Genomic DNA, 144,179 nt, shown 5'->3' with positions numbered 1-144,179 from the left:
AGAAGCTTTTTAATTTAATTAAGTCCCATTTGTTTATTTTTGTTGTTGCTGTATTTGCCTTTGGGGTCTTAGTCATAAATTCTTTGCCTAGGCTGATGTCCAGAAGAGTTTTTCTTACATTTTCTTTTAGAATTTTTATGGCTTCATGCCTTACATTTAAGTCTTTAATCCATCTTGAATTAATTTTTGTATATTGTTAGAGATAGGGATCAACTTTCATTCTCCTGCATGTGGCTATCCAGTTTTCCCAGCACCATTTATTGAATAGGGCTTCCTTTCCCCAGTGTATGTTGTCTGCTTTGTTGAAAATCAGTTGGTTTTAAGTAGATGGTTTTATTTCCAGGTTCTCTATTCTGTTCCATTGGTCTATGTCTCTGTTTTTATATCAGTACCATGTTGTTTTGGTTATTATAGCCTTGTAGTATAATTTGAAGTCAGGTAATGTGATGCCTCCAGATTTGTTCTTTTTACTAAGATTGCTTTGGCTATTTGGGTTCTTTTTTGTTTCCAAATATAGGATTACCACCTTACCCCTCTCAGAATGGCCATTATTAAAAAGTCAAAAAGTAATAGATGCTAGTGTGGATGCAGAGAGAAAGGAACACTTATACACTGTTGGTAGGACTGCAAATTAGTACAACCTCTATTAAAAACAGTATGGAGATTCCTCAAAGAAATAAATGTAGAGCTACCATTCAATCCAGCAGTCCCACTGCTGGGTGTATATCTGAAGGAAAGGATGTTATTTAATCAAAAAGACACCTGCACTCAAATATTTATCACAGCACAATTCACAATTGCAAAGATGTGGAATCAACCTAAGTGCCCTTCAATTCATTAGTGAATAAAGAAAATGTGATATATATGTACCATGTACCATAAAAATGAATGAAATAATGTCATTTGCAGCAACATGGAGTGAACTGGAAACAATCACCTTAAGTGAAGTATCTCAGGAATAGAAAACCAAACACCATATGTTCTCAACTAATAAGCAGGAGCTAATAAATGTGTACACACAGGCACAAAGAAATATTAAGGACATGAGAAACCAAGAAGAGGGGAGGGCTGGAGGGTGACTGTGGAATAAAAACTTACCTATTGGGTACAATGAACACTGTTCTAATGATGGGCTCACCAAAAGCCCTGACTTAAGCATTATACATGATATCCATGTAACAAAAACACTTGTACCCACTTAATATTTTGAAATTTAAAAAAATTAAAAATAAATTTTTAAGACATTAGACCTACTAAAAAAAATGAGGCTTGTGGGGCAAAGATATAGAAGAAGAGAAAACCCCAAAAATGTAAACCCACAATTTAAGGCCACTCTTATACTTATGGCTATTACTGATGTCAAAAGTGAAAGTGGCAGCTAAAAGTCTAAGAGACAGCAGAGCTTTTAGCAGCTTCAGGCTGAGGGATCAAAACTTGGAAATCACTAAGAAGTAGGGACCCTGGTAAACACCCTGGGCTTTCAGGATTGGAAGCTTAAGGAATAAGGTTGAACCAGAAATAAGCCACACACCTCACAAGCACTTAAGTCAAGCTTGATTGGATTAAGATGATTAGCTCCCTAGCCTAAATGCATTCCAGAGGCAAAGCAAATCCTCCCTGGAGGAAGGTAGCATAATCCAAAGCCACAAATTATCTCTAACATTTTTCATGCAAAATACCTGACGTTCAATTTAAAAAAAAGTAGGTATACAAACAAGTAAGACTAAAGAGGAAAAAATGAGAGAGAAAAAGATAATAGAAACAGAGAACAAAAACAAAAAAAATCCAGATATTGTGATATAAAACATAGATTGATATGTTCAAGAAATTAATTAACAAGATAAAGAGTTTGAACTAGAAAATATAAAAAAGAATCAAATTAACATTCTAAAACTGAAAACTATAAGTGAAATTTAAAACTTGCTATATGGAAAAAGCCCAAATGTTCATCAACAGATAAATGAATAAATAAAATATAGTAAATTTATACAATGTGATATTATTCAGAAATAAAAGGAAATGAAGTACTGAAACATGGCACAAAATAGATCAATCTTGAAAACTGCTATCTGAAAGAAGCCAGCCACAAAAGATCACATACTGTGTGATTTTATTTATATAACATGTCAAGAACAAGAAAATCTATAGAGACAGAAAGTAGCCTAGTGGTTGCCCAGGAGTGAGCATGATGGGAGGTTAAGAGGTGATGGCTGAGGGGTGCAGGGTTGCAGGGTTTATTTGGGGGAGTAATAAAAATGTTCTAAAAATAATTGCAGTGATGGATACGCAGCTATGTGAATACACTAAAAGCCATTAAATTGTTCACTTTAAATGGGTGAATTGTATAGTATGTGAATTATGTCTCAATAAAGCTGTTAAAAAAAAAAAACCTTCCATGGAAAAGTCTAAAAGCCAATTAGATGCAGTTTAAAAGATGTTTAGTAAACTAGAATACAGGTCAGAATAAAATGTTTGACTGACACAAAGGGACAAAAATGTGGAAAATGCAGGAAAAAAGCTTAAGAGCTATATGAGATGGTGAAAAGCCTACTGGACCTACAACTGGAGTTCCAGAGGTAGAAAATAGAACAAAAGTAACAACCGAAGAAATAAGGATGGTGAATGTTCCAAAACAGACAAAGGATATTATCTGGTACATTCAAGAAGCTCCATTAGCCACAAGAAAGATACACAGATGAAAACCACACCTAGAAAAATACTGTCCTTAAAATTTTGAAACTAAAATCAAAGGAGAAATTATAAAGACAATAAGATAAATTCTCATTGTAAAAAAAAAAAAAAAAAGAAAGTAAAGACATTTTAGAGTGAAACAAAATTGAGAATAAAATCACCACAGCAGATTCGCACTAAATGAAACAATGAAACATTGAAGAGTGTCCTTTAGGCTGAAGGAAGATGACCTCGCATTGAAGCAAGGAAATGCCGAAGTATGAACCACCAAGAGAACTGGTGAAATATGGATAAAAATGTAAAAGAATATTGATTCTATGAAACAATAATAGGATTAATATGTTTTAGGATTTAAACTTTATAGAGAATTATAATATACAACAACAATATCATGTAAGTTGGTGGGAAGGGTAAGTAGATTTAAAGTATGTGAAAGGCCTTACATTGTTGGGAGAGAGATAAAAGCATTAATTTATTTTATTTTTAATTAGTCAAGAATTTAAGATAACCACTAAAAGAATAGTAAAAGAACATAAATACGAAGACAGAACATTTGAATTATGAAAAATGATTAATTCAAAAAAGCCAATAAAGAAAAAGAAAACCAGTGGGAAAAAATAGCCTTTATTGAAATGTATCCATAAATACATACATACTAAATACTCAATTGAAATATAAAGATTTGTAGATTAGATTTAAAAAATAGGCTGGACACAGTGGCTCACACCTGGCTGTAATCCTAGCACTTTGGAGGCCAAGGCAGGAGGATCACTTGAGGCCAGCAGTTCAAGACCAACCTGAGCAACATATGGAGACCCCAGATTTACAAAAAACCATGGAGGCCAGAACGCAGTAGTATAACATATCCAAAGTGCTGAAAAGAAAAGACTGTCATCAAGAATTCTGTCTCCATCAAAACTATTCTTCATAAATGAAGGAGAAGGCAAGAGATTTTTTAATAAACAAAAATTAAGAGAATTGTTGCTAGTAAACCTGCCCTACAAAAAGTACTAAGGGAGCTCCCAGACTGCAATGAAAGGACACTAGACAGTAATTCCAATCCATATGAATAAATAAAGAGTTCTGGTCAAGGTAACCTCAGAGGTAAATAAAATGCATAATGTGTATTTTGATTGCAATCTTTTTTATTCTATGTGATTCAAAGACAACTTCCTAAAGCAATATTTATGTATCTGTGTTAATGGAGACACAACGTATAAAAGTGTAATTTATGTAACAGTAGTAGTATAGAAGAGGAGGGAAAGAATGGGCTATGTAGGAGCAAAGGTTTTGTATACTATGGGAATTAAGATGACATTAATTCAAACTAGATTGCTATAAATTAAGATTTTAATCCATAGAGCAACCATTAAGACAATAACTCAAAATATATGTAGTAAGAGAAATGACAAGAGAGTTAAAATGATACACTTTTAGAGGAGGCCAGGCACAGTGGTTTATGCCTGTAATCTCAGTGCTTTGGAAAGCCCAGACAGAACAATCACTTTAGTTCAGGGGTTTGAGGCTGCAGTGAACTCTGATTACACCACTGCACTCCAGCTTGGGTGACAGAACTGGACTCTGTCTCTCAAAAAAAAAAAAAAAAAAAAAAAAAAAAAAAAAGTATACTAGAATATATCTCTTTAACACAAAAGAAGGGAGTAACAAAGGAATAGAGGAACAAAAAAGACATGACATATGAAAAACAAATAACAAAATCACTCCTGACTTATCAGTAAATTACATTAAATTTAAATTATTTAATCACTGAAATTAAAAGAGATTGACATAACGCATATTTTTTTTTTAAAAAAAGACATGATCTAACCATGTGCCATCAATAAGAGACAGATTTTAAATTTGAACAAACAGCTGGAAAGTAAAAGGATGGGAAAAGATACACAATGAAAATAACAAGTAAAAGAGAGCTGAAGTGGCTACATTAATATCAGATAAAATGCTTTAAGAGAAAAATCACTAGAGACAAAGACAGACATTTTATAATTATAAAAAGTCCAATCTATCAAGAAGATGTAACAATTATAAACACATGTATACCTAACAACAGAGCACCAAAATTCATAAAGTAAAAGCTGACAAAATTGAAGAGAGAAATAGACAATTCAACAATAATACCTGGAGACTTCAGCTTCAATGCTTCACTTTTAATTATGACAGAAGATCAGAAAGGAAATAGAAGTCATGAACAACATTATGAGCCAACAAAATCTAACAGACATCTTTAGAACAGTCCACCCAACAAGGAAGAATGTAAATTCCTTGCAAGTGTACATAGAACATTCTCCAAGATAGAACATATGTTAAGCCATAAAACATATTTAAAAGGATTGAAATCATACAAAGCATATTCTCCGACCACGATGGAATGAAACTAGAAATCAGTAACAGAGGGAGATTTAGAGTGTTTATATATATAAATATAAATTAAACATCATACTCCTGAATAGCCAATGGGCTAAAAAAGAAAACATAAGGAAAATTAGAAAATACTTTGAGTTGCATGAAAAAAAAAAAAATACAACGTACTAAAACTTAAGGGAGGTTATGAAAACAGTGCTTAGAGGAAAATTTATAACTGTAAAGATTTGTGTTTTTTAAAAAGGATCCCAAATCAATAACCTAGCCTATTTCCTTAAGAAACAAGACAAAGAAAAGCAAATTAAACCCAAAGCAAGCAGGAGGAAGGAAATAATAGACTACAGTGTAAATAAATAAAATGAAACTATTCAATGGGGAAAGATAGTCTTTTCAACAAATGGTGAATTGAATATACACATGCAAAAAGATGAAGTCGGAACTGTACCTCCCACCATATTTTTACTCAAAATATATTTACTCAAACATAAATTTACTCAAAATGGATCATATACCTAAATGAAAGGCAATGAATAAAACAGGTTAAATCTTTGTGGCTTTACATTAGGTAATGATTTCCTAGTTATAACACCTAAAGTATAAGCAACCAAAAAAAAATACATTGGACTTCAAATTTAAAAATGTCCGTGCACCAAAAGATACTATCAAGAACGTGAAAGACCACACAAAATGGGATAAAATATTTGTATCTTATCAGGGTCTAGTATCTGTAATATAAAAAGAACCATTAATAATAAAATGACAAATAACCCAATTAAAAAATGGTAAGTAATCTGAATAGACATTTCTCCAAAGAAGATATACATATGGCAATAGGCACACAAAAAGATGTTCAACATAGTTAATCATCGGAAAAATGCAAATCAAGTCAGAATGAGATACCACTTCACACCCACTAGGATGGCTATAATAAAAAACACAGACAATAACAAGTGTTGGACAGTTTGTGGAGAAATCGAAACTGTCGTCATTGTTGGTGGGAATGTAAAACAGTGTAGCTGCTTTGGAAACCAGTTTGGCATTTCCTCAAAAAGTTAAACAGAGCTGCCATATGACCCAGCATTTTCATTCCTAAGTATATACCCAAAAGAACTAAAAACATATGTCACACACAAAATTGTTCATCAATGTTCATAGTAGCATCATTTCTAAAAGCCACAAGGCAAACACAACACAAATGTTCGCCAATTGATGAATGGATAAACAAAATGTTGTATATTCACATAACGCCATATTATTCAGCCATAAAAAAGAATGAAGTACTGATTACATTCTACAAAGTGGATGAAGCTTGAAAACATTATGTTCACTAATAAAAGCCAGACACATAAGGCCACATAGTACCTGATTCCATTTATATGAAATGTCCAGATAGATAAATCTGTAGAGACATAAAATAGATTAGTGATTACTAGAAACTACAGGGAGGGAGAAATAGGAAGTGACGGCTAATGTATATGGGGTCTCTTTTTGGGTGATGCAAATGTTCTGAAATTAGGGATGATTGTTGTAAAACCTTGTAAATATACTAAAATCATTGAATTGTACAATTTAAAAGAGTGAGATTTATGGCATGTGAATTATACCTCAATAAACCTATATTTTAAGATGATTGTCAAGGTTTCTGCAGAGTAAACATGCCCAGTCCTTTCAATCATTCCTCATACCATTAAGCCCTTACAGTAATAATACAGTTATTACAATGACTATTTTTTCTATGGGAATATTCCTAAAATTTAAACTGAAGCAACTAAGGAGCACAGAACTGGTTCAAGCACTAAAAAACAGAATGGGATTACTACAGTTTCAGATTCTGTATTTCTATTAATGTAGCTGAAGATTATACTGTATAACTGCAGCATGTTAACTCACATTGAACTTACTGTCATTTGAAATCTTGAAGTCATTTTTCACGTATTATCCATTCTATACTTATAAGATTAGCTTTTTGGATATAAGTACAGGAGTTTCCATTTTGCCCTATGATCCATTATTCAAAATTTTCTAGTTATTTTTAGATTTCTATATTATTATCAAGTACATGAGATGTTCCTTCCTGTTTCCTATCAGTTTCCAATTTGATCAGCATACTACCAGTGTTCTCATCCATATCATTAACAGGCAGAAGGCAGAGCCTTGTCATATGCCACATACCTTTTCTCCAGGTAAGTAGCCACAATTTATTGATTAGTGCCCTTTCAAAGTTCTTGTACATAAATGAGGCTATGCTGTTGTAACAAATAAACCCTTAAATTTCAGTGACTTAGTACAACAGAAATTTAATTCTCATGTATGTATCAGTCGAGTGTAGATTGTGTGACTCTTCTGGGCTGTCTTCCTGTAAGCAATATCCAGGCAACCAGGTTGTTCCCATAGGGTGGCTCCACCTTGCGTGGGATGGGGAACAGAGAAAGTGAGATAAGAATCTCACAGGAGACTTTAGGGGCCAGATCTGAAGGTAGCATATATCACTTCAGTCCACATCCTATGGGCCATACCAGTTATATGGCCCCAAACTGAGTACTGGGAAAACATGTGCCCAGGAAGAGGAAACAGCATTGATGAGCATGTAGCCCTATAATAACAGTTCAAGCTGCCAAAGTTGGCAATGACAGAAGACTAGACTCCACAAGTGGGCAGCGGTGGACAAAATTTAAAGACTTATTCTTTTTCCCTCAGGATTTGCCTTCCTTTGGAGTTCTTCCATTTACATCACTGCCTCCACCACTCAGACATTAGAGGCTGCTGCAGCCCCTTAAATGCACCCTTCAAAGGCAGACTCTCACTTTCCACCAAACTAACAATATGGAAAAGATGCTGTTCACCAGTGGAGTTAGATGAAAGAGGCCAGCTTGTTCCTTCCACAGCGCAAAGATACTTGGTGATAACTCCAGCTTCTCTAATGTGAGCTCATGTCAACCCTCTCTTGCAGGTGGTCCTACCTCTGTTCTAAGCAGAAACATTCTTGGATATTTTGTCCCCAAATAACTATGAGAGTTTTTGCCTGATAAATCACTTCTTCTCCAGAAAATTGATATCTGGGAAGCCCTTCCTTTTCAGGGTAGACCCCAGCCCCAGCCCTAACCCCAGAAAGAGTGTGTAGACTTTCATGCAATTAGTAAGATATTCACAATGGAGTACCATATGTTCCACCTAGGGGGTAGGTGGGACAATTCTAGGATAATTCTTTGTTGTATGAACTGTCCTAACAGCTAACATGCACTAAACTACCTGAAACCACTATGTCTAACAAAAATAACTCCACAACTTCCCAAATGTCCCCTAAGATCCACAGTTGAGAATCACCGGGGTATATATGTAAACTCATCCAAACTCAACCCATCAAAGACATGGATAATTTAGCATTCAACACCATGCACTTTAAAAAGGAAATGAGACTACTTATTGGGTTTCATGTATAAAGAAGGAAACACCACCCCTGAATGCCCTTCCTCCTATTTCTCTCCTCTGCTTTCAAGGCCGAATAGATTTGACTGGCAACAGACATGGTGTAAGTAAACACTCTTGGAGCGTGATTTAATGTTTCTGGATTCCCATTTTTAGTTGCTTGCTCTCTAGGAGAAATAATAAGAATGAAATCATGGCATCATCTGACAAGCGCCTCCAAACCGAGCCTTCTCACAGAGCTCCCCCTCCCTGTCTCTCTCTCCCAGGTCATCTTCTCCCTGGCTTGTATCTCCAAGGCCCTTACTTCAGACACTGGCCCATCTTCATAAGGTCTTTTTGAAAAACAGGACTTCATAATTATTATTAAATTAGTTGATTTAGTGATTGGTAATATCTAGTAATTAATTTAACACTTAGGAATTAAAGCATCCTCATAGTCAGGGTGTGGTAACCTGGACAAATAGATCTCTGATTCATATATTTATAAAAATTTTTCTAAACTCAAAGCATTTTTTTTTTTTCTGAGACAGGGTCTCACTCTGTTGCCTGCGCTAGAGTGCAGTGGAGTCATGATAGCTCACTGCAACCTCAAACTCCTGGGCTAAAGCAATCCTCCTGCCTCAGCCTCCTGAGTAGGTGAGACTACAGGCACGTGCCACAATGCCTGGCTAATTTTTAAATTTTTTGTAGAGACAGAGTGTCACTGTGTTGCTAAGGCTGGTCTTGAACTCCTGGCCTCAAGAGATCCTCCTGCTTTAGCTTCTCAAAATGCTGGGATTACAGGCATGAGCCACTGTGCCAGGGCCAAAGCATTTTCAATATTACTTTTGCTTTTCCTTATTCCAAGATGAGATCACCACAATTATCACAGCAATATTATGAGATATGACAGCACAAAGTACTCTGAGGACTTTCTAAAAATCTTGCATCAATCACTTACTAATCCCCGTGACTATACCAACATGCATTGTTTCACCAAGCGATCATGAGTGACTTTGTCAAATGCCAAGCCAGCATCCATATGTACTTGTGTGGCATTCTTTTTCTTCTTCTCCTTTTTTTTTTTTTTTTTTGAGAAAAAAGATGTATTCATACTGTCAAAAGTGAAAGCTAAATGTGTTCTTTGTTTGCAATTTCCTCAAGCAAAATATCTGTAGAATTTGCTTATACCTCTGATTCTTTTCTTACAGATAGCATATTAAACCTTGAACAGTTAATTCTTTTCTTAAAATTTATATTTCTATAGATTTAGGGATACAAGTGGTTTTTGATTGCATGGATGAATTGTATAGTGGTGATATCTGGGTTTTTAGTGTCCCCATCACCCAAATAGTGTGCCTTGCCTCTGATAGGTAGTTTTTCTTCCCTCCCCTCTCTCCAACTCTCCCCTCTTCAGAGTCTCCAATGTCCGCTGTACCACTCTGTGCGCCCCTGTGTACCTGTAGCTGAGCTCCTACTTATAAGTGAGAACATGCAGTATTTGGTTTCCATTCCTGAGATACTTCACTTAGGAAATGGTCTCCAGTTTCATCCAAGTTGCTGCAAATGACATTATTTCATTCCTTTTTATGGCTGAGTAGCACTCCATGATGTGTATATACCACATTTTCTTTATCTGCTCCTCCACTGATGGACACTTAGGTTGATTCTATATCTTTGTGATTGTGAATTATGCTGCAATAAATATATAATTACAGGTGTCTTTTGTATGCAATGATTTATTTTCCTTTGGGTAGATTCCCGGTAGTGGGATTGCTGGATTGAATGGTAGATCTACTTTTAAGTTCTTCAAAAAAAACCTTTATACTGTTTTCCATGGAGGTTGTAGTAATTTACATTCCCAACAGTGTGTAAGCGTTCCCTTTTCACTGCATCCATGTTATAACTTTTTCCAAGAACAATCAAAACAAAAGTCATATCACAAAAGCTTAAAGCTCTTTCAAATTTACAAGCACACAGGAAAAAAAAGCAATAAGCTCCAACCTGATTTGTCTTTCATATGATCTTGGAACAGTCCTTCTACTACCTTTTCATTGCTATTATCTCTATGGAGGCAGCAGGAGGCAGTAGATAGAGCCCTGGATTTGGAGTCAGGGAACAGACCTGAGCTCTGCATCTTGTGGCTGGTTGACTTTGGGGAAGCCATTTAAATCTCTCCTTATCTCTAAAGTGCTAAGAATAATGCTTTCCTTCTACTTAAGATCCAATTAGGGAAACAAAATCCCCTTCCAATATTTCCAACCCAGGGAATTTGTAATAATGCAAAGGATTGCTTGCTCAGGTGATAGAAGCTCTATGAGTCAAAAGGGCATTGTGAAATCAGCCAGAGATTTCAGCAGCGGGAAGCCACACTGCCCCTCCACAGGAGAGAAAAAGGCAGGAGAGAGAGTTTTGGAATTCAGGCGCAGAGGCCTGCCTGGTGGCAGACGGACTCCAGAGCAGAAGCCGCTACCTCCACTCCATGGAGAAGATGTCACCTCCCACCAGCTCTTCCCATTGGCCAAACCCAGCCGGAAGCCAACAGGTAAGGGTGGGAGCGTGGCCTGTGGAGTCAGGCCCCGGTAACACAGGTAGAGCAGACAGTGAGGGGGAAATCTGAGGGCAAAGAAAGTCCCTTTATGAGGTTATTGTGAGGATGAATATAATCAGAAAATACATAGGAAGGGCCTTTGTAAACTATAGAGCCCTATAAAACATGATCAGATATGACTTCTAGGATGCATTTCATTGCAAACCTCAGGGACATAACCTACCTCTTCCGATTTCCTACAACATTTTTACCTTGACTTTCCTTCTTACTTTCCTTTCCTTATTACTTCTTTCTGCCCAGTTCTCTTGATTTTTAAGCACACATTCCTGTCTTTCCTTGCATGACTTTGATCCCTGAGGCGAAGCCCACATCTGAATCATTTTCATAAGCCTCACTACACATTTCCTGTTGTAGATATTGAGTATTGGGAGGAAGAAAAGAAGGAAAGAGGAAAATAAAGAAGGAAGGAAGGAAAGAAAAAGAATGAAGATGGTGGAGGGAGGAAAGAAACCAGCATATCCTGAAATTCAACTAACTTACAATATAAACAGTGACTCCCATCTTGGGCGTTAATGGCATTAGGACAGAAAATTCCTCATCATAGGGGATTGACAGGAGCATTGAAGGATGTTTAGCATCACTGAGCTGCACCCATTAAGAGCCCCCAGTTCCCTCTAGTCATGACAAATACAGCCATCCACGTGTCACACTGCCCCTAGGAAGTGTGAGACACACTCTTGGCTGCAGGTGTCCATGCAGCCATCAAGCTCGGCCTCAGGACAAACTCAGACACCTTTTCTCCCATGCTTCCAACCTGTGACACTTCCCTTTCATCTTTGATTTGATTTGATGCTAAAATTATTCATTATCATGTCTGTTTAGGGAGTGTGTGACTAAAGTACAAATGATCTGGATACTTATTACCTACCTGCAATGCAAGAGACATAGAATGATCCAAAGCAAATTAATGGAGGGAAATATTGTCATAGGGGACAGTTCAGTTCAGAAAGGAACTAATTCTTTTGTCCTGTTGGGACAGGGCTATTCATCTACTCAATCAGCAAACCTATTGATGAGTTACCCTATGCCAGGCATTGTGTTAGGTGCCGGGTACATGGATGTAGGTAGGACACAATTCCTGTCTTCATGGAGATTGTGATCTAATGATGGAGACTGAGAAGTGATCAGATTGATGGGGTGTAGGACACACCACCCCATAATATTTTAAGCTGAAGGAATTTGAGAGAACAGCAGAAGCAGGAAGGTCACTGTCATCTTCCCTCACCCTTCTTCCCTGAAACAGGTCATAAAACCTAGGAATGATTTCCTGACCTTCCTCTGAAGCAGTTCATACAACCCTTAAGTCAGAGATGCCTTCTCCATACCCAGATAAAAGGAACATCCTTATCTCTGAAGACAAAGGGGCACAGAGAAGAATCTGAACAAGCAACCCCGGCTCATCTCTCCCAGTTTATTACCATTAGAGCATATTCTTTGCCCTAACATATTTCTCTATGATTATTCACTCTTCATTGAACTTACTAGAAAAAACACTCAGGTTTAACCATTTCTTTGGGTCTTCATTTCCTTATGAAGTCTCCGGTGTCACATAAAACTTGTATTATATAAATATATATGTTTCTCTCTTATTAACCTGTCTTTTGTAATAGGGCCCTCAGCCATGAACCTAAGATGGAGAGAGGAAAGGTGTTTTTCCTCCTCTGTAAGACAACTACAACACAATGTGTTAAAAACTGTAACAGTGGCCAAGAGCCTTAAGGACACACCTGAATGTGTTCCATTTTAACAGCTATTCAGGGACACTTTGAAAAGGCCTGGGTAATGACTGGTCCAAGCTGTGGACTTCCAGTGACTTGCCATGACAGTCAAGGCAGGGACCCTGGAGGGCAGAGAGGATACTGGTGAGATGCCTGTGGCAGTGATAGCCCTAATTACAACTGTAGGTTCAACTCAAGCCCTTGAACTGTGGGACCCTCAAAAAAACAGGCACCTGGTGCCAAAGCACAATCCACTGTATGACTTGACAAGACAATCCTTGTTTCTCTTCCCCACCAGGCCAGCCGACACATTAGCTTCTCTGTTGCTTAGTGATGCAGCTGTTATTGTTGCTTTCCGAAATGAAGCATCACATGGATATACAGACATGTGTGTAGAAAATATTTATGGCCTCTCCCAATGAAATACGTGTCAGGGCAAGCTCTTCCACTGATTGCATTCACTTACAAGTGTCACTCCACCCCCCATTTGCTAAGAAATAAGGGTCCAGGAATGGCGACATGACCCTATAAAGATGTATGAAATGCACACTGTGAATTAGTCCTTAAAGATGAAAGGCTGTGAGCTTGCAAGTACTTAAATCTTTGTTCAAATTTCAGATTTCTCCTGCTTGAACTGTGGATGCTGAGTGTGATTCATCAGGGACTCAATCTTTTTCAGGCTTCAGACATGCTGAGAAATGACCCAATAATCCTGGAGGAAGATGAGCCCATCCTTTCTCTGAATTTTCAGAAACCCAATACGTGTATCTACTAAGACAGTGAGACTGTAATATCTTGTCATGGTGGCCTGTTGTGTCATGGTTTCCATCCTAGGACTTGGGATCAATAGGCGCTGCACCAATGACTTTGTCTGTGGATTGATAGGGGCCTTGTCTCTCTTGGAGCTTCACATGGGTGTCACAGAGCCCACACAAAGCAAGGAGCTATGCACAAGTATGCATGTGTGTGTGTGTGTGTGTGTGTGTGTACTTGTGTGTGCATGTCCTCTGTTATGAAGCCCTTATCTGTAAACCCTCCAGGCATAAATGGAAAAGGAAATTCATTCAAACGAGATAATAAAGAATTTGAAAGTGCTTTATAAACTGTAAAACACATACTAATGACAGTTGTTAGTTGCCATTTTGTTATTTGTGCCCATTTAAATCTTTGATTGTCATAATTAGTTATCATCATCAACATATATAGAGGGGAATTTTTGTTATTTAAAAAGCTGCAACTTGAGTTCCTCCTATGACCAGAACTATCCTTAAGAAAATATAGTACTGGGAATTTTGGGGGCAGAAGGTAAAGCCCCAAGGATTTTACCCTAAGGAGACAGAAATGAGCAACCAGAAAAGAGCTGGGAAGAGGGCTAGAGGCTGGGGACTGTGAAGTCAGAGGACTTTTAAGAACTGGATGTCTTCAATTTAAATCTAAGTGGTGTGATACTGCGTTATAAATCCCCCCTCCTTGCCTTAAAATTCCAGGAAGCCTTCTGTATACCCAACACTGTAGGTCAGAAGGTATTTGGGAGAGGGAAGAAATCAGGGTGGCAATGAGCATGAGGTGACCACAGAAAAGAATCAGAGAGCAAGAGATGGCAAGACAGTCCCTGGAATTGGTCTCTTGACTGCAGCAAAAATCTAGAGCCAACAGTTAGTAGAAGAAATGTAAACTCTTCCAACAGGGTCTTTCCTCCTCATAAGGCAGAGCTAATGGTAACATGGTGTGCTCACCATTGCTCTTAATGCTTTACTTGCAAGAGTTCATTAAATCATTACCCCAAATTGATACATGTCTTATTATGCACATTTTACAGATAAAGAAACAGAGAGGTTGAGTCCCCTGCACAAGATCACGCAGTGAGTAAGAACAGTACCTACATGTAGGATCTGGGCAGATGGACTTTAGGGCCCATATTTTTGTTCACTGTGCTCTGAAGCCAGTGTCATTTAAATCACAAAAGTGAAAAAGATCCCAGCTGACATCTGGGTTATAAAAGTCTTGTGATTAATAATTTTCAAATTAATGGATTTAGGGCCGAGCTGAGGTTTTGTTTGGTTGGTTGGTTTTTGTTTTTTTCTTCTTAGAGGCAGAATCTTTCTATGTTGCCCAGGCTGGTTTTGAACTCCTAGTCTCAAGTGATCCACCTGCCTTGGCCTCCCAAAGTGCTGGGATTATAAGGATGAGCCACTGCGCCCAGCCCTTAGCTGAGTTCTGATGGTACTGTGAGTCTATTGGCAACCTTGGAAATCAGAAGTCAGCTCAGTGCTCACACACAGAAGCCCCAGCAGCCCATGGAGGTGACAGCCCATTGGGATGGCTCTGGCATGAAGGGCATGCATCTGTCTTATCTCTGGAGCCAGACCAGCACTGGCCAGACCTTAGGAGTATGAAATGGGGGGGGGGGGCAGAGGAACTAACTATGGTCTAGAAAAGGTGCAAACCAGATCCAGAAAACTCCCAAGGAAGCCAGTCCAAGTTTAACGTAACTTCCAAGGTCCAGGTAGCGTCCACATTGGAAATGCTAAACTTACCTTGAGACCCCTATCTCCAGACTTCCTATTGAGTAAACAAAAACATTTTTACTCTCCTAGCCCCTATAACTTGTAGCCAAACATATTCTTTTGAATTTATTTGCAGTAATAGAGCAGGACCTTTTTTCTTGGCTTGGAATGATGGACTCGAGAAAGCTGAGCAGGCCAACCAAGGCAGTATGGGCCTCTAGGAGCCTGGAGTGGTTGGTGGGGGCCTCTGGATATGTCCCTAAGCACCAGGGAGCAAGTAAAAAGGTGTGTCAGTGAGATTTGATAGAGTGAGGCTGGCAAAGCAATGGGGCCCTGAGGAAAGAAGATGAAAGCACGAAGTGGGGGACAGGAGAGTGAGGAGCAGTCCAGGGCTGCAGAGGAACATGCAGCGGTTTGCGTCTGCATCCCCAGCCCTTTGCACAGGAAGCCCGGGCCAACTGAAAGGCAATAATGACGACATGGCGGCACGTGGTTTTTCAAGGCACCCTGCCAAGCTCTCTCGTTTAGACCTTTGGGTCCACAATCAGCCATCAGCCACACCTGCTTCCAGAGGAAGTATCTTCCGGAAATGAAAGGAATTTTTCTTAAAACCCTTTTAGGAATCCTGAGATTAAGGAAGTTGGGAAGATAAAATTATAGTGAGATGTGAATAGTGTTGTGTACAGAAGGGTGGATCAGCAGCTGTACAGAGTCGTGGGTTCAGGGGCAGGCGAAGGCATGGTGTTCCCTAATATTTCCCCGGCTTCCTCCCTGGTGGCTAAATTTGCTCCATCAGTAATGTATCTTCCCTCCAATAGCCTTCTCTAGTACTCTAGTGCAGAGTTTTCTGGAACATATCAATCCCCCTGCCCTGAAATTATGCACTCAGCTCACTAGTTCCCCAGAAATAACTGGTGTACCTGGCAGGGGTGATGTCATAAAGGAGGTGGTGGCGAGGTGGATTTGAGAAAATGTTCTCCCTTTTTCCCCTCCTGCCAATATTTCCCATCCTAGAGAACAATCGGATGCCATCAAATGAGCAATAGAAACTAATATGGATTTAATGAGGTCCTTGGATTGACAGTACTTTGTTTTAAGGACTCTCTGGGCTCTGGCAGCATAATTTATTCATCACCTGCTACTCTCCAGGAAGGGAAGACAGATGGTTTATCTATTTCCAAGTTGGAGGTTGGAGGTCTAAGATCATAGGCAGGATCCCATGGCAAATACCGCTGTCTGGCTGTGCTCCAAATCCCCCTCCACCTCTGCCCTCCTCCGATTCTAAAGAGTGACAATGCCAGAGACTCATGTTCCTAGCTTCCTTTGCAATTGAAGGTTGTGTAACAAAACTATGCCAGTAGGCCTCGGGGAAGGATTTCTCCTCCTCGATCACAGGAGGGAGGCACACAAAGAGAACACTTCTTTGTCACTCTCCTTTCTGCCTTTGGACATGGTTACGTGAGGATAACCACTGAGGCTGTGGCAGCCATCTTGTGACCATGAGGAGAAGGGCCAAGACTGGCTGAGATGACAACCTGGTGCCCTGATGTCATGGAAATGCTAAACTTACCCTGAGACCCCTATCTCCAGACTTCTTATGCAGTAAATAAAAACATTTTTAGTCTCCTAGCCCCTGTAACCTGTAGCCAAACATATTCTTTTGAATTTAGTTGCAGTAAGTAGAGCGGCACAGATAATAACATATCTGAAAACACAGAATGGCTGAGTTAAGGTGGCAGGTCAGGGGGCAGTGAGGACCCAACTATTCTAGGCTGGGGTGTTGGGAACACTCGGCTGGTGGTGGCAAGACATTTGCTTCAGACTCCTGCATGTCACTCACTGAGATTCCAGTCACACGCTTACTGAGGCTGGTTGTTAAGGAAAATGGCAGGAAACATTTCGGGTGTCGAGTTATATTGGCTATTTCTTGAAGCTTCTGGCAAGGTCCTACAAGGAAAAGATGAACCTAGGTTCGAGAAGGTTTGTCCATAGGAACAGAAGAAAAGGAACTTTTCTGAGATGTTCTCTGTTGATAGTTTGAGGTCTGAGTTGACTGAGAGTTTCACAATTTGGAGACTTTCTGGAACCAGAAGCAGGGAAGTATAGACATAGCAAGAGGTAAAACTGAGAAAATTAGAGCCCAGGCCCGCAGACTCCTCTCCATTCAGCACTCTTTGTCAGGCAAAAAAAAAAAAAAAAACCAAACAAAACAAAACAAAACAAAGTCTGCTTGGCAAAGGTCTAATCCAAACGGGACCACCCCACCTAACCCTCTTGTTTTGAATTGCCCCAGAGTAGCCACCATTAAGACAATGCCGAGGAGAGACTCACCACGCAGCCAGCAGATGCTTGGCCTCGGCAGCCACAGCGGTGCCCAATCACATCTCCCTTCGAGAAAGAACTTGCAATGAGACTGATTAGCTGACAGCCTCAGCTTTAGCGCTGAAATCACACTCTTTCTGAGCAGCCTCTAGTCCATGATGAGTACAGCAGGGGGCCAAGGGCCTGGCTATGTCTGCCCGACGTGGGGCTCTTCTAATGAGCTATCTTTGCTCTGAAGCTCCCTGTCGAGTGAGCAAAGACTTTCATCAGATCTGTGTGACAGTCTGAGTCTTTTCCTGCCCGATCCTACTTTCTCCCCCATTTCTTGTCACACATGTGATATTTACACCATAGTCTGAAGGCTTTCTTTGTCCATTCCTTCCTCCTTACCCTTTTAACTTTCACAATTCTCGCCCTCTTAAAAAAAATCTCTTGCGCTCCTAACTACATGTCAGTATTCTGCTTCCTCAGGGATGCAAACTGACACGGTACCAGGAATTGACTTGACGCAAAGGCAGCAGAAAGCCCACTAGGATTTTAAGGCAACTGCATTGCCAGATAAACCCTATGGCTGGCCGAGAACAGGCTATGACAGTTGAACTCTAACTCCAAAGACAATATCAAGGTCCCAAAAACTTGATCCAAAATGAAATGAGCTGGAAAGGCTATGCAATTTTTAAGTACAGCTTCTTCCCAAACATCTCAGATGAGTCACAGAAGACAACAAATAAGGGACTGTTCCCAAAGAACAGTGTCATAGGCTGCCAGATGGGCTAACCAAGGAATCTAATCCTGTCTCATGCTCATTATTCCAGATCGACAGGACTAGATGTGTGCTAAGATACCAGTGGCCATTGTGTGTTTCTTATTACCCCCTTTTCCAAATGCAAGTTTTTATGGAAGTTCTCCTCTTCCTTCTGCATCATTGTATTTGAAGCAGGTAAATTTTCTTTTAATTATAAAAGACATCATGTCGAGAGGTTATAGTGTGAAGATGTGAAGGGTGAAAATCACCCGGAGGTGCAGGATCAGGAGGTAGCCACAGGAACTGGATGATCCAGTGGAGCTGCTCTCCCTCGGACAGTGGGTGACTGTGGCTATCGGGGAGGAAAGGTATCTAGATATGATGGGTGACCGACAGGACAGATTGTGGTGACTACTTTGGCAGGCCATCCACAGACATGCCCAGCGGTCTCTTCCCTCCGCGGTAGAAGCTGAAAACAACAGATTTTCGCTTTGCCAACCTCCTTTGCTGCCAAGACAGAGGGGAGTCAGCTGGGGAGGCTTCTGGGAAGGTGTTCTTCTTTCTAACAAAAGGAGAGAGGTACACAGGGAGAGTCTCTTCTGCTCCCTGCTTCCTTTCTGTGGCTACAGCCCTGTGAGGGTGTGGTATCTGCAGCTCTGTTAGTTACTCTGCACCAGGAGAAAGAAAGAGAACGGCAGAGACACAAATCCAGGCCCTGCCACCTGGAATCACCCATCCCCAGACATCTTGTTGGGTAAACGACAAATGTTCTTATGATCTCAGTCATTGCTAGGCGGGTTTCCAGTTACCTGTGAGGCAATGTGAGCTAACTGATCTGACCTCAGACTTCTCTGAAAGAAGCATTATAGTGTCTCCAGTTATTTTGTTACCCACGTACATCTACCCAGAACTTTACAAAATTAAATATATCTTTACATAGATCATATGCACTATTAGAAATTAAATTAATACCATAATATTGCGAAATTTTATTTCCACAAAGTTTTGTAATCACTAGTTAAGAAATGCATCACCTGGCTGAGCACAGTGACTTACACCTGTAATCCCAGCACTTTGGGAGGCAAGGTGGGAGGATGGCTTGAGGACAGGAGTCTGAGGCTGCAGTGAGCTATGATGATGCCACTGCACTCTAGCCCAAGTAACAGAGTGAGACCATGTCTCAAAGACATAAAAAAAAAAAGACATCTATCATCTGTTCACATTGTCAACCCCCAAATCACTGGTTTAGTCTAAAATGCTAATGAAGTAAAATATCCCATCTCATGCATTAGATACAATCGAGTGATTGTCTTGAGCTCAGTGAATTCATCCACCCTGAGATTTGGGTGGTGCTTGCTATGGTCACATTCCAGCCTCTCTTGACTTGAGAAATGTTCTGTGACCTCACCTGGGGATCGAGGGCGAGTAGGTGGATGGGACATGGGGCGGGTCAGGAAAAGTTTCCCCGAGAAAGTGGACATGGAGGTGACAGGAGGAGGAGGAGTAGGAGATAAGCAGGTGAAGGGAGAAGGAAGAACATTCAGCTCGGAGGAAGTAGCCGTGGTAGCAGCAGAAGGGAAAGTTTCACATCTGAGGAGAGACAGCCAGGCAGCAGGGCTGAGAGCAGAGGGGACAGTGGCGTTTGGGGCGGGGCAAGGCTGGAGAGGCGGGCAGGGTCGTCCGCAGCCACGTGACGATATTGGTGTTCAGCAGAAGAGAGGTGGAAAGCCACTGAAGACTTCTAATTAGAAGAGGTTTTTAAAAAATATGTATTTAAAAGTGCTTATTAGTGAGTCAAGGCTGAGATGATTTATTTAACTACCTTGGCAAGCTAATAACAGAGTTGGGATTGTGATAATAAACTCTGCAAACTGTTCTCAGAAGAATTCTCTTCTAGATTTGATGGTCATGAAAAATTCCACAGGTCCCTTTGCTGTTCATCACCACGAACACTTGAGGATCCCTGACAGTGATCTGGCTGCTGATCTGGGCTGGATGAAAGTGTAGTGCTGTGTTTGCATCATGATAAATTTAATATATGCCGGCTCACGGCGTCAACGCTTTATCAGAGGAATGAGTGGAAAGTTATTCCAGACTGAGAGGGTAAAGAGATCAGTTTATGGAAAAGAGAGCCTCCTTATGCACATATTCTGTAAACTGCAGATCAAAAGCAAGAAGGGGAGCACCGACTCTGAATAACGAAATCACACGTCCCAAGGTCTGGATGGAGTCAGACATCCTGACAATTTCTTTTTAAGGAAAAACCAAGGCTTTTACCTGGTGCTGAATGCTTTGAAGATAAGTAGTAGAAGAAGGTAGAGCAAGATAGCTATCACACTCCGGAGAGCTAGGTGAACTTTCAAAATTGGGTTCATTTAAATAGCAAGCCCTAGAGTGCCCCACCTGACAAGGAGGGTCAGAGTGGCTTTTGCTGTGTTTAGGGGACACTTTAATCTCCAATAATTCAGTTGTTCCATGATGTCAGGTGGTTGGGGACTGAGCTGACCTTACCTGAAGACTTTATGTTGGATGAAAAACCCAAGCCCATATCCTAAGCAAGAAAATTCCAAATGTGGTAGAACTGTCAGAAAAACATAGCACCACCAAAATCATGTCTCGGGCAAGTACATCTTAAAGCTCACTCACTGCCCAACCCGATAAGCCTCAGCCCTGCCTTCTCCCCCAATGGTTATAACTGCTGGTGCTGCGGTTGGGTGACCTACCATTCCAGCGCACCTGGCACCGTCCAGGCTTAGCACGGAAAGCCCTGTATCCTGAGCTGCCATTCCAGTCACGGGCAAGTTGGGATGCTCAGTCACCCAGCTGAGTTCCCAGTATTCCTCAGTGGGCACAGGCAGTGCCTGTTTGTGTCCCACACGGGGTTAGGGTGGCCCAAGTCCAACATGACTGATGTCCTTATAAAAAGAGTAGAGAGGACACACAGAGACAGACATGGAGGAAAGAAGGCCACGTGACTACAGAGGCAGAGATTGGAACGATGCAGTTGGAAGCCAACAAATGGCAAGGATTGCCAGAAGCTAGGAAGAGGCAAGGAAGAGGTCCTCTTCAGAGCTTTCAGAGGGACCCTGGTCCTGGAAACACCTTGATTTTGGACTTCCAGCCTCCTGAACTGTGAGAGAACAGATTTATGTTGTTTCGTGCCACCCACCTGGTGGCAATTTGTTATGGCAAGAAACCCCCACAAGCTTCCTCTTAAGTACTTTTACTCAACCCTCACGGTTTCAGTTCCATCTATGCTCCTGCGATGTGTAATTCTCCAGTGCTGGCCTGGAGCTCTGGCCCAAGTTCTAGACCCATTTCCTCCTAAAACAGGAGATGCAGGCTTCCTGCATGCACTACATAATACGTCCCACCCTGAGTTCTCTCTCCCACATAGCTGCTCTCCCCCTAATAATTTTTTATCTAGGCTAATTGCCTCATTAAACACCTACCTCCCTAACCTCAAATCTTGATGTTACCTTTGCTATTTCTCCTCCTCCTCTACTTTTATCTGAACACTAAACCCTCGCAATTCTCTCTCAGAAACTTCTCTCTGTTAGCGCGTTGGGTGAGGTAAAGGGTGCGTCCAACTCAGGTCATCTCAGACATGTGTCTGAGCGTGTCTGGTGGCCGGGGGCCTGGGGCAGGCGCGGAGGTCCAGCCGGGAGCCAGTGTGGGTAAGAGATGTGCACGGATTTGCGAGGGGATAGCCTACTTCTTCCTGGCTCACCAGCTGATGATTACACAACAAGGTCATGCTTCCCCTTCAGACTCCAAATTGTTGTGGCAGGAGACCTCATCCCGCTTGCCTGCAGGAAACGCGTCTCCCTCAAAGTGTCCTCGTGCTATTTCCCTTAGTCCCTAGAGGGTCGTCTCATCTACGTTCACAAATCAAACTGGCACCTGCTGGCAGGAGAAAGCGCATTAGTCAGGGCCCTCCTGGCCACGTGTGTCGGAGCCCATCACACGCTGGCTATGAAAGGCAGGAGAAGAACCAGCTTCTGTTGGTAAGAAAGATGCTGACGCTTGTCCCGTAATTGCAGTAGCAGTGGAGGGCTCACGGCCTCAGGACCCTGCTAGTGCTCAGCGCCTCCACCAGGCCTCTTCTCTCTCCTCCTGTCTCTCATTTCTGCTCGTCTTTGCTCTTCGTGCTGTTCTGGCTTCGTTTTCTCTCCTGTCCACACGGCACACGACGTGGCTGCCAGCAGCCCTCGCTCAGCAAACCCAGTGGGAAGTGCCTTTCTCTCCCGACATCTCTGAATCTATCCCAGGGACAGACTCATGCCTGGGCTGGTGGCCATGTCCAGGGAAAGGGCACTGTGATTAGCTAGGTCTGGGCCAGGTGTCCCTCTCTGCAGCTGGAGAGAGAGTCTGTCACTAGGGCAGAGAGAGTGGGGAGGCAAAAATCAATAGCTACCACACACCACCACACACACCTCTTCCTTTGTCTTCCCTTCCTGCTCTGGCTCCCGCATGCCCACGGCCACTGCCTCCAAAGCCACACGGTAAAGCCTCGTCACCACCATGGTAAGACCCAGAGCACAAGTAGCACCGTGTGAGCCCAAGCAGCAAAGCACATCACAAACAAGAGGAGAAGGATGTTCTTTTATGTCTAAGCTCCTCATCTGATACCCAGAGATCCCCGAGTGAAACAGCAATTGTATCTAGAAAAGGATGCAGGGTGAAGCAAGATGAGGTAATGACAACGTCCAGGGTGTGGCTCTAAGTGAAGAGGAGGTGGAGGTTATTAGAATCAAGAAGATCAAGGACCAAGCACCAAGGTTGGCCTTCTGGTCAGCAGTCCAGTCAGAACCAAATAGGGTAGAGAGTTGAGAAGTGGGAGCTCAAATCAGCAGGTGGAGTCTTACTGACCTGGGAATTCTTCTAAAGGGTTGAGAGGTGTGTACGTGTGTGTGTGTGTGTGTGTGTGTGTCCCCTTGCAGAGCAGAATAACCCATGTCAATAAGCCAGTTGGCTCTAGATAGATTCTAATTCCGTGAGTCTGAATTCTTCAAACTCTGTGAATCCCTGAGTCTTTCTTTCTTCAAATCATCAGGTCACGGAGGCGCCACTGGAGTCCCACTGCGAGTGTTTACCTTCCACTTCCAGGCCCAGCTGCCGCTTCTCCCCAGCAAAGACAGGGCAGCACAGTGCCCCATTTGGATCAGAGCCAACAGAGAGCCCTTTGGCCTGGCTGTTTGTCATAGGACGTGAAGCTGGCAGTTCTGCTGCAGCCTGTTCTGGTCCCACACAAGACAAAGCTGACTGCAGCAAGTCAACGGAGCCAGAGTTGGCGGCTAAGGCTGATTTAAAGGCACCAATTGTACTTATTCTCACTTGCAGTATGAACCACAAATGATTGTACTTACCGAGGCAAGCTCGGGGAATAGAAGTTTGTGGCTTGACAAAGGGTAATTAACACATCATCCACACAAAGCCCAAAGACGGACTCGGCGGCAACACTGTGATTACTCCCAGGGAACACAGTATAATTGCATCGTCCCGTCCAAATGCACTGGGACAGGCGTTTATGCATCTGGATGAAAGTCAAGGCAGATTAAGAAGTGCTCATGCCAGAGGCGGCTTCCCTGACTGGCGTGAGGAGGCAAGAGGTGAGAGGAAGCTAGCAGGGCTGGTTAAGTAAATAATTCCACAGCTATACAATGGGATGTGGTGCGTAACTACACATTATATTGCGGAAGAACATAGAGTGACATGGAAAATGCTCACACTATAAAGTGAAAAGAGCGGAACACAAACTGAAGAGGAAGCATGATCCCAGGACCCCCAACTGTTTAGTATTTTTGCATGCATTTGGGTATTTCTAAAATTTTTTAGTGCACCTGGGTTACTTGTATAAGCAGAAAAATCTCAGTGAGTACTATTTTACAAAAACAATGCTAAAGGTTAGAAAGACCTTTCTCAACCTAGCAGATACCTTTTAAATCATTCCTACCCTTCACTCCCCATTCCCTGGCACTAGATCTTGTCCAAGAGTCTTGACTGAGAAGTTAAGTCCCTTTCCCTTTTCTGCCCCTACTAATAGTTTGGGCCACCAGGGGCAGAAAGCCCAGGGTCTAATCTGACATGAGAGGCACGCACAGACAGTAAAGAGAGCCATTTCCACGGGGAATTAAAAAATAAACCCTTTAACTTAATGATGTTCTATAAAAACCGATTACTCAAGAAAATAAATTATAACAGAGGCAACACCACAAAGGATGGCCATCTGCTGCCAATGTTGTAAAGGAGATTTCTGCATGGAGAAGGAGGCCGAGCCAGTTATCTCTAAGGAGTCTTACAAATCTCTGATTCTATGAAATCAATAGTGAGCCGTAATAAAAAAAAAATACAGGGAGAAAAAAAAACTACAGCCATAGGTTCCATATCTGTGGATTCAACCAACCATGGATCAAAAAATATTAAAAAAAAAAAAAGTTAAAAATAACAATAGGCTAGGCATGGTGACTCATGCTTTAATCCCAGCACTTTTCGAGGCTGAGGTGGGAGGATCAGGAGTTCAAGACCAGCCTGGGCAACATAGCTAGACCTTGTCTCTACAAAAAATTAAAAAATTAGCCAGGCATGGTGGCACGTGCCTGTAGTCCCAGCTACTCAGGAGGCTGAGGCAGGAGGATCGCTTGAGCCCAGGATTTCAAGGCTGCAGTGAGCTATGTTCACTCCACTGCACTCCAGCCTGGGCAACAGAGCGAGACCCTGTTTCAAAAAAATTAACTAATTAAATTACATTTAAAAATAAAAAATAACAATACAATAAAAAGGTACAAAATTTAAACAGTGCCGTTTAACAACTATTTACATTATATTAATATTAGGTATTGTAAGTAATCTGGAGATGACTGAAAGCATAGGGGAGGACGTGCGTGGGTTCTATGCAAATACTATGCCATTTTATACCAGGGACCTGAGCATCTGCTGGTTTGGGTATGTGAGAGGGGTCCTGGACCATCCCCCAGACACTGGGAAATGACTGCATGAGGAAACACTCTGCGGTGACATGCACTCTGTGACTTTTGGCACCACTGCCAGCTCAGCCTTAGACTGGTACACTGACCCTATTTTTCATGTTCCCAAAGACTTACCCCATATGTAGCCTGTTTCTCCTTGAAGAGAACCTGATTGTCACCATGCTTCAGTCCCCTTCCCTGTCTGTCTTTTGGGCAGCTCTGGTGGCACCACCCCGTCTTCCCTCTGCCAACCACACACAGCCTGAGTTGCAGTGAGAAGCTCCTGTTTAACCACCAGATGCCCAAAGGAGAGTATCCTTTCTGAAAATGACTCAACTCAACTCCTTATTCCTCCACCCTAAGCGCTCTGGCAGAGGCCTCCAAGGCCAGAACGCACCCGGGCAGTTTCCTAGCGCACAATGTAACGGCGAGGAAAGCGAGCACAGCTCACGCTGGCAGGGTCAGCGCTTCACGCTATGCTGCCTATATACTTTAGGCCGATATATTTATGTATGGTATGTATGGGTTGCAGGAATTATTTATCAGATCTAAAATAGAGGTGTTTTTCTTTTTTTTTTTTCCTGGCATGTTTGTGGGAAAGGAAGAGGTGACGGGGGCTAATATTGGATGACAACTGGGAGGCACATTTTAGGTGCTCATCTTACTTCACTCTTCTCAAGAACTCCGCTTTGTCCAGTGGGGACCTGAAATCTCAGAGTGCCCGAATATCTTGCCCAGGGGCATGCAGCCAATAGGCAAAGCAAGGGTTAGAACTGGGTTTGTCGGTTTCTTAAGGTTTTATTTAGCCGACTGAAAACGTAAGATTTTGTTACATTTTTCTAAGTGTCATTTGAAAAAAACATCAAGTGGATGTAAAGGTCATACTTGAACTTCAACAATATTTCAGCCTGAATTTCAAGTTACATGTAATTAAATTGTATAATTTAGAATATAATGATGCCACTGTATTAGCAAGATAGACACACTTAGTGATGCTTACTACTGAACACAAAAGAGCCATTTAATTTAAACAAGATAATTCAAACGTTTGCTTTGCCTAAAGCTCATAAAATGCCATTTCATTAAATCGTGTTTTTAGTTATATAAGATGACTGTCAAATCAAAGCTATTTTATTGTTATAGAAGTTAGAATAGCGTTGATGTATTGTTATTAAATTATGAACATATAGGGAAAAAAGCATTTCCCCTATATGTTTTTTCTAAAGAATAAAATACACTTGGCTACATTAATTTATTTACTAGTTTAATAAAGCACAGTTGAGCATCCACCATGTGCCTGGTGCAGTTCTAGGCACCTGGTGGGCAGCCAATTTCCTCCATGCGGCAACTGGAGAGAGGCAGAAATTGCAGGAGGCTGCATGATGTCCCAAATAAGATATCAGGTCCTAATCCCTGAGACCTGTAAATGTCACCTTACCCAGAAAGAGGGTCTTTGCAGATTTGATAAGGTTAAGGGTCTTGACGTGGGGAGATTATCCTGGATTGTCTGGGTGGATCCCAAATGCAATCACATATAACTTTCTAAGGGGGAAGCAGAGAGATTTTGACACAGACACACAGAAGAGAAAGAAATGGGAAGATGGAGCAGCGACAGATCTGAAGGTGCTGCCTACAAAGATTGGAGTGGTGCAGCCACAAGCCAACGAATGCTGGCAGCCACCAGAAGGTGGACCAGGGAGGAACAGATTCTCCCCTAGAGCCCCTGGAGGGAGCTCAGTCCTGTTGACACCTTCATTGTTTTAAGCCACCAAGTTTATGGTAATTTGTTACAGCAGCAGTAAGAGACTGATACATACATGCACAAATAAACATGATGACATGAGTGGTGGTCACTGATAAAATTGGGAAATGTGATAAATGGTGACTGGAAATGCCATTTCAAAGAGCATAGCCCAGGCAGGCCTCTCTATGGGTGGACATTTCAGAAGGGCCCTGTGAGCCCGAAACGGGAGTCATGCAGAGAGAACGGCTGGCCCAAGGTGGCCCGCAGGTGGGCAAAGCTCAGTGGGTGGGGAGCAGACAGAAAGCCAGGGAGACTGCAGCGAGGCAGGCCAGGGTGAAGGGCAACAAGATGGTGTCAGAAAGATGTGGGGATGGTGGAAGCTCATGGAGGGTTTGTTGGCAGAGGAAGGGGCTTGGATTTCAGATTTGAGAACTGTGAAGACACGGAAGGATTTGAGCATGCAGCGATCACCAGGTAAAGGATGGGTTGTATGGGACAAGGGGAAGGTGAGCAGGTGAGATTGCAGTGGCGCAGTGCAGAGATGCTGGCAGGTGACATCAGTGTGCCATCTTGTTCCAAAACCAGCCCCTCTTCTGGGCACCCCGGTTTTAATTCATATTATCACTGTGTTTTTTAACTTTTTAAAAGTAAAGAAGTTTTTTAACTTCTTTGTTCTTTGATTTCATTATCTGCAAAGTGGTGAAATCAGGAGTCTCACCCCATAGCAGGGTGTGGGGATGACACGAGATAACACATAGGGAACACTTAGGACAGTGAATGCTGGTAATAACCAGTAGATCCTAGCTGCCATCCTCATCTTCTTCATCTCCTTTACCGTCTTCCTTGTGATCCTCATCTTCACCACCACCACCAGCCTCCCCCTAGCAGGCCTCTCTGTCCCTGCCTGTCTCTCCTCCAGCCCCTCCTGCACACATGACGGGGTCGTTCTTCCTGTAGTGCCGCTGTGATCAGACCGCTCTCCCCAGATGCCCGGTCACCGTGGACGCTCTGCTATGAGGTATGAACCCCACAACCTGGCCTCTCGGCTCCTCCGCCTTTTCCAGCTTCCCACCTCCCTACTTACTCCCAAACCACCAAAAGGTGACCCTCATTTTTCCTGAACACAGCACGAGTTGCATCTGCTTCTTTACTTCCAGGCCTCTACTCTAGAAGTTTCCTGGGCCTGCTCCTCTCTCCCACAGCGCATCCTCAGGACAGGGCCTGTTAGGTTTGAGTTTTTCAGTCTCCAAAACCCTCCGAAAGCTTATGGAGACTTCCTGTGGGGTCCTCCTCCTCCTCTTCCCTGCATCAGCTCATTTACCTACATGTCTCTATTGGGGCAAACCAGAAACCCTCTTTCCTGCCTGTTTTTATCAGAAGACGACCTGGAACAAAGCAATTTAATCTGAGGCAATGTCCCAGACGTGGGACCACAGTGCCTTCTGCAATGACAAGCTTGAGGCCATGGCGTGAGGTATCCACTGTTCCTAAGAGGCAAGGCCAAAAGAAAGCAAGCTGAAAACGGGCCCCTTTCCCCAGGTAGGGTTATAAGATCAGGATGTGTGGTCTCTGAGGCAAATTTGTGCTTGTCTTGCCAGGCGCAACATCATAGAGACCCAGTAAGGTGACAAGCTCCCCCACAGCTTTCCCCAGGCCACATTCAGGAGTGCTCAGCCCATCCTTGTCCAGCAGCTGTGATGAATGAGCAGAAAACATCATCATACATGTAGCCAGAACTCTAGATTGGAAGATTCTCAAGGAAACACTTAGAGAGGCACAGCATTTTTCCAAAGCACATACGGTATTCCTGCACCGAGAGACCTGGGAAGGTGGCTGCAGGGTGGATGACTAGAGGGAAGAAATTCAAGATCAGAGCTCTGGGAGCTTCTAAGGGCATGACTTCCTTGTGCAGGTCCACGTCTGGATGGTGTGCAAGGATGTCTACCTAGAATTTCAACTCTAATGCTCCCTGTGTACTTGGAAATGGGCTTCAGGAGTTGTGTCTGGGGGTTGTTTGCCTGCTTCATGGCCAGAAACATTCTCAACTGCCTCCCTTACCTCATGCACACACCTGTTTTCACAGAGGAAAGGGAATCCCCACTCCAACATCAGGAAGAAGTACTGGAATGCATATTCTGGTCCCCATTCTCTCCCTCTCTTCCTTCTTCCCAAAGCCTGGTGCATGCACTGAGAGAGGCAGAAATTCCTGGGATCACATCCCACATACCAGTGGGGGAGGGAACAGGCTCAGCCTCTCTCTTGCTCTCTGGGCCCATCTATGCTCAGGCACATGGGTCCTTTGTATTCCCCGGGTCCATGCTGGGTCACAAACCAGATGGGCCTTCTATGGGGAGGCCCAGCCAGGTTCTGCCCTCTCAGTACCTTCTCCTCCATCTGTGACTCAGTGAAGAGGTCAACCTGGCATTCACTGGGAACCATGTGGCTGTGATTCTGGTGGAAGGAGTGAGAGGACATTTTGCCCCAGGTGCCCCACAATGCTACAGTTCACAGTTGCCAGGAGCCCTACACTCTCACTGTCACTGGGCACTTGCTGGGTCCACAAGAAAGTGGATTCTACCTTTTGTTCCCCAGAGTGGAAGCCCGCATCATCACTGGATGGGTTAGAACCCAAATGGAACCTCCAAGCCAATTACCACTCAGTACAGAATTCCATGTGTCTACACTGTAGTCTCAAGTATTAAATTTGGCAGAGTCTGCAGCATAGGTTGGTCCAGGGAGAAATGGGCTTGTCCAGCTCTTTTGGGTGGGTTACTTCTGAGATCATCTGTGCAATAAACTGCATAGAAGAGACTCATGACCCAGGAGAAGACCCCAGATTTTTTAGGAAATATGACTTAACCTCTTGATTGACCTCCAAAGATTGGCAGAGATCACTGTTAAGGACAGAAAATGAAGGGGCCCTACCATAGCTAGGTGATGCATCTAACCCCCTTGCCAGAGTGTAATCTCCTCAACATCTGGAGCTCTGTCTTACTCATCTTTGTGTTCAACTGTCAAGCACTGAGTCTGGCATAAGATAGGAAATCAACCCGCACTTACTGGACTGAATGAAAGCTGGACTTAAGGATGGAGTTTGAAGGATATGGGCTCTGTTGGTGTCAAAAAGAATTCCCTCCAAATATCACTGGTTATCTCATTTGAATAGGAAGTAAATGACACCACTCAATGGAACCAGAATCTTTAAATGCAAAGAACAAAGAATTATGAAAGGAGAGACAAAATTATTAAAGGAATTGGGAATTTCTCTAATTAATTTGGTTTTATTTCTCTTATCTCCTGAATATTTTCTTATATATCCTCCTGTAAGTGATTGCAATATGGGTTCTCTAGTCCTCACCTCTGCTAGTGCTGGTTCATCCATGAACACGCATGCGCACACATGCATGTGGCAGGCCCTCTCCATTGAGTATTGCTAAGCTGCTGTTCATAGAGGAATCCATGAAGAAACAAAGATCCAACCAGATTATCAACACAAATCTTTTCCAAGGCACTGGGACCCTCCTGTTGTGGCCTCTCAGGTGTACGGCAATTAAGAACAAGGTAGGTTAAATTGATGACCTGAGAGTCCACCTTGAGGCATTAACTTCAGTCAATTATTGAAGTTACTGCTAGTTTTGAAATAATGTTTGCTTTAAATCTCAAATAATGTAAATCTCACAGGCAGGAAGAGTCCCTGAGCAGCCATTCCAGCTCCAGTGAGAAACCAAAAAAAGATGCTGAGGAGTTATGAGGCGGTGAAGACCAAGGCCTGTCATTGGGCTAACAGCAATCACCTTTAACATATGGAGAGATGAAGACTTTTGTTCCATTTCATTCATATTGCAGAGAGAAGCCACTGATTTGAGTTTCAAATTATGGCATAATAGCTCATTTATGCAAATCATAAACAAGATTATCTAATGTCGTTATGAATAAAATACACACACCAATCTAGGTAGGCATTTCTCCCTTGTTAACTCTTATATTTTACTGGTATTTAATACACCATTAAGATCTAAAGTCCTAAAATTTGTTCACTCAACCAAAATGAACAGGCATGCACACTGCGCTGTGTTAGGCAGCGGGCTCCAGGGAACCTTCGGCCTCCCAGTCTACTGAGCGAGATCAGATAGGCTCACGAGCAAATGCAATTACAACCCTGCCATAAGGGCCAGAGGAGGGTGGGTTTGTCTCCTAGTTATGCTTTCAGTACTTTGTTAGTTGCCATAACACAGTACTGAAACCATCTCTATAAAATCAACTGAAACTAAGGGGTTAAAACTTTGCTAGAGGCCTAAGCTTTGCAAGGTCTAGCTATATTTAAGCATTAACCAGCGTCTGCCCCATAACCTCCTTCCCTATAATTGCTTACTGCTCAGGAGTCTGCTCCCAAGATTTATCCCTTAATCGATTCCATAGATAACACCTCTATTGTGGAACCTAAGACTGCTTTTGAAGATGTTTTCCAGACCCTGCATTCCTCTGGGCGCACTGATGCAGGCCAGATCGGTGATCTGCACCGTGGAACGGACTCAATCAGTCTGACGGCCCCCCACTGAGGAACTGACTCAGCACAAGAACGCAGTTTCTACGGCCCTGTGATTTTACCCCCAACCCAGCCAATCAGCAATGCTAATTCCTTAGCCCCCTGCCTGCCAAATTCCCCTTAAAATCTCTAGCCTAGAGCTTCTCAGGGAGGCAGATTTGACAAATGACTCCCATCTCCTTGTTCAGCTGCAAAACGATTATTAAACTCTTTCTCCGCTGCACACCTACTGCCTTAGTGTATCGGCTCTTTTCTGCACCGTGGGCAAATGAACGCGCTTGGGCAGTAGCAGAACCACGAACTGGGTGGCTTAAAACAACAGAAATTCATTCTCTTACAGTTCTGGAGGCCAGAAATCAAGGTGCTGGCAGAGGCATTGTCCCGCTGAGGGTGTCTTTGTCCCGTCCTGCTTTCTGTGTGTCATCGGCAGTGCTTGGCTGTCTCTGGCTCTGCGCCGCCCATCACATGGCTCTCCCCCAGCATGCCTCCGTCTACCCTCTGCCTTCTTATAAGAACACAGTCATGGTTGATTAGGGGCCCACCTGCTCCACTCTGATCTCACCTGATCTCAACTGATTACACCTGCACCGACCCTATTTCCAAATAAGCTCACATTGGCAGTGGGGCTTAGAACTTCATATCTTTTTGGGGAGTGGAGGGAAGACAAAATTCAACCCAGAACAGAGGGATCTTTAACACCAGATGCCCTCTTGTGAATGACAGTGAAGCGTCAAGGTTTCACTCTCACTCTGTGTGCAGGGCTCAAGGCACGCGTGTAACCAGGCTACGGGGTCAGCCTGTCACAGCGGATCCGCTCTGGTGTCTGTCCTCTGAGTGTCAGGGCAGCTGCACCAGAACCCCACGGCGCCTCTGAGGTAGGGTCGCCAGGCAGTGTGCTTCCCTCTCCTCTTTCTTCCCTTTCCCCAGGGAGTCTTATTCTGAACCCTAGAATGTACTCATTAGACACTATCCAGCAAATTCTTACCAGAGGTCTTGAAATTTGTAGTAATTTTAACAGTCTCGCTTCCAATGGTCTATATATCTTGAGCGAGGAAATGTGGCCAAGCCTGTCACGAGCAGTCTCCCTGGACAGGTGACTGCAGCACAAAGAGGTGTCAGAGGTGGGTGAAAGGGTGTCTGAATAGGTCCCCAGGGAAACGCTGCAGCTGGGAACTAGACAGCTTTCCTTGAGGGAGAATAGTTTATGAGACAAAGAAAGAGAAAAGCACCTTGCGGACTCAGAATAGTTCACAATGAGAATTATTTTGAGGCCCTTCATTTTCCATAGCATCTAGAACAGTGCTGTAGTCATTACTGGGTAAATGCTCCCAATGAAATTACCCTCTGGGAACTGGCTGACAGCTGAGTTAGGACTGGAGTCACAGGCAGGCAGACCCCAGCTGCTCAGGTGAAAGCCTCCCCACTGCTCCTGTGCCCACCCCCGACCCAACCTGAACCCCGTAAGCAGCAGAGCAGGTGGGGAGGGCACGGAATTGGTCACATCTTCCTTCCTGCAGGTTTCTGGAGCCACGGCTGGCCCGAGCTAGAGGGAGGGGAGATGGTTTAAATCAGTTGAGAGATTGCACTTTTGAGATCGGATTGTTTGGGGAGTTTTTAATATCTGATCATAAGAATGTACGTCATTACCTGGAAGTAAGCAGAACAGCTATGCTCTTGGCCCTAGAGATTGTCCAAGATCAGGGAGGAATGGGACTGAAAAACAGGAGTTAGGAAAAATAAAGGGGCTGTCAGTGTTTCATTGTGCCCCGTTGATATAAAGATGGTAATAAGAAGATGATGGTGGAACCAGGAGAAAGTTATTTATTGAAAGGTCAGGTGTAGCTTGAAATAGCGTTACCATGAGGAAGAAATAGAAGTCCTAAGTAGATTTCATTTAGCCACTGAATTCTATCACGGAAGGACGGACTTGCAGACTTGAGTCTTTGATGGTGGCAAGTGGTACAGGAGGCTTCCACGGAGACATCCCTCCCTGTCTTCCTCCTTTTCTCTTGCTAATAGCCCATTTCCCCATAGAGCTCCCTCCTCCAGCTCCCCTAGTTCCCTTCAGTTTCCCTCCCTCATTCTATCTCAGAGAAGCCCATCTCTCCCGGAGGGAGGGAATTTCAGCCCTTTGGTTCCATGCAAACTTGAGTAGCCGGGGTTCTGCCAGATCCTACGGAAGGTGCTCAACTCAGCCCTGCAGACACCAGAAAGAGAGGTTGGGTGTTCTCTTCCCAAGAGTGAGGGGCAAGTTGGATCCTGCACCTGTAGCTCCAACATGACCTGGGAGCTTAGGAAAGAAGAATCTCTGGCCCCACCCTACCCCCCTGAACTAAGATCTGGAATTTAACAGGATCCTCCTGTGACTCATAGGCACATTAGCATTTGAGAAGCACAGCTTTCATCAGTAGAACTCGGGAAGGCACTGCAATCTGGTTTTAGCACATAGCCTCCTTGATGTCACTGACATTTGAGAGAGAAACATCAGGCCAAATACCACTTCCTACATCCCATAAACTACGTGTGAGACTGTGGATTCAAAACAGTCTTGCCACCCTCGGTCATCCTCTGAATGGAAATTTCTCAAAATCCATCTGATAATATATATGTGTGTGTGTGTGTGTGTGTGTGTGTGTGTTTAATTTCTAAGGTTTCTGCAGTTGTGCCCCCTCATCCACCTTTGGCAAAGTGCATGACTGCAGCAGATGCATAATCAAGTCCCTAGCAGGACCAGCAACCCAGGTGACCTCAATACAGGTTGCTGAAGTCCATTCTCTGGCAAGGTCCGCAAATGCCCCTCAGTCGGCTGCCTGCCAAGCACAGATCTCCGGAAGTGGCAGGTTGTAAAAAAGAGAGAAAGTTTTTGGCACAATTGATGCCTATAAAGCACTAGAAACTGAAAATCGTGATTGGAAGTTACTTCAACCTTCCTTAGAGAATGTATTTCACACAACAACCTGGCTAGTATAAAAAGCAAAAGAAAACCTCTGGAGGAAGAGGTAACATTCTCCAAAATTCAAAATGTGTCCAAAATATAAATCTCTGACTTTAATTTTTGAAGTTTTTTTTTCTTTCCAGTAACTATCAATAAAGCGCTCAAGATGGAACTTGAGAACTGTTTTGCATTTCCTCCCAGCATATTTTAACACTTTATTTTAACATCCTGAACTTTGCTGGGGCCTCCTCCCTAGCAACACGCAGCATTAAATCAACGTATCAGCAGTTTGAGCTGCAAACCCCTCATTTGGGATGTGGAGCAAAATACAGCCAAAATCTCCTCCAAGATATAGATCATACATAAAACGATTCAAGAGCCCCTTGAATAATCCACGCTCTTGTTCTCAAAATGGCTTCCAACAAAATATATGCCCAAACATAATGAGGTCATTTTTTGTAATCCAAATTGCAATTCAGCTCCAAGAAGTGCATTTGTTTGCATGAAATATTCTAAGAAGTCCCTCCCAGGTGAGGAATTTTAAACGTGCTTCTTTCAACAGGGAAGGCAAACAAATGGCTTCAGCTGGTCAAGGGTTATAATTCTCACAGCGAGGATATTCCAACTGGTTTCTCATTCCAAGGGATCAATAAACAGCCAGGCTTATATGCATAAAAATGTCTAGGCCGTACCAATGCTAACACAGACCACTTCTTGAGCTTCCCCCAAGGTGGAGCCTTAAAAAACTCCTGACATCCCTGAAATATGTACAGTCACAAAAACAATAAAAGGATGAACATGAGAGAGACAAACTCAGCTCGGGATGTGCCCTCAAGACAGTTGTTCAGTGCGGTTCAGGCTTTTTTCTCGTGCAAAGGAAACACAGAGCAAATTTAACTCTGTCAGCAAGAACAAGCCCAGATTTCTGTCATAGTCATCTTTGCCCCAGATAGGACCTGTACGAAAAACAGCCGATGTGAGAAGAATTAATGTGACAGGGCAATCACTGTCAGTCATAAAACCCCTTGAAGAGGCTCAACGTACAGAACACAAAGATCGAGAATGTTTAAGTGCTACAATCTCCATTTAGAGACTTCCTTAGCACTGGGCTTTGCGTGGGTAGATGTGAAATCCATCCAGTGTGTTCAGCCGATGTCTGTCCCGGAGCACAAACCATCAGCTTCCCTGCCCGTTCATCCCTGAAGGGCCACGGTACGCGTGGGATCGCACATTTCCTCCTGGGAGCCGAGGCGTGGGAAAGTCTGCCTGTATACTTCCTGGAAAGGGTTTTGTGGGAACACGTGCTCATCTCAAAAACAGGCTGACTTTTCTAAGGAGCTTTTCTGAGAAGGTAGGATCAGAGGCTTATCACTGTGACCCCAAAAACCTTGGGATCCCAGGTGCAGGTAACTAGGCCACCTATTGGGTTCATTTTCCACCAAATCACAGGAAGAGCAATGAATACGACCAGCTTGCATTTCTGCAAATGAAATCATCATGGCAACCACACTTGTTGAATCATTCAACCATGGAAGAACTTTTTATTGAGTGGTATCGACCACTCAGATGGGTCCTCAGGACAAACAAATGTAAAACTCACTGTGAAAAATAGATAAGAATGCAGTTGTGCAGCAATTACCATGAAACATGCCCACATGACAGCATCCTTGAAGCTCCCTAAACAAATAGGAGAAGAGAATTAGAAATGATAACAACAAAGAGCAGATATTCGTGGAGGGTTTACTGCGTGCTATGCAATATTCTAGTCCCTGCAGCTAGAGAGGAACACACTGGTAGAAAGACTTTGACTCTGCCTTTGAGGACGTTGTAGACTAATGAGGACCCAGAAAGGTGAATGTGCTTTTATAGCACAATGGGGGAGGTTCTACAACAGTGGTGGAAAGAAAATCATCTGAGAGCAGAGAGAGGTACCAATGTTTTTCAGGGCAACCAGGGACAGTTTCTCAAAGGATGTTCATCACTCAGGAATTTGAAAGGACAAGCTAGGATGACAAACCGGCAGTGTATGTAATGTACATGGCTCATCGGTGCTGACAGTAGCGTTAAAAGTCCAACTGACCTGGGTTTGAACCATAGCTCTGACCCACTAGCAGGATGCGTGTTCCTGAGATAATTACTTAGCCTGGTTGAGCCTCCATTTCTGAATCTGTAAAATAGGGAGAGTAATATCTAACCCATAGAATTATTATAAAGATAAAGCACCACAGGACATACAAAATGCTCACTCTCATACCCTTAGGCTTTCAGTAAAAAGTGACTTCTATTAATTTTTATATTTTGTTCTTCGGTTCTCTTAAAACTGAATGATAGAACAAATTTAAAAGAGAGAGTCCCAAAAGAGAGAGGACCGATATGGTTTCTGCCTCCCACTCCCACAACTTTGCATTTAAAAAAAAAAAGAAAAGAAAAGAAAAGAAAGAATGTAATGCCGGTCTTCAAGGCATTACATTAGTGAAAGGAAAGAACATGCTAGTTTTCCCTTTGAGCCAGGCAGGCTTCAAGAGAAATCTGAAGAGTCATCCCCATGAAATGAAGGCTGCTGACAGCATCCACTTCAGCATGCCTGCTTGGTTCACAGGCAGCCGCTTGCATAATCAATACTGCAGGGCGCAGGGTAGCAGGTTGTGTTCCAGCCTACCCCGCACATCAGGACAGTGTATTGATTCTCGGTGCTGCTGCTACTCTGCTAGGAAAAGTCAGGATCCCTGGTCCATGCTCCAGAGAAGCACATTTGGGGTGATGGGGTGGACACGGGAAGAAAAGCTACTGGGGACCCAGCAGTTCTCACAGTTAACTCACAAACTGGGGTCATCAGACAGCTGGGCTGGCACCCAAGGGTGGTCAAGAAATGGACTCCTTGGTGGCAGAGGGGTGTCCAGGGAGTTAGCGTAACAAAGAGGAAGAGACTGCCCTGGAGCCTGCAGCCTCGCTAGGCAGCATTAATTCAGTACCACATACTGGTTGCCAGATTTAGCAAATAAAAATACAGAATGTCCAGTTAAATTTGAATTTCATATAAATGTTAACAGAAAAAAAAAAAAAAACACCCAAACTCTGTAAAATAATTTGGAGAGGTTTATTCTGAGCTGAATATGTGTGACCACCAGCCCAGGGACCCATAATCCAAGAAGCATTGAGTAAGTGGTCCTGAGGTGGTCAGGTTACAGTTTGGTTTTATACAGTTTAGGGATTCAGGAATTGCAGGCAAAATCAGAAATCATGAAAGGTATATGTTGATTTGGTCCAAAAAGGTGGGACATCTTGAAGTAGGAGGGCTTATAGATTATAGGTGGGTTCAAAGATTCTTTGATTTACAATTGGCTAAAGAAATAAAGTTTTGTCTAAAGGCTTGGAATCAGTACAGAGGAATGTTTTAAGATAAGGAAATCTGTTAATCATAGAGCAAGTCACAATATACTAACTCAAAGTGATCTGTTAAGCAAATTAATGGCCTGTAAGCATGATTTAACCTTTGCCTTGTATGACCTTAGGTCTTGTTAACAAATTATTTTCTTTAAAGTAATATAGACGCTTTTTAAAATTAAAAAAAGAAGTAATTTAGTATTGTATTGCCACAAAGAGTCGGTTTTGTCAGTTTGTTTTAACATTGATGCTGGTCAACTGTTGCATCGAAACTCCAAAAGGGAGGGGGTATAGTGAGGTGTGTCTGACATCCCTTCCTTTCCTGGCTGGGAACTTAGTTTTAAGATCTTTCTGGGGTCCCTTTGGCCAAGAAGGGGTCTGTTCAGTCAGCGGCGGGGGGTGGGGTGGGGGAGGGGGCTTAGGATTTTATTTTAGTTTACATAGGCAATGAATTTTTTAAGTATAACTACATCCCAAATATTGCATGAGAAAGTTATACTGAAAAAGCATACACTGTTTATGTGAAATTTAAATTTATTTGGGCATCCTGTATTTATGTCCCAAATATTTCATAGGACATTCTTATACTGAAAACGTATCTGAAATCCAAATTTAACTGAGTCCCCTGTATTTTACATTGGGCAAGGCTTCCATATGCACACATACACGCATAAGGGAACAGACATGGTTCTGTCTGCTCTAACCCTGCCATCCAAAGCGGAGAATTGCCCTCAGCAAAAGTCCAAACTTCTCCAGCTGGCATTCCAGCACTGCCACAATCTGCTGCACTCTTTCCTGCTGCTTCTCCTACTCTCTCTCCACACAGCCACCCCATTCTGGCCTAGACAGTCCTCCTCCTGAGCCCTGAACATGTCCAGAAATTCCTACCATACCTCACACTGGGATATAGACTTGTCATGCTCTCCCTCCTGTTGGAAGATCCACATCTCACCTGTGCTTTGAGACCAGCTCAAATCTCACCTGATCCTCAAAATATTCTATAATTATCACTTCCCGATGTAATTTCCCCCCAACCCCAATATCCCCAGCATAACCCCTTCCTGCTCCAAGCCCAGGGAGTGTTTGCTTTCTCCCTCACTCATTTGCCCTTGAGTTGCCCTGCCAGGTAATTTCCATTTGTTTCTTTGGCAAGCATGAATTGATGTCTGTAACTGTACAGTGCAAGAAATGACACATTGCTTTGCTTTCCTGTTTCTGTCCTGAGCCCCTACCTGCCTGGCTGGTGGGCAGACTAGTCTCAGACCTGGCGAGGGCTCCGGTCACGGGACCACACAGGCCTTGCCTGGCTCCCAGGCTGGTGGTGTGTTTGAGCATCCAGGGACAGGGTGGGGCAGGGGTGTGGCAGGAGCAGATGCCCACTCCAGTCCGTCTTCAAGTCTGAAAACTCAGCCCGGTGCGTACACTTGTTATCTCCCCAATTACGCGGTCAGTCCTGCAACACCCGCTTTGATGGGAGTGCATGTGAATGAATTAACACGACTCAGCCTTTGAGAGGCAGCTCAAAAGCAGCGTCCTTGATGAAGCCCTTTCTGACTCCTTCAGAGAGAAGCCAAAGCCCTCACAAGGACCTGCAGACCCCACCTTCCTCCCTTTGTTCTTGGCCGAGTCTCCCATCGCCTCCCTTGGCTCACTCCCCCCAGCCATGCGGGCCCCCTCACCGTCCCTCAAGCATGCCACGCTCCCTCCTGGCTGTGCCCTCTGCTGTCCACGCGGCTCACTCTCGCCCCCTGCAGTCGTTGTCCTAACGTCACTTTTCATCCGGGTCTACCTTAACGGCCCAATTACAGATGCATTTCCCTCCCAGTAACCTGTGCCCCCGTTTCCCGCTCTGTTCTCCTTTGCACATACCGTCATGTAATATGCACATTTCTTACTAACTTTTCTTATTTACTGTCTATGGCACCACCCCTCCACTGGAATATAAACTCCATACAGCAGGAATTTTAAAATCTGCTTTGTTTACTGTGATATCTCGAAGTGCCGGAGACATAATAGGCAGTCAACAAATATTTGTGGAATGAATAAATGAATGACTTTTTTTCTTGCATGTTTTCACTAAACATTATACCAAAATCTGTAACTCTGCCTAGTTTCTTTTCTGACGTCCACAGATGCGCTTCCCCCGGAGACTGTGTTCTAGTGAATGAAGAATGAACACTCAAGGGAATCAAGGCAAAAGAAGTGTGTCATGCTCCTTAATGCATAAAATGTGCTTGGTAAATACTTGCTGACTTAATGAAAAAGGGAAATTTTGGCCTGGCACAGTGGCTCACGCCTATAATCCCAACAATTTGGGAGGCCAAGGCAGGAGGATAGCTTGAGCCTAAGAGTTGGAGACCAGCCTGAGCAACAGTGAGACCCTGCTTTTACAAAAAATAGAAAAATTAGCTGGGCATGGTGGTGCACTCCTGTAGTCCCAGCTACTTGGGAGGCTGAGGCAAGAGGATCCTTGAGCCCAGGAATTCAAGGCTACAGTGAGTTATGATTGTGCCACTGCACTCCAGCCTGGGCAATAGAGTGAGACCCCCTCTCTAAAATATAAAAGAAAAAAAAAGGGAAAATTTTAAAACATACCTGCACACAGCCCCTAATCTTATGGAAGATCAAATAGGTAATCCTGGAAGGAAGCAGTGCTGACCTTTGTGCAGGATGAAGGTGCTAAGGGCGGTAGCCATGTCTCCACAGGGGTGGGGACCACATGTTGAACTATCTGCACCCTCCCTGCCCTCCACCCTCCCCATCCCCTTGGCCCAGTGTGTACAACACAAATTCTAACTAGAGCTGTTGGGTGCAGCCTGGGCTGTGGAGCAGAGTGAAGTTAACTGGCCCCCTTGGGGATTCAACCCAGGCTTTGGCCTCATTAGCTGCAACCAACCCATCACACACAGACTCCACACCAACAGAGAGATCACAGGATGGCTGGGCCAGGCACATGAATAAACCAACACCCTGGCAAATAATGAAATATTTACACGAGGTGGAGGATTTAGTAGCAAATCTTCGTGAGGAGGGCATTGAGTGGGAGAGGGAGAGCATCGGCATTCTTTCCTCCACACGAGGGAAGGCAACGCCACCTGTGTGTGCTTTTAAGGTAGGCATTAGGTCTCCTCAGTCTGAGAGCCTGGGCGATTTGTGACTCGAGGTGTTGCTACTGTTGCTATTGTTCTTTTGACCATTCAAGGAAATTTCTTTTCTGTTTTAAGGGAAACTATTTGCAAATATCTTGGATGCAAGGAGGCTTAATTTTCTACCAGCTAAGCCCTTTGTCAATTAAGTAGAAAGGCCCATTACACCATTTTTTTTTCTTTAAGGCAGGATCCTTGCCCTGTCACCCACACTGGAGTGCAGTGGTGCAATTATAGCTCACTGTAGCCTTGAACTCCTGGGCTCAAGCCATCCTCCTTCCTCAGTCCTCTGAGTAGCTGGGACTACAGGCCCAGGTGACCATGACTGGCTGTTTTTTTAAGAGACGGGCAGGATCTCACTGTGTTGTTCAGGCTGATCCTGAACTCCTGGCCTCAAGCAATCCTCCCACCTCCACTTCCCAAAGTGTTGGGATTATAGGTGTGAGCCACCTATTACACCATTTCTTAAAATCAATTAACCAACCCTTCCTCAAAACCCAGCTTTCAGGAAACTTGCACCTTTTAGAAGTCGCTGCACAGCCGGGGTCATTTAGCAAATGGAACGGGGAGTCTTTGAACTGATTCACAGAGAAGGGGCACACCGTTCACCGCCCACTCTTTTGCCTAAAAAGCACGCCACGGGGAGGAGCCGAGTATGACTCCTGGAGGCAGATCTCTCAGCCCCAGTCCCCCATACAGAGCCTGAGGTGCGGGTTACAGTGGGGCTACTTTATTTGAAAGGTGAAACCTGGGAGAGGGGAGGGTGAAGAAAAAAAGAGGAAGAAAGGCAGGAACAATGAGGGTCAAGGAGATGCAGTGGTGCTGTCCCAGACACTGCTTCCTGGTGAGTGGCCAGAGACACAGGCCTCTCTTCGAGTGTGTCCCCTCAGCCTGTGGGACTTCCGCAGGTTTGCCAGGATAAATTGTACCTCAGGGTGCAGAGGGAACGGACCATTCACCTCTAGCTACGTCCTGCATTTCTGGGTGTCATCTGGTGTCATCTGGTCCCTCGGGAGTCACTTGTGACTGTGGCATTTTACCCAGACCCTGGAGTGGGAAGGGCCAGCTGGAGTGAGCGTGTTCAGCTGTGGGCTGTGGGTTGTACAGACTCAGGGCCTCAGTTTGGATTCCGGGGAGTCCCAGAGCTTGGCAAAGGTGAAGATGCTCTTGGTGGGTGCTGAGGTGGCAGGGTGGGCAGCACCTGTGGAAATGAGGTGGCTCTCAACACTCATGTCCAACACAAGGGGGTCTCAAAAAGTTTTTCCTACTTCTAAACCTCATATTAAATTGCTTCACGGCTCATCTTTGGAAATCCACTGGCCATGCCTTTTGGCTAATTGACTCCAAAGCAGGCAGAGACCTTGTGGAGTGGTCCTGCTGCCTGCCCGCTGCCCCTCCCAGCCCCCCACCCATAGCTTTGCTCTTTAAATGCCACGTTCCCACGCTCCTCTTGCTTTGGGTCGGGAGGCACCTTTTCCCCGCCCAGCCTCTTCCTCAGCAGAGGACGGAAGTTCTCCAAGGTTACACCTGGGGCCTTCGGCTTCAGGATTGTGACCTTGAGTGATGCAGAAGCCTCAGGCCAGGTGGCTCAACCTTTCGAGGCAGCAGTTGCAATGACGTTGCCCCCAGTGGGGAGTGGATCTGAGATGGGAGGAGAGCGGGGAGAACACAGCGTGGCTGGTGGTGGCCCATCCAGGTTTATGGTCTGTCTTTCCTTGTCACACACAGTTTTTGTTCCTTGAGGCTTGAGTGCCACGCTTGTCACTTGCAGAGACTGGCATTAGAAATCAGGCCACGGCATGGCACGGCATCTCTGTGAAGGGCCAGTGAGATGCTTCATTGGCATATGAAGACACTGATATCTACAGCTTCCACAAAACATTACACAGGGGACAGAGCAGGGGGTTTGGGGTCCATTTAGCAATTTCTTTCAAAAAGGTGATATTTTTCCCGGGTAGAATATGCACTTTTCCACAGACTATTCTTTCCTTTGCACATGAGCACATTGAAGGGTGCGTGTGTGTGTGTGTGTGTGTGTGTGTGTGCACGTGTGTATTAGAAGTCATGAGGACAAAAAATAAGGCAGGAATAAAATCTGAAAAAATTCTTTGCATCTTCCCCCACCCCCCACAACACCACAAAGCAAATCAATGCACTGGACCATTTCAGAGGCAGCGGATGAATAGAAATCTCCCTGCCATTGCCCTGTGCTCAGAAGAGACAGAAACCCTTCCTGCCCTTTAACTGTTCTGCCTACAAGATCCATTGTAATGCTTTTTTTTTTTCCAGGAAAAATTCAAAATTAATTTGGTTTTGCTGCATCTTGTCCTATTTTTATTTAAGTGCTAACTGTTCATTCAAAAATAAAAATAAAAGATCATACGAGATGCATGCAGCTGCCTTTTATACTGAAGGATGAAAAACTGGTTATGAAGGAGGTTAATGTTGTTATTCCAGAGAGATAACCCTGGTTGCTATGGTGAGGAGTCTTCTGTCAATCATCCCGATGAAGTTGGCTCCTCTTATGAGAACAGCCTTTATTAGAGCTGCAGTTTGAATATATTTGCCACTGAGCCTTGAGTCAAATGTTTAATGTAGTGGACAGGTCTGTGTTTTATCAATTGGAATATCGTAGACTTCTAGAAAATGCAGCTGAGGAAAATTGCATGCTCTCAGAATGGCCAATCTGACCATCGGGTTAGATATTCTTCAATCTCTGAAAAACAATGGAAGGATTTGGCAAGAATCGAGCTAACCATGACCAGCAGAAGAGAAGCTGCGAAGATGATGTTAAAATATGTAGTGTGATTTGGTTTGCAAAAGGGGAGTTCCTTTTGATGGATTTAAGTTAATTGATTGATTTTTTTTTAAAAAATTCAATGATTTTGATCTGTGGCGTTCACAGCTTAATGATCTGCTGTTCCTGCTGAAATTTATTCAGGCAATAATCCACAAGAAATTGGTTGTTTTCAGCAGTTTATGACTTGTTATTTAACATTTAACAGAATGGCTATTTATTTTGGAAACAACCAATTCTGAGAGGTTTATTGCTATTGTAAACCATAATCAACTGCTTGTATCATTACTAGTTTTGCAAGAGATAAAATGGGCAGCTGCAAGGGGAAAATTGTTGAGTAGCTTTAAACATTTGCATGCACGATTGTACAGGGGAGTTACTTCACCTTGAAGTTCACCGGCCTTTACAGCAACTGTGCATGTGCCTTCAGTATGAAATTTTCGGCGTTCTGGTGAAAATCGGATCCAAATAAGATAATGCTCCCGAGGTCTCTGTATTTTTTTTTTTTTTCAAATACTTACATGGAAAACGAAGATAAGATTTGGATGAGCTAGGACAATGCTGTAGATTACATTTTGTTTATCGCAGTATCATAGCAGGAATTAAGTTTCGCTACTTTTGTAGAAACCCACGTGTTTGAGTAATTTATTCCACCGAACCCTGAGAGAGCTCCTTCTGTCACCAGGGTTTCTGCTTTAGTGCCTGCTGCGTGGCTGTAAGATTCACTGCCACGGGCTGAGGCGGAGAACGTGATTAGACCTCTGAGAGGCAGCTTGGCCTGAGACCGTGGGAGCGTGTGCCCCGTGGACGGTGATTTATAAAGGACACGACGTGCGTCAAAGACACACGGATTCTCTTGGGCAAGTTTGATCTAAGATGTTTGGGATTTCCGGTGAGAACTACAGAGTTCGCGAGCTGACAGGGATGTGGAGGGGCAGGTGTGAGGTTCATGGCCCCCAGTGGAGGAATATTCTGGGCCCTGGGACAGTGAAACCAACCTGGCCAGAGCGAGCAAATCATTGCATCCTTCCGAGCCGCGGTTCCCGTTTCTATGAACGCAGATAAGAATCACACCACCTCTCCTGCTATGAAAAGGTTATGCTGAGAAACAAAAAGAATGGGATAAAATAGCAAAAAGTAGATTATGAAAGGGTTAAGATAAAGTGCAACGCTTTAACTATAAACATCTTTGTTATTCTGCATGTCTACTGGTAGACTAAATCAGTGAAAACAGCTAGGAAGATTTTGTTTCCATACATTTGGTATTTGAAAGTTTGTTTTGCAAGCATCGCAACATGATGTCCTCAAACAGAAGTTTTCCCAGGCAGGACCCCATATGTGGTGTGGGCTATCAGAGGGAGATGCATTTGCATCTCGGGCCTAGGGAAGGGGGATCCAGTTCGGGATGTGCAGCCTTCTCCCGTGCTCTGTCGAGGACATGGTGGTGGCTGGGTGCAGGGGGGCACACTCCTTGTTATTCCTTCCTGCACTGCAGACCACAGTCCCCGGAGCACTGAAGATTTAAGGGATACAAAGAGCTGAAGTGCAACAGACAAGGGAGAAGAGAGGGACAGAAACAGATGCAACAGAAAGATGAGGACAAATACAGAGAAAGAGAGAGGGAGATCGAGAGATTGAGAGATCTGGTGCGAGGCAGAAACAGCCAGTTACCAAGAGAGAAGGAAAAATTACACAGACAAAGATATACAGGAGGGGAAGAGAGAGAGAAGAGAGGAGACATCAGAATAATAGCAAATACTTACATCACACATACTACGAGAGAGAGAGAGGAAACAGAAGAGGTGGTGAGATGCAGGGAAAAAGGGTCACAGGGAGAGACGGAGGAAGGTGTGAAAATATCAATATGAAGGGTGAAGGGTGGGGGACAGGAGGAAAAGGAAGAACAGACAAGAAGGGCAGCTCCCTGAGTCCGTGTGTGCATGTGTGCATGTATGTGTGTGTGTGTGTGTGTGTGTGTGTGAGAGAGAGAGAGAGAGGAGAATGAAGGCAGCTCTTCCTGTCCTCCCAGGGAGCTGACAGAGACCCTCATTAGTAGCTGCAGGACTTGAACAGAAGGGAGGAGAGAAGGAAACAGAAAGAAACCTGGAGAGTGTCCCTGTTTTGCGTGGATTTCCTGCAAAGGGCAAACTCATTTGCAAAGATGACAAACCTGGAATGAAAAAAATTTCTCCAACCCCCCATGGCTCAAACCAAAAAGCATAAAAAGATCCAGGAAGGCAGGCAGCAGGCTCTTGCTGGGAGAACGCAGTGGGGACCTGGCCCAGCTGCCCCGTGGGCAGAGGGCTGGGCTGTCAGGACACAGACACCCACCCTGGGCCCAGAGCCTTCCAGTCCCCACAGCAGAGGGGAGCAACAGCCACGACATGGATGCTGAGTGCCCATCCTCCATTACCACACAGAATTCTAGTGCAAAAATAACAATAATTGCTACCTTGTCCCTAGCATTTATTACGTTCCAAAAACAGCGCTGAATGTTTTCTGTGCATTATCTCATGTAGTCCTCACACAGCCCAGCGAGGTAGCTGCTCCCATTTCACAGAGGGGGACCACGTCCATCTGAACATATTCTATACCACTCTGATACGGGTGACAACAATATTTAAGAAATTTTAACAGAAAAGAAATTCCCGTAACTCCACACATCTTTACACATGTAACCAGCGTTTCAGATCATTCTACTTAATAAACTCACACTCTGTATTTCCAGTTTTTTCATATACACGACATCACTGAACTCATTGTCATCATTATTATAGCATCTTCCTCCTTCCCTTGAATCCAAAGGAAGACATTCAGCTTAGAAATTATCTGACTGCTCTACATCAGGTCCCTTGGGATCTGGGTTAGAGACATGTCAACCCAGTGAGTGCTTGCTGAGTACTTTGATGTGCCAAGTGTTGTGCTAGGTCCTGGGGTAAGTCCGAAGCCCCTGCTCAGCCTAGTGTGAGAGACAGAGAAAGCAAACACTCATTTGCATTAACACTCATTTGCACATATGCTCATTTGCATACACACTTGTTTGCATACCCAAGAGAGCATCTTTACTGGCCCAGAATTCAAAGCCTGGTCCAGGAGGATGATGAGAACGATGGTGAGGACTTGATTCAAGGTTGCCTTTATTTTTGTTTCCCCCTGATGCAGCCAACAACCAGCAGTACCAGGGACATAGACGAAGATGCAGAAGGGTGAATGGGGCTCCCCAGGCCTCCGCCCTTCATCACAGGCACACCCAGGGCTTCGCGGTCCTGACAGCTGGTGTGGATTTGAGGCTACAAGAATGGTGGAAGGTGGAACTGCTTCCTCACTGCCTTCGTACTCCCAGCCTCATCAGCCACCAGAAACGATGGATATGACCCAAAAGGCAGTAATCCTGCCACTCAGCCTGGAATTTCAAGGTCCTAGGCCAGTGCTGTCCAATGGAACTTTTTGCAGTGACAGAAATGTTCTATATCTGCACTGCACAAAATGGTAGCCACTAGGTGCATATGGTTGCTGAGAGCTCCTGATGTGGCCAATGTGCCTGAGAAAATAAATTTTTAATTGTATTTAATTTTAACTAATTTAATTTTGTATTTAAACAGCCTTATGTGACTATTGGCCGCCATATTGGACAGCACAATTCTAGGCTGCAGATTCCAGGTGGGTCAGTGGTAAGACAGTCTTGCTTTATCCAGGGCTGTGCTGTGTCAGGCCCATGAGTTTTCTATCCATGTTCCTTAGGGACAGACTTGTGGGCAGGCCTGGCTGGTGTCCGGACATCTGTATGCATCCTCGGTTTTCACAGCAGTTTGCCTCTCCTATGCCCTGCGTGTAGGTAGGCAGGGGCTGGGGGAAAGGAAGAGAGGAACAGCTGCTTGCACCAGGCAGGTTCTTTCTTGCGACTGGAGCTAACTCAGGCTGATTGAAGCAGAAAACGCACTCATTACAAGGGTATGGACAGGCTCACAGATTCACTGAGAGAGCAGAGGAATCGGGTTCGGGTTCCTACAGTCAGGACAGCAGCTCAGGTCCAGTGGGGAGGAGGTCATAGTACACATTCCTGATATTGTCAGCACACATCACTGGGGGCTACAAGTCAGTGTGGCTGTAAGTGCTGCCCTAAAAATGTCATCCTTCTGCAGCCACGGCCAGCACCCTGTTGTCATTATAACTCTGGGGCAGTGTGTCTGGTTGAAGCTACCTGGGCCATCTGCCCACCTGCTAGCTGCAAGGGAGCCTGGGGAAGCAAGCAGCTGCCACTTTCAGCCTCTGCAGTAGAAGGCAGGATCTGCCTCAGCTCAGAAAATTCCACAGAGCCAGGAAGGGGGCTCAGATGCTTGGTGATGCTAAGAATGAATATTCATTCATGACTACCACGTAATACTCATTCAAATCTCCACTGAGGCAAGCAAGATCTGCAGTTCCTCTAGATTCAGTAACGCCTACTGTGAATCCAGCCAGGCTAACAGAAACCTGTGTAGCCAAATCGCATTGTATTGGCCATCCTGGAACTGCATTCCCCAAAGGGCACCTTGGTAAGATGCCATAGGTGGATGGAAAGGATTTATATGACACAGTCCCATAAAACATATGTCACCCTGAGGACATTGTTGAGGACATTGTTCATGACCTTTCACAGGGTCCTTTTTATGAGAAACTATGAGAGGAGTTTGTCTTAGGCGTCAGTAACTGGAAAACTGTCTCCCCTGACCACCTGTGAACAGCACGAATCAAGGAACCGATAGGCACCATCTTTGCATTGGCCACTGGAAAACGTAGGGCCAAAGCCAAGCCCACCTGAAGTCCAAGAAGACCCCAGAGTATGTATTTTACACATAGTAACCCTCATTTCCTTTTACCCTGATTTTGTCACCAACTTTAAAGTAAGTGGTTTAGTTTAAATTTTAATTATATGTTTGTAATCCACCTTAACTCCTTTTTGGAACAAGTCAAAATAAAAAACCATAAAAAGATGAGCCCATAATCATGCCAAGGGTCATTTCAATGTGCTGAATTCACAAAGAAGGGCCAGTGGGCTCCGCCTGGGGACAGGGGACAGGGAGGCAGTGTCACAGGAAACTCCTAGGGGGGCCCTTTGGAGGATGAAGAGGTAGATGGTCCTTCATGAACAGGATCAGGCAAGGAAGACCCTGCAGGCATCACAGGCAAAACAAATATTCAATTTTGATTTTCAGCCCTTTTTTCCTAAACATTCACTGCTGCAGTTTGGAGGTGAGTTTTTAACACTCCGGCTCCAGGATGCTTTTCTCTGACTCATATTTTTGCCTTCCACGTTTTTCTAATTTTCAGGGGAGCCCAGAGCAGAGTGGGAGAGGACTCTGGGGCTAAATTAAGAGGCTCTCTGCTGGCCCCGCTTCCATCCCATCTGCCCCGTTTGGCTCCCATCCTGTCGACAGGTGGGCCTGGCACTGCGGCTCATGCCTTTCAGTTAATTGTGTGCGGCTCTGAAAAGTCCTGTTCACGCACTTCAGAAAGAAACACCCAAATAAATCCACCCCCTTTGGTGGAATTAGCAGCCAAAGTAGCTTTCTAGAGAGCAAATGGTGCCAGACCAATTTAATTTCCTTGTCTGATAGAATGAAAGAGCACACAGATAAGGGAACAAGCCGTAGATGCAATCTCCCGGGCTGCACGAGAGCACCGATGCTGCCCCGTGGGACATGCTCATCGGCTGAGCACAGTGGCAGGGTCACGGTGCAGGGAAACATGGAAGGTGGTCAAGTGGCATTCGGTGGTCTCTGAGCCAAGAATGGAGGCGGAATGTTTCAGAAGATCCTTCTGAGATCAAAGGGCTTCTCTATTTGACAATTTGGTGATCTTCCTGACAGGCTTCAAGCAGGGTGCAGAGAAATCTGTCATGTGAGGGTGGTGTGGCTGCAGGGGTCCCTGGGTGACAGGGAGTTCCCCTGGGCTACAGAGCAACAGCTCCTCTTCCCCGGGCCTGGTGCCCTCCGTGGGAGGCAGCAACTTGTGTTTTAAAGAGCCTGGCTTTGGTTGTCTTGGGTATCAGACAGATACTCAGGTTTGGATGCCATTTCTGACCCTTCTTAGCTGGGTGAGCTCAAGTCAGACACTTATCCTCTCCAGGCCTCAGTTTCTTTGTCTGAGCAATGGACATAATAATCTATTCACCTTGTTGTATACTGAGCAATAGAGGTTAAAATGAATGTAAAATGCGCAGTGCCTGGTACCTAGTAGGCACTTAATAAATATTATTTCTTGTCCCCCCTTAATCCCAGGCTTCCCAGTGCTCCCCAAATGGTTTGTGCTGCCCAATGAACCAGCACTGGTTACATGAGCCCAGATAGACCACCATCACAAGGGCTCTGTGATGAAACAAATCCCTCAGCTGCCCAGAACTCCGGGACAGGAGCCGTGTACCATGAGATACAATCAAATAAAAAGTAAAGCATGCAGGAGCATAGTCACAAATGGATTTAGCCAGCTGGACTTTGTATTAGTCAGGGTTCTCCAGAGAAACAGCATCAGTAGGATGTGTATACACTGAGAGCAAGAGATTTATTTTAAGAAATTGGCTAATGAGATTATGGGCGCTGGCAAGTCCAAAATCTGCCAGGTGGGCCGGCAGGCTGAAGACCCAGAAAAGAGCCCATGTTGCCCGGAAGTCTGAAGGCCATCTGCTGGCAGAATTCCCTCTTGCTTGGAGGGAGGAGGTCAGTCTTTGTTCTGCTAAGGTCTTCAACTGATTGGATGAGTCCACCCACAATATGGAGGGCAAAGTGCTTTACTTAAAGGCCTCCAATTTGAATGTTAATATCACCGAAAAAACACCCCTACAGAAACACCCAGAGTAAAGTTTGACCAAACATCTGTGCACTGTGGTCCAGCCAAGTTGACACATAGATTAATCATCGTAGACCTCACACCGCACCCACGTGCACAGGGGAGGCTTGTTCCAGTCCCTGCCTCTTGTCCCATGGGGTTAGGGGTTTCTCTTCTGTGCTTCCACGGCACACGGGGCCTTTTTAGAGGCTGAGGTCATGACTTACCCAGCTGGGTATCCTAGCAACTGTCATAGGACCAGGCACACAGTAAGTACTTAGTAAATATACTCACTGAATGTACAAGAACGAAGAGGTCATAGGTGCTTAGTGGTTCAGTTGTTATCCCCTGTGTCACCTCCCCAAACTAGGAGGATGCAGGAGCTCTTCATCTGTCCTCCTCCATCTGGACTTCTTGGCTCCACCCAGGAATATACGTGGCAGTGTGGAGGTGGAACACAGGCCTCCCGCTTACTAGCTGTGTGATTGAGGCAGCTTACTTCACCTCTCTGGCACACAGCAGGCACTCAATAAACAACAGCTGTCATTCAGTAAAACCGGGATTAGCCAGAAAAACACCTGCAGGAAGAATTGACTAGACAGTTTGCATTTGACACACCCCCAGGAAAGTCTAGGGGATCTCTGGTCCAGGTTTAGGAGAAAACTAGACATGACAATGTTGAGAAATACAATCAAGCCTCTGTTACTTGAGTCTCTGCTAAGTGTTAGACACATTTGATTCCATCATTTAATCATCACAATTTACAAGGTAGGGAGAGATTTCTTAAACTTTTTTGTGCCATGAGCCTATGGATCCCTTTTTAATTAATGTTTTCATTTTTATTTTATTTTACTTTTTTTTAGAGATGGGGTCTTGCTCTTGCTCAGGCTGGTCTCGAACTCCTGACCTCAAGCTATCCTCCCGCCTCAGCCTCCCAGAGTGCTAGGATTACAGGCATGAGCCACCGTGCCTGGCCTTTAATTAATGTTTTCAAATGCATACCAAAAGAAAAAAGAAAACCAATTAGTTTAAAATACAGTTTTTATGAAATTAAAAAAAATTGTCATATAGTAGTGTATGTGCTCATTAGTAATGCATTAAATATCAAGATCTAGCAACAAGTCTAAAAATTACCATAATTTTGAAGTAGATGAAAACAAATGATATCTAGAGATATCTGCAATAACTATAATGTAATATGAAAATATCTGCGATTTCTACCAGTGACAAAATTACAGGCTGCTGACAAACGTTGCTTACCTTCATAGTCAAAGAAAATGCTAAATTTCAGTTAGAGATTAGTGAACATAAAAATGATTTTTTTTCTATCCAAGTCCATAGACCACCCCCTACCCCTCCATCGATTTTATCAACAATTTCCTTGGAGGTCCATTATCAAGGGAAATCTTTCTGTCCCCAATTTACAAATGAGGAAACAGGAGTTCAGGGACATTAAGTAACCTTTCAAAGCTCACCCAGTAAGTGCAAGAGGCAGGGTTCAAACTCGGAAGCATTGTTTGCCCTTCAAGCTTGTTCTATTTTCACTATACGGGCACTGCTTCTCAGGCTCTCAGCGCATGCTCAATGCTTGGGAATCTTGATCAAATGCATATTCCCAGGCCCACCAGGAGAGACCCTGATTCAGCAGGTGGGAGCTAGGGTTCTGCATTTCTGACCAGCTCTCTGGTGATGGTGTGCTGCCGGGCCTGGGGCCACACTGTACTGCCCAGTAATGATCTGGGGAAACCCTATTCAAAGTAATGTCTCCCTGTCCTTGACTCTCTGGGGTGAAGGAGACGACCACTTTAGGCAGCTGCACTGGGAGTCAGGGTGCCTGCACAGGGGGACCCCCAGGTGTGGTGTCCTTGGAGGTCTCGGCTTCCTCCTTCCTTCCTTTCCTTACCTCTCCCCTTTCGTGGTCTGTTTTGGACGTCATTCTTCACCAGGCTGGTCTTTCATTTCATTGTAAGCCAGTTTCACTTTGATAAAAATGCTATGGGGGAAGGAAAGGCCCCAGGGTGATTCGCCTGAGTTAGGCCCTGGGGGCGGCCCTGCCCGCAGCTCCTGGAGAGAGCTGAGAGGTCCCTTCCACACTGCCCCCGGCCCCATCCCGGCTACCTCCCCAGCTGTGTTCCCGCAGAGCCCTTGCAGACAGGCCTGGCTCTGTGCCCAGCCCTCACTCAGCGCGCATCTAGTCCGGGGATGCGTAACCTTGTCTGCATGTGGAAACACCAGAGCAGCTGAAAATCTACTGTTGCCAGCTCCCACCCCAGGAGTCTGACCATCTGGGTGCTGCCTGGGCACTAGGATTTGTAAAAGCTATACAGGTAATACTAAGATAGAGCCAAAGTAGGGGATCACTGGTTTAGTGAAAGGACATCAATTGTGGGTATAATTACAGAGTGACAGCCATGTGCCAGGCACTATGTTCAGTGTTTTACAGGCATCACTTTATTTCATCTCCATAGCCATCCTGTAAAGTGGGTGCTATTACCACCATTTCACAGATAAGGAAACTGAGGCTCATAGAAGGTAAGGAAATTGTCCAAAGCCACACAACAAGTAAGCATATGACCGAGAATTTAAATCCACAGTAGCCTTTTCCAAAGCCTGAGTTTGCAGAATCCTGCTGTTTCCCAATGGCCATGACATAAAAGTGGCAACATTCTCTCTTACCCCCAGCCCTGACACTCTGCCTTTTAAATCACAGTGTGTACTCTCTTTGCTGTGATCAAGGGTTTAAAAAATGTCATGGATCTGTATATCCATCAGGCCGCACCTAAAGGAGGCTTGAAGATCTACAAGGTCTTTTCCACTTCCAGCTTTAGCTTCTTAAGTCTATTTGTCACCAAAGTGCCTCCTGTTCATTTCACTGGATGCCTCCTCTGGCGTCCCAAATGCAACATGACAAGTGACAAATGTTCTGAAAGGTAGGGAGGTCCTTGGACTATAATCATGTTGGAATGAATGACTACCCCGAGCAGACTAAATAAATTACCCAGCACTCACTTTAAGCCAGGAGAGAAGTTTTCAGGAACTTCAGCTAAGAATCTTAAGGACAAGTTTTGTACTGGGAATGCTCCCAGGGAGGTAGAGAATGAGGGGGAAAGGGAACGGATGTTGGGGTTAGACCACCTGGGAGCAAATCCAACTCTACCCCTTCCTGATCGTGGTGACTCTATGAAAAGTGTCCCCTCTTCCTGTGAAATAGGGATAAAAATAATCAGCTACCTGGGTGTTGCAAAGATGAAATAAATAATGTTTGGCACCAATAGAAGGCATTCAATCATCAACAGCTATTAATATTATCATACCTTGCTTTGCCATAAAACTGGCCAAAGTGCTATTTTTTTTTTCTCTAAATGTTCTTGGATGAAGTTTTCAGCTGTTAAACACATACTCTTATTTAGCCACAGGCATTTATAATCAATTATTTATTTTTGTAAAAATATTCAAATTTCGTTACAATGCCATTGCAAAATACTGTAGCTCAATTTCCAATCTAGAGATCTGCATATTTGTCTACAGGCATTTCCTGTAAGATAAATTCCTAAGGCTTTATATGAAGATGTACTAGAAGGGACCCCAGAAAAAAAGAAAATGGCTGAGCTTAGGATGTTGGAAGAACTGGTCATTTGTTATCTATTCTATTTTTTTTTTTTTTTCCTGAGACAGGGCCTCACTCTGTCGCCCAAGCCAGAGTGCACTGGAGTCATCATCGCTCACTGCAAACTCAAACTCCTGGGCTCAAGCAACCTTCCTGCCTCAGCCTCCCAAGCAGCTGGGACCACAGGTGAGCCACCATGCCCAGCTAATTTTTCTAGTTTTTGAAGAGACAAGATCTGGCTTTTGCTCAAGCTGGTCTTGAACTTCTGGCCTCAAGTCATCCTCCCACCTTGGCCTCCCAGAATGCTAGGATTATAGGCATGAGCCACCGCTCTCAGCTGGTATCCATTCTTTTACAACTCCACTTGTTGTTGTAATATTTGTACAGTGCTTGAAATAAATAAACCAGTACAGTCAAAAAGATAGTCAGTAAAAATGAACATTTTTGTAAGAGCCATTACGTATAGGCACTAAATAAGCATGTTTGTATCCATGAAATCATTAAGCTCCCCAAATAACCACCTCGGGTATATATTACTATACCCATTTTATGGGTCAGGAAACCAAAAGAGAGGTAAAATTTACACAAGATCACTCTGCTTATAGAGAGTGGATCAGGGATTTAAACTTGGGTAAGTGTGACTTGGAAATGTGTGTTCCTTCTACAGGTTGCATGGCCATTAGTGAGCATCTAATGCAAGTGGCTCAGAGAAGGCTGTGTCCTTCCTGGAGTCAACAGTTCATTGGCTGCAGAGTTAGGAGACTAGAACTCAAGTCTTCAGTCCTCAAAGTTACAAGAATTCAGGAGTGTTCTTTCTTTGAGAAAAAATTGCCTTCTTTAAACATATTTTTAAAAGAAAATTTACAAAATCCTCAAGTAAGTCTTTATTGGATAATTTAGGTTAGACATGCAGTATTATCAGAACATGCCTTGATAGTAACAGAAAGATGTGTTACCCCCCACGAAAGCCCTTTGGGTGGGTAAAAGCAGTTTCCCAGGAGGCATCAGCATAAATATTAGTATCATGGAGAGAAACACTAGGCACCATCCCTGCTCAAAGTGGATCAAATTGGCAATACATGTAGGCGTGTCTGCTTAATGGAGTCGGGGGAGAACAAGACCAAAGATGATTTCGTGTCAAGTGAAAAACAACTTCATGTAGAGCTGAACATACGCAGATCCCATTAGAGCAATGCAAGTCGCTTGCAGATGTTACCTGGCAGCTTTGCACCTGGCTCTGGGAAAAATGCTAATTGGCTTCAAGGTATGGTCAGACACCTGATTGGCTGGGTTGCAAAAGGAAATTTTAAATCCATTGATGTAGTAGGTTTGCAGCATGAAGCCTATCAAAGCATTCTGTGCGCAATGGAGTATGTGTTCAACATTAGCGAACTTTTGTACTGAGCTCCAAATAGAAAACTTAAAATGAGGCAGTATTACCCAAGGTGGATTTAAACAAACAGAAGATTTTCCAGCTACCTGCAAAATGGAGCAGAGATTCATGCCTGGAGCTGGAAATAAAAAATGCCAACTTCGAATTGTGTGCAGCTCGGCTGTGGGTAAGGCACTTCCCCCATATACAAAACAGAATGGCTCAACACTCTAGTGACTCCGCAAATGCAGAATGGTTCTCCAATGAAAAATCAATGTCACTGTGCCTCACAAAAATATTAATAATGCCTTGAACAAACACTTCTCTTCAAGGAGTCAGAACATGCCATGCATTCTTCCTCGTTACTACTCCCCATGCCTTTCTCATTAGTCTCACTCTGCGGGCAGGGAGGTGGGTGGTATTTGAGGAGGAGAAACCAAGGCAACGCAGCTCGGGGAGCTGGCCCATGGACCCAGAGCTCAGGGATGGCCCAGCAGGAACCACGCCCCAGTGCCCCGATGCTGTGGGTGTCTAGCAGGCTGATCCAGGTGTGACTGGTGCAAAAGTGAAAAAAGGGCAAAAGTAGGCGAGCACAAAGGCAGAGGGGCTTATTAGGAGAATGCAAAACTTCTACTGCCATTGCAGATTTATAACTCCCAGGCAGCAAAGACTAAAAGCTCTGTCTTAGGCTAAGCAGCCTCAAGAACGAGAAACGGTTGCTGTGGGGGGTTGGAAAAGAGACACGAAACCTAGAGGAAAGCGAAGAGTCAACTGCCTCGCATTTCATCATTCAATCCAGAAAGTCGGATCCCTTGTCGGTAACCTGAAGACTAAAAATCTTTAAGCCTCTTTTGGTTGATCAATTCAGCCCCTCAAGCCAATTTACACTACGGTAATTCCCACAGCTGCAAGCGAGTGAGACGCTCAACAATCCCCGCCTGACCTAGTCTGACCTCCACTAACTAGGTGTCCATGGCTCCAGAGATTTCTGGTTGGTTTACACCGGTGACACGTTTGTCAGCCAGATTGTTCTTCTTTCCCCAGGAGTAACCTTCCGCCAGGCTTTGAAGGAAAACGCCCTATTCCCTTGATGTTATTAAATACAGGAGACCCTCAGAACTGCTGACCCCAGAGACTTTACTCACAGCCCTAAGGGAAGAAGCTGTAAGGAATCGGGGGCGTTACCAAGCCACGCACCAGACCCCAGCAACTGCCCTTCCGGCATTCTTGCTCTGTTAAAAATTCAGTCCAAAAAGGAAGAGGGCAACACATTTAGATCATCTGCTCGTCTTTGCATTTCTACATACAGTGTATGTAAGGAATAGCTGCTTCACAATATATTCTGAGCAAAAAAACACAAATTAATTTCATCGGTTGCATCTATTTCCAGGTTTTCCACGCACCATACATATTCTTGCATGGTTTCATATCATGGTAATATGTACTCAATTATGTCTGTACAGAAAATTGATGTTCCATATATAAATCTCATCAACAGAGTCAAATATAACACGCTCACCGTGTGATTCTGTGTATTGTTCTTGATTCACCAAACTGCTGTGAAAAAACATATTCATCTCCTGACAAATTCAAGGTACCATTTTATGGTAGATAGACAATTTATGCTATGGAAGCCCAACACTGCCAGTCCTCCGCTCTGTATGGATTTGAAAACATGGTGCCTATGACATGGAGACCCTCTCAGGCCAGTTAAGTGACTGCAACATACACTGTGCCCACAGAATGTCCAACTGGCCTTGGTAGGTAACATTATTAAGATATGACCGTTTCAAGGGGCATGGTGTGTGTGTGGGGGGGGTGGGGGTGGTGAGTAAAGATGATGAAAAGGCCAGAGAAGAGAAATAGGGGGCACATCTATCTGGACTCTCCTCCCATTGGAAGTTAAAAACTGAACAGTGGCCTCATTCTTTACTTACTCTGAGCATAGGATCCAGGCATTTGTGCAGACATATTCAATAATATATTCTGGGGGTGACAATTTAGTTGTGTCAGCATTTCTATTACCGGTGCCTATGTTTGGAGTTTTTTATGCAGTCAAAAGAGCTGAAGGCCAAAAATTGATATGAAGATAACTGAGGCAAGATATAAGCAAACAAACCAAGGAACGAGGCACTTTTCTTTGGTATTTGCATTACAAGATAAATACAAAAATCAATTTCAAAGTATTGTTGGGCTGATTTTCTATTTTTTTTTTTTCCCTTGCATATTTTGGTATGAGAGGTAAAAATCTAACATTCAATAATGGCTTCTGAGAAAATTCACATCTATGATTTTGCTTCCTAATATCTGCCTTTAGGAGTGAACCAATCAATACTGTGTCCTGAGGGACAAGTGGGCTGACCATCTCATGAAGAAGTAGAGGGAGCTGTAAAAGAATCAAAAGACTCATTCACATAGTCTTTTAATGAATAAGAGAACTCACAATGTAGATGAGTTACATAACACACACAGTATTCTTCTTCAAGAATTGTACAACAGAAAAATTGAGTCTAAATTCAATTTTGGCAGGTCAGATTTTATTTTAACTGTATTGGGAAAACTATAGAGATAAAAGTATCTTACAGTTTATCCTTTACAATTTTAAAGCAAACCAAACTCAACAGCATTTTATTTATTTATTTTTAGTATAGCCAACATTTTCACATATTGGCTTAAAAAAAAAATCCTTGTTTACAAGAAAGAAAGGGACAAAAAAAAAAAAAAAAAATCCAAACAAGAATATAGTACGTGAGTACAAAACAGAGCAGAGTAGAAGGCCAACTGGAGACTTAAATACCAAGAAGCTGAGAAAGAAGGCACAGCTCAGCTCCAAGTGGGGTGAACCAGGGAAGGTTGCATCTCGGTGTGTACATGCTGCTCTTTCTGCAACATTGCATGATAGAACATTCTAGGACAGCCTGAGAGAGGCAGAATATGCAAATAAAGCCTCACATATCATCACCAAAGGACAAATATTCCAGAGGCATGGAAGCCAAAGTGTAAACACTTCTAAAGTCAACTCTTGACTATCCACACTCACAGCAGGACAGAGCAGAGGCACGGATACTCCATAGACAAATGGAAGGTCACCAACTTGGCTGTGGAGTGCACTCTTTTTGAATATGGGCGTTTCAAGGAACCCACAAGGCTGCTATGAATATTAGTCATGAGGGGTTAGACACCTTCTTCAGGAGTCAGAAAATTTGTCACCATTTATTATAGGGGATAGAAGTGCAGAGAGTTAAATGATAATCTCCAAGACACATTCTCAGATTGGTGACTGAAGTTTTATTGATTCTACTAGACAACCCTATAACTGTGCAAAATATAATTTTGGAATTTGGCACAAAAGCCTGACTTGAACAAATAACCCAGTTCACAATTGGGACTAGTAAAAAACAATTTTTTAAACTTCTACTAAAGCACTGCAATTCCCTTTCAAATGCCGTGACTTATCTCTTCTCGTTTCAGTTGTCTGATTTTAACCTTAATTTTTTTTCATCGCCTCTCTGCTTCTTTCAATAAATTCAGTCTTCTTGTTTTCATCTTTAATATATTGAGCTATCTCTTCATTTCTCTCCCGAGGTCTGCTACTTCACTTTCATGAGCTGTCTTCTGAACCTAGCTCTGGATGTTCTCCCTGAAAGCTCTTGCCCATGAAAGTTTCAGATAAAATTTCATCAAAGGCTGGGTGTAGTGGTTCACATCAGTAATCCTAGCACTTTGGGAGGCTGAGGTGGGAGGATTACTTGAGGCCTGGAGTTGGAGACCCCTTCTCTACAAAAAAACATTGAGAGATTCTGTCTCTACGAAAAATAAAAAATTAGCTGAGCATGGCGGCACACACCTGTAGTGCCAGCTACTTGGGAGGCTGAAGCAGGAGGATTGCTTGAGCCCAGGAGTTTGAGGTTGCAGTTAGCTATGATGATGCCACGGCACTCTAGCCCAGGTGACAGAGCGAGATCCTTGTCTCAAAAAGAAAAAAACAAAATAAAACAAAAACTCATCAAAGCTTCCTCCAACCCTACTCTTAGCTGGAAAAAGTCACACTGTCAAATTTTTCAACTGAGCTTTTGCTATGTGCAGTTGGATGAGCATCAGAAGCTTCTAGAGAAGAATTGAAGATATGAGGTACCCCTTGCTCATGACGCACAATGATCCTGGATCCTTTCATAAGCCTATTTTCACATTTATAACCCAAGGTCACAAGCATCACAGAATGAGCCAAATGTCATACAAATCCCTTCATTTTACTGATCCCCACATATTTAGGATTGGGGTGATATAACAAAAGGTAAAGAGCATGTGCTTCAAAGTCAAGCCAGACTGAATTTGGATCTTAGTACCACCACTTACTGGCCTTCGTTTTTTCATCTGTAAAATGGGGATAGTTAATGGTACTTATTTCTTAGAGTAGCTATGAAAATCAAGAGATAATATAGGTAGAATGTTTGGCACGGGTTCTCAACAAATACTAGCTATTATTATGGAAATATTATTGGGTTTATGAGAATGAACCGACTTTACATTCTTGGCCTTAGGAGATGTCAATACTGAACCAATGTCTCTATATGATTTATATTCTGTCACAAAGGAAGTAAGTTTGCCACTGTTGATTTAATTTTCCAGGGAATATTTTCTTCAAGTTGAGGCACTAATTTGAGATTTATGGCCAATATCTAGCCTGAATGATCATATTCTGCCCATGTGAAATTCAACTCCCTCTTAATGTTGAGGATTGCACATTATCTATCTGTATCTACATAATATAGTCTGTTCAGACTTAAAATGTTGACCAGTGCTGCTAGGCACTGTTGAATAGACCAGAGGGGGGAAAGGGTTATTACGGCAGAAGAGAAATGAACAGTACTTAATGAACTTGCATTTCAATTGAGCAGGGTTTTTAATAAAAAAGAAAGAGCTTTTTATAAATTCTTTTGCTCAGCAACAATAAAAAGAGGAAAAGAGCACTCAGCTGGGAACAATAGCTACTCAGCTCATAAAAAATCATTAGAAGGAACATTTTCTTTGTCTACCATGCCCAGCAATTTCGCTGGTGGGCAATGATCCAGATCACTTGGGTTCCACCTATAAAAATGAGTCCAGAGAATCTTCTCAACTTTTCCAGCTAATAAATTGTACTAACAAAAATCCTAATTTCCAAATGTCGATGACTCCACCATAAATAAAATTTTGGCTCATAATTCACGGAATGTTTTTGACAAGTAGATGATACTGATCTAGTGTTAATGGGATATGCTCTCTGGGTTGCTTTTCCATTAGAAGGGAGGGATTGTGCTGACATATTTACTCACTCCTATCAATCCTCCTAGTAGCCAGAGGTCTATGCCGGGAGATGACTGCTACGCGAGGTGCAGAGGCACAGGTCCTCAACAAATATTAGCTATAATTATGGAAATATTTGATATTTCCATGGGGGACAGTGTGGTTCCACTGTGCAAAATGAGCTGGTTTACTTGGCTATTTCACTTTTCACTGCAGTTTCTGTAGCTCATCCTAAGTTGGTTGACTCAGAAATTTCATATTCTTGACTTTAGGGCCTGGCTGGAACTATCTTAAGCTAATTGCGAAAGGTCTCGATGATAAATCATTAAAAGCTCTTTTCTGTGTTCAAGGTTCTCCATGACAACCAAAAGATTTCTGTACCTGGATAAAATACGTTATTTCTAATGATCCTGCCGGGCAATTATAAGCATGCCCAGTAATACAACTCTTAATATTTCTTGTTAATTAAAAAGTATGAGGCAAAAATAGTCATCTGTTTGAGAATGTATTTTTTTCTATTTAGTTTGAACATGCTAAACATTTTAAGTGTTTAATATTTGCTGAATGACTAAAATGCATTTCGAACAAAAAGGGAGTGCTTTGAAGACTAAATAATGTTTTCCACTCTCAACATTTTTTCCTTACTAAACTTCTCTCCACTTTCGACTTTGCACTGGAGACTGGCACCATCCACTATCATTCAAGCGGCATTCTGCGCTCCCCTTTAATTAGCTGTCCCCCTGACTTACACTTTCTCTGGAATCTGCAAAGTAATTGTTTTGTTTTTAAAAAGGTCCTTCCTGTTCCCTCAGATTACATCTAAGATGTAAGAATAAACAGAAACTGCACTATCAACAAAGAGCTTAATTAAGCAGAATATGCAATGACAGCAAATATGTAAAAGCAATCTTCACTGAAGATAGGTAACCATTCATACAAGGTTTTCACAGATAATGAGTTGAGGGTAGATAGCTGGTGAAAATCCAATTTTATAAGTATACTGCCATTTAGAGAATCACTACTGAATATGTGCCTAAAATAGTCGTATTATCCAAAACTTCCCGAGCTTATACCCCAAGTATGTAGTTAAATTATATATGCCTGATTTTTTTGTAAGTAATGCTAAGGCATTTACTTAAGGCATGCGTTTAAGGGAAAAACTTTCCAATCCTGCTTTGGTACATATTAAAGATGACCACAGATTCTTTCACAATCCTCTCTGTCCTCTCCTTTGAATCTAGGCAGGCTCTATAACTTAGTCCAACTCAGTGTAGCAGAAGTGATGCCCTGACAATTTTCAGACCAGACTGAGTTTAGCTTCCACGTCCTGTCTCTTGGAGCACTATCTTTTGTAACACAGCTGCTGTGGTGTGACAACCCTCGAGTCACCCTGTGGGGAAGCCTATGTGGAGAGAAGCCTGTGTGTAGACAGGAACCAAGGCTCCCAGCCAACAACCAGTCCTGACCTGCTGGCCAGCGAAGTGGCTCCTCCAGCCTGTTAATGCCACATGGAAGAGAGACGAGCTGTCCCCACTCTGTCCTCCACAAATTGCAAATTCAAGAGTAAAATAAGTAATTATTGGAATACACCTCAAACCTTAATCCAAAGTAGTTTGAAAGATAAAAGTAATTAAATAGGGCAGTAGAGGAAGGAATAATTATCTTTTGGGGGCATTTGCCGTGTGAATAAATGCTTTACACATCCTTATTCCCTATAACAAGCTTATTAGAGGGGATTTTTTTTCTCTACTTTATAGATGAGGGTGATAGTGTTGCAATTTAACTGCCCAAGATCACATGATAGGATAGGATTCAAAGACAGATCTGACTCCGAGGCACACGGAAAGAAAATGGGAATGAAGGAGATTCCAAGCTAATGCTGGAGTGACTCGAATTCTCACAAACGCAGTATGGATTAGGAAAATGTGACATCAGTTAAAAGATGTGTTCTGAAGATTTCCCGACACCGCTTAGCATAACTTTCCAAATGCATGGTAACCTTTCTGATGCATAGTATTCATAAAATGGCAACTGTTTCTTAGCACTTAAAACTTATGATGCCTACTAAGTACAAGTGCTCCTTTACAAAGATTCTTGCTTTAAAGGTTCTTGTACTTTAGTAGCAGAAATAAGGTATGTTATACAGAGTTGTTTCACAAGGTACCAAACTACTGGTACCATCACTGAGGAATAAAGTACTATGGCAATTAATTCATTCAACAAATATCTACGGGGTGCCAATGTAGCGGTGAACAAGACAGTTATGGTCCCAGTCACAGCTGAAAATTCATATTACTTTTACTAAGAAGCATCAGAAAAAGAGAGATACATTTTAGCTTGGCCTTCAACTATGCCTAGAGTTTGGGCACGTGGAGATCTAGGGATTAGGGCAGCATTCTATGTACAAAATGACAGTGAGCAGAAAAATGAGAAACACTAAAGCAGCACAAAATTAAGACATGCATGGAGACTTTAAAGCAAGAACCATATTTTATTGTCTCTAATCTTCGATCAATTTAAAGTCACACCATTATTTTATGTACCAAAAGAAAAAAATATTAATTAAACATCTATAGCACGGGCTCTCAACTGTGGACAGTTCTGTCCTCAAAGAACATTTGGCAATGTCTGGAAACATTTTTGGTCATCACAACTAAGGAGGAGCTACTGGTCTTTAGCAGGAAACAAACAGCCTGGGCTGTTGCTAATCATCTACAATGCACAGGAGAGCTCCCCATAAAAAAGAATTATTTGGCCCAATATGTCAATAGGGCTAACGTCGAAAACTCCTAAACTACAGAATGTCAGAACTCGAAAGATGCGTCTAGGATATTTAAAAAGTATTTTAAGGTAGATGAAATACAGTAGTTCAGTTTGCCTAGAATGAACCCAGGATTTGTAAAGGAGTATTGGGAAATAATGCTGGTACTCTGTATCTGAATCCGTTTCCTCACCTTTGGAATAATAAAGTGTTGCTTGGGGACTGTGACTTGAGAAATTAATTTAATGCAGTGTAAGTCACAGGGCTGGCCTTTCATGACCACTCTGTCCAACCCTTGCTTTTGAGAAACCCTGCACTCCAATCACACTAATTAATATGTCTATTTCTGCTAATTCTGATCTCAGGGGAAACACTGCCCAATCATATAGCATCTCTGTTTAATTTTGTAAAGCCTAGCTCTATGCCACTTATTCCACTCAGCACCCCCTCACAAGCATTCAGTTTAAAATATTCTTTTCTTCTTCTTAACTTCTTTAACATATCATTTGAACTTCTCTAACAGTATTCATTATTTATGTGATTTATCCTTCCTCTAAATGTAAGTTCCTCTGGGTGAGGATCCATGACTGGTTCCTACTTGTTACTCTCAGGGGACCCCACTACAGTGCCTTACACATCATAGGTGGTCAATAAATATTTGTAGAATGAAGAACTGAATAAATACTATAATTAAATATAAACTCCTCAGATTTCTCCCAGCTCTTTTCAGCCTTTCCTCATAGGGCTCATTTTGTAAATCTCTCATCATTTTAGTAGCTCTCTAAGTTCTCATGCTTCAGCTATAGGATCTTAGAGAGAGTAGAGTTCTTTAGCAAGGCCTAACCACTACTTTACAAAACATCATTTAGTAAACTCCATTACATTTCAGATCATTTTCCCAGGAAGTGGCAGCCAGTGTTTGGTCTCAAAATATTTAAAGCACTTATATAGGCAGAGTCCCAAATTCCTCTAAGGAAACAAGGGACAACAAGGGTACAAATATAAGCAGTAAGAAAATTTCCACTCATTGCTCATGAATTCCAATCACATTCCTGACAGTAATACTTTTTGCACGCTTGTGTGTTGTGGGAGGTATTTAGGACTAACTTAACAAAAATCTTAAAAAGTATGACTATCACAGAGAAAAAAAAAGAAGAAAAACATCACTTACAGAATTTTAAGGGGTTCTTTTAAAAGCGTACAGAAACCAAGACTATTACTCTTTTATTGTTACATAGCTTAATGGTGGAAGATGATTGTGGTCAATATATGTATGAAAATTAAGAAGGCTGTGTTTTAGATTAATTTGTGGGACTGTTTTGTTTTTTTTTAAAGTCCCCCTCCCTTTTTGCATTCAGTGTGGTCCTTGAGCATCAATCAATGTTTGGTGGTTGCTTCTAGCAAGTCTTTTGCTTCATTTATTTTAGTTGCTAAGTAAGGAGATCCACCTGAGAGGACAAACAAAAATAAATGGATTAAAACACACTCATCATTGCCATATTTTAAAGTCCCCAATATAGAAAAACATTCAATTATAATTCTCTGATATTTTCCCACACATTCATCCTCTGGTAAATTATCTTATAAGCTGACTAGAAATCAAAACAGCATAAATTAAACTTGTTTAGTGAAGTACTACATATATCCAACAATAAAAATAATCTCTGAGAAAAATAACCAAAGAAAGTTATGATCAGGAATAATCTGAACAATATTTAAACACATGACCATTCAAACATTTGACCAGAGAATTTTCTGAAATTAAGTGAATGGTTATGTAAACAACATAACAGTCTTTCCCCATGACTTTTTTAAAAAGAAGACTATTCATCTGTGAGGAAGGATATCTTCCTGATAGAGGTAAATCAATCCAAGGGGTCTTTTAAAGTGTTATTAAGTTGTCAACAGAAAGAGGCCAGAACTCTGTAAAATAATTTAAAGAGGTTTACTCTGAGCCAAGTTTGAGGACTGTGGCCCTAAGCCATGTCCAAGAGGCCCTGAGCAAGTAGACTCACTGTGTTTGGGTTACAGTTTGGTTTTATACATTTCAGGGAGACATAAATTACATGTAAAGTTGTAAATCAATGAATGGAAGCTGTACATTGGTTTGGCCCAACAAGGTGGGACACCTCAAGGGGAGGAGGGTTATAGATGGGTTTAAGACTCTTCGATTTGTAATTGGTTAAAGAAATGAAGCTTTGTCTAAAGGCTTGGAATGTTTTAAGATAAGGAAGTCTGTTAATCAGAGACAAGCCACCAAGCAAGAGCCATATACCCAGACTCAAGTGATTGGTTATGTAAATCAAGGACCTGCAGGTGTGGTTTAAGCTTTGTCTTGCTTAGTCTCAGGCCTGTTAATGAGTTACAAAGGGTATCTCCAAGAAGGGAGGGGGGCATGATGAGGCATGTCTGATCTCCCTTCTCATGGCCAGCAACTCAGTTTTAGGGTATCCCCTTGGCCAAGAGGGGGGTCCATTCAGTCAGCTATGGGAGGAGCTTAAAATTTTATTTTAGCTCACAAAGTCTTACGATTTCACAAAAATAAAATGCATGTTAAAAAAGGCAACTATGTACTCACATGCCAAACATCATATTTACTAATACAGATGAATGAACTAATACTAATAAATGAGTGATAATAAAAATAATGTTAAAGAAAATTCTCCCTGTTCTCTGAAATGATCCTATTAGAATATTTCCAGAGTGCAGTTGTGGATGCACAGTACCCTAAAATAAAATTAAGTCAGTTCTTTTTTAGAGTTCTTTGCAATGAATTCTTTCTAATGCAAACAGCAAGAGGAAACTGAAGTGAATTTCAAATGCAGAATCATTATAAATCACAAACAGAGCCTGACATACAAAAATACTACCCCCAAACTGTCACATTAAAGCTATTTAAACATCACACACTTTCTAACTTCTAGTCCTGAATATTGTCATTGCTTAACACTCGGGCTAACAATCATATTAACAGTTCACCAGTCTCTTTGTGTTTGTTTTTATTTTGTACTCTCCCCTTACGTGCAAACCATCTATAGCTGTTGAAAACATCATAAGGCCTCAGTAGCTTACAATAAACCAAAAAGCATCTAGCTAGTATTGATATAAACTGTCCTGACTCTATTCAGGCCTTTTATTGATATCATACCACCCATCTTATGAAGCGAGAAGAAAGCAGGGAAAATAGATCAACAAACATGGTGCTGTAGTAGAAAGGGAGGAAGTAGCTGGAGGAAGCTACATTTATTTAGCTTTTTGCCCTTGAGGATACTACTGACATTTTCTTGTCAAGATCTGAATTTCTATAAACACTTATGGAATATTTCACCATAGAGTGTCCTTGCATATACAATAAGAGGTACAAAGAAAGTTGATGAAAGTTTTACACAGTTATGAAATAAGTTAGATTTCTTGATTATCTCTGAAAATGATCTAATAAGAACCAGGAATTAGGTAACGTCAGTCTTCATAAGCTGTTTAAATTTTTAGAGTTATCAAATGATGTCAGGCAACTTCTACACCTTCAACAAATATTAATTGAACTTAAATATAACATTTAATTGATTGATATGCATAGGCCATAATACGCTCATTTAGCGGTTGGAAAAAATCAAAAGCACAGATGACTGAAAATCTTCTTAAACATTATATTTGTTGATGGCAATGTCAGAGGAAAAAAATGAGTTTATTGTTTATTCATAACATTGAATTCTCTACCACTCACTGTCTTTAAGATAGGGGGACACTGAGCTTTTAATTTACATACATGGTAGAAACTTTGGATTGGTTCTTGTGGCCCCCGTTCTATCTCCTAATACTTGGAAAAGTTCCTCAGTCAAAAAACTACAATTCCTAAATGCCTTTCAAGTAGTGTTTGACTCAAACTAGGTTCCATCAATTAGAGGCATTCTTGTGAGACTTGGGAGGCTGAAGTGAGGGCAGGGCTTTCTTGCTGGGCCTCTTCAGCATTGCTGTTAGCAAGCAAAAGCGTAGCGTAGTGGTGGCAGCAACTATGTTCCTCGCCCCATTCCAGTGGCAGCCTGTGAGGCAGTAGCTTCCCTGAAAGGGCAGCTCTATAATTGCTTAGGGAGTCATTTATAAGCCAAGTGTAGAACTTGCTCCTTCAGACCTTCCAACAATTTGTAAGCTGTACTAACTGCTCTCTTGCTCAAAATATGTACTTTCTGACACTGAATCCTGACTGATAATACAATATAGAATACCTATCCTAGATTTAATGGAAATAACATGCTCTTGAATTTTTCAATCCTTCTCAGTTTTCGAGAGGGAATTCCCTGGATTCCATTTAATGAGAACACTCACCATCACCCTTGATATCTCTGTACCTTTGTACTTCCACTAAATATTGCTGGAGCTCTTCTGCTTCTGGCTATTATAAACTATCATATTTAAGCCTAGTCTTCCCACTGACACCCAACTGGAAGAGCTGAATAAAATATAAACACATCAGTATAAAAGCACCGGAGGGCTGCCAAGCCAGGCAGGTCTCCAAGGCCAAGATCCTGGAGATAAGGGAAATGCATTGTCATAATAAGCCCAACATTCCACACTACTTTTTCCCTTCAAAGAAGCCAAAACCAAAATTGTATACACTATAAAATTCCACTTATATGAAACTCTAGAAAATACATATCTAATCTACATAGGCAGAAAGAAGAACCGAGGAATCTTTGGAGCTGGTGGAAATGGTCAGTATCTTGATTTCGTTAGTGGTTACAGGCATGTATGCATTTGCCAGAACTCATCAAACTGTGCATTTAAATGGATTCATTTTATTCTATGTATATTATATCTCAATATAGTTGATTAATAAAAAAACAGCAAGTTTTTACATGCTGGCTATAACAGGTTCTTTTTAAAGAACAGAAAAAGATATATACTAACAAAAATAAAGCTGGCATTGGTATACTAATTATCAGGTGAAATACACTTTAAGGCAAAATACAAAAATAGAGATAAAGTGGGAGATTTCGTAGTGTTACAAGGGTCAGTCTACAAGCAACACAAAGCAATTGTAAACTTGAAGATACCTCTCTCAGTAATCCATAAAACAAGCAGACAGAGAAAGAACATTAAAAAGTCAAACAACATGATGAACAAACTTGATTGAACTGACATGCATACAACACTCCACCCTACCAGTACAGATTATATCTTCTTTTAAACTGCACATGTAACATTTACTGAAATTCATCACATGCTAAGCTATAAAGCAAATCTCAACAAATTTCAAAGATTAAAATCACAATGAACAGTACCACTTGAGTCTGTTCAATGGACTAATGTTGGTTTACAACAGTAAATACTGGTTTACTGTTATAACAATCAGGTAGGTTTAGAAACTAAGAATAAGTATTTAGGCCCAGTGCAGTGGCTCATACCTGTAATCCGAGCACTCTGAGAGGCTGAGGTGGGAGCGGGAGGTGGGAGGGAGAATGCTCTGGATACCAGGAGTTTGAGTTCAGCCTGAGCAAGAGTGAGACCGTGTCTCTACAAAAAATAGAAAAATTAGCTGGGTGTGGTGATGTGCACCTGTAGTCCCAGCTACTCAGGAGGCTGACCTAGGAGGGTCACTTAAGCCCAGGAGTTTGAGGTTGCACTGAGCTATGATGAAGCCATGGCACTCTAGCCTGGTGACAGAGCTAGACTCTATCTCAAAGGAAAGAAAAAAAAAAAAAAAAGAATAAGTGTTTAGAAAATAATATAGCTGTTTGATATAATAGTATATATTCCTGTAGAATCTAATAAATTGGGGCTTAGATATTACATATATTCTTTTATTTCAATTTTCTAGTAATTTCATTTTTATTGTATTTTACAAAAGCTGCCAGTCCACCAGAGATTGAGGGGGACAAACAAGTCCTCCATCACAGAGAGTTTGAGTGGTGATACAGAGTACTGACATAGAGTATGTTAACTGACCATGGTAGAATTAAGCTAGGAATCAATAACAAACTCATCTAGGAGATCCCAATGTTTGAAAATCAATCAATATACTTCTAAACAACTCACGCATCAAGGAAGATATCACAATAAAAATTAGCCATCAAGAAAGAGAATCAACAAAGTGAAAGGTCAGTTCTCTAAAAAAAAAACTAATTAACTGCATGGCAAAGCATTTAAAAATTTAAATGAAAGATAAATTCTAGGAAAAACACAACCTATCAAAATTGATAGAAGAAAAAATAGAAAATCAATTTTAAAAGACTTTAAGATTTGAAAAGAATATCTATTTGAGAAGCTGAATCTGTAGTTAAAAACTTTTCCACAGGCTGGTCTGAAGGTAGTAAGTTATCTCACTTGATTGTTCGCAGTCAGTTACAGACTGAACTTCTTCTACTACTTTCTCCCCTTCTACTACTATACTTGACTAGCTCAAAAACAAAAACAAAAACAAAAAACAAATCTTCCCACAAATAAAAATCTCGGCCAGGATTTTATTGGTGAATTTCCCCCCACTGCCCCCTCAAAAAAATAGAAGAAAAAGAAAACAGAGTCCAACTCTTTTTATAAGGCTAACAAACCCTGATAAAGATGTCACAAGAAAGGCAACCACAGACTTCTATCTCTCATAAGCACAAAAGCAAAAACAAACAAAATATTCACTTACCAAATCAGACTAATATCATGACAAAGTTAGTCTTATGTCAGAAATACAAGACTGGTTTAAACATTCAAAAATTAATCAATGCTATTCACCACATTAACAGAATAAAGAATATTGTATAATCATGCCAATAGATACAGAAAATTCAATATACATTCATATTAAAAACTTTCAGTAAACTAAGAATAGAAGGAAAGTTCTTTGATGTGACAGAAATCATCAAAAAATACAGCAAACATCATACTTAGTAGTAAAATGTCGAAAACTTTGGCTCTGAGATCAACAGCAAGAAAAAGATATCTACCGACATTGCTTCTATTTAACACTATATTGGGCTGGGTGCGGTGGCTATGCCTGTAATCCTAACCACTCTGGGAGACCAGCCTGAGCAAGACTGAAACCCTGTCTCTACAAAAAATAGAAAGACACTTGCGCTGGAATATTTACTGCAGCACAATTCACAATCGCAAAGATGTGGAATCAACCCAAGTGCCCATCAATTCGTGAGTGGATTAACAAAATTTGATATATGTATACCATAGAGTATTACTCAGCCATTAAAAAAATGAATTAATACCTTGTAACAATCTAGATGGAACTGGAGACCATTCTCCTAAGTGACTATCATAAGAACGGAAAAATAAACCACATGTACTCACTATTAAATTGGAACTAACCGAACAGCACTCATGTACACAACAGTAAGTAAAATTCAACAGGAATCAAATGGGGGGGGAGGGAGAAGGGCGATGGGTGAAATCATTACCCAACGTGTACAGTGTACACTATTTGGAATATGGGCACACTTATAATTTTGCCTCAAGCAATACAAAAGCAATCCATGTAACCCAAACAGTTGTACCCCCCGAATGTTCTGAAATAAAATAAAAAAAAACACCTTTCCCATATTAATAAAATAAATTTATTTAAAGAAAAATTAGCCAGGCATAGTGGCATGTGCCTGTAGTCCTAGCTACTCAGAAGGCTGAGGCAGAAACGTCGCTTGAGCCCAGGAGTTTGAAGCTGCAGGGAACTATGATGATGCCACTGCACTCTAGCCCAGGTGACACAGTGAGACCCTGTCTCAAAAACAAAAAACAAAAAATCCACTATATCAGAGATTCTAGCCATTGTGATAAGTGTTCCCTTCCTCTTTCTACAAAAGAAATAAAGACTGGAAAAAACTGTTATTCATCATAAAAGACATGACTATGCAGAAAATCCAAATGAAACTAAAGACAAAAATTATAGAATTAATAAATAAATTTACCAATGTGCTAGATATAATATAAATATATTAAAAATATTTTATATTGTAGCAATAGCTATACAATAACAACTTTAAAAACAAGAAAATTTATAACATTTAAAAAATCAATATCTAGGAATCAATTTAACAAATTATGTATATGACTACAACCCAGAAAACTTCAAAAGCTTACTGAAATAAATTTAAATTGCATATATAAATGGAAGAGTATATCTTGTTTATGGATTGGAAAATTCAATATTATAAATACGTCAATTCTTGCCAAATAGATCTAAAAATTCACAGCAATTCTAATTATAACCCCAAGATATTTGTGTATGAATGTACACATTGTGTGCATGTGTATTTGCACATGCTAAGTGACAAGATTAAAATGTAAACGGCCAAACACAGCCAACAAAATCTTAAATAACAAAAAATTTAAAGGATTTAAACTATCAGAAATAAAAGACTTTCTATGAAGCTACACAAATTAATACAATGTGGTACTGGCACAAGCATAAGGCAATTAACCAATGGAAGAAGAGAAAATATAGAAACATTCCTATAAATATCTGTTTATTTGATTTATAACAATGAAGATTGTTGAGGAAAGAATGTCCTTTTCAATAAATAGCACTGGACTATTTGGATATCTATATAAAAATAATTGAAACTTTATCCCTATCTGATACCACATATAAAAGTCAGTTCCAGGTTATTACAGATATAATCATATAAGACATAAGATTCCAGAAATTATCTTCATGACCTTGAGATTTTCATATATCTAAAGATACAAGGGTCTTGGGTCTTTCTGATACTGCTTGACAGATGTTATCACAGATTTTTCTATGATCTGCCTTGAAATAGGCAAAAATTTCTTTAGCAAAACAACAAAAAAAGCATTTACTATAAAGGAAAATTTTGATGAACTGGACTATGTTAAAATTAAGAATTTCTGTTTCTGTTCATGACTGGACACCATTAAAAGTATGGAAAAGCAAGCCAAAAAGAGAAGATATTTGCAATAAAAAGCATTCATATCTAGAATACCAGAATATATTGTATTTCCAGGTCCTTTTCCTTACTGAGAAGATTGAAATCAATCCCCTATGATTTATCTTTTAATGTATATGTCCATCTATCACGAGATAATAATTCCTTGAGGAGTGACAATGACTTAGATCTCTGTGTTATTAACATAGCTCCAAGTTCACAGATGGGACTCAAGACATGTCTTTGATGAGGAGGAAGAAAGTGATGAGTCACTGTTCCATTATTTCCTTGCATCAAGTAAAACCTCTTCTCGAGAGATATGAAAAACAGGTTAACAAGTGTGTTATGAGTGGCTGCTTTAAAAACAAATGTCTGGGTAAAAAATCCTAACAAGCATAAGGGAAACTAAGCTAATATTCTGTAATTAACAATTGTTTCAAAGTTAACTATAATTTATTAATGTGAGTTTAATAATTAGCATACCAATCCGAGGAATAAGAAGATACAAGTTCCTTCTTATCCTTGGGTCTTTCTGATAACACTGTTTGACAGATCTTATCACAGATTTTTTTATATTCCTTAGCTCTCATTATAATTTATGAATGACTACATCCCAAATGTATAAGAAGTATTGCCATCTACTGATTTGAAAGGTTCTTAAAGGCCTCCACCTTTCTTAAAAGAAAGAAAGATGTTAAAATCATGTGGCGGCAGATAGAGACAATCAACTTCTGGCATGAGGAGCTCCACTAACCTACTCCCCAGTGAAACTGTCCAAACTGCTCCTTACCCCTGCACCGCCCCCTACCCCAGCTCAGCCAGGCAGATTCCACTCCATATTGCGGCAGCCAGTAACACAGGGCTTCCTCTCCCCCGCAGCTCCTAGCCAGAGACAGGACTTCAGCATTTCTCATCCTGCCCCAGCTACCTGATGCTGAGGCTAAGTGTAGTCGAGAGGTCGGGGCTCCTTTCTTCCCCCTGAGAATGGGAGGGAGAAGGACAATAGCCCTTTATCTAGTCATTCCTCAGGCTACTGTTCCCCTCTACTGAACAGTCAACCCCTAGAGTGGGGCTTTACTCAGAGACAAACTTGCTATAGTTCATTCTTCCCCCAGCTCGAGAGCCCTTGCACAAAGATTTAGCCTATGGGATGAGCAGGCCATAAAAATGCTCCCAATCTCTTCCCAAAGGAACTGACTTAATTTGAAATAGAGCTGAGAGAAGTTTAAAACTTGAGGGCTCTCTCAAGGGCAGTAGAGGTTGTGGAGAAAGGCAATTGATTGATTGGGAAGAGATTCATGGATCTAATGAAGATACAGTCTACATGTAGGCCAGCTCACAGGAGAGAACCAGGGAGTAAGACAGCAGGGAGGAGCCCTCCTGGGGTCAGGACAAATACCAAACACTGACCTAAGAAACCAATGCATCAAAGGAGCTACAATTTGATTGCATTCATTTGTAGAGGAATATATGTCCCAGGGCATTGATGAAGACAAATCAACAATTAGGCAGCAACTAATGGAGTTTAACAGCTGAGTGTGAGTAAGAGAAGGAGAAAGAAAGTCCTATCAGCACCCCTGTCAACCCAGGGTGACTGAGGACATAACCAAAACTATGCCTCCTGAAGAGCAACATCAGAGCATCAGACGCTTAACAATGTGTGTGCGTGTGTGTGTGTGTGTGTGTGAGTGTGTGTTAGATTTCAATAAAATAATTCAACCAGTTACTAAACAAATGAACAAGCAAATAACAATAGTAAGACCCACTGGGGAGGGAAACAGTACCCAGAGTTGCTACAATATATAACCTAAAATTTCCAGTTTCCAACAAAATATTATAAGGCATGCAAAGGAAAAAGAAAGTATGTCCATAAGAAAAAGCAGCAACAGATAACTACCCATATGAGTGACCAGATGTTAGATTTATAGAAAAAAATTTCAAAGTAGCCATTATAAATATGTTAAAAATCACTAGAAGGGCTCAAGAATAGATTTGAACTGGCACAAGAAAGAATTAGTGAACTTGGAAATAGAGCAATTGCGATTGCGCAAGCCAAAGAACAGACAGAAAAAAGACTGAAGAAAGAACAGCACCTCAGAGATATATGGGATATCACTAAACACACTAGTATATGTATAATGGTAGTACCAGAGGAGAGAGGAAGAAAAAATATTTAAAGACATAATGGCTGAAAACTTCTCCAAGTTTATTTAAAAACAATAACCTACACATCTAAGAGGCAAAACAAACTCCAAGGAGGATAAATACTAACAGATCTAAAAATAGACATATCATAGTAAAAATGCTGAATATCAAAGACAAGGAAGCAGCAAGAAAAAGCAGCAAGAAAAACACCAACGTATCACTTACAAAGGAACCCTCCATAAGATAACATCTGACTTAGCAGAAACAATTGTGGCCAGAAGGCAGTGGAATAACATATTCAAAGTCCTCGCAGGAAACAAACAAACAACAACAAAATAAAAACCTGTCAACCAAGAATCCCATATTCAGCAAAGCTGTCATTCAGAAATGCAGGTAAAATAAAAAACTCTCCCAGATAAACAAACAAAAAAGAATTTGTTGCTAGCAGACTCACTTTAGCAAGTGATCTCAGACAGTAATTCAAATCCACACACACAAAAGCACTGCTAAAGGTAATTATAAAAGGCACTATAAATGCACGTTTTTCTCATTTATTCTCTTAACTGAAAAGGCAATTGCATAAAATAACATGTATAGGTATATACCCAAAGGAAATGAAATCACTACCTTGTAAAGATATCTGCATTCTCATATTCATTGCAGCATTATTCACAACAGTTAAGAAATGGAAACAACTGGGATGGGCACGGTGGCTCATGTGTGTAATCCCAGTACTTTGGGGTAACAGAGAGAGAGAGAGAGAGAGATCCTGTCTTAAAATAATAATAATGACAAAAAAAAGCAAAGGAAACAACTGAAGTATTTGACAAAGGGTGAATGCGTAAGAAATTGTGGTGGATATATATACACAATGAAATGTTATTCAGTTTTAAAAAATGGAAATCCTGCCTTTTGCAACAACATGGATGGACCTAGAGGACATTATACTCAGTGAAACAGGTGAGAAAGAAGCACAAATTAAACCTAAAGCAAGCAGAAGAAAGGAAATAATGAAGATTAGAACAGAAATTAGTGATACAGAGAACAAAAAAGCAATAGAGAAAAATCGATGAACACAAAAGCTGGTTCTTTCATAAGACTGGCAAAGTCAACAAACCTTTAAGCTCAAGTGATCAAGAAAAAAGAGAACAGACTCAAATTACTAGAATTGGAAATAAAAGAGGGGGCATTACCATCAACCTTAGAGAAATAAAAAGATTATAAAAGAACACTATGAATACCTTTATGTCAAAAAATTAGATAACTTAGATAAAATGCACAAATTCTAAGAAAAATAGAAACTACTGATGACTCAAGAAGAAAGAGACAACTTGAACAGACCTATAACAAGTGAAAAGACTGAATCAGTAATCAAAAAACTACCCACAAAAAAAACGCCAGGCACTCAGTTTATAGAGAAGAAAGGAACATTTCCTAACTCATTCTATGAGGCCTATATTATCTTCATACCAAAACCAGACAAAAATATCACAAGAAGACTACTGATCAATATCGCTTATGAATATGGATGCAGAAATACGCAACAAAATACTAGCAAACTAAGTCCAGAAACATAAAAAAAATTATACACCATGGCTAAGTGGGATACATCACAGGGATGCAAGATTGGTTTAATGGCCAAAACTAATTAACATAATAGATTATATCAAAAGAAAAACAAAGCTCACATGATGGTCTGAACAGATGCAGAAAAAGCATTTAATAAAATCCAATACCCTTTTGTGGAAAAAAAAGCACTCAACGAACCAGGAATAGGAGGAAGTTCTCTAAGTTTTTATATGTTGTATCCCAACCTGATAAAGGGCAACTACAAATAACCCATAACTAACATCACACTGAATGGGGAAAGATACGATCCTTTTTCTTAAGATCAGACATAAGACAAGGATGTCTGTTTTTACCACTTTTATTCAACAATATACTGGAGGTTGAAGCCAGGGCATTTATGTTAAAAAAAAAAATCATCCGATTAGAAAGCAAGAAGTAAAACTATCTCTATTCATAGGTGAAATGACCTTGTATATAAGGAAATCCTAAGGAATCCACTAAAAACTGTTAGAACTAATAAATGAGTTCAGGGAAGTTTCAGGATACAAGATCAATACACAAAAATTAATTGTCTTCCTATACATTTGTAATGAACAACCTGACAATAAAATTATAAAAATAATTCTATTCATAATAGCATTAAAAAGAATAAAATAGGAATAAATTTAATAAAAGAGATGTAAAACTTATACCTGTAAACTATAAAACATTGTTGAAAGAAATGAAGGAAGATCTAAATAAATGGGAAAACATCCCATTCCCATGAATGCAAAGACTTAACATTGTTAAAATGGCAACACTCCCCAAACAGATTTGCAGATTCAATGCAATCCATAGCAAAAATCCCAGCTGACTTCTTTGTATTTCAATAAAGCTGAAGCTGCAATGTTTCTAGAGCAAATTTGGTCAAAGCAAATTACAAGGCCAATATAAATATAAAGGGTGAGAAAAAAGACGTCACTTCTGGATGAGAGGAGCTATGAAGAATTTATCGCCATTTTTAACCTACCAAATTACCTACCTACTACTATTGTCTCTCCCAGTGGACTACAAGATCCATGAAGGCAAGGTCTTTTGGTTTTAATGTTCAGTGACTGGTATATTATGTAGTTTACATTAAGTACTCAATAAATATTTGTTGAATGAATGAATGATTGCTCATATGACATCGTTTCTAGAGTCTTCGTGATCCTGTTTGGTTTCCTCCGAATACTACTTCAGTTTGTCAGTGTCCTTCAGCATTTGGCATCCAGAAATAGACATAAAATTTTAGATAAGATCTAACTGCCTAGCTCAATACAGTTGGGTAAATAAATTGTTAATTGAATGAATGAATGACAAGTACAGAAGATTGTAATAATATTTGGTTTTTTAATAAAGATGCTATGTGTCCTTTAATGCAGCTTAAGACTGCATAAATCTCTTTTTAGCAGCTTTTACACTGTTGAATCTTATAGGCTTTGAGATCAAATAAACCCCCATTGCTCTTTTTCATGTGAAACACTGCCAAATCTCTATCCTATATTTATACCATTTATTTTTGAGATCTAAAAGAACATTTATCCCTGCTGAATTTAAATTTAAATTTAATTTCCTCTAAATCATCAATTTCTCTAGTTGGTCATTTCCATCGACACACAAACCTGCTAAGAATTACTCAACAAGTTTCTATATTAAAAAAAGTAAAAGGCAGGCCAGGTGCAGTGGCTCACGCCCATAATTCCAGCACTTTGGGAGGTCAAGGTGGGAGGATTGCTTGAGGCCAGGAGTCCAAGACTCTACAAAAAATTTAAAAATCAGCCAGGCATGGTGGCTCATGCCTGTAGTCCCAGTTACTAGAGAGGCTGAATCAGGAGCATTGCTGGAGCGCAGGAATTCAAGGTTATACTAAGTAGTAAGCTAGGATCGGGCCACTGAACTCTAGCCTGGATGACAGAACAAGACCCTGTCTCTTAAAGAAAATTCTATACTCATTTATTCAGTTCCTCCTCTGCATTTCCACTAGAATTTTCTACTGAGTATTTCATTTAATGTCAAAGCAGTATTCTTTTTTTCCCAAACCTGTTTACAATCCACCTATCCCTTCTAAATCATCCCTGTTTCAGTAAATTGCTCTACTATCTACCTAATTCTTTGACTCAGAAATCAAGGAAAAATATTTAATTTCCTAAATCAAATCAGTCAGCAATAATTGTTGGTTCTATTTCCAAAATACATTTCAAACTCACTTTCTTGTCTCCATTCTGAGCTAGGCCACCATTATTTTTCACTGCAATTACCGCACCAGCCTCCTAAATGATCTACTAGCCAATTCATTTGTCATATTGCCTCGAAAGTAACTTCTTTACTTCTGTTTTTGTTTATGATGGAGTAGCTTGTTAGAGACCAATGCTCATGTTGAAAACAACTAAAAAAGCCAGAAAACATTGAAAACAAAAATGAAACAATCACCAAAGCAACCTACCTGTTTATTAATGTTATAGAGAAACTGCTAAGGAACTAGAACTTGAGGGTCCAAAGATTCTGGAAGGAGAGGGAAGTAGATAGGTAAGATGACATTCTAAAATTGCTTTTTCCCTTAGAGTATTTGCTGATTTTTGTTGTGGAGCAGGAGGTTAAAAGTATGGCCAAAGGATTCAGGAATGCTGCTGCTAGTGGGGCAGGGCCTCTTGCATTCTCATGAGCTGGAACGACAGAAACTGTAGAGTCAAAGGCTTAGAATCCAGCTGAAAAAGGCAGGCTTGAAAAGGGAGCCTGACATATGGCAGGCTTTTCCCTCTAAATATGAATCATATTCTGAACTTGTACAAGGCAAAAGGCTAAGAAGCAAAGCAGAAAACTTCTGAAAAAAGCAGGAAGCTTCTAAAAATCAGAGTCAAGTTTTTGGAAGTTTTGAAATGCTAAGGAGACAGTGATTAGAGATCATAACCTGCCAAGCACAGGTGTCTCAGTGAACACTCAGGGAACTCAGCTGGAACCCTTTGAGCAGTGGCTCTCAAACATTGGTGTACATTAGAGTCACCAGGAGGGCTTGGTAAAACACAAATTGCTGGGCCCCAACCACAGTTTCTCATTTGATAGGTCTAGAGTAGAACCCAAGAGTTTGCATTTCTAACAAGTTCCCAGGCAGTGCTGCTGCTAATCTGGGAACAACATCTTTACCAATACTGGTATAATGAAATGCATCAACATTTGGACAATCTATAACTCTCATTGAAGCAATATTTTCCAAATGACCAATGAATGATGTTATAAAATTGTGCAGAGGTAAAAAACGATTAATTAAAGGTATAAGATAGACCAATGGATTTTAATGACTCTGAAAGTTCATTTGTATGGTTTCAGATTCCACAAAGCAACTAATCTTTAAGAAACTACTACTTTTTGAGTTATGGTTTAGTAGCAATGAAGAATATCCACAACTGTCTGAAAAGACAAATAAAATGCTCTTTCCTTTCCCAACTACCCATTTGTGTAAAGTAGTATTTTCTTCAAATATTTAAACAAAACAACATATCACAAGAGAATGAATTCAGAAACTGATATGAGAATCAGGGTGTTTTCTATTAAGCCAGGCATTAGGGAGATGTGCAAAAATGTAAAACAATGTCACTATACTGACAAGTTTTTAAAAATTTGGTTGTGGAAAATATAAATTTTAATAAAATGTTACCTATATTAACATATAACAAATTTAATATTTTAAAATGAATTAGATAAATATCTTAAAAACTTCTCAGTTTTAATTTCTATTATTGTAAATGTTGATAGAATGCACATAACAAAGTCTTTTTGGGTCTGAGACTAAAAAGTTTGGTAACTGTTGCTTTCATACAAAATGAATAACATTAAAAAAATTACTTTGCCTACCAAAGTAAAGCCTGAAGATCAAAATACAATAGAAACAGAGGAGAGCTAGATATCAGAAGTATCAGACAAGGGATTTGAAATAACTATGAATAATATATTTAAGAAAACAGAGAAACAATGAGAAATATGCATAAAATTTTGAAGAACTTCACAGAGAATTGGATTCCATTAAAAAGAATCAACTAGAAATTTTAGAAATGAAATTAAGAACTTAATAGGTTTAAGAGCAGATTAGACAGTATACAAGGACAATGAACTAGAAAAAATTACTCAAAAATATCTACACAAAAAAGGATAGAAATATATACAAGAGCATAAAAGACATATGACATGCAGTGAAAAAAATGGGAGCTGAAAATACACGCTTCTGGAGTTTCAGGAGAGGAGAGTGGAAAAAAGATAGGAGGCAATATTTGAACAGATTACCAATAATGAAGTATAATCTTCTAAAACGGATGAAAGAGCCACATCATCCCATAGATTCAAGAAGCTCTACAAACCACAATCAAGATAAATGCAAAGAAAATGACACCAACTCACATCCAATAGAACTGCTGAAAATCAAAAGCAAAAGACACTCTCAAAAATGTTTTAAGGCCCCAGTATTACCAGAGGAGTAGCCAAAATGGTATTTTATTTCAAATTGTAATAACTCAAGGAAGTATGTTGTATTCTTTGAATGATCACTATATTTAACAATCAAGTTACTAAAGAAAAAAGTACAAAATTAAAAAAAGAATGAAGCAAACAAGTCAAGAAACAGAAAAAAGAACATAGGTGAGTTAAATACAAAACAAAAAGTAACATAATATAAAATATACTCAAATATCGGCAGCTACACTAAATGTAAAAGGACTGAATACTTGAAGTCTAAAATTGTCACTGAAAAAAAATCTGCACGTTGCTTATAAGAGACAAACTTCAATAATAAAGATAAATGCTGAAAGTAAAAAGATAGAAAAAAAATAAAACATGTAAACCACTAACCAAAAGAAACTAAAGCTATAAATAATTTTGGATAAAGCAGACTTTATGGCAAAAAGCATTACTACAGATTAAAAGGGATATTTCAAAACAAAGGAGAAATTCACATGGAAGATACAACAATCCTAAATCATTTGTCCCCAAAATCATCCCATTACCACAAGCAAAAATAAATGAATAAAAGACAAATCTAAACGAAGAAACAGACAAATTCACAATCACAGAAGGTTTTATACCTATCTTAACATATAAGAAATCAGTAAGGATATAGCATATCTGACCAATATAAACAACAAACTTTACTCACATATCTAGAACACTGTATCCAATAACTGCAGAATAAGTGATCGCAGTATTTACCAAAACTGACCATATGCTAGATCACTGAAATCAGAGTACATTCTCTTCCCAAATGGAATTAAGCTAGAAGTCAGTACTATAGAGATAACTACGAAATCCTCCATTGTTTGAAAATAAGGCAATACATGTCAAATAACACACAGGTCAAAGATAAAATCATAATGAAAATTATAGTATTTTGAACTGAATGATAGCTGAAGACAATGATCTAAATATTCGTATCAAAAAATTAGAAAAAGAACTGCAAATTAAACCCAAATATAGCAGAATAATTAATGATGCAAAAATTAATTTATAAATGGAAATTAATAAAGGATGATATAAATAAATTATCCATATTGAGAATGAAAAAGTATAATAGCAAAACACTGCAGCTACTACAAACATTAACAAAGTAATAGGAAGATATTATGAATAACTTTATAACAATAAATCTAAAATTTTAGGTGAAATGAACAAATTCCTATGAAAAAACTAACCAAAACTAAAATAAGAAGAAATAGAAAATCTGAAAGAGATATGTATCTTTTAAATAAATTAAGCCTGAAATTTTAAATCTTCCCACAAAGAAGTCTCTAAGCCCCGATGGCTTCATTTGTGAATTCTTACAAATATTTAAAAAAGAAACAAGACTTATCTTATACAAATGTTGACAAAATAAAGAGCACTGCCCAATTCCTTTTAGGAGGCCAGAGTAATCTTGATAGCAAAATTTATCAACCTTTCCAAAAAGCAAAATTACCAGTTAATTTTCCTCATAAATAGAAGCATTTTTTCCCCCTTTACATGGTAAGTACTTTTTATGTCCTCTATAGGAAACCTTTGCCTAGTCTATGCTTTTTATATAGAAGTTTTATTGTTTTATCTTTCACATTTAGGTTTGTTTAATTAAATAAGCAGGAGGCCATTAGCCCAGGGCTGTCTCCATACTGTGAGTTCCTACATAACAAATGCAACCTAACTTATAAGTATATAAACAAACTGAAACTCAACTTAGACATGTAACAAACAACCCAGCTTCAGCCAGTCACAGGCAGCCAACTCATCGCACCATGCCCAAATAAGGCAAATGCCTCATTATACCATGCCCTAATAAGGCAGATCCCTAGCTGTAGCTAATCAGATGATTTCCCTACTTTGCTTCTGTGTCCGGCCTGTAAAAACTCAAGGCTCACACTACTGGGCGGGGGTGCGGGGGGTGGGGGGGGGTGGGGGGGCGCTCTCTGAACCTCTTCTGGTTCTGAGTGCTGCCCGATTCATGAATCATTCTTTGCTCAAACATACTTTACTAAATTTAATTTATCTAAAGTTTTTTTTTAACAGGTTATAATCCATTAAGAATTAACTTTGTGTATGGTATGTGTGGGGGTCAAGATTAATTTTTCCCAAATGCACATATAGAAAGCTCAGTGCCACTGCCTTGATTCATGCTGAGACACCAGCAGTTCTACTCATCAATGTTTTTGCACAATCAGTACAAAGGTCAACACAGTGATAAAGAAAAATAGTTACCATTTGTGTACCTTTCTGCCTATATATTACACTTCAATACAAAAATACTTAAAAATAAAAAACTAGAGATTGAGTCTAAAAAATATGATTTCTTAAAATGTAAATAGAATTACACCACTCTACTGATTAAAAGCTGACAGTAACTTCTCTTTGCATTTAGAACAAAGTTCAAATATTATATGGAAACTTCAGTATTTCATTATCAAATGCATAAGTAGTTTTCAAAACCTAGGCACCACCTCATCTTATCCAACCTTTCCTCTTGCCAATTACACTATCACACTAGTTTTCTTTCGAGTCCTTAAACACACTAAATTCTTCCTCCATCAGCACCTTTGCACATGCTGGCTCCTGTACTTTCCTACCACTTTTCACATAGCTACTTCCTTCTTACCCTTTAGGTCTCCTCAAAGAGGTTTGCCCAGTCACCCTAGATAAAGTTGCCTCTCTCCCATATTCTATATCTCAGTCCAATATACTGTTATTGTACTTATTACAAACTTATTACATAGGTTTACTTGCTTTCTGTCTGCCCCTCTATTAGAATGTATGCTTACATGAGGACAGGGATCTAGTTATCTTGTTTCAGAGTAATAATTTTTGAATAAATAAGACAATAGTTTCAGGTTGTATCATATAAATCTAATAAATCTTTTAAAATTTTGATATGATTACTCTCAATTCTGTTTTACCTACCAATTTTATTGCCTTCTTTTTATCCATTTGCTTATTTATTCACTAATCCAAAAAAACTTACAGTTTATTATGTGTCAGCATATAGGTTATAAAGATGAATAAGTCATGTTCTTTACTTTTAAAGATCTTACCATCTATCAAGGGAAAAAAAATCAATGCATGATAAAACAAAATTATTTCTTTACCAAAAAATTAATTAACTCAAATATAAAGCCTTAAATCTAACTAAAGTGTTGAAATGAAGGAAAAAGAAAGATGAGTCAGTCCTCTGAAACAAATAGTCTAGTACATCTATCAAAAAAGGAAACAAAGCTAATTAAGCATCACTTTTTCTTAGTAAATCCATGTTGATTCTTGATGATCACATCTTTCTTTCTCTAAATATTAAATAGTTACAAATTTTAAAATGTACTGTAATAAATTATAAGTTACAATTTAACATATTTTAAATATGTTAAAAATATATTGTAAAACATATTTTTAAAAATTTGATATATTTTAAATGTACTGTAATAAATTGTAATATATTACTACCAGGACTCCATGGCAAAATTAGCTTCTTCTCTGATGAAAGTAATTAGGGAAAATCCATATAGTAAGTGTGACTTCTTTTTAATCCCAAAATTTTAATTTAATTTTAATACAAACTTTATATTATATTAAAGAATAATGAGAAAACTATGTTTACTGAAAGGGATATAAATGGAAAAAGGTTGAGAATTTCTTCCTGTAGGCAGGCAGATTTCATCTAAATGTAAGGAAGAACTTTCTAGTAGTTAGAGCTGCCTACCAGTAGAATGAGATGACTTGTAAGACAGAAAGCTGTCCATCACTAGAAGTCTTTAAAGAGAGCTAACAGGACATTTTCCCCAGGATGTAGCAGAAACTCCTGATTTAGGAAGCAGCACTGACCAGATCATTGCCTCTCAAACTATGGCAAAGAAGTACTTTTAATTTTTAATCAGCATGGACCAATAGTTTTGCACAATACAAAGTATCACACATTTAGATAACACGACAATGTCAAATTGTTATCAAGGTTTCTAAATGTTTGCTTTTGATTTCTGTTTTTAACTTGTTGCACTCAGGTAACAAACTATGGCCCAGCAATAATAGGCAAACTACACTTTGAAATCTCTGCAGTCCGTGGTTTTTCAAATTTAACTAGTCTGTCTTCTCCCCTTCTCTATAAATTGGGTATTTATATCAAACTACTAATGTCGTAACAACTAACCTCTTTCTTCAGCAGTTTAAGAAAAGCAGTAACTTAAAAAAGATATTAGCTCAAAAGCATTAGATCAAGGACCTGAGATTTTTTTACTACCTTAATTTTTCATCTCAATAAATTAAAAAAGCAAACTTTACTTTTTACCAAAACACATTTAAATGCTCATTTAAAACTAGTTACAAAAAAATTTATTTTTACCCATTTCCCACACCTAATTTTCTGGTGTCACTTTCTTTACACAAGCTGATAATGAAATGTGTAAGAAATTACAGATGATCACACATTTGAAGTTCCAAATTTATTCTACCAGCTGGTGGCAAAACCAACAGAAAAGTTACTTGGGGATGCAGTGGGGAACATATTCATGAATTTCAGAAGCATTGGGTAGGGGATTTAAGTATTTGCAACCACCTATTAACAGCCAATAATGACTTGGTCAAAGCAAATATGGTGAAGAGGCAAAATTAAGAGTTGCCCATTCTCATACTTCCCCCAATACTCCTGGCTTTCTCTCTCCAAAGGCAGTAAGACATTTTTGTTTAAAATCCATTATCTTCTCCACATTAAAAACAAAATAACCTTCCTTCTAAAAAGATAATTTTCAGATTTATGAGCTATCATCTCCCAACTCTATCATACACAGTAGTTCAATATTCCATAATTCACTACACTTCTACTAGAGCAGGAGTTCTTACCTATGAGTATCTGTATATGGGTTTTAGGAAGTCTATGAACTCTCTCTGAAACTCCACATGCCTTTAAGTTCCGGGTGAATGAGCAATTACATGGAAAAAATGTCCATGGTTGTCAATACATTCTTAGACGGTACAACAATCCAAAAAAATTACGAGTATCTTTCTTAAGTTAAAACTGTGACTTGAAGAGAATCAAAGGGTGCAGGCTCTTCGTTAATTGTACAGGTATAAAAGGTCATTAAGTCATGTAACCAAAGAGGACTTTAGAAATAAATCCCTTCATTTTGGAGATGATAAAACTCACATTTGGAGAAGTTAAGGGAGTGTTTAAGGCCACAATGCTGGCTGGAAGGCAGAAGCCAGAAAAAAATGCCAGCCTCCTGCTCGTGGGTCCATTCTCAGATCCAGCCATCCACACAGGGCCAGGCAGGAGTAAAGCACTCTACAGTGAACAATCCCGCCTCTGCTAAACATACCATCTCAGAATAAATTCTGTAATTCTTCAAACACTACTGGCTCATAAGATACATCAACATTTTCTGTTTTACTAAAGGTAGCTAAAAATCATATTCTTAGATACATTTTAGAACTTGCTTTCTTGCCAACAGGCACAATCAACAACTTGTCAATCATCTGAAAGACATGAGTGCTTGATCCTACTGCAATCAATCAGAGAAGGGCACTCACTTGACCTAGAAGGGACACAGGCTGTTTAGGAGACACAGAGCTTCAAGGAGGCACTTAAATACATTTCTTTCTCAGTCAATTACTCTGAAAGCCCACAATACAAAGTAAATTAGTTGAGTGGATCTTTCAGTAACTGTTGAAGCTGTTTAGAAATTTTAAGCAAAATCTCTTTTCAAAGTTTATTCTCATGTTTATTCACACCAAAGAACAGCAAGTGCAAAAAACCAACAGAGATGATGCCTAGTGAAAAGAATTTTTATAGTAAGTAATTAAGTGAGAAAGCTGAAAAAGAATGCCTTATTTTGGTGTCAGTAAGGATGGATAGGAATCCAAAATTTGTTTTTAGTTTTGTTCAAAATAATTAGAAAATTGAAAGTCTATAAATAGGAATCTAAGAAACCCTTCACTTTCCTCCCCCCCTTTGACTTCTGAAATACAGTGCAACTTTCTACCATCTGTTATTTTAAAGCAGAAACAGTAATGAACATATGGGCTTTCTCTCTCAAGCAGCTGTAGTGTAGTTAAAGTTATAATAATTGTCTTTCTGTAAGATAAATTTACATTAAAAACCTGGCCAGTTAAAAACAAATGGCTCAGCCTCAGAGCCTTCCAGAATAAAATTAAGAAATTTAGAATCATCTATGACATATTACATTCATAGATTTAGAGGAAATCCTCTAACTCTTGTGCTTTTATATTTAGGGTTAAATAAATATAATTCATGGGGCCCAAATCAGATTATCAATCAAAGAGCTCACAACTCATGTTTTCTTTCTTGATAAGAATGGTAGGAGCATCAAACAGGTTCAGGTACTCTTTTATAAAAAACAGCAACTAAGTTCTTAAAAGCTTTTAATATAAATCCATTACTTTTGTGTGTCACTGAACTCCAACCTAAAGGCTTATTTATTTATGATAAAAATCATAATACATGTGGCACATAAACTTCCATCTCAGCTATGTATCATTTATGAGTTTCAGTAAACTGAAATCAGAAATTCACAGCATATTGTGATCCACATATGATGAAAAACAGGAATTCTACCTACCTTTATCTGGGTGATTCAAAATCATGATTCTCCTATGAGCTGTTCTAATCTTGGCCTTGCCAGCAGATGGGCTGTAAAAAGAAATTAAAGTGCTTATAATAAATAGTGCCAAATGCAGATTATAAATTAACAGTTTATATGGGCTTCAAGAAATTAAAACCTAATGAGAATTTCACCATCTTGTGGACAAATATGAAATTACAGTTTTTCACTTAATTCCACTAACTATCAAAATAAATCATTGCTTCAGTGTTTTGTAACTTCAGTCCTTTGTAACACCAGTCCTTAGTGTCAATAAATTTAAAAAATAAAACACAATATATAGGTCAGGGGAGTCTTAGTCTGCAGACTATACTGTAAGTTTGAAAACTTATGCTTCTAAAATATTTTGGGGGAAGGCAGTATATAAAGTGCATTAGACAGGTATTTGGGATTTCAGAGCTAGAATGCTAGATTTCACTCCTAGCACTGTCATTTAGGACTGGGTAACCTTTGTCCAATTTTTAACTGCTTTGTGCTTCAGCTTCCTCACTGTAAAATAGAGCTAGCAATAACAAATTCCTCATGGAGCAATAGGAAGGATTAAATGAGTTAATGCCTATCAAGTGCTACAACAGTACTTGGCATGCAGCAAGTGCTCCGTCATAGTTATCTTTTATTTTTATCTTTCAGAGGATCTCAAAACACCTTATATCTCACAGTTTATTTAGCTTTGTGAGAAACCTGTGGTAAAAGGTTGGTTGTTAAAGCCTATGCTGTAAACAAAAATTACAGTAGAAAATTAAATAAACCTAAAATTATTTTAGTAAAACCTAATTTATCCAGTAGTGGAAATGTTTCTCATTAGTACATTTCTAGGCAAGGGAAAAAAAAGAAAAACACTAACAACAACAAAATCCTACTATTGCTACTTAACAGCGATGCTATTTTATTTAAGCTACTTAACTTTTCTGGGCCTCAAACAGGGATAATAATAGCTGACTTAAAGTACGGGGTAGTGTTGTAAAGATCAGCAGAATTTAATTTGCATAGATGAACCACACTGTATGGCTAAAAGCAGGTACTTTCAGAGTTATTCAGATAAAGGTTCAAAATCCTGATTCTTCCACTCATTAGCTATGAAACTTTTTCTTGCTGACTTAAACTCTGAGTTATAATGTTCTCATATGTAAAACACACATAATAAAATCTACCTCCCAGGATTATTTTAAAGATAAACTAGATGATGTAAGTAAAAAGATTAGCATGACCTAGCATAGTCAGTGTTCAAATAGTAGTTATTATTAGGAATGAAAAGGATGCTTATGAAAATTTATTATATATTTCCTACTTTTAAAAAATAAAGTATAATATGAATAGCCTACTTTAACATTTCTTGAATGACTCGGAGCATTATCATGATATCAATTAAACGCAAAGAAACTCAAGGTCTGTAGTGGTTTGCTGCTTCTGTCTGTTTTGAATAGTGCCTCTCCCTTGCTCTCAGCTGTCAATCATTGATTTTGTTAGTGTTCTAGTCTTTAGTAGTTCCTTGCCAGTTACTTGCCACCTCTAATCTTTGGGTATATACCAGTTCACTAAGCATGTTAAAATGTGCTATTAATTGCTTAATAAGCACATAAAATATTCTTTCATGAATAAAATGAATAAGTCTTTTCCTATAAGGACTTATGGGTATACCTTTTGGCTGTTTACAGAAGTCTTTAGGGAACCATATCAAACTTATTGTTTGGCTTATAGGTAACTCCCAGATAGACAATCAAAAACATTGTCTAGTTACAAAGACCACTGAATTTTGAGAATGTAACCATTAAACATTGTGTCAGGGATATGAACACTATACTGTTTAACTGCCTATTAAGAAATGAAAAACAATTGGTTGTAGGTATGTGGCTTTATTTCTGAGTTCTCTATTCTGTTCCATTAGATGAATGAATCTCTTTTTATACCTGTACCATGCTGGTTTGGAGTTACTATAGCCTTACAGTATAATTTGAAGTCAGGTAATGTGATGCTTCTAGCTTTGTTCTTTTTACTTGGGATTGCTTTGGCTATTCGGGTTCTTTTTCGGTTTTATATGAATTTTAGGATTGTTTCTCTAATTCTGTGAAAAATGATATTGGTATTTTGTTAGGAATTGTATTGAATCTGTAGATTACCCAAAGTTATGGTCATTTTAATGATATTGATTCTTCCAATCCATGAGCCTGGAATGTTTTTCTATCTGTTTGTGTCATCTACAAGTTCTTTCATCATTATTTTGTATTTTCCTTATAGAGATCTTTTACTTTCTTGGTTAAATGTATTCCTAGGTATTTTTATTTTTGTAGCTATTGTAAATGGAATGGAGTGGTCATTATTGGTATATAAAAATGCTACTGATTTATGTATGCTGACTTTGTACCCTGAAACTTTACTGAATTCATTTATCAAAGCAAGGAGTCTTTTGGAGGAGTCTTTAGGGTTTTCTAGGTATATCGTATCACCAGCAAACGAGATAATTTGACTTCCTCTTTTCCAATTTGGATGCCCTTTATTTCTTTCTCTTGCTTGACTGTTCTGGCTAGGACTTCCAGGACTATGTGGAATAGAAGTGGTGACAATGGGCAACCTTGTTCCAATTCTTAGTGGGAATGATTTAAACTTTTCCCCATTCAATATGATGTTGGCTATGGGTTTGTCATATATGGATGGCTTTTACTATTCTGAAGTATGATCCTTTATGCCCAGTTTCTTGAGGACTTTTATCATGAAGGATGCTAAATTTTATCAAATGCTTTTTCTGCATCTATTGAAATGATCATATGATTTTGTTTTTAATTCTGTTTATGTGGTGAATCATATTTATTTATTTGCATATAGTGAACCATCCTTGCATCCCTGGAATAAAACCCACGTGATTGTGGTGTATTATCTTTTTGATGTGCTGTTGGATTCTGTTTGCTAGTATTTTGTTGAGGATTTTTGCATCTATGTTCATCAAGGATGTTGGTCTGTAGTTTGTTTTTGTTGTTGCGTCCTTGCCTGGCTTTGGTATCAGGGTGACACCGGCTTCACAGAAGGAGTTAGGGAGGATTCCCTGCTTCTCAATTTTTTGGAACAGTTTCCATTAGAAAGAACTGGTAGCAGTTCTTTGTATGTCTGGAAGAATTCAGCTGCAAATTCATGTAATCTTCAGGCATATTTTTCTTGGGAAATTGTTTATTACTGATTCAATCGTACTACTTGTTACTGGTCTGTTCAGGATTTCTATTTCTTCCTGGTTGAATCTTGGGAGGTTTTATGTTTTCAGGAATTTATCCATTCCCTCTAGGTTTTCTAGTTTGTGAATGTAGAGATGTTCATAGTAGTTTCTGATGATCTTTTGTATCTCTCTGGTATCAATTATAATGTCAATTTTATTTCTCATTGCACTTATTTGAATCTTTTCTTTTCTTGGTTTAGCTAGCTAGTGATCTATCAATTTTGTTTATTAATATCTTTTCAAAGAACCAACTTTTTCTTTCATTAATTCTTTGTATTGTTTTTTTGGCCTCAATTTCATTTGGTTCTGCTCTGATCTTTGTTATTTCTTTTTTGTCTCCTGGTTTTGGGTTTGGTTTGTTTTTGTTTTTCTAGTTCCTTGAGATGCCTCATACTTTGAAAAATTCTGGTATGATTTAGTTTTCTGTGGCTAATATACACTTACCATTCCATTTTTTGGTGATCTATAGAACTTCTTTCCTTTATTAGTTATGTTTTCTAGTTGTTCTCTATATATTTGATATGTCTCCCTGGGTAGATTCTAAATTATTTAAGGGTTGAAGCTATGATTTGTATCTTAAAATAGTATTTAGGATTGTAAATGTAACAGTGCTTAATACATTTTATATCATCCTCCAAGAAAAAATGACTGTAAAAAGGTAAGCTCCTTAAAAAAACAAAGGCTCTACATTAGTAAATACTAACATTATAAAGGATCATATTGCAAAAATTTTGAAGTTAAAAAAGAGCATTAAAAACCTTATTTCATAAAGTTAATTAAATGAGGCCCACTAGATAAGATAAAAATTCACCAAAAATCCAAATTTCCACATTTCCATATATCCTCAAAAAATACATTTTTTGAGGATATATGTACGGTAAGTTGCATATTAGTCTAGATACTAAGTTTTAATTGCGCAAATGAAACAAAATCTGAAAATCACTTCAGTGAAAATTATCCCTGAAAATCAATTACACAGCCTATAAAAAATAGTGCATATGGTTTTATACATAAAACTCCATAAAGTATTACATACACTGAGGTCTGCCAATCACTGAAGTAGATTAAAGTAACAAATACGAGCAAGGAAAGTTCTTATGTGCAAGTATGAGCATTCAAAACATTCTGTCTCTAAGATAATAATTACCAGACTCCTAGTGGTGAGCTTTGGGGATGAGGGGAAGCATTCTCGCTTGCCTGCTGGGTTTATTACATTTTTGCCATTACTATATTAAGTCTCTAGGACCGTAATACATTTGTTTGTCACTGTAAAAATTAGAAAAGATGAGAGAATCCTAGGTTTTAAACTTAGTGTAGCTGTGATGATATAACTCCAGTATATACACTTTTACTATGAAATTGAAAATGTTAACTTTAAATGTCATGTTTCCTCGATCAGAGATTTCAAACTGTGCTCCCTGGAATGCATCTGGCTGGCAGTGAGGTGTGTGGAACTGAGCAGTGTCCCCCAACCCTGTGGCAAATGGACCAGTTTTGGTTTCATCTTTTATTTTTTTTACTATTGGGCTTTTGAGTAATACTTAGTTTAAACAGCTCCACAGAAGTTTTCAGAAAGTTTGAAAATCAAAAATGTGATCACTTCAGACAATACAGTAAGTCCTCACTTAATGTTGCTGACAGGTTCTTGAAAACTGCAACTTTAAGTGAAATGACTAGCAGGTCCTTGAATAACGTCTTTTTTTCCTTCAGTGTCGTTTCATTATAACATTGATGAGAAAAACATAATTGGTGTTGTTTATGTTGTTTTGCTTAAAGTCACAGTCGCCTACCGACAATGTTAAGTGAGGACTTAATTGTACTAGGTATAACAATAGTATTCCTGGGCAGCTCAATAAAAATTTAGGCTTTTTGTTATAAACATGAATTATAGTGTAGAAAACTATTCTCCTTCAAGGAAAAACCTAAAACAAAGATTCAAATACTCATTTTAGCAAACAATCACATATTAAATGCAATATGGAAGAATGTATAGAATCATCAAATAGCACATACAGAGTATTTTTTAATAGATCATCAACAGGATCAGCTCCATTTTGCCTTCATCTACTGTTAATGTACTCCACACAGTTTAGATTCAATGATCACAGAAAATGAAATCATAGTGATGTATTCACATCTTAACATATCTTATAATCAACATTGTGAAAGAAAAGGGTAGAGGAAAGCAAGATAGGTTTTACCTTTCCATTTAATGTGCTAGGGGCAAATATCTAGCTTCTGCACTCACGATAGAGATGGGAAGAGAAAGGACCCAACATTTTTTGAAGTACCTGTTATTTGGTAGGCACTTATAGAAAAAGGTGTCATCTATCATTCTTATATTATTCCAACAAGGCAGAATACTGTTAATCCCAATTCAAAATTGAAGAAACTAAAAGTGCAGAAAAGCTAAAATAAATAAAAAACTTGACCAAGATCATACAATACAACAGCTAAGCAGCAGAATCAGAATAAGGATCTGCTTTGCTTGGCTGATGTTTATTGAGTAGTTACTAATTGCCATGTTTTGCATTAAGAATTTCATTTGTGTTATATAACTTAGACTTCATGGCAACCCTATGCAGTTGAAACTAATATATTATCTCTATCTTATTTTAAAGATGATGAAACTGAGGTCAACCATTTTGCAGGTGGTAAAACTGGTATTCATACCAGATCTACTTGATACCAGAGTCTGTGCTCTTAACCACTGAATTTTGTATAGCTTTCAGTTTTTAACCATTATTACCTTTGTAACCAAAATCTTTATAATCATGTATCTTTTTTTTTTTATTTCAGAATATTATGGGGGTACAAACATTTTGGTTACATAAATTGCTTTTGTACTGTTTGAGTCAAAGTTATAAATGTGTCCACCCCCAGATAGTGTGCATTATACCTGTGAGGTGTGAGTTTACCCATCCCCTCCTCCCTTCTCCCACCTGCTTGATTTCCAATGAATGTTATTTTCATATGTGCACATAAGTGTTGATTGATTAGTTCCAATATAATGGTGAGTACATGTGGTGATTGTTTTTCCATTCTTATGATACTTCACTTAGACGAATGGCTTCCAGTTCCATACAGTTCACCATTTTTTTATGGCTGAGTACTACTCCATGGTACACATATACCACATTTTATTAATCCACTCATGTACTGATGGGCACTTGGATTCTTGGAGCAGATATCTTAAGAGAACTCAAAAACATAGTCAGCTCCTAACTATCTGTCCTAACAACTAAAGTGCTTGGATGATATGAAAGGATATCCTCAAAAACCTTTCTGTTTTATGACCTCTTCCTACTCACATTTCAAGACTATGAATGGGATATTATGGGAGGACAATAAACATTCAAAAATATCAATGCTATTCTCAATAATAATAAGCAAGGAATAGTTACTAATATAGCTAACTTCCTAATTTGGTTTTCTTGCTTAAAATCATTTCCCATTTTCTATTCTCTGATGAGGAGAGATCGTGTCTCTCTTAGATTTAAATAAAGCTGTAAGCTAAATTGAGCCTCCCACCTACACTCTTTTGTTTTTTGCTAGGTTATAAGAAATAATAAAATGTTTTTGCTTTAAAAAAAAATCTGCTATACTATCACATTGGGGATTAAAAATTTTTAAAAATAAATTAAAAAATAAAAATCTGCTGATTACAAAAGATTAAAATTGTTTTTGTCAATATAGATAGGACTTTATTATCTATTCTGTTTGTGTTGATTAAATCACCAGAAGATTTGTTGTGTGAACTACTACAACCAACTCGCACATAAATTTGAGAGTAGGCTCTAAAGGAATATAAGGTAAAGAAATGAATACAGCTGATGATCAATCTATGGTAGGAGAAAATATTCTTAACATTAAATGTTAAATGATATCACACGGCAATTATACAATATCATTAACTTTCTCCTATACTGTCCAAAGGTAGACAATAAATAGATACTGAGGTGAAACAAATATAATAAAATATGCTAGCTGTCAATTCGTGGAAGTAGAAAAGAACTGTGAAATAGATCCTGAATTACAATTAAAAATATGATACATGTCAAATTATAAAACTGAGTCCAGAGAGAACTCAGTGTCACAATAAGGGATATTTTGATTGACTGATTTGAAACTTTAGTATTCAAATATTATAGCTCCTTGTTAAAGAATAAAGATACATCACAACTTTGCCTGATGTTTTTAGGCGGAGTGGTATACTCTCTTAGATTTGAGGCTTTAAAATGTAAAAATCTGATATTTTCTCCTCTACCTCCTACTCAGAATTTTAAACAAAAGTATAACTTTCTTGTAACATTTTCTCCTTTTTTAAGACAAGCTTGGCTACAGAACACAATAATACTTATGCAGCACACCTACCTTACACCTAAAATAAGACTAGCTTCTCGCCTACTCATTTTCTGTTCAAATCCTCCTTTATAGTAGGATGAAAGGCTCTGTAAAGGAAAGAAAGAGCAAGAAATAATTAGTTCCATGCATGAGGTGGCATGACCTCAATCTCATCACATAGCTGCAAGAAGAGTAATGCATTTTACAAGAAGTCAACTTGAAATTGTGTGTGTGTGTGTGTGTGTGTGTGTGTGTGTGTTGGAGGGAGGGGAAGCACCAAACAATGATCCTTTTCAAGAAACTTTGACCAAGAATACTTAAAAAAACGTTAACAATTTTTTTCACTTTAAAACACTCATTTTTCAACACTGAGATATACCTGAAGGAACAAAAGAGATTGGTAGAAGCAAAATACTTGAACTTTTTCTAAGCTCTGCAGTACTTTTCTCATTGGATATCCTAGAACAAATCATTTGATGGTGATACGTCAGAAGTTGTTTTGCCTACTAGAGTGGCCAACAGGGAAAGGAGGAAGAATTGACAAAGTGGGGAGTACATCAGGATAGCAGACAGGCAAGTCAGGAAAGGCTGGGAGACTGGACCTGAAGGTTTTAGTTTGGCTGGAGAGGTGAGAACAATGAGGAGAGGTAAATTACACAGGTAATCGGGGCCAGATTGTGGAGGGTTGTAAGCAATGGAAAGAGTTGAGGATTTTATTTTAAGTGGGAGGAGAAGCCACAGTACTGGAGTAACACAATCTGACTGTTTTGAAAGGATTTCTCTAACTGCTACGTGAAAAATACAAAGGTGGGAAGGTGGAAGCAGGAGACAAGTTAAAAGATCATAGCAATAATCCAGGCAAAAGATGATGGTGCTATGGACTAAGGTGGTGGCAGAGGAGGTGGTACAAAGGAGTCAGATTCTGATTGTATTTTGAAAGCAGAACTAAATGCTTCCTGGATGTATTAAATGTGGACTATGGGAAAAAGAGGAATTAAGAATCATGCAGAGGACACTGTTATGTGCTGGCCAGATCCCCCTTCAGGAAAGGACTTACTCCTGGGACGCTGGGCTGCTGCTGGCAGATGGCTCCTAGCTGTCAGATGCTTCAGGAATTGCCTTACCTGAAGAAAGCTCATGCCCTCTTCCTGGGGCAGCCTATATCTAATGACTGGTTAACATGGTGGGTGGGGGGATAAGCACTGTAATTCTCTAATGCATAGAGTAATTCTTTATTCAGGAAAAAAATATTTCTATGAGTTTTTATTTACCTTAGGGAGCTCTAAAATTTTGAATCAGCATAATAAGAAAGATAAATTGATGATGTTTCACGAACTGTCATTCCTACTACAGTCACAAAGCTCATTAACCTTAAAAGCAGGCATTGGTATTTGAGCAATTTTTTTACTTTCAGTTTTGCCCTGGTAGAAATGAAGTCTCAGAAAAGGCTAAACTCTAGTGTCCAGAAGAAGTTCACACTTTAGGACACTGCCTTTATGAGGAGTAGGTCAATCTGTATATATATACAATCAATACAACCCTTCTAAAAGAACTTATTTTGAGGATTGAAACTTAATATTTGAGAGCTGTGTACAGAAAAGCAGACAAAGAGAAAACAAAAACTTGCTGTTAATCACTACTAAAACAGTAGTCTTTTGGTATCTGTGGGTGATTGGTTCCAGGACCACTGGTACCAAAATCCACATACTCAAGTCCTGCAGTTGGCCCTGCAGGAACTCACGAATATAAACCATTGGCCCTCCACATAAGAGAGTTTCATATCCTGTGAATATTGTATTTTTGATCCACATTTGGTTGTGGATGCTGAGCTGCCCATATGGAGGGCTGACTATATTTATTGGAAAAACAAAATCCATGTATAAGTGGACCCATGCAGTCCAAACCCATGTTGTTCAAGGGTCAACTGTATTTGCATATGTCTTCAGAGAAAGTTATACCTTCTACACTTGCATGAAATTTAGGGTTTATATTACATAATTTTAAATAGAACAAAAGTATTATCACAGTATTTTAATATGTTTAAATTACTATCTGTATCATAAGCAAGCACAAAATTGTAATTAATAAAGTATAACTGAAAGATCCTTTGAAGTTAAAAAATAATAAACCAGTATCATATTATATTAGGATATGCAGACATAAGGCACTGCAGAACCATCTCCTGACATCACTGTGGTGAACCAAAGAAAATGTTTAGATCCATAAAAATGAGATTACTATAAGGAGCAACTGTATAATCAAATAGATGGAGTAGATGGTTATATTTTTCTAATAGGCTTTCCAAGAACAGAAACAGTGGGATTCCACCAGTTTTATGGTACTATTAATATTTGAAACACATCCTAGATCTTACAAATTATGATTTTGCATTATTCCATTCCTAAAGTATAGTATATATATTATAAACAAAAGAAATCAAAATCATTTTTTCTAAAATTAGCATTAAATGCTATAGTGCCATGTTATCAGAGATATAAAATAGACTAAATTAAACCAAAGTCCTTATTAGCTAATTCATTCAGTTATAGCTTAAAACACAAAAGTCCTCCAGATAAGAACTATATCATTCTATAGTCTTGAAAGAAGAAATATAATTACCATAAACCATAAAATTTTATTATTTACAATAATCTATTTGATTTATAGAGCCACAGAAGGATGATTTTAATTAGTGTATTTTTCCATGAATTTCACTTGACCATAAAACAACAGAAATCCAATTTTTAAAAATTATATCAAATAAAAGGACAGATTCACAAATAGAATATTAAAAGCCTCAAAGAAAAGATGAATAACTTGGGTTTTCTCTCCCAGGAAAAAAAAAGGAGGGGTAATTAGACATTAGCTGGGCCCAATAATATACATTAATACATTAAAAAAAACAAGCAGAAGGGCACTGGTTCAAAAGAGCACACTGAATCATAAAGGTCTTTGCTTTTCAAAGTGCATTTGAAATGAGAAGAGAGATATTTTAAGTAAGAAATATGCACAGCAAGCCTATAAAACAAGAAATGGGACAAATAGCAAACTAGAAAGTTTAAAGAAATACTGGAAAATTGAAAACCGGGTTAGATTGCATGTACAGAAAAATTCCAGCAGCTCTGAACACCAGAGTAAAGAAGAAACCCTTCACATGAAACTAAGAAGAAAACACTAAATACAAAAAACATGATCAGGGTAACCTATTAAACCAGAACAGTAGAGACGGACCATTCCTACTCTACTAATACAGAGTAGCAGGGGCGTGGCACCTGTCACTTTCGCCCTCAGGATGAGAAAGAGACCCATATGCTTGGGATGAATCTTACTCTGGGGATGAATCTTACTCTGGGTGGCAGATCCCAAAAGAAGCAAAAAGGAGTATAAGCACATCCCATTTCAGAACCCAGAGGCCAGGGAGGTAGCCACTTTGTCAAGGAATAAAATAAATACACAGTGCTCAATCTCTCCTGGACTCCAGAGGTCCCAAGTTTGCCTTTGGTCTCCTTGCTTTGGACAACATGTCTGTTGACAAGCCCACCTATGTATTTATGGTCCACTGTCAACCCTCCATTCAATTAAGCTGCTGACTAAACTACTGAGGAAAGTCAAGAACATTACTTACATTAACCAATTTATCCTCATATATATAAACCAACAACCAAGGATCATCAGACATTAGAAAAAAAACCAATATCATGGAGAAAAAAAAAATCAAGATGAAAAAATAACACTTGGCTTTGGAGAAAGGAGATAAATTAGGAAGCAGAAGAGAATTTGAAAAATTTCTAATTAGTGTCTTTAGAGATATTCAAAGGGATATCACATTTATAAAATAATGGGTTGCTATGAAAAAGAAACAGGAAAGAATTTTTTGAAGTTAAAAAAATTACTGATGTAAAAATTCAGTGGCTAGATTAACAGAATGGACACTGCTAAAGGCCAACCTGCTGATATGAAAAATAAACTGTATAAATATTATCGAATGTAGAGCAAAAAAAAAAAAAAACAGGTAAGAAACAGAGGATAGACTCAGAGGTCTAACATCTTTCCAATAGGAGTTCTAAAAACAGAGAAGGGAGACAATGGAGGGAAAAAAATAACTAGAGAAGAAAAAAACATGTAAGAAAATCTTATAGAAAAAAAGGCAATTTTCAAATAAGTTATGGCTCACTACGAATTCTTGTGCAATTTCAGAACATCAAAGAGAAAATTCTAAAAACTATCAGAGCTAAAAAACAAACACCATCAAAACCTAAATCCCCAAAACACAAACAGCAAAAGAAAACCAAAACAACAGGTTGTTTACAATGGAATAAGAATAATAAGACTACCAGAAAAATCACCTGTGAGTATGCAGGAACGCAGGAGTACAGGCACTGAGGTTTGGTCTCAGCAGAGATTTCTGTACTTCTCTAATGCTAGCTCCACCAGGAGCTAGCAGCTAACTGATAATTAAGAGTGAGAACGAAAGAAACAAACTGTTTAACAAAGAAAAACTTAAAACATTTACCATCCATGCACTCATATAAAAAAATTACTTTAGGCAGTATTCTAGCAAAATGAAAACAAACAAACAAACAAACAAACCTATGAGAAAGAGAAAGAAGACATTTAAGAATAAGACGTTAAAGCTTAGAGGAAGCAAATAAAGTTTAAAAAAATAATGAAAAGAGAACTCACTGGAACTTGAGCCTTGGACATTCTCCTTTGAATGACAAGAGATTTAGTGATATACAATTACAGTTCCTATTTTTTTGGTAACCCTATTTGATTCAATAATTTTTTTTTTTTTTTTTGAGACAGTGTCTCGCTGTCACCCTGGCTAGAGAGTGCAGTGGCATGATCACAGCTCACTGTAACCCCAGACTCCTGGACTCTAATGATCCTCCTGCCTCAGCCTCCCTAGTAGCTGGGACAACAGGCACATGCCACCATATTCAGGTAATGTTTTTTTTTTTTTTTTGTAGAGACGGGGTCTATGTTGCCCAGGCTAGTCTCAAACTCCTGACCTCAAGTGATCCTCCTCCCTTGGCCTCCCAAAGTGCTAGGATTATAGGTGTGAGCCACCGTGCTTGGCCCAGTTCAATAATTAAGAATATTTACAAAATATTCGATATTAATTATTAAACCAGCATTTCATATACTGTAAATGCTGTGTTTATGAAGTTTGATATGTGGGATTCATTAGTGCCAAAGAGAAAGTATGCCATATTTCATTTCTCTGTTTCCCTGGAATGATTTTAAAAATTGCTTAAAAATACTTGTATCTTCACTGAAATATAATTGTAATCATGAAGAATATATTCTAAGATGTTTCACTGCAAACTGCAAAAGTAGTACTTTGTGAAAAAGAAGGAGAAGCTAGATTTATCAAAAGCCTTGTTTCTTACATTGAGACCAACCAACAAAGGAGAGGAAAAGAGAGGTGTATATCATTTCCCTCTCCTTTAAAAAATGCAGATACCAGGCTCAGACTCTTTATATCAGCTAAGCCAGGTAAGGCCTCTCTGAGCAGATGAGGGAGCAGACGCATGAAGCATCTAAAGAAAGAACTTACGTAAGTCTACCCCTTACAATCACTTGAACTACCCTGCCTTATCTGTGAGCCTCTACCAAGCAGTGAAAATGTTCTTAGTCTCTTGCTCTCATTGCCTTTACAATGTTAAAAAATGTAGTTCTACAAAGCTTGGGAGTTATGTATTTATGGTATACATATATCTACTGAAGATCACCAAAAGAGAAGAGAAATGATTTCTGAAATTTTCTCCAATTGTTATTTATAAACATATGGAAAGACACAAATAATATTCATTTAAAGAATGATGTCCCTGTGTCCATTACTATTACTCTATCTCAAGCCACCATCATCTATCACCTGGACTATCCCAACACCCTCTTCACCAGTTTCATAGCTTCTACTCTGGCTCACTCCAGTCTATACTCTATGCAGCAGGCAGAGTGATAACCCAAAATGCAAATCACATTGCCCCTCTGCTCAAAATCTTCCAAAGGCTCTCTATCATACCTAAACCAAAAGTTAAAGTTTTTTCCAGAGGCTGTGAGGCCCCAAGCATCCTGGGCCCAAACTACCACTATTCCTTTCCTATACTCCCTTGGAGTTACTCTTGTTGCTAAGCTAATTTCCAACTCAAGAGCTGTGCTGTGATCCTGCCACTTAGAAAGCTTTCTTCAGATGCTCACATGACCTGCTCCCTCATTTTCTCAGAGCGGCTTTACCTGGCCTATCTAAAGATTCTTCTCTGCTGTACTCTTAAGCCTCTTTCCCTAATTTGGTTTTCTTAAAAGCAATCAACACTTCTAGATATTACATAATCTTACTTCTTTCGTTTATTGTCTTCCTCTACTAAAATGTAAGCTCCTAGCAGGCAATTTCTTTGTATATCCCATTACCCACAATAATATATTACATGAGTATACCACTTACCATCATGTAGTAACTGCTCAATGAATATTTACTGACTGAATGCTGTATGGCTATCAATACTTTAGCCAAATAAAATATAAATAGGAAAACAGGAAATACACATATGCTCCCTCTACTCACAAATATGTATTTATAGGACTGCAAAGTCACTTGCAGTTCTTTTGAACCTGAGTTTAATTATCTGTCAGTATGTCATCCTTTGAAAGTGCTGTCATTGTTCATGGCTAACTAAGCCTCACAAACCTGTGATGCTTTTGCTAAAACAAGCCATTCATTCTCAAATTGCTACAAGCTGAGCTGATCTATCCCAGATCCGCTTCTTTTTCCCAGAAGTCAGTGTCTGTGCTGTAGTAGTGCTTCACTGAGTTTTCTCTGTATTGTCTTCAGTGGTCACAAACCACAGTTCATACTATAGCTTTTTGGATACGTACTATCATTCATTCTGCACTTATTTTCAGCTCACCAGAGTAGCTATAATGCTGCTAGAAGAATATATAATAAGTTCCACAGGATTTCATGCTTGGAACTTTGTGGTTTTATGTTTCAGATAGGCAGGTGTGTTGGGATAAGGAGACTAGCTTCAAATTTCAAGATGACAAAAAGTCTTGGGCAAGCTCCACAAGGGCAGGGCCTGTGTCTGTTTTGTCCAGCTACCCCAAACTCCTGGCACAGGGACTGGAATTGGTGGGCACTCACCAAATGTTTATTGAATAAATGAACAACAATTAAACCGGGAAAATTAGTTACCTCAAAGTTGATGTGATACTACTAAATGGAGCAAAATGATTAGATGTCAAAACCAGAAATAAGGCTAGATATTAAAATAACATGACCAATTAAAAGTGTCTTCTTTTAAAACTTCTTCACATTAAGAAACATGAAACTTAAAACAAACTAAATCAATAAATTAGACAAACTCACCAATGATATAATGATGGAAGTAAACTTCTACAAACATTGCAAAATCCAAGACGTTTTCTGAGTTACTTTAAAATATGTCATACTAGGGAGAGGAAGGGATGGCTATACACACACCTAATGGGTGCGGTGCCCACCGTCTGGGGGACGGACACGCTTGAAGCTCTGACTCAGGTGGGGCCAAGGCAATATATGTAACCTAAACATTTGTACCTCTGTAATATGCTGAAATTAAAAAATTAAAATAAAATAAAATAAAATATGTCATACAAACAAAAATCAAAATGAGTTTTCTAACTAAAGCCACAATTTAACTTACAGGAGTTGAAATCTTCTTTGCAGTTTCCATAATTACTTGTTCTAGAGGTTTCCAGATCTGAAATGCATAGCGACCTAAATAGTAAAAGGAATAAAAGCAAATATATTTTCTATAATCCAAGCCAATCAATACCTTTAAGGGGCTTGCTACAGTAATTATTGATAGTTTACTTCACATATGTTATTTTAATAAACATTTCAAAATTTACCAGAAAGACAGTCACATATTTTCAAATTTCTAATTACTGAACAGAGGACAGAATTTCATTTTAATATGCAAATATCAATCAATGAGAGGAGGAACAACCTCAGAAGTAAGCATAGCACCTCCTAATTTATGCAAATGGACTGGCAGATTAGTACTCACAAGTACCATCTCCCATCACCAAGAGTAAGCAGGGGAGGGGGACCTAACTCACTACACACTGTTGGGAAGAAGTGAGGAGCAGATCAGACATAACCCAAGAGGTACACAAAACCTGCTAGAACACCCCATAGGCAACTCAGGACCAGCACTCCTGTCCCTGGCACACTTAGGGACTGATCTTCAGAGACCCGGAGACAGGCCCGTAAGCCAGGTCTAGCACCCCCAGGTCTCAACCGAAAGGTCAGATGAGAAGGAAGCAGCGAAAGAACTTAAGAAAAATGAAAAATTAGAGTGACACGATACCCCCCAAAAGAAAACAATAACTCCTTACCAATGGATACCAACCAAAATGAAAAGATTGAAATAACCAAAGAAGAATTTCCAATACGGATTGTAAGGAAGCTCAATGAAATATAAGAGAAAATAGAAACCCAACATAAAGAAACCACAAAAACAATGCAGGAGATGAATGAAAGATTTACTAAGGAAATCAAATTATTAAAAAGAAATCAAACAGAATTTCTGGAAATGAAAAATTCATTTTTTTATAGTATACTATAGCTCAAATAACAACAAAATAAAATACCAGAAGATCAACTATTATTGGAGCTAGTTTTCCTAGCTTTTGTATCATTAATTTTCTTCTCTATAAAGTTATCCAGATTTGCTACACTGACAAATGCTCAGTAACTATAAATGGTGGAAAGAATGAGAATGTATAATGTCTGAAAAGCAAAACCTCAGAATACTACAGTCTACTCATGAATCACTGCAAAAGATATCTGGCAATATTTCTCCTGCAATGTATTGATATGTATTCTTTATCTTACCTGCAAATGCAAGAGCTGCAACACCCAGTCCTACAGCTATCAAACTTCTTGCCTATGGAGGAAAAAAAAAATATCACTTAGAATGTTACACATTGGGTTTTAAAAGTAAATCATTTTTAATAATGAGAATAATTATATTAAATACTACATCTTCTCATGCTCTACTGTGAATAATAGAACTTAAAAAAAAATGCAGTGTCTATGGGATTTTATCTGCTGCTTGCTATATCAGCTAATTTTCAGTGAACTAAAATGATTCTACATTTTTATTTAATTTCCATATATTTGAATTCATTCTAACCAAGAGCTTTTATATTACCTATTGCTAAAATTTTTCTATGGACTATTTTTAATAGTGAGTTTAATATGTTTCTCTCCTAAGAAGATGAAAGGCACATATTTTGTCCTTCCTATTTTATATTTACAATGCTCAATATCATCTGCTATATTTAAAAATTTAATAAAACCTTAGATCAATGTTTAGGAAGAAGAGGTCAATCTATGAGATTCAGTAAAGACTTCTAAAAAGCTAGAATAATCTCCCTAGAGATCAGAATGGATACATTTCACATTGGTGCAGACATCATAGGATGGAGGCTGAGACTGAAGGGATGCTAAAACCAAAAAGCCCTCCAGCCATTGGCCTTCAAGTTCTGTAAGGAAATATATAACAAGTCTTAGGAAATCAAAGCCCCAAACCTTCAATAGATGGCTCTGTAATGAGAAACATCACATCGGCAACGGCAGCTGCATGAAGGTGCTCTGACTTTAATATTCAATAACTCTCTGAGAACTCTAGAGCTCTTCATATACAAGATGAAGGGAATTCCTCTAGGCTTCTCCCCCTCAGTGTAGCTGTAAGACACCTTTTCACCAGGCAATGACACTAGAACCATTTCAGTAAAGGAAGGTTCATTCCCTGGCACAGGTGAGAAAGCCTAGAGCTACCTACCTAGAGAGGCAAAACAGTCTTCAAGGTTCCTTTCAGGTTGTCTAACCTTAATTGTTCCTGACCAGAAGGAGGTAAGTACTAATTTAATGAAAATGCTCTGCTGAGGCATATTTTTGGCATTTTCTAGAGCTTCTCTGCTGCCACATATTTTAAGGTTTATCCTCAGTCCAATCAAACTATTCAGCTGTTTCACGTGTGAATTATATTTTCTTCCCTTGTAACTTTATTCTTTCCTCTGACTAGAAATACTCATCGACTACCCAAATCCTACCTGTTCTTAACACCCCAGCTTGAATCTGCCACAGAATGGCAGAAGTCATTTACCACACATGACAAAGGGCGCATACTCAAATATACATATAGAATTCCTCTGAATTAATAAAAAGACAAATAATCTAGTAGAAAAATGGGCAAAAGACTAGGTCAGAGACTTCACACACAAAAAAATCTAAATGATTAATAACATATGAAAAGGTGCTCAACTTCAAGAGTAACCAGAGAATACTAATGACAATAATAGTGTGTAGAAATATTACTAATAGTATCAGAATATAAAGATTTGTGGCCTTTGTCAACTTACTTTGTCCACTGATGTATCTCAAGAGCCTAGCAACAATATCTATACCTCCTATGGTTATTATGAGGATGAACGGTAAGAATATATGTAAAGGACTAAGCACAGTAGTTTGGCACATGTTATAACTAGCTACTCGTGAATATAAGTAGTATAGTGGAAGTACAAACAAAGTTCTATAACCCTTAAATTTGTCTGAACAAGAGAAGATTCAGAGAAGCAGTTTCTGAGGTAGGCCCTAGAAAATGAATTGGTCTTCCCTAGGTGAAAAACACCAATTTTTCACATTTTGAAATATGCCTATTTGAAAAAGTAGAGTTATGCTACAACAATTAAAAATTTTTATAGATTAATAATAATTTCATCAATATTACTATTTTAACTATTCAAAATATATGAGACAAATAGTTGCCTCTACAATTCCAAAGTGATTTTTATTTCAAGGACTAAAGGCGTATCAGAAAACATTAAACCTTTGTTTAATGTTTTCTGAGGGAAGAAAACATTAAGCATTTGCTCATTTTTCACTTTATTCTAACAATATGTAAGGCTAAGTTATGTTTCACAATGAAAGTTCAATTTAATTCAATAAGTAAGTATTGAGGACTCTGCTGATTATTCTCCATTAGTTCCCCCAGATCCGCCCCCTACTCTTGTCTGCCTCGCTCAGTATGTTTGGCTCTCCTTATCTCTAAGGACTCACTTGACCTCAAGCTTCTGGTTGGATTTTACCAGCGAGAGGAAGCGTCAGCAGAAAAACAAAGGGTAGAAGGCGAGAGAAATGGCACCGCTTATTCCCCTTACTTCTTCCCTGCCTTGTTTCCTCTTTGGCCACAGCTGCTGCTGGGGTGGCTCCTCTTCCATACCTACGACTCTCACTGAGTTCTGGAACGTACTTCCCATCCTTGCCCCATCATCCGGGTGGATAACAGTTTCCAACAAATGCTAATCCCTAAGTGATTCCTCATCCTTGTTTGGTTACTTTAAACCATGCCCACAACTCTGCAAATAGTCCCTTCATTAATCTATCCTCAAAAAAACCCATCCATCTATTTACCACGACCAATACCTACACTGTGAAAATGTCACTACATAGTAGTCACTATGTTACATGCAAGAGATGTAGCATGGAACAAAGCAAACTTGGCCCTTGGACCCATATCAAATGGGTACTTATGTAGGACCTTGAACATGGTAGGTGGGCTCCAATGTTTACTCTATGCTAAAGTCCCAGAGTTCATTCTTTTTATCCTTATTATAACACTTATTGGCCGGGCGCGGTGGTTCACGCCTGTAATCCTAGCACTCTGGGAGGCCGAGGCGGGTGGATCGCTCGAGGTCAGGAGTTCGAGACCAGCCTGAGCAAGAGTGAGACCCCGTCTCTACTAAAAAATAGAAAGAAATTATATGGACAACTAAAATATATATATACAAAAAAATTAGCCGGGCATGGTGGCTCATGCCTGTAGTCCCAGCTACTCGGGAGGCTGAGGCAGTAGGATCGCTTAAGCCCAGGAGTTTGAGGTTGCTGTGAGCTAGGCTGACGCCACGGCACTCACTCTAGCCCGGGCAACAGAGTGAGACTCTGTCTCAAAAAAAAAAAACACTTATTGTATTAAATTACAGTTAGATGTGTTCTACCTCTTTTAGCTTTTCTAGGTAATCAAGAGTCTTTTAAAAATCAGATGAAATCTATGGACTATCTCCCCAGAAAAACACAAACATATAGACACCACAAAGTTTTGTATATATTTTGAAAGGATTCATGGGTCTTCCTGAAGTCCTTCAGTTCACAACATATGAACCCTAAAAAAAAAATTATTGAGCTCACTGAAGTCAATGAGGGTGTGTCATTTGCCTTTAAGCTTCTAGAACACATCAGAAGACCTACCATATATATTTCGCTTTTCATTCATTCAACAATAATGAAAATGTTGATTTATTGTTTTAAAAAAATCAGTAAAATTAACTTCTATGTCTAAGACTAACTTTTTTGAAAGAAAAACACAAAATGCTTTGCAATCTTTAAAAACAACAAAAAGATAGTAAAAAGGAATTTGAGGAGAAAACAATAACAACAAAAAGAAATCCAAATTAGGTAGATCACTGGAGCACATAAGGATGTTCAATAAATAAATGACCACGTCTGTGCAATCAAATCTTATCCACACTAAAAAGACAAAGTATATAGCACAGCTAATCAAAAACCCATTCCTTTACTGGAATTAAAATTCCTTTTTGAAAGTAGGTTGAACCTGAATTACCTCTAACTGTATTTTAATTAATCTGATATTAAAATAATACTTTGTGAGCGTAAACAATTGATAGGCTGGGCATGGTGGCTCAAGCTTCCAGCACTTTGGAAGGCCATGGCAGGAGGATCACTTGAGCCCAGGAATTCCAGTTTACAGTGAACTATGAACATGCCATTGCACTCCAGCCTGGGCTACAGTGTGAGACGCTATCGCAAAAACAAACAAACAAACAAACAACCTTTAGTCGGGCACAGTGGCTCACACCTGTAATCTTAGCGCTCTGGGAGGCCGAGGCAGGAGGATCGATTACGGTCAGGAGTTCAGGACCAGTCTGAGTGAGAGCGAGACACCCCAGTCTCTACTAAAAATAGAAAAAATTAGCCAGGCGACTAAAATTAGAAATAATTCGCCTAGCATGGTGTCGCATGTCTGTAGTCCCAGCTACTCAAGAGGCTGAGGCAGGAGGATGGCTTGAGCCCAGGAGCTTGAGGCTGCTGTGAGCTAGGCTTACACCATGGCAATCTAGCCCTGGCAACAGAGCGAGACTCTGTCTCAAAAAAAATTTTTTTTAAACAACAACAACAAAAAATCCGATTGATAGCAAACAAACAAAAAGATATTTGGAAGTTAAAGTCAACCTGAAATTTAAAAAAAATCATGTATCCTATATAAGCAGATTTGTACTCTGAAATGAGAATAAAAGTCTTTTTCTTTTTTTTCCATATCTGTTATCTATAAACAATTAAGTTAAAACTTTAATTGGTCCAGAATAATAGTATAATTTGTTTTCTAGAAAAAAATATTTATTTACTATATAACATTTCTTATTCACTAAAAAGCCATTGGTATTTCTTTTCATACACACATTTAGTGAGCTGTAAAACAATAACAACTCCGTCCAACCCTCCACATACCTGAATGATTCAAACAGGGAAAAAGACTACTGAATTTCAAATATAGAAAATAGAAGTATAAGAGAAGGAGAGTCAGTATAAAGGCTGAGCAAGTAGGTCACACAGAACTCTTAATGATACCTTTGTTTGACCTTAATTTTTAAAAATAAAATAACATCTAAAACACACTGTGTTTTTGAATAGCCTATGGTTCATTTGGCATAACTGAATAAATATCAGAGAATTCCACCAATATGTGCTCTATTTTAATACCGTTGAAAACATTTACACATATGCTTTATCACTGTGTTATTTCTCATCTATTTAAACTTTGGTACTGAATCCTTGGGCTAAGAGGATCTATTTTGTTTCTTTTATATACACAACACCATATTTGATCCAGTTGTAAACATGAAAATGTACTTCAATTTTTATTTTGAATGTTTTTAAAACAATGATGCTTTAAAACTAAATTGCCGGTAACAGAATGAGAAAAATGACATTGAAAAGGCAATATAAAAGCAAAATGGTGAATCAGGCATAGTGTTAGTACTATAAGTACACTTATTTTCTACCAACTAGGCAATAACCAGGTTAAATGTCCATATTGTTCATGCGATTAGATAGACATAATAGTACATCTGTGAATTTTTGCAAAAATAGGGAAATGTTGCTGTTGCTTTGACTCAGGAAAGATTAGGGTATGTGCTGAAAATAAAATAAAAAAAAATCAGGAAGTGTGATTTAAAAGGAAAGGTAGGTGCTGAACACAGTGGTGTGTGCCTGTAGTCCTAGCTACTCAGGAGGCTGAGGCAAGAAGATCGCTTGAACCCAGGAGTTCAAGGTCAGCATAAGCAACATGGAGAGACTCGTCTTTAAAAAAAAAATTACTAAATTAATTAATAAGAAAGGTAGGTATATTCTTGTACCCTGGAATAGGGTAAAACTGCCCCAAGTGTCATACGTATGTAGGAGACAGTGTACATGTGTGAGGTCATTTTTTTAAAGCCATACATATATATCTATACAAGGCCACCTTGGGCAAGTTTAAGTTTTGAAATATTTTCTTTTAAGATTCAGAAGTTTATGGTTTAGAAAAGTAGCTAACATTTTCTAGGCCTGCAGAAGATCTAAATAAATTCTTGGGTATATTTTTTTTTTGTTATATAAAATTAGGCTAGCTCATAATTCTACTTGTAGAACAAGGTGATCTTTCTATAAATATGTGCACTTATATACCTAAAAATCAAATCAGTTACAAATTACATCAGAAATTCTTTCTACCACTGGTCCAGACTAGTGTTTGGGAATAGCAGTCTATATAAGAAAAACAAAAACCTAACATTCTATTTAAAAATTCAGTTTTTAACAATCTTGTCATGGTCACCATGGAAAACAAAGATGATATATATTCACAAAACAAATTTATGGGATATTGGCCAATGGTATTTAAGTTTTTAAAATTCATGACTTTAGATTATACTTGTCAAAAATGACAAAAAGCCTAGTTTTTCACTGCATTCTCTCTGCCATACACAATGTATGAACATTTTGGATTTTAAAATTTCCAGGCATATGCAGAATAGCAATGCAGAAACCAACAGATTGCAAATTGTCAATGAAATCATTGATTGATTTCAAAATGGTAGGAGAATTACCATAGAGAATTCTTTTCCTGGACTACTAAGGCTGGCTAAAGAAAAGTCTTATGACCACACTAAATAGCATCATTACATAACTAAGGTTTCTGATGTCTGCTGGTCCTTCAACTCTGCTCTGCATCAATCATCTTCCTTATCCTTAATTAGTTCTCTTTCCCATTCCTCATGGCTCTTACCTTTCTACATTTTCACTTTCTTCATAAGCCTTCATGTTCTTCATCCACGCAGTAAGCATGAACCCCATCAACCTTCTATCCCTTCACCCCTGAATGATAAGGGCTGCTATGGAAAGTCCAAGGGCTTCCAAGTTAATCAGGCCCAGGCTCTAATTCCAATTAACATTTAACAGTTTTGTGACCCTAGGCTATTCTCTCTGGGCCCAATTACTTATCTATAAAATGGGGATATAAATACCTGTATCATACATGCTCATGATTTATGATACAAGGTTATGAAAAATGACCAGCACTCTGTGTGAACATGGCAGATACTCTGTTAGTCCTTTCTTCATTCTAAAATATTTAATCTTACTCCCTTGCTGTTCCTCTCTGCCCTATTCCTCCCAGAAACTCTTACTCATTCTTCAACCAATAACTTCAAGGTCGTCTTCTCAGTGATGTTTTCCCCACTCACCTCTTCACCCAAGTAAAACTCTTCAGTGGCCCCATAGTATTCAGTAGGTCTTGCTACTATAATACATAGTACATTATTTAATAACGGTTTACTTATTTCAAGTTCCTTCCAGCATGTGAGCTTCTGGAGGCAGGGACTGTACTTTTTATCTCTAGATTTCCAAAATCTAGCAAAATACCTGGTATACAGCATATTTTCAAAAAGTTTGTATAATGGGATGAAAAGGATCTTAAGAAAGCTTCTCCACCATCCAGATGTCTCTTGTAGCTCATATGATCTGTGTGTTGTATTGGTGCTGAAATTATGTTTTGAAATGGGAAAATACAATAAACAATGCTAATTAAACTTAATTAAGAAACTAATATGTAATCATGCCTCAAAATATCCAGGACCAGATAAATACATCCAAAAATCTCATGAAAGACAAAGAAAATGAAGTTAAGGACTTTGTGTCAAGAAAATTTCCTTACAAAAATGAAATGAAGATAATCTACAGATCATGTAGGAAAAGATGAAGGAATGGCTAATTTGTTAAACAAACATAAAGTAAAATAAAGAAACTTCCAATAAAAGGGTTAGATGATTTATCAAGGAGCCATTTGAAGGCTATTTCCTATCTCTTACTGGTGGATTAATTAATTTAATAAATACTCAGTGGGTATTTACTATGTGCCAGTCGTGATTTTAAGTTCTGAGAATATGTCAGACAAAATTCCTAACCTTGTGAAGCTACATTTTTAGCGAGAGGCACAAATAATAAACACTATAAATAAGAAAAAAATATAATATTTTATACAGTGATATGTGCTATGGAAAAAAATAAGATGTAGGTGTGTTTCTATGATGATAGCAATGTATTTAGAGTGAGTAGGTAAAGCTTCACTGAAAAGGTGACTTTTGGAAAAAAGAAAACCAAAAAACAAAACTAAAGCATGTAAAGAAGTAAAGAAGCCATGCCAACATCTAAGGAATTTGAGGCAAAGGGAACAAGTTGAAAGGCCCTAAGGCAGGGGTGTGCCTGGTGTGCTTGAGAAATAGTCAGAAGGCCAGTGTGCATAGAGCAGACAGTGACAGGAAAAAAATAGGAAATAAGGTCTGAGAAGTCACATGGGAAGTAGATCAATTAGGGTTTATAAGGTCAACATAAGGACTTTAGATTTTCTCTGAGTGATATGACAAGATATTTTTGAACACAGGCCTAAGATTATCTCACTCAGAATTCAAAGTATCACTCTTAATTGTCATGTTGAGAACAGACTGTAGAGGGACAAAACCAGAGACATGGAGATGAGTTAGAAGTTCAGTAAAATAATTCAAGAAATAAAGAATGGTAGCTTGGACCAGAGGGATTAATGATGGAAATGGGGAAGTGGTGAGATTCTAGATAGATTCTGAAGGTAAAGCCAACAGGATTTGCTGAGAAATTGGATGTGGGGTGTCAGAAAAGGAAAAATCAAGGATGTCAAAGTTATTGTCTTGAACTTTCATTGGAAAAATGAAATTGCCTTTTGCTGCAAAGACTGAGATGTCTGGGGCAAAGGGAGAGAATGTCATGAGTTCTCTTCTGGACTTATTTTTCTAAAACATGCCAGGATAAACATGATAAATAAAGCCTAAGCAAAGCAGTATGGGGCATGGGGGTAGGGTGGGGAGGTCTCTTTTACTAATGAAAAAGAAGAATGAATGGGGATATTTTAAAAACATTCTTTGTTATCTTGCAGTGACTTAATTCTCAAGGGTTAATCACAAGCAAATCACTTTCTGCTGAACTCAGTGTTTTATGTTGTCTTATTATTTAGCTCAATTTCCACAAAGAAAGCTCTTTGAATTCAAACAGCAAATAGAAGGGAGAAAAAAGAGAGGGAAGAAGAAAGACTGCTGGCAAATCAATAGAATTTGGGAAAGAGGAGTATTATACATGCAGATCAAAATAAGGAGGGGAGGGGAATTTATATTCAAGAAAAAATGTCAGACATGATAAAATGACTGTATAAAGGAAATTTCTACACTTATCCTACCCTAAAATCTTCAAGCCAGCATGAACTTCAAACTTTCATATCTAAATTGAACCAATGTCATTTGTCTACCCAGCCCCTACCATTATTGTTCCATTGAGAAAAGCAAATACATTGGAACTTTTCTCACACACCAATTCCCATGAAACTCTAACATTAAGTAAAAAGGAGAGGCAAAACTAACTACATTTCTACTTGCTTTGCTTTTAAGTCATTTAATTTCTTTCAAATCACAGGCAAGCATTAATTTCTTTAGCAAGACTAGTGAGTACATAAAAGGGCAAAACAAAAACAAAGCAAAACAATAAAACAAAATCAAAAGTCAAACATTATAAGAAACAAAACTCGGAGGATTACCCCAAATGAGTATTACTCCACTCCCCAATATAATTAACAAAAATTTCCCAAACTTAAATCTGCACTATACACAATGATTTCTTGGGAATAATCTTTTAAGTACTATTAAATATTTTGCATTTATTCAAAAATAGTGTGAGTCTTATCTCTACTTTCTCCCAATAACATAAAAAGCTTTCTTTGCTCACATTAAGCTAAAATGTGAATAAATGTGTCTGGTCAAAAAATCTTGCCCCTATCATCAATCCACTCCTGGACACTGTGGAGAGGACTTGGAGCCCTGGGTTCATCACAGGTTTGGTGTCAACTTAGCTAAACTACCCTACGTGGTGATCAATTAAACACTGATCTAGAGGCTATGAAGGTATCTTGTAGATGTGACTAATATATATAATCAGTTGACCTTAAGTAAAGGAGTTTATCTTTGATAATTGATGTGGGCCAATCTATACGGACCAATAAACTGAAAGGCCTTAAGAACAAAACTGAGGTTTCCATGAGGAAGAAATTTTGTCTCAAGAATCAGCTCCTTGCTGAATGGCACTTTTGTCACAACAAAACAAAAAGTAAAATAGAATAAATTAAAAAAAAAAAAAGTAAGCTCTTTCCAGACTATAGGTCTGCCCTAAAAATTTTAGATTTGTCAGCCACATAATCAGATAAGACAATTCCTCGAAATAAATAAATAAATACAGGTTGAGTACCTCTAATCCGAAAATCCAAAACTTTTTTTGAGTGTGGACATCACAGATTGTCCGCATGGGTGGCTAAGCTACTGACACCTTTGCTTTCTGATGGTTCAGCGTACTCAAACTTTATTTCCTGCACAAAATTACTGAAAATATTATATAAAATTACCTTCAGGCTGTATGTATAAAATGTGTATGAAACATAAATGAATTTTGCGTTTAGACTTGGGTCCCATCCCAAGATATCACATTATGTACATGCAAATATTCCAAGGTCTAAAAAAATCTAAAATCTGAAACACTTCTGGTCCCAAGCATTTTGGATAAGGGATATTCAACTTGTACATACATATATACATGCATACATACAACTTGGTTCTGTTTCTCTAGAGAGCCCTGACTGATAAAGATTTCTGCTGATTCAGGTCCAGAAAATAATGCTTTTAGGCATAGGCCCTTGATTCATTCATTGTTCAAAAATGTATTCAATGTTTAAATATTTAATCTGGGTGCCCACTACAGACCAGCTATTGCATTCGGTGTAGAGATACAGATCAATAAAATGATCTCACAAAGGTTACAAATTGACTCTCAATCTCAAAACAAAACATATGATCGCTAAAGCATATTAGTTTGCTTTTATTTTATTTCTCCATAACTTTACCTAATTCCTTCTAGAATTTACTAGATTTTTAGCCAGAAATATTTCTTGGGATTATAAAGGTAGGATAATACTATTTGCCAATGATTCTCCACTGTCTTGGCATCTGATACTTCCAGTCTTAGGCCCAGATTTTAAGTCAGATTTTGGACCACAATATAGATAAAATGTGCTCTAGGTTATTTACAAAGGCACTTGGTTGTGACCCCACCCACTTCTCATGTTACCTCAGGTTACTACATCAACCTGTAGGAACACCACTATGATCCACCACTTTATACAGTTACACTGAGATAACCAGTGCTGAGAATAACCTAGTATACAGAGTTTGCCAGTTAGTGACAGCACATTTATTTAGTCAAACATGAAACAACGAGGCACCAACTACAAAACTCTCTTCTAAATGTGTAAAATTATAATATAATTAGACTTTAACTAATTTTTTTTAACTTTCACCCCGACGCTAGGTTTAATTTGAGAAAGAAAGATTCCATTTTTATATCTTTATGAAGATTTAATAAGTCAGTGCTGGTAGGAGGTGGAAGAGGTGAGAGACTGAAAAGTGATTTCAGAAGGTATTTGATCAGAGGCCACTAGTAAAAACACTTGCGCCTACTCCGACACATTTTCCCTGTGAGCTGGTCCCTACTCCATGTGGTACCAGGACACTTTTGCTCAAAATAAGTTCTCCCTCTTCTGAATCTGCTGGCTTTGAGTAAGGGAGTTGAGGCACCTGAGTCACATCCTCCCATCCTAGTTGACTCCTTATACATCTTTGCCCTTTTGTTTCTCCACTCTTCATGTAAAGAAGATATGATTGATCCCTGTCCCTGACACAGAATGGTGCTTGGTATATATAGCTTCTTAGCCACTAAATAGGAAGAAGAAACATGAAACTATAGTGATCTCCCTCTTATCTACTGTTTCACTTTCCATGTTTTTAGTTACCTGACGTCAACTGCAGTCCTAAAATAGGTGAGTAGATATAGTACAGTAAGATACTTTGAGAGAGAGAGAAACCACATTTGCATAACTTTTATTACAGTATATTTTTATAATTGTTCTATTTTATTATTAGTCATTGCTGTTAATCTCCTACTGTGCCTAGCTTATAAGTTAAACTTCATCACAGGTATGTATGTATAAGGAAAAAAAACAGTCTATATAGGGTTTGGTATTATCCATGGTTTCAGGCATCCACTGGGGGTCTTGAAATGTATCCTCTGCAGATAAGGGGGGACTACTGTACTATAATCAGGCAACAGGATCAAGTAAACACCCAAATAAGAAAAAAATCCATGCCAGTGTTACGCTCTCCCCTATTCAAATATCCCCACCTGGCTACCTCCCAGTTTACCTCTTCATTATGATCTCAGACCACATTTCAAAAATTCTCTCACTACAATGAGCCTCTACAGAGCAAGAAGCAGGCTTTATTCACCTTCGTATTCCCAGTATAGAGTATGGATTAAGTAAAAGTTAGTAGATAATTGATTGGATGAATGCATGTGTGGACAGAGGGTTAGATGGATAGCTTGCCAACTGGCTGAGTAGTCTGCTTCTGAGTCAGACTGCTTCTGAGAAAAGTACAGATGGAATTGAAGGACAGGGTCCGGGTTAGGCCAAGGAAGAAAAAGGGAGGGTATGATGAGAGAACAAAGGTTAGAAATTGGGAAACCTAAATTCTGTTTCAGGTTCTGCCCTCAACTCACTATTACCATAGGTCACTGCAATTTAGTGTATGTGTGTGTTTGGGAGCAGGGATTGTCTACAAAATATGTTAATATCTATGAAATACGTTAAAAACAGATTAGGTCAGTTACCTCTGGAATATTTTAAACACAGATTAAACCAGACAACTTGTAAAATGTAAAGTCAACTATTCCATCTATTTCACATTATGGAATTATCTCAGGATAATAACCATAAGTAGATAAGACAAAAAGGGACAAAATTTTCAAAGCCGATTTTAATTAGAAAAGGAAGCCAGAAAAATACTGAAAAATGACTTCAGCATTGGAAAAAGATTTGTTAGGAATAAAGACCCATAGCAGGCTCTGTATCTTTGTTTTGTGGCTCTTGATAGCTGGGACATATGTCAAATCTACCAATGCAACTTATTCTTTGGTCTGAAGGTTCGGATATGGCTGCTCTTAGCAGCTCAGTCTCCTGGGCACTTCAAGGTTCATTTAGATCTAGGAGTTAGTTTCTTTAACTTGTTCATCACTGTTATCTAATTCACTGGTCCTAAATATATCTCTTTCAAATATAAGGAGTATCTTTAGTTTTGTACTCTAAAATTTGGAGGAAAGGGCCTTTTTCACCCAATCAATACCTTTTATCATTTTATTACTTTTGTCATTTTATTGACTTTTATTAATTTTTTTTTTTTTTTTTTTTTGCCCAAGGACTTTCTAAATACCTGTTGAATTAGGTTCTAAAGTATTTTGCCTATCTTCAGATGAGCCTTCCCTTTTTCATCCCACTCCCAACTCTAACCCACTCCCACACACACAGTCACACACTTCTCCCCCCTTGATAAATTTATTTGTTGTCCCTTTCTGGAAATTTTCCATTTCTGTTTGATTGTTTTGAAAGAGGCAAACAGAAGTAGAATTCTAGGTAGAATTCTAGGTACAGAAACACTAAAGTTGTATATGGCCAGGTGTGGTGGCTCACACCTGTAATCCCAGCACTTTGGGAGGCCTGGTGTTCAAGACTAGCCTGAGCAACAAAGTGAAAACCCATCTCTATTAAAAAAAAAAACAAAAAAAAAAAAAAAAAAGAAAGAAAAGAAAAGAAAGAAAAAGAAAAATTAGCTGGGTGTGGGGCACATGCCTGTTGCCCCAGTTACCTTACTTAGGAGGCTGAGGGAGGAGGATCCCCTGTGCCTAAGAGCTTGAGGTTGCAGTGAACTATGATGATACCACTGCACTCTAGCCCCAGGCAACAGAGCAAGACACTGTCTCAAAAGAAACAGAAAAAAAAAGATGTTTTTGTTTCATTTTCAATAGCTTCCACAGGATGTCCAATATTTTGCAGACATTTCTGATTGCAATAATAAATTAAGTCAATGTCACAGAATCATAGAGCTATAAGAAATAAGAGAACATGTAGCCAAAACCCACATTTTATAGAGAAAGACATTGAGGGCCTGAAAAGTCTTACAAGTTGCAGCAACAGTTGTCAGTGTTTGCACTGCAGTAGGAACCCAGACCAGAGCCTATGCCTTCTAGCAACAATCTTAAGTCACTCCCATGGCTTTAATGGATTATCAAAATTACTCAGTATTTTTCCAGTACTCAATAAAACATCCTATCTGACTTTAATGCCCACTCACAAAAATCTTATAAAGTCTTGCACAACTTGTTACTAAGTAGTTTTTTAAAATACCTACAAAACATAGTATCATTTAATTATCTAACATTAAACTAGATCCTAGCAGTGGTTCTTGGTGTCCTAGCTCCTTATAATTAATTCTCTATTTATTTCACAAAATTTTATCTTCCATCTCCCTCCCCTAACTTATATTTGCAATATTCCTATATTTAAAATGAAAATCGAACAGTTTGATAAGTATGAAAATGGAATTACTATTCCCTCCCTCCACTTTTCTTCTGCAGGGCCAAGTGGCAATCTGTCATACCTCCAATACAGAGCCGGTTAATAATGAAAGGCATACATTTTGGCCAGAAACTCAGTTTTACAAATTATCAATAGAGTGGTTCAATGAATAATCTCCTAGCTGACACTGGAAATTTGAACTAGGACAATATGTCTTTAGGGTAATTTCATCATAGGAATCAACAACCTTACATATATTCATGTCTTTAGGCTCAGTAACTACAAGTCAAAAGATTTATCCTAAGAAAATAATCAGAAAGGTGCTAAAAATGCCTATCAGAATGTTCATCATTGTGTTATTTATAATATAAAAAACTGGAAATAATTTGGATGTCCAATAATTAAATTAAGGCATATCCAGAATATGTATCTATAATTAAATATTATATTTTTAAGGAATGTTTAGAGACCATTACCATTTGTTAAGTAGCAAATAAAAGCAGGTTATAAAAAAGAATGTACAGCATATATACACAGAAAAAAACCTAGAATGATGTAAACCAAAACGTTAACAGTATTTATTCCTAATACCTACTTGTTTTCATTAAAACAAAGTCTATGGATCACAGACTTTGGAATCAAAGAAATTTGATTTGAGCTTTGGTTATGTACTTGTCAGCTCTATGACTTTGGCCAAGTTACCTGACCTTTATGTGTTCCCTCATCTGTAAAATGAGGATAATAATTATTCTTAAATCCTTGGGTTGGTATGAATTTTTATAAATTAGGATATCCATATATATCACCTAGCATTTGACATGGGATAAACATTCAATAAATGGTAGCTATTACAATTACTGTATGATGGTATCATATAATTGTTTCTTTCAAAATCAGGCAGAAAAAATAAAGCTTATTAAAAAAGAAAAATCTTAGGAAGATCCCATCTAGTCAGATGGGTTTAACAACTTTTAACTTCTTAAGTCAGAAAGCCCTCTGACCCATTACTTTAAACTAAACTTTAAAAACAAATTCTTCTGGCATTCTTCAATAAGAACAAGTAATACTGATCTCTGGCATCTTCTTTTTTTTTTTATCTTTGCACTTAAATTTGCACCCTGATCATAAGATCCCACTGCGATTCTAGCTAGCCTCTTTCCTGTCAAGTATTCCTGCAAGCTTTTATTATACTGACTTTGAAGTCTCTGTCAAAAACCCCTCAAAGTCTCTTTGGCTTACTTCTGATATACACCTTACCTGCAACATTTTGTAGCTTTGCTTACTTCTAGCTTACGAAATCATCCCCTTTGCAGAAAGCTACTTTTACTACCTTACAGTAGCCTATTTTACTTTAAGGCAGTAATTTCTTAGACTGGTATTGCTTATAGCTTAACTTTTCATTATACATTATTCTCTTCTTCCTTTTCAAATTAAGGTGAAATAAAATTAACTCTCCTTTGAAATTTAAGAATTTTTAAACATATCTTGAAGCATCTTAAGTCCCTGAAAATTACCACAAAAACCAAGACTGTAAATCCTTTCTTAGAGTAGGATTTCATCAATTTCTGATATCTAAACAATAAAGTGGCAATGTGGTATAATAAAAAAGCCAAAGACTTTTGGTGTCAAAATTGGTTTCATATCTTAGTCCTTATCAAGTCTCAACTGACCTTGAGACAATTTACCTCTTTGAGCTTCAGTTTTCTTATGTGTCAGATGGTGAAAGTAGCATCTAACTTCATCAGATTATCATGAGAAAGGGGAAAATATAATCACAGTGCCTGGTAGATAGCAGACACTCACTACATGTTAGTTCACTTAATTACTTGCACAAACTTCTATTAACTATTCTATTGCACGAAATGAACTATTCACTTGCACAAAATGAACTCAATACATTCATGCATATCTTACTTTTATATATTCAATGAATAAAAATAGAAAATACTACTACTGCTGAGGCAGGAAACACGTGAAATTTTTCACCTTATAAAAGACCTTATATTTGAAAAGGTTGGAAAGCACTGTTTTAGGGCAAACAAATTAAAAAAAAAAAACAAAAAAAACCTTGCACTGGCTAAAAGTGAATTTATACTAGAAGGACCTAAAATAATCCTCTACAAAATCTCACACTGTCAAAAATTCTTATCATACTTCTAAAATATAGACAATAACCTTATTGTTAGTAATAGATCTGTTGAAACTTAAAAATGAGAAATAAATATGAGTCAACAATTCTAAACTGTATGATATTCCAACTGTTTCTAACTAGCAGAAGGTTGCAAGTTTTCTAGAATGGAGGAAAAGCCTGAAATCAATTATCCCAAATCAGTTAAAGAAAACACGCAAATAAACTATCAATTCACGGCACTTTTTAAGCTTCTATTTAAAATTCTTTAAATACAACATGATGACTATGGTTAATAACAATGGATAGTATTCTTGAAAGCTGCTAAGAATGTAGATTTTAATATATATAATTTTTAGAGTACTGTTCTTATCACAAAAATAGGTATGTGCAGTAGTGCGTGTTAACTAGCTTGATTTAGCCATCCCAGAATGTATATGTATTTCAAAACATGTACATGATAAATATGTACAATTTTGTCATATTAAAAAAGTTCAGAAAATTGACAGGGCAGGAAAAAGAATCTGAAAAAACAGTTTTCAGATAAGAGAAATTTTAGAATACAATTTTTAAGATGTAAAATTCAGTTGGTATTTTGAAAAAAATTCTTTACAAATCAATACAGAAATTATTCAAAAACCATGTAATAGATATAGAAACCTTTTAAGTACTATATAGTAATAAAGTCTTTAGTGAATTAAACTTTAACATCATTATAGCTAGGCAGTATTTAGGGGGAAAAAGTGATGTGTAGAGTACCATTCTGTTATTGGTTTTCACCTTTGGCTTAGTTCTCTTCCCTTAAGTTCTAATACCTGCTATACAAAACTATTTTTTCAGTTGTGGTGGTAGCTGTTAAATTCTAAGTATTCCAAAAGGAAGTGAAAATTATTCTCTGGAAAAGCATATTCATTCACTTAGAGAAACATGCAACAATATTTTACCTTATACCTAGCAAAAGGTTCTTCATTGTTTACTGATACATATACTGAGATTCTATAACAAATCTGACATATAATGATAAATGCAAATTGATGAGTCTTCGCCTCTCTCCCTCTCCCCCACCTCAATTCCCTGGCACCCTCCTTCCATTAGTAATCCCTAACACCAGATACTAAAAAAAAAAATAAATAAAGCCAAAACTGAACACAGAAAAAAAGAGCTTTGTTGACGCTGAAGGAAAAATTCCACTTTTCCCAGTGGACTGAAAGCAGCAGCCACATACTCCAAGACAAAGAAAACTTTTACTCTTATACATCATCAGCTATATGAGAAGATAAAGAAATTGGGGAAGATTTGGGTAAAAAGATAAAAATGGGATTATTAGGATCTGGAGTTGTGGCCTAGAATGAAGCTCCCTGTGAGGTAAGGTGTTATACCCACAGGGCCTGCTGGAGAAATGGCTGATTCTAGGACCCGGGCAGCATACGTACAAAATGAACCTGGAGTACCTTGTAGTGCTAGAAAGTTAAATGCTCAAAAAAGCCCCACAAGGATGGGGATATGTCAAAGGGACACAGGAGCCAACTGAAAGAGATCCCAATGGCCAAAGCCAAAACCATTTGAGCAACAGAATAAATAGTGTCAGATTATAATCCAAAGTATAAAATTAATATCCACAAATATGGTCACTCTCCTCTGAACACAACCACCAGAATGATGCTTTTAAAAAGGAAGTCACATCATGACACAGCTCTGTGCAAAACCCTCCAATGTCATCCCATCTCATTCAGAATAAAAGCCGAATGTTTTTATGATTTAAAAAAAAACCATGAATATGAACTGATATAAATAAATGACTGGGTAAATAAGTAAATGGTGGAGAAAAGACATATCTCTCATGCCAAAGAAGTCCAAATAATTTTATAGATTACCTTGAAGGAAAAGGAACATTAATTCTCTCCTCCTCCTTAAATGTGGGCTGCACAAAGTGACTTCCTTTCAAAAGCACGATATGGAAAGGTGCAAGAAAGAGTAGGTTTACAGTGAAGAAACCTGACAAATACTACTTATCAGATCAAGGTCAATAACAATTGTGATAAATCATGTTTGTAGTGTGTATCCCTCATATGACGTAACAAAAATGCCACTTCATCTTTTTGGTCTTCCTCCCCAAAACCCACAACTCCAGTCTAATCATGAGAAAAACATCTGGGAAATTCCATTAGAGGGGTATTCCACAAAATACCTGACCAGTTTCCCACAAATCTGTCAAGGTCATCAAAAACAAGGCAAGTCTGAGAAACTGACACAGCTAAGAGGAGCCAAAAGAGTCATGTAAACTAAATGTAATGTTTCCTGGTTGGAATCCTGGAACAGCAACAGGACATCAGGTAAAAAGCAAGGGAATCTCAATAAAATAAGGACTTCGGTCAAGAATAATGTATCACTATTGGTTTGTTAATTGTAACTAATGTAGCATACTAACACAAGATGTTAATAATAGGGGAAACTGAGTGCAGGGTATATGGGTACTTTGTATGCTATCTTCTCACTTTTTCTATAAATCTAAGACTATTTAGAAAATAAAAACTATTTAAAAGGAAAAAAATGTTATACATGATGATTAGATTCTCAGGACAGCTAACAGTGCTTATTTCATCTGCGAGCATAGGACAGGGAAAATGGAGTTCTGCCAAATAATACTCTATTTCCCTTACACTGTTGGTTAAACAGACTTCCGTGGGCTAAGAGAGTACCCAACATTTGATACAGTGTTTTTTAACACTGCTTTCAGACTATGCTTTCAAATTTCTCAGTATCAGTGAAATTCAAATCACTTTACAACTGAAAATAGATAAAGTTAGTGTGGGGGTCCCAGGCCTGTCTGCACTCCCTGATCCATTCTTTGGCCTTTCCCTACTCTGCTCTGTGGAAGGAGAGCTAAGTCCTACAGGCTGCTGTGTCAGGTGGCTCCCAGTTGAGCCTGACCAACGGGATGCAATGGTAGGAGACTGGAGAGTGGAAAAGAAGGAGAGACTAGGTACTTGTCCCCTTCCTCTCTACATTGAGCAGTGGCTCTGGCAGCGGCAGTGTCTCCTCTGTGGCTCAAGCTCCCTAGACAAATACCCATGGTTCCAGTTAATGTGGACTGGTTTTGAAACACCTTTGGCCAGCCAGCCCTAGGAGTGCTGCTGCTTTCTTATTGTTCCCAACCTCTGGATTGCCTCACCACCCCACTTTGTTTCTCAACAACTCCATTAGCTATGAAACTAATTCCCTAAATTATATTTCCTTTGCTTTATATCACTTGAGTTATGTCTGTTTTCCTACTTAGACCCTGAATGACAGTTAGAAAAGTTGAAGGGGAAAAAGGGATAAAGAGAAAGAATATTCTGAGTGAGAGCAGAGCCAGGAAAGCAGAATATCTTTGGGGCTCATCCACTTCCCAACTGTGTAAACTTGGACAAATTATTTCATCACTTTAAACCTCAATTTACTCATCTATAAGTGTGTGTGTCTGTGTGTGTGTGTGTTGGGGGGCGGTTATAATAGTATCTATACCTCACAAGGTTATTGTATGGATTATATGAGTTCATGAACTGAAAGCATTAGCACAGAGCTGGGAGGCTGAGGTGGGAGGATTGCTTGAGGCCAGGAGTTAAAGACCAGCCTTGGTAACACAGTGAGATCTCATCTCTATGAAAAAAAAAACAAAATTAGTTGGGAATCACAATCCCTGCTACCAAGGAGTTTCTAGTCTAGGAGACTGAGTTTAGTTTCTGGTCAAGTCCTTGAGTGTGCAATCCATGTTTGATTCATCTTTGTATCCACTATTGCACTTAGCCCCAGTAACTTACCTTATAAAGCGGTACTCCATAAATATGCATTGAATGGATAAATAAATAAATGAACAAAAAAAGACAGCACTTAATATAGTCTGTCTTTTATTGAGCATTTGAATTTGATCCAAATTTGCCTCCTAGAGCAAATGTTTTTCTAAATAAAGTTTTATTGAAACATACCCACATTATGCATTATCTATGACTGCGTTCACCCTACAGCAGCAGAGTAGTTGTGACAGAGGCTACATGGCCTGTAGAGCCTAAATTGTTTATTATCTAACCCTTTGCAAATTAAGTTTGGTGTCCTCTGTCCCTGAGGGTGGCAATCCTGGTTTACTCACATCTTCCCCATACACACCTCATTTATAGCTTCCACATCTTTGTTGTTCCAAAAAAAATCTATTAAATTGAATTAAATTTACAGACTTTAAAAACAGAACCTACTTCTAAGTTGGAGACTGCCTGTGTTAGTGGAGGTATTAATAATCAATAAAATGACCAAAACTTGGAAAAACATATCAGAAGTCTTAAGACTTGGAAAAGCACATAAGAGTATCATTGCAAACTCTAATTACATGCAACATTTATTAGATGCTTATATTTTAGGCCACTCTTGATCATTAAAAAAGCCAAAGAAGAGGCATAGTCTCATTCATTTTACTCGTTTTTATTCCTTAAGGCTATCAGTTCATCACTCTATAAAACACTTCTCTAATCTTCTGTTTTTCTCCAAGCCTGTTGCTTCATTCACTTGTTAATTTAATCATTCAACAAAGATTTATGGAGCAGCAACCATTTGTCTGATACTGAGATGGGAGCTGAGAGAATAAGGATCCTTAAAACTTGTTCCCCATCTATAATAAAGAATATCTAATTTTAGTTTAAAAGACATATTTAAGAAGAAACATTATTTAAATAATGCCAACAAATCAACAAATGGGCCAAGTTAGGTGTCTGTTACCACCACATAGTTTCAAATATCCACCAGGAAACACACACACACACACACAGAGAAAAATTACTTTAAATGTTCCACTACCACGAATCAAAAAATGTCTGAAAACTGGGAAAACAGCCCACTCCATCACAGCTGCTATTGCTGAGGGAAAAAAAAAAATTAAAAAAAAAGGCATCAAAATTATTTACAAATTCCCTAATGTATTTTATTCTCCCAAAACAACATATGCAGTAAATAACTTTGTAGATAAATATAAATTGCCTGAAAGTGTTATAAAATGCTAAAACTTCTATCTTGAGACTGAACATTTCAGTTCAAGATAGACAACAGTTGTACCAGAGGGAAATTATTATAAGAAGGAAAAAAATTATTCTTCCTGCTCAAAAGGGGGGTGATAGTTATGATGGAGAGAATAAATGTAGACTATTCACTCATTCAACATTTATTTAACATTTACCACTTAAATATACAAACATTTATTTAGCATATACCAGGCCTTATGCTAAGTTCTGGGGAAAGAGCAGTGAGTGAGACAGACACAGATTCTAGTTCTCCTTTAGAGGCTAACACATGAGAGGATCTTACGGGGGGAAAAAACACATGTGTCATTATGATATTAGAATCAAACATCCATGTTTATTTACTAAGTCACTCAATAGTAACAGAAGTTAATGGCTATTTAATAGACAATTAAGTGGCTACCATGTGCCGATTACAATGCCAATCACAGCAGCATATAAAAGTTTTTGCCCTGAGGACTTCACAACCTACATGCTTATACAAATTAGATATAAATAATTATGATACATTTAATGCTATAATAAAAATTTCTATGACTTTCTAAGGAATACACAGGATGAAATAACTTTCTTCTACTATAAAAGAGTTGCTGGGGTCAGGGAAGGCTTCACATTAGCAAGCTGAGTCTTAAAAAAATGAATAGAACTTTGCCAGGAAAAGAATTCCAGACAGAAGAGAGAGCTAGAGGAAAGTCACAGAACTGTGAAATTTCATAAGGGAAATGAGAGGAACCCGATGTAACTACAGCACAGGGTATAGTATAGTGTAGAAAAATGTTTCTAGGAAATAGGAATGTGACTAGGTAAGCCATTTGGGGGTCAGTACATGAAGAATTCTGTATACCACCCTGAGAAAAATTCAGACCATGGTAAACTCATGAAAAGGGATGGTACCATTATGAAGTCTGTATTGTAGAAAAATAACTGATGGCAGTGTGAAGTTTAGAAAGGGTAAAGTACCTGAAGCAACGAAACCTGTTTATTTTAAGGCTATCACTATAGGCCAGAGGAGAGATGACAAAGACTAAGAGAATAGCAGTAGGAAGGGATAGCAAGAAAGAAATGACAGAGACCAGGCTAAGTGATCAACGGACTGAATGCTGGAGGTAAAGGAGAAAGTGGAGTTGACGATGACATTATTCAAGAAAGGAGAAAGAAGAGAAGAATCAGCATGTTCAGGGAGAGACTATAATGAGCCACATTTTAAATAAGCTGAATTTCGTATTTTTGTTTGTGGTACTCATTGGTAGACAACTGGAAATTCTTACTGACTTGATTCACTGAGAGAAAATTCCTAAAATGTATGGACAACCCTTCACAACAAAGAATTGTCTGTATCCTTCAAGACTATAATAGATTCCACTCGACATTAGGTGAAGGGGCGGTTTATGATCACCTTAAGTCCAGAACTTTATTATATATAAAATATATTATTTTTGCACTCTTAGTATAGACTGAATTTTCCACAAGTGCAACTACCATGTAAATTGAAGGAAAAAGTCCGGTTTGTTTTGTTTAAAACCTTACCAGAATTTGTTCACCATTTGGGAAAAATAAGTTTGTAAAGGACAATGGCCTGGCCCTTATGATATTTGAAACGTTGATATAAAACACCTGATAATTAGTATGCATCTGTAGCTGTCACAAACACAGTGATTCTCTGAATTGCTACAATATGTCAGCAACTAATGATCACTTCACTATGTCTTCTAATATAGTCATACCTGAGCATTTACATATTTAAATAGTAGACAAGTTATTTTCTACTATAATACCTATTTTACCTTTATGTTTCAATAGAGTATTATATTATTAAAAATTAACTTTATGGGTAGATTTTATTGCCTATGAATCACACTTCAGGATTTCAGATTATAGGGGATAGGTAGGTTGAGACTCACCAGCCTACACTTTAGCCTTCATGTGCCTGGACTACTAAAGATGCCTCCTAACTGATATCTTGGATTCAATACACTCTCTCCTCTTCCAAGTAAAAATAGCTACAGATGTAAAAATCACCAATATTAGTTCTATCTTCAAATTACCACAAATTCCCTGTGTTGACTGGCCTAAACCTGGCTTCCTGAACCAGTCAGTCACTGGTAAGCGAGGTTGGGTGGCCACTATTGGCTTAGACTAATTGGGATCCACCCCTACGGTTAGAGATGGGTTCCAGCTTTTTCCTGATCACATGGCTGCATTATGGCAAGGGAAGAAAGGTTCTATCAGAGAGAAGGAAGGAATAACTGGATGTTGGATGGACAATCAACAGCATAGCATCTTTTGCAACGATTACTATTTAGTTTTTTGCATGCTAGTTCACATGTGTCTCTTGAGGCCTTGGCTCAAGTGGTTCCTTATCAGTGAGGTTTTCCTTGACTATACAAGTCAGCTAGTCAGCAAGTCAGTGAGTCAGTCTGTCTCTCTCCACTTGCGGAGACAGACCTGTTTTGTTTTATAATAAATAAAAAGCTACTCGTGTGAAACTCCTTCCTTCTTGTCGTCACTCCATCGCGCCACCCCTGCTTGTGATTTTTTTCCAAGCAAGGAGCCAAAGAACTAGAATAAAAGTCTGCCAAGAGGCTGGACTTCACATTTTGGTGTGTCTGCTCGTTCTTTGGCCAAGAGCACACCAAGAACCGAGAGCAGACTGCCACCCTGACATTTTATCTAAAGCACTTATCATTACCTGACATGTCATATACTTTTAGCCTTACTTGTTTATTGTGTCTTCTTCCTCTAGAATATAAATTCCATGAGGATAGAGGTTTTGAGTTGTTTATTTATATACTTCTAATGCCTAGAAGAGTCCTGGCCCATCGTGGGTACACAATAACAATTTGTTGAATGAATAAATGGTTTTGACCCCCCCTGTGGGGCCTAGGAATGGCCCCAGCTTTCACAGCTCCTCCTTTTCTGCTCTCTCTTGACTTAGTTCAAAAAAAAGTAAAAATCTCATTAATAATTTTTTATATGTTGAAATGTTATTGTGCAATTATGAGTGCATCCATCGGGTTAAATAAAATATTGTTAAAATTAAACCCACTTGTTTCTTTTTACTTGTGTTAACAGAAAAGAAGACAAACTCTAAAATAATTTAAGCAGGTTTGTTCTGAGCCAAATCTGAGGACCATGGCCCCAGGCCACAGCCAAAAAGCCTTGAGCAAGTGCACTCACTGTGGCTGGGTTACAGTTTGGTTTTATACATTTCAGGGAGACAGGAATTACAGGTAAAGTCAAAAATCAACACATGGAAGACATACATTAGTTTGGCCCAAAAAGGTGGGACATCTCAAAGCTGGGGCTTACAAAGGTCATAGGTGGGTTTAGGGATTAAGGCAGGACATCTCAAAGTGGAGCTTACAAGTCATAGGTGGATTTAGGGATTCTTTAGTTGACAATTGGCTGAAAGAGTTAGGCTTTGTCCAAAAGACTAGGAATCAGCAGAAAGGAATGCTTCAGTTAAGATAAGTCTCTTCTATCTTTTACGTGATGCTGTACCCTAATCAGGTTGGGAAGTAAACCACGTCATAAAAACCTATTTACTGATATTTTATCATTTGTAGGCATGACTCACCAGGCCCTTCTAGAAAGGAATTTTTTGGGCAAAGAAAGATCAGAGTTCAGTCCTCACTGAACTCTGCAAAAAAACTTACAAGTATTTATTTAGCTCGCATTATGTTTCTATTAGACACTTCCTTTTCCCCGCTCTACATTTCAGCTAAAAAAAAAAAAAAACCTACTTGCAGTTTCCGACTGGGCCCTGTTTCTCTGCCGGAGACTTTGGATACTGCTACTGGTGCCTGAAACACTTTTTCCTCTTCTCTTCGCTGAGTTAACAGCTCTTACTCATTCAGACCTTACTTTATAGCTACCGCTTTCTCCAAGAGGCGTCCCTGATCCCACCACATTCCCCGTAAGACTGGACAAGGGTCTCCTATGTCCAGTCCAGAATCCAACATATAGCACTTATCATACTGTATCTGCAATTGCCTATTTTCTGCTTTGTGTCCCCTACAAGACTGGAAGCTCCTTGAGGAGGCAGACGCTCAGAACTGCCGTCTTCCACACCTAGTGGTCAGAGCCAGGCACACAGCAGCCTCTCGGCGGAAGCCACCAGCAGTAGGACCGAAATGGACAAAGAATGCGGGGAGTACAAAGGTTCAAGGGTGAAGAGGTGGAAGAGCCGGAGAGGAGCCGGGGCCGCCGGCAGGACTCACCAGTCCCTGCTGGCCGATATCGGCGTCCGGCCGTTTAGCCGAGGGTGGCGTGTACTCGGCGTAGCGCAGCCCCTCGCCAGCGGAGGCGACGCCACCAGGGGCAGCCATGGCAATGAGGCCCGGAGAGACGCCAGGCGCAGCGACCCAGCCTACGAGGCGGCCGCAGGGACAAACTAGTTAGGCCGGGTTCATCTCGCGGATTTTGTGGACACCGCAGCCGCTGCGCCGGTGAAGGCGGGGCCTCGAAACCTCATTCTCCCTTGGGCTCTGGTCGCACGTCCCATCTAGAGTCAGAGTTTGAGCCTAGGGCCTTGGAACGTGTAGGATTTTTTTGTTTCTTTCAAATTGGCAGACCCAAACCCAACGCTGGGCCTCCTGAGGCATTGCGGGCTGGGGCCCCCTCCCCAGATCGCCCTGAGGGTCGGGGCGTTGGTGTCTTGGGATGTCCGGCCAGGAGAGACCCAGAGTACAGCTGTAGTGCTTGACAGTGGGGACGTGCTTGAGGTTTCCTGACCCATTCTCGGCCTTTCCTCCCACCCCCAACCACAGATCTTATTTCTGTTTAATGCCACAGTTCTCCCACCCGGGAGAGCAATTGAAGAGGCAGTTTGCTTGCTCCAACCCCCAAATGAATGGCCTATTTAAGGTGAAATTACAGAGAAGAAACATGTAAGCAAGGAAATAAATCTCACTTCCCACAAATGATTTTATGCTGAGTTGGGTATAGAAAAACTCACTTTATTATTCATTTTTAAGACAAGCTTTTTGGAGCAAAAATTCACCAACAATGGAAGCCCGTATAGTGTTTGCCAACTCTTGTGGCAATTTGGAGGCTCCTTTGCCCTTTACACCCATTACAAAATTGGCTTACAAGAAGATAAATCTTTACTTTTTTTCTATTCCTGAATTTAAATTTTTGAGGATCTATTAATTTATTCACTTAGCCAATATTATTAGCATGCCTAAGACGTTATGTCTTGGAGGAATTTACAATCTAGTAGGGAAAATAACACTGACACAGTGGTCATACATAGCAGAACGTGATCACATGCACTGTGTGGAGGTATAAAGAGAACTGGACTGAGAGGAGGGAAGAGGTCTGAGTTTAGTGTCCCTCCATCATTTTCTGGGCTCCTGTCCCTAAACATGCCCATTAACCTCTCCAAATCGCCTGTCTATCTCCCTAGAAAGGGAGTAACATTTGTCCATCATTCTGACTCAGGAAAGTTGTAAGGATAAAATGAAAAAAAAAAAGAAGAAGGTGGTTATGGAAGCAATTTGTGAAGCGCACTTATGAAGAGAGTTACAACCACAGTGCTGCTGCAGTTTACAGGAGGAAATGGCCACTTTTAACAGGGGTCATCAGAGGAGGTTTGGTGGAGACTTAGCATTGAGATGGCCAATAAAGAATGGGTAAGATTTTTTTAGATGGGAGAGGAGGAGGTTCAGAAATTTCAAACAGAAACAAATGCAAAGAAATGAAAAAAGTGCCATGTAGGACTGAGTAAAAAACACTCCAAGACTCTTCAGAGACATATTATTACAGAAATTAATTTTCATTGAATTGATCCACCACCATGAAGAACACTGGTGAACTAAGCAAATGCATTGGATCGGGGCCTACCCCAGGTCATTCATTCATCCATTCGTTTATTTATTTATTCAATAAATATTTATTGAGCATGTTAGGTATAAGGCACTATGCCAGGCATTGTGCATTGTTATAGTGTCAACAAACAAGGTCTCTGATTCCTTGAAGTTTAGTGTCTGCTAGCAGCTGGACCCTAGCAATAATAGGCTACTAGCCTGGAGCAATTGAGCAATTAGAGCAAGACCCAGGTTAGCTGGGTCTTAGGGCATCTGCTATCCCTGCTCAAGAACTGGAAGGAAGCTTTCAGAGCAGAAGCCAGGAAAAGGGGAAAAAGAAGAACGGGGCAGGGGAGGGAATAGCAAGGTGGAGGGGAGGTGGGCTCAGCAGGGTTACATCTCAGCTCAGACCCCAGCCTATTGAAAGCAGGTGGCTGGCTGCTTGTAGATTTGCCTACCCGCTCCCTCAGGCATCTACTTCGACAGAAGTACCCAGTTTTAATGAAAAATCTCATCCACAAAGATGACCCAATTCTTAGCCTTTCGTTCCTGGGTAAACTCACCCTCACCAGCAAAGGATGGAAACAAGACCAATGAAATCCTATTCCCTTTCCACAAGGATCTCTTCCTAATTTAGCTAAACTCACTTTTCTGGCTTCCATGAGAGTGAAAAAGAATGCTTTTTGTGAAAACCAATCGGGAGGCCACATTAAATTTTCACTGGCCTATTTTTACCAGTTATGCCACTTCAAAGACAGATTACATTATGTTCAATAGACTTTGCATTTTTGGTTTGTTTCTTTGTAAAAGAAAGGCAGATTACATTAGTAATACATCTTAGAAACATCTCAGTAAAATATGTTTTTGGAAATTTGCTTGTTTTTTGTTTTGTATTGTGTTTTTAGGGACTGGTTCTTGCTCTGTGCTGGAGTGCAGTAGGACATGCATAGCTCACAGCCTCAAATTCCTGGACTCAAGCGATTTTCCTGCCTCAGCCTCCCCAGTAGCTAGGACTACAGGCCCATGCCACCCTGCCTGGTTGAAATTAGTTGTCTGAAAGAACTTTGACAAAGAAAACTGGCCTTTCTGTGTCTCCATTTCCTCATCAGCAAAGTGGATGATAATAATAGCACCTCCCTTATGCATATTAATAGTTCACTTTTGTAAAGCTTTTAGAACTGCTTGATACCCAGTAAGTTCTACAAAAGTGTTAGTTAATATTTTCATTCACCTATTTATTTCCTTGTATATTTTGTTCTCACTGCCTCTGCCCTTCCCCCACCCGCAACAGTTGTGTTGATCCCCAAGAAGTTTTCTTGCTTTGAAACTATAAAATTTGATTAACATTGCATAATGATAAAGTATAAGTATGGGGAAGAAAGAGTTGTTTTTATGAAATGAAATGGCTTGGAAACACTTGATAAAATGAAGTATTTGTTTGTTTTTAAGCTGTTTGAATGGTGGGCATGGGAAAAGAATTAGAAACACTGAATGTGATTCTACATTCAGTTTGCTTTTAAAATGTGTTATTCCCCCTTCATTTTAAACAAACTCAAATTAGGAATCATAGATGATGGGTTATCAGTGTGGAAGGAATTTGAGGCAGAGCTGAATGAGAGAACTCACATCCAAATAGAAGGCCCTGGCCCGGCAGACAGACATACATGGAGTACATGAATAGATGCACAGTGTGTCTGTTGTGGTATTACAATTTCTTGGGGTTAGGGGGAGTGTTATTAGGAAAAAAGTCTAAAGAAGCTCCTTGGGAGAAATAATTTTAAAAAGGTTGAGAAAATGATTTATATATAACATTTTCATTTTTTATTTTTATTTTTTAGAGACAGGGTCTTACTCTGTTGTCCAGGCTGGAGTGCAATGGCACAATCATAGCTCACTGCAGCCTCAAATTTCTGGGCTCAATGATCCTCCCTCCTCCGGTATGTACCACCACGTCCAGCTAATTTTTAAAAACATTTTTTGTGGAGACAGCGTCTCAATATGTTGCCCAGGCTGGTCTTGAACTCCTGGCCTCAAGCAATCCTCCCACTTCAGCCCCCTGAGTAGCTAGGACTACAGGTGTAAGCTGCTGCACTTTTATATATGATGTTAAATAATATTTAAAGTATGTGTTGTTAAAATCCCAGATTTAATTGATTTTTCAGTTAACTCACTAACCACTATCCTGGGCTAGTTAGAAAAGAGGTTTTACCCTATGACAAAGTGCAGTGGGCACAAAGGAGAAGGGGCCTGTTCAAAGAAGGAGTCAGGGAAGCTAGCACTCAAGATGACAATGGAAGGATGAATACAAATGCCCTGGATTGAAAAGAATGAGGCAGGCTTGTGGAAACAAGGTATGAGAAAGCATAGTCTGTGAAGAGTACTACAATTTATTCAGTTTTGCTAAAGCTTAAAGTATAAAGAAGAGAATGAAGATGGATGAGGGTGGACAGATAACCAGACAAGGGCCATATTGAACAGCTTTATATAATAAGCAAAAGCATTTAAGATTTATAGGTGAAAGCAGGACATCAAAAAATGTTGCATAATTGACATGATCAGCATGATCAGATAGACCTACATGCTGGGAAGAGCTCATTGGTGACAGTATAGAGATGGGACAAAATGAAAGGAGGGAGATTAGCAAGAAGGTTATTGCAATAGTCTGAGTAAGAGATGCTGAGGCCTAAACTGGGGCAGTGCTAGGGGATGTGGCAAGGAGGAGCAGAATGACCGTTATTGGTTTCTTCCTCACATTTAATCCCTCCTGGCCCTTGCCAACATGGAACCAACCATCAACTCAGTCCCCTACTCTCAGGGTGGGCTCTGATTGACCTAAGCCAACCAATGCATCTGTTGGGGCTCAGAAGCTGGTACCCCAAAGTATGGTACTTTGGCATGATGACGCCTCAAGGTCTTTCTGACCCTCCCCCACCTTCTCTCCCAGAGCACAGCAAGAAGTGGAAGTTCCTTTGTCTGCCTAAGATCCAGACCCACCAAAAGAAGCAATTGGTTTTTCTTTCCCTCTTGGCAAGACCAAGAATGTCACCACACCTGAACAGACTCTTTTACAAGACAATTTATAAGTTAATCTCTCTTCCCTGATCCATTCATTCTCCCTAGTAATCCCCTCAACAGAATTCCTCTTCTCCCCTCTCCCATAACCTATTTTCCAGGATGGTATTTAAGCTCCTGAACCTGTTGGGGGTTGAGTAATCACTCTGTGGTTCTCCCTGCCTACATGCGAAATAAATTTGTATGCCTTTTCTCCAATTAATCTGTGCCTTTTGTGAGCTGATTTTTCACTGAAACTTCAGAGGGTGAAGGGGAAGCTTTCCCTTCACCCCTTCACATCCCATCACTCCAGCCATGATGGATGCTTGTTTCATGGATGGGCATTTTGCCCTTCTGAGATACTGGAGTTATAGGAAAGGCTTGCTGGGTACTTTTGGGAAAGCAGCAGCTTCTTTCTTTAGCTAGACGTGAACAGAGAAACATGAAGCCCTAATTGTGGCTGGCAGTCATTTGACAACCATAAACTAGGGTGACCATGTAATTTATCATCCAAAACAAGGTAACATTTGAGAGAGAGAGAGAGAGTGCCATAAATAATTATATTAGGATAATAGATGTAACTGGGACTATCTAGCAAACTAGGATATATGCTCCCAACATCATTAGAGAAGATGGCCTTAGGACCAGATGCAGTGGCTCGTGCCTGTAATCCCAGCATTTTGGGAGGCCTAGACAGGAGGATCACTTGAGGCCAGGAGTTTGAGATCAACCTGGACAACAGAGCAAGACCCCATCTCTATTAAAAAATGTAAAAATTAGCCAGGTGTGGTAGTGTGCACCTGTAGTCCCAGTTTCTCGGGAGGTCGAAGCAAGAGGGTCGCTTAAGTCCAGGAATTTAGGGTTGTAATGAGCTATGATAATGCCACTGCACTTTAGCCTGAGCGAGACCTTGTCTCAAAAAATATAAATAAATAAATAAATAAAAGGAAAAAAGAAAAAAAAAAAAAGATAGCCTTAGAATGAAGCAAATACCATTGTACCATTGAAAGCCACAAGGAAATTAGAAAGAAACTGGATGACTGGATGAAACTCGATGACATAATTTGAAGTCTACTCCATTTCTGAACTTTTTTGTTATAAGAGTACAAGTTTATTTTAATTTTTAAAATTCTGTATTTAAAATTTTCAACATTTAAAAAGTAGTAAAAATAGTATAATGAACCCTCACATCCCAAAAATCCAGATTCAATAATTGTTAAGATTCTGCCACAATTCTTCATCTATTTTCCTTTTTCTGACGTAACTTAAAACAAATCAAGACATTGCATTCTGAATGTTTCAGTATGCATTCCTGCTCAATATGAACATTTTTTGACATAGCTACACCACTGTGACATCTAACAAAAATTATTGATAACCTTTTATGTCATCTAATATCCAGTTAATATCCAAATTTCCTTGATTGTTAAAGACAACTTTTTAATAGCTGGCTTGTTCATGTCAGGATCCAGTGTCCACACATAGCAGTAGGTGGTTGCTATCGTTTGTTTGAATGTCCTCTCTAAAACTCGTGTTGAAACTTAATCTTCAATGCAGCAGTGCTGGGAGATGGGGCCTAACAAGAGATGTTTAGGTCATAAGAGCTCCTCCTCATGAGTACATTAATGTCATTACCTTGAGAGTAGGTTAATGAACAGTGGGGAAAGAGGGGAGGGGGAGACAAAACACAAATAAGAAACCAGAGAGCAGAAGCCAGGAGAGTGTAAGGTCATGGAAATCAAGGAAGTAAAAAGGATTCAATAGTGAGGAATGCCAGGTACTCACAGATGAGTAAGGATAAAACGCTTCCATTGAATTTGATAACTAGATGGTCACTGAGGACCTGAGCAAGAGGAGTTTCATCCATACTAGGGAGATAGTGATCACTGCCCATCCCACATTCTAGAATATTCTAGAAAATATTCTTTTTTAAAGCAGTGTAAGGAGAATAATGCATAATGCAATTTCCCTATGTATTGACATCAGTTTACATAGCAAAAAAGAGAAGGGAAAACTAGCTCATTTGGATTTTATCAATTAGATAATTAGGTTCTTAAAATGACTCTTTCTCACTCTGTTTGAATATTTGCTAAAATATTTATCCCTTGGACACTATAGATACCACCTTAAAGTAGGAAGACACTGAAATGCTCTGCCTTCTACCCCTTAATAGTATTTCACTGAACTATCTATAACAAGGAAATACAGCTGAGCAGTGTGGCTTGAGGGCTTTATTTCTAATCTTACAAGCAGTTAAAAAACAAGAAATGAACTTAAAAGAAGTCATGAGGGGATAATCCAAACAAAAATATGGGTTCATTTTTTATCTTCAACATGTATTTTCAGTTGACTGACAGCCAAGAGTTGGCAGGCTAGTTTGGGCCTACGTCAAAGCAGTAAAATAAGTGCCTTTCATGGAGGAGTCTGCTGTCTAATCGAGAAAAATGGGTATCTACATCATGTAGATTTGTCTAATGGTCACCCAGAGCAGCCTCTGCTGCTCAGGTGCCAGCTAGAGATAATCCCATGAAAGGAAAGCTGGCACCCGTACACATATGTTGCTTTCTGGAGCCAATTTACATTTTGTGCTTTTGTCTCTCTGAGCCAAAACAGCATAAACAATGCCAAACCCAGTTTTCTGATTATTTTCAGGCTGATTGAATCTGGCACATGACATGGTTTTATCTAATTAACCCACATGTGGTACAAAACAAAACAAATTTGAAATGGAAAGCTCTTTCTGCCTTTATTGAAAGATGGAGGTGAATATGTAATTATTTTGTCCTTGTCTCTCGGCCAAATTTATAGTTGAAAGAGGAGGTCTTTTTCTACTAGATAGCAAAACAAGTTCTGTGTATTACCTATCATAATTAAAATTTGTTATGTTTTACATTTTTGCAAAATTCAGCCTTTCCCTTTTCTCTCTCTATTCTAAAAAGAGAAGAAATGTGTAGAAGGTATATTCCTAATAAACACATAGGCTGTAAAGGGAAAAACTGTTTCTCTCTACACGCATAACACTTCTTGCACCACATGTGTGGGGATTTTTCTCATACCAATCAACTCTCCAAGTCTCTGGACACCAACTGGGTGTCAATTCTGACACTAACTCCCTGGGGTTAGTGCAGACCCCACAGGTTGGGGACTTAGTCCCACAAGACTGCCCTCACTTCAGATGCCAATTGCGAGTCCCAGGTTTCCACCTCTACTTCTGACCGCCTGGCTATAAATTTCGAGTTCCCATGATCCCCTCCTCAAGTAAGATAATTTGCTATTATAGCTCACAGAACACAGTGAAACATTGTAGTTACCATTACCAGTTTACTATAAAGGATGCAACTCAAGAACAGGCAAATGGGGGGCATGCACAGGACTGGGGATGGGGATGGGACACACAGAGCTTTCACGCCCTCTCCAGACACAGCATCTTCATCATCTCAACGTGTTCACCAGCCCAGAAACTTTCCAAATCTCATTGTTTAAGATTTTTCTTGTGTTAATGGAAAAATCCCAAACTCTGTAATATAATTGAAAGAGGTTCGTTCTAAGCCAAATGTGTGGGAGCAAGGCCTGGAGCACATGGCCTCAAGAGGTCTTGAGAAAATGTGCCCAAGGTGGCTGAGTTATAGTTTGCTTTTATACATTCATGGAGACAGGAATTACATGTAAAATCATAAATCAATACATGGAAGGTGTACATTGGTTTGGCCCCTTGAATGATGGGGCTTACAGGTTATGGGTGGGTTAAAAGATTCTTTGATTTGTAATTGTTTAAAGAAATGAAGTTTTGTCTAAAGGCTTGAAATGTTTTAAGATAAGGACATCTGTTAATCAGAGACAAGTCACCAGACCTATACTACCAGACTCAAGAGATCTGTTAAGTAAATTGATGGCCTACGGGTAATTTTAACCTTTGTTTTGTATGGCCTTAGGTCCTATTCATGATTTAGCATCTTACTGTTACAAACAGTAGCTCCAAAAGGGAGGGGGCATAATAAGGTGTGTCAGACCTCCCTTCTTATAGTGAACAACTCAGTTTTAAGGTTTTTCTGGGATCCCCTGGGCCAAGAGGGAGTTGTTCATTTGGTGGGGGGCTTAGGATTTTATTTTAGTTCACACTTGTAATAAACTTAAGGTTTATTTTAAAAAATTTATTAGGAGGTTCATTATATAGTCATGATCGATTAAATTATTGGCCATTGGAGGCTGGGTGTGGTAGCTCACACCTGTAATCCCAGCACTCTTGGAGGCCCAGGTGGGAGGATCGCTTGAGGTAAGGAGTTTAAGACCAGCCTGAGCAAGAGTGAGACCCTGCTTCTACTAAAAATAGAAATAAATTAGCCGGGCAACTGAAAATAGAAAAAATTAGCTGGGCGTGGTGGCACATGGCTGTAGTCCCAGCTACTCAGGAGGCTGAGGAGGAGGATTGCTTGAGGCCGGGAGTTTGAGGTTGCTATGAGCTAAGCTGATGCCAGGGCACTCTAGCTGGGGCAACAGAGCAAGACTTTATCTCAAAAAATAAATAAATAAATAAGTTATTGGCCATTAGTGATTGAACTCAATCTCCAGCCCCTCTCCGCTCCCTAAAGGTTAAGGGTGGGGCTGAAATTTCAGCCTTCTAATCATTTGGCTGGCTTCTCTGGCAATCCTTCAAGAATCACCTCATTAGCGTAAGCCCAGGTATGATTGAAAGGAGCTTATTATAAATAACGAAAGATGCTCCTCTCACCCCTATTACTAAGGAACTCTGAGCGTTTTAGGAGCTCTGTGCCAGGAACTGGGGATGAAGACTGCTATAATTTGAATGCCTCCCCAAACTCATGTTGAAATTTAATTGATAATGTAATGGTATTAGGAGGTGGAGCCTTTAAGAGGTGACGAGGTGATGAGGGCTCTGCCCTCATGCATGGATTAATGCCATTATCTTGGGAGTAGGCTCCTGACAAAAGGAAAGTTCAATCCCCGTTCTCTCTCTGTCCTGTGTGAGTGCTTCCTTACCCTGTGGTGCCTTCCCACCATGTTATGATGTGGCAAGAAGGCCCTCCCCAGATAGCGACACCATGCAGGGTCTTGGACTTCCCAACCTCCAGAACCATATGCCAAATAAACTTCTTTTCTTTATAAGTTACCCAGTCTGTGGCATTCTGTTATAGCAGCAGAAAACAAATGAAGACAAAGGACCAAATATATATTTCTTATATCAAAATGTCACAAGCTCTTTGTGAAAAAAAAAAAAAATTCTCAAAACTAGATGAGAGAATCTATCAGATGTTGAAGAAGAGTGTCAGGCAAAGTAAAAGTTCAGCTGTTCATTTACAGTTGTCATTCTTCCATACTTACTGTATCAAAAAATGGTGGCCTGAAAGCAGGCGTCTCCTCCTCTAGAATTGCTTCAGAATATCTAGCATACTGCTGAGTATAATGGTACTCAGTAAAATGCCATTTCATATTAATGGCAGTAATAATGTTGTCAGAGTAGGAAGTGGTACATACCTCTCATTTATCTCTCAAAGAATTAGTCTCTGAAATGATGTTAAAAAAATAAAGTGTACATTAATATAAATCATTCAGGGGGTTTATAGGCCAGGGCAATTTGGCTGGCCTGGGCCCTATGGATGATATGGTCTGGATTTGGGGGTTATCTCAATCAGTGAGATTTATTGTACAGGTATGTGGTGGGGTCAGGGTGGGGGTACTTAACCAGTGCAACCACTGTGTGCTGTGGGGCCAAGACCAAGGAGATGATCCATATGGTGAGGAGGTTGGTTATATATGAGTGGATTGAACAAATAAGTAAATATCTTGAAGATAATTGGAATCATGTTACTAGCTTTTGGAGATACACTATGAAAAAGGGAAGACTAGAAAAATACTGTGTTATTGGATTCGAATTAGTGTGAACTCATAGTTTCATATTTCTATCAATGCCTATCTGTATTAGTTTTCTATTTCTGCTGTAACAAATTACTATGAACTTAGTGGCTTAAAACAACACATACTTATCAGTGCATAGTTTTGTAGGTTAGAAATCCAGGAGGGCTCAGATGGGTTCTAGGTACAGAGTATCACAAGGCCAAACTCAAGGTGTTGGTCAGGCTGGGCCGCTATCTGGAGACTCTGGGAAAGAATCTGCTTCTAAGCCCATCCAGCCTGTTGGCAGAATTTAGTTTCTTGTATTTGTAGGGCTTAGGTCCTGTTTTATTTCTGGCTATCAGCTGGGGCCATCTTCTGTTCCTTGAGACCACCTGTGTTCCTAGTCACAGTGCCCTCTCTCCATCTTCAAACCAGCAACTGCACCTCAAACCTTCTTGTGCTTCAAATCTCTCTAACTTTCCTTCTGCTCTCAACTGGAGAAACCTCTCTTCTTTTAAAGGACTTACCTGAACAGGCCAGGGTTACCTGAATAATCTTAAGGTCAAATTATTTAGGATTTTAATTAATCTGCAAAATCCCTTCACCATAATACCTATATTAATGTTTGCTTGCATAACGAGGAGACAAGAATCTTATGGAAGCCACCTTTAGAATTCTGTCCACCATACTATCTATAATATGTCAATAGGTCAATAGATATTCATATGGATAGATATAGAAATGGAGGCATATGTATGCATAAATGTATGTGTGTATACATAGACATACTTCCTATATCTGCCTTCTGAAAGGACCTAGAAGCAATAACAACCAAGTAAAAAGGGGTACACTTTGCACCCAAATCTTGGCTTCTAAATACCATTCCCTACTAAAAGAAAACATGGCTCCTTATTGAAATGGATAATTCCATGGCTGATGCAGGGAAAGTACAAGATAAGTCTGGAACATCTTGTTGTACCAGGAAGTAAGGAAGGGCTCACAGAATGATAAGGTCATGTCAAAAACATACAGAGACCAGCAGCAGGGGCTCTCACTGGCCAAATGTGACAATAAAAATAAGTAAGGATAATAATGAATTATAAGTCATTGAATAAAATAAATATCCATGAGTCCTTATTTATATAAATGAATACAAAAGGGAAAAGGGAAAGCTCTTCCTTAGAGCTGAATTCCAGCTAATAAATATAGAAGGGTAGAGTTAGAAATTACTATTTCACAATCATAAATGATTCGGGCAGAAAACATCAATGGATGCTAAAACCAGTGGGTAAAATTTGATGAGGAACAGGATATTTATACAGCCTCAAAGTATCTCCCCACAAATTGCATATCAACTGCTCATTATTTATTCAATAACCACACAGTGGAAAAACCCAGCATGTACCATCGTAACCAAGATAACAGTTAGCACTACAAATAATGGGACAAACCAGCATCATATGTTTCCCAATATGATGCACTGAGAAAAACACAGCATCTCTTCTGTCGCACTCCTGTCAAAGCACATAGTTCCATTTGAATCTTGAGGAAACATCAGATAAACCCAAATTAAAGGACACTGCAAAGTTGCTGGCATGTAGTCTTCAAACAAAAGTGTCAAAATCATTAGAAACAAGGAAAAACTGGGGAACAGTTCCAGCTTGGAAGAGATCAAAGAGACAGGACAACTAAATGGTCCTAGAGTAGATCCCAGATCATGAAGAAAAGGGGCAAAAGGGAAGAAATTTGCTTTTGTTTGTTTTGTTACGAAGGATTTATTGGGACAACTGGCAAAATTTGAATAGAGTCTGTGGATTAGATGGTAATAGGTATCGAAGTTAATTTCTTGATTTTTATGGATATACCGTGGTTATGTAGGAGAGTGTCCTGAATTTTAGGAAATGCAGACTGAAGTAGTTAGGAGTAATGGGGCAATGTGTCTACAACTTACACTCAAATGTTTTGGCAAAAATAGTTTCAAAAACCTCTGTGTGTTGAATTGTGTCTCCCAAAAAGAAATGTAAACAACCCTGGTACCTGTGAATGGGACATTATTTGGACTTGGGGCCTTTGCAGTTGTTATCAAGTTAAGAGGAGGTCCCACTGGATTAGGGTGGAACTTAAATCTAATGACCTGTGTCCTCATAAGGAGACAGAGAGATTTGGAGACACACGGACAGACAGGGAAGAAGGTCATGTGACGGCAGAGGCAGAAACAGCAGTGATACACCTGCAAGTCAAGGAATTCTACAGAATTTCTGGCAAACACCAGAAGCAAGGAGACAAGCATGAAACAAATTCTCCCTCACAACTCCTAGAAGGAACCAACTCTGCCAACACCTTGATTTTGAGTTTCTAGCCTGCAGAACTGTGTGAGAATAAATTTCTGTAGTTTTTAGCTGCCCAGTTTGTGGTACTTTGCCATGGTAGCCCTAGGAAACAAACACAAACCCATTGTTTGCTTGCTATTAACATTAGCTTCTTATGTATATGATTTCCCAAACATGAAAATTCTAAAAGATCAACTGAAAGAGATTTACAAGAATGCATTGTTATGAATGTGTAAGAAATACTTTGTCGTTTTGCTATGCACATATCTTTCATCCACATTCCTATGGGAGTCTTGCATATAATGTTACTATATCTTGTAATCCTCATTTTTTTGCTGGATATTATCTCTTTTAAAATGTCTGATATGATAAAACAGAGTTAGCAAGTGGAGAGAGCAGTAGAGAGTTTAGTGGATTAGATTCAAAGCCTGCTTTTGGAACTAGCACAACATAGGTAAAAATGCTTAGCAATGTCTGACACATAGTAGTAGCCCAGTAAATATGTACGTGAATATGTGTGTACATATCAACTGTTATGCAATAATTCTGAGCTGCTTGCATCATCTTTAAAAGTGAGAAACTAACATTCCTCACAGGTTATATAAGGACAAATAATGAGACAATAAATGTAAAATTTCTTTTTGCCTCTAGACCTTCCTGTTGAGAACACATACATTATCTCTCGGGTGCAGATTATCAAACATGCCATTGTTAACTTGTTAAATAATAACTATGTAAAGCACTTTATAATTTTCCATGTGGAATGATCACGTTTGGTCCTGAAATCATGTAAAAGCGAATGGGTAGGAGAGGTTTTGCAGAGAAGGAAACTGAATTGCTGAGGAGTCGAGTACCTTGCTCAAGGTCATGTAGCTCTTAATAAGAGACAATTTGGGGAACTTCCTTGGTTTAAAAGTTCTAAAATGCCAGTGCCAGTCGTTTCTTTAGAACACAGCTTGGCATTCCAGCCAGAATTAAACATCTGGTTTGAGGCACAGATTGTTGATGGTATCCACAAACTAATCCACCTACTACTATTTATAACAGGATACATTAGATTGCTCCATTTATTTTCCCATCAAGTTTAAAACTCAACCTTATCATTCCATAACCCAGAAGCACATTTTTCTTGGATTCCATACACCCTAAAAAGGAACAAGAGCATGATGATCCAAGGCCTTTTGCCTCAGAAATAGCATTGCTGACAGACACAACTAGGAAACACAAGACACTGTGTTCTTGTTCAGGTCTCAACTTCGTTTTTGTGGCCAGATTCTGTGTGAATATGTGAAGTTTTTAGACAAAGTCTGCTCTGTTGTCCCAACCTAAATTAAACACCAAAACCTCTATCTACTGCTGACATAGCACAAACAGTACTACTTCCCTAGTTTTTACTTGTTCTCCTTATACCATAGCCATGTTAACCTACTGAGAGCAAAAGGAACTTAGGGTGGTGTGGGTTTGCTCTTCAAAATACTTTTATTTTTCACAATACTGTGCCACAAAACCCACTCGTCTCATCAATGTGATGTCCCTGTACTCCAGCCACGAGAACAGTGTGACCTTCTCAGAGTCAGCTGTGTAGGGTTCAGATGGAACTGTACTCTGGCAAACAAACGTACCAGAAATAAATTTGGAAGGAGTTCTTTTTTTTTTTAATTAAATTTAATTTTTTTTTGCTTTTTTAAAAATTTTTGTCTAGAGATGGAATGGAAGGAGTTCTGAAAGCACTATCCAAACAGTTAAAATTTCTTACATCAATAAACTATGTTTATATCCTTACTTTTCCACATTCTTTTTGAAAAGTATTAAATTCACTTCCATCACTTATGTTTTAGTACACTCT

At 39.3% G+C, this 144,179-nt stretch overlaps 1 protein-coding gene across 1 annotated transcript; it reads right to left on the bottom strand.

Moving 5' to 3' along the window:
* Nucleotides 1–63,478: 63,478 nt before the first annotated feature.
* Nucleotides 63,479–129,666, bottom strand: DNAJC15 (DnaJ heat shock protein family (Hsp40) member C15). The gene is made up of 6 exons (XM_069467217.1): nucleotides 129,513–129,666; nucleotides 103,869–103,920; nucleotides 102,673–102,746; nucleotides 95,018–95,094; nucleotides 87,400–87,470; nucleotides 63,479–65,176 (listed from the first exon to the last, which is right to left on the bottom strand). Exons 1-6 carry the CDS (start codon nucleotides 129,618–129,620, stop codon nucleotides 65,106–65,108), a joined length of 453 nt encoding a protein of 150 aa, XP_069323318.1. The 5' UTR covers nucleotides 129,621–129,666; the 3' UTR covers nucleotides 63,479–65,105.
* Nucleotides 129,667–144,179: the final 14,513 nt, after the last annotated feature.

This window comes from Eulemur rufifrons, chromosome 4 (assembly GCF_041146395.1).
Source record: "Eulemur rufifrons isolate Redbay chromosome 4, OSU_ERuf_1, whole genome shotgun sequence".
In the NCBI taxonomy this organism is placed as follows: Eukaryota; Metazoa; Chordata; class Mammalia; order Primates; family Lemuridae; genus Eulemur; species Eulemur rufifrons.
This window is presented reverse-complemented; position numbering and strand designations above follow the sequence as displayed.

Excerpts from the sequence above, each read along its gene's own strand:
- DNAJC15 (XM_069467217.1), bottom strand. The coding sequence starts at position 129,620 with ATGGCTGCCCCTGGTGGCGTCGCCTCCGCTGGCGAGGGGCTGCGCTAC. Across the intron at positions 102,747-103,868 it reads TGCAGCTCTTGCATTTGCAG|GTCGCTATGCATTTCAGATC; the intron begins GTAAGATAAAGA and ends TTTACTATTTAG. Across the intron at positions 87,471-95,017 it reads AGTCTTATTTTAGGTGTAAG|CCCATCTGCTGGCAAGGCCA; the intron begins GTAGGTGTGCTG and ends TTCTTTTTACAG.